Source organism: Dipteris shenzhenensis, chromosome 5 (assembly GCF_047967505.1).
Source record: "Dipteris shenzhenensis isolate YYH24624 ecotype China chromosome 5, Dip_SZ_1.0, whole genome shotgun sequence".
Lineage (NCBI taxonomy): Eukaryota > Viridiplantae > Streptophyta > Polypodiopsida > Gleicheniales > Dipteridaceae > Dipteris > Dipteris shenzhenensis.
The window spans coordinates 6,365,608-6,509,786 of record NC_141600.1 but is presented as its reverse complement, the minus strand read 5'-3'; the positions used below and the strand labels follow the sequence as shown (position 1 = coordinate 6,509,786).

General features: G+C 42.1%; 1 protein-coding gene across 8 annotated transcripts; it reads right to left on the bottom strand.

Moving 5' to 3' along the window:
• Positions 1 to 57,785: 57,785 nt before the first annotated feature.
• LOC147901557 (peptidase M50B-like protein) lies at positions 57,786 to 136,417 on the bottom strand. Of its 8 annotated transcripts, none has more exons than XM_087374570.1 (15): positions 136,096 to 136,417; positions 131,962 to 132,020; positions 131,490 to 131,592; positions 131,356 to 131,399; positions 131,148 to 131,198; positions 129,993 to 130,130; positions 129,643 to 129,738; positions 119,274 to 119,358; positions 119,015 to 119,136; positions 118,840 to 118,864; positions 118,414 to 118,497; positions 118,291 to 118,320; positions 96,433 to 96,538; positions 78,133 to 78,225; positions 57,787 to 58,163 (listed from the first exon to the last, which is right to left on the bottom strand). In XM_087374570.1, the coding sequence occupies exons 4-14, from the start codon at positions 131,380 to 131,382 to the stop codon at positions 78,162 to 78,164; spliced, it is 828 nt and encodes a 275-aa protein (XP_087230696.1). In that variant the 5' UTR covers positions 131,383 to 131,399; positions 131,490 to 131,592; positions 131,962 to 132,020; positions 136,096 to 136,417; the 3' UTR covers positions 57,787 to 58,163; positions 78,133 to 78,161. The 8 variants fall into 8 exon arrangements, with proteins under 8 accessions (XP_087230701.1, XP_087230696.1, XP_087230697.1 ...); XM_087374571.1 differs by having other exon boundaries at positions 131,962 to 132,014; XM_087374572.1 differs by having other exon boundaries at positions 136,213 to 136,417.
• Between the last annotated feature and the right edge of the window lie 7,762 nt (positions 136,418 to 144,179).

Here is a 144,179-nt window from a genome sequence, read left to right as displayed (position 1 = left end):
AACCTTGATACTTTAAACGGGAGGGAATCCTTCTTATCATATTTGAGGATGATGAATGTTCCATTATGTACGGATGTGATAATGATCTCCGTGTTAAGAAATTTAGCGCTGGTACCAATTATGCAACCATTCTCTAGCTGGAAAAATGTTGTGCTGTCAGTGATAATCTCCACAAAATCCAAAGGGTAAATACAGTAATCACCATGGGAGAAAAACCTCATCAGGTTAGGTATATTGATCATGCAAATGTCATCGATATATCTAAAGGGATGTTGAAACCATTTTAGAATATCCCATCTGCCTTGTTTGGCAAGATTAATGCAAAATTTGTACTCAAAGTAGAATAGGTATAGATTGCACCAAATAGGTGAGCACGATAAGCCCATAGGAATTCTCATCTTCTGCCTCCATGTCATGTTGCCTAGTTGTACGCACATGTTCGAGATAAGCCATGAATTAATTTTAATGACATTTTCATATTAGGTCAAGTCCATTTGTCATGGTCCAACCTCCTTCGATGTGAGAATGGGGCATCTTTTGAAAAGAGATGAATTTTCCTATGTCAGCTGAAAAAATATTGAATATTTTGTCGGGAAGATTTAGAGTGTAATCGTAAAGGGATTCAATCCCCCACCAAAAAGAGCATTTAACACCACTTCTGAGAAAGAGCTCTTGCTGAGTTTTAGCACATTTACTTTTAAGTTATGAGATGCATGTTTTTAGTAAGCATGTATTGATAAGTCGGATTTCATCATATGTGCAACCAGCAGCATTGGTAATCCATCTAAAAGTGTTTTTATGGGCTTTGTATATACCCATAATAAATGGCAACTTTGATCGAGTTCGGCCTCTATCTTAATCTCTAAATTCAATGTATTTTATAATTTCAAAATCTCCATCATTAAGTCTCCATCATTAAGCTTTGTCGATTCCATGCATGAAAAAATGTTCCTTAGGATTACTTAACTTTTCCCAAAAGTGTTTATCACTCCATATATCCTTCATAAACCTCTTATGGTTGGGTAACTTTCTGTATTGGTTCCACATCCAATTAATCATATGAAAATTTTAAATTTGTAAAGTAGCATGTAGGGATATGCCAAGTAAGTGGCACAATTTTTTCCAAGCTTGTTCAAGAGCTTTATGGGCATCTCGTACATAAGGTCTTTTAATCAATATGTGGTTTAATCCCTTTATGAGCTCATGTCTTAATGGTTCGTAATCAATAATACTTAAATCACAAGTGACCACATGACCAGATTTACTATTTTGTGGCACGAGCATTGTAATTCGACACTATTACAAAAGGTCTCCTTTGGAGAATAAACATATCCCAGTAAATTTTTATGGAGTTTCCACATAAAAAAGATTTCATCAAAGATAGTATTATCCACCATTACTTTGCATAATTCACAGGCATTTGGAAAAAAGTCTCTCAAAATTACACCTTCCAGTAGTGGGTTGTCAAAAAGAACATGGATGAAGTGTGAAAAGTTATTTTCCCTCATACTTTCCAACACCTTTCTTCTGTGAGTTGAAAAAGAGATCCATCTGTGAACCTGTATCAAAAAAGAATCCTTTCACTAGGATCCCATTCCTCTATAATAGATATTCTTGAAGAGTTTTTACTTCCCTCATCATTATCATATCTTGTGTTGCCATGTCTTGAGTTGTCCATCACAAATGATCCCCCAAGGGAGAAATCCAAAGTTTCTTGTCTTCTCCCGACATCACTGCCCCTATTAAATACATAGGTATCAAATGAACGTTGCCCTCTACCTCTACCCATGGGGGGGCGGTAGCATCCTCTTCTAGGTATGTTACCCCGTCTCCCACTATGTGTTGAGTTGCCACCACCTCTAGAACTTCTGGGTTGCCTTTCATCCATAGCCCGTTTTGGTTAAGAGACCTGATCAAAAAGTTGATCCCTTTGCCATTAAGTTCTTGAAATGGATCAGTGCCTACATCATTTACTGTAGTTTTCACACCTTCATTGACCAACTCCCGGTAGCAGGAGAAAATCATAGCTTGTTTAATAGAGAACTGAAGAAAAAATGAGCACCACTGTATGAAGGCATACATTTTAACTATAAGGGTATTGCCATGCATAAATATGTGTATATGATTTGGTATGTACCATATAGCATGGTCAAACCACATTACCTTGTTTGGGCATTGTAACCCTAAATTGATACAGTTGCATTTTAAGTAAGGTCGCATATAATTCCAAACATCTAATACCTTTTTTGCAGGTAGTAAAGTTTTGTGGCTGTTTGCAAAAGATCCCTTGCTTTGATGTGCAAAAAGACTCTTCCAACTCATTTAGAGCAAAGAGTTCTAGTAAGATAATGTTTTTCTAATAGTATCATCATTCTCAGTAATCCCTACCAAAACTACCCACATTTCAAAAGTAATAGGTGATGTAACCCTCAAGTCACTGAGCGACCATAACTTATGGTCAACCTGGTGTGAAAATTTCCCTTCTAGTATTCTTCTTGGGATAAGGGGATTAACTGAAATATTCTTGATATTCATAGCCAAAGTGTCTGGTGCAGGAAAGTCTTGTGTAAGGACATTTCTCTCTTCCTGAGATAAAGTATCAAATGGAATAAGAGAGTGTAATTTTGTGGAAAAAGGTGTAATAGTGGTGTAATGCTTCCTTCCTCCACTACTATCCATAATCTACTCATAGTATTGTTTACCTATGATTTCACATGTTCTTTTGGTACAAAGATGATTATGATAGCAACAAGCATTCCTCGTTGGAGAATATTGTGTGACTATACATTATGCTTGTAAAATTAGTTGACTACTCCAATATCTTGTGTATTGTGTTAATACCAAGAGCCTTGATCATCACTATATGCTCACAATTGCATTCATTGATGCATAGTTGTAGTCAACCTCAAAGTGTAATTGGTTTCTTTTTCTTAGTATGATGCAATTTTCATACTATTGAATAGTGTATTGGGGTAAGAGTTGACCACAACTATGCATCAATGGATTCAATTGTGAACATAGAGAGATGATCAAGCCTGGGGCGCCAACTCCCTTTTGTAAGAAAAGCTATCAAAATCTTGAGTATGAGATGAATTTAAAAATATGCCATGAGTACAAATTATTCAAATTAACATTTTTATGTTCTACACTAAAAGAGCTTCAAATATGTCTTTACACCTTGAAATTTGGGTAACACATGAAAAAGTTACATTAATTTGAAAGGAGATGGGTTTTCATATTTTAGTGTATTTTTTGTTTTAACCCCCCCCCCCCATTTAAAAGACCCCCCCCCCCCCCCCCTTGGGCCTCACATATTATGAAAAATATGTACGAATCTTAAAATCTTACATATTTTTCAAGTATATACCTTATTTCTTGTGGGAGGGGGAACACGAAATTTTCATATTTTTCTCTTGCATATTTGAATTTTTTAAAGAAAATCCATGCATATTATATATGGACCTTGTCCCCCCTGTGGGGGTTAAAGGTCATTGAACCCTCTCTTCCCCTATTCCCTCTTCTTTCCCTCTCTTTCTCTCTTCCTTCTCTTCTTTTTCCCTCTTCTTGATCCCCTCTTTGAATCTCTTTTTCCCCTCTTCCTCCTTGCCTTCTCTTCTTTTTCCCCTCTTTCCCCTCTTCCTTCTCTTATGTTTATGCTCTTTTTCCCTCTTTCATCCCCTCTTGCAATCTCTTTTCCTCTCTCTTTCCCCCTCTCTTTCCCCTCTCTCAATGTCTTTTCATAAGCATATGTATTTGCCTATGCTTAATCTTTCTCTCTTTTTCTTTTATGCTCATATGCTCATGCATAAGAATAAGCATATCCTTTCTTTCCTTTTCTCTTATGCGTATGCTGTTTTTCCCTCTTCCTTCTCTTATGCTTATGCTTATGCATGAGCATATGTCTCCTTCTCTTTCTCCTTCTCCTCTTTTCCTCCTTTACTCTCTCTTTCACTACAAGGCATAGGCCATTTTATATATAAATGAATGAAAAAGAAGATTAGGGTGGTTCTGCACCCACCAAAACTTGTGTGGCTCTCTGTCTCTCTCTCTCCCTCTTTCATTCTTGCTTCTGTTGAGAGCACTCTCAACTCGAATTTAGAGATCTTAGAGGAACCTTGGAAAAGTCACTTTGGTTTTGCGAAGTGGTTTTGAGAGCCTGTTAAGTGTTTTCAAAGAAAAAGTCATTTTTTGAGCTTTTCCCTATTTCGTTCGATGACAGAGACTTCGTATTGACTTGTAGAGGCAACTATTGCTTGCTTTTGGTGTCCGCTTCACTTTAAGAGCTTGGAAAAACCTTCATTCTTGAATCTGGGATCATTTCATTGGATTTCTGACTCACTGTGTCAGTTTCTGTGTTTTTTTGCCCGGGTGTTGGAACTCAAATTTGGAGCAACCATTTGCAGATTTGTCAGTTTCGATGGACTCAGAAGGTCCTAAAACTTCTATGTTGCTCATCATTCGCACTCTGGTAGAGTTTACAAACAACTCTATTTCTAGAAACGTTTTTCAGTCCATGTGTTAGACCTAGTGATTGAGACCACGGTTTCCAAAACCGTCTGTCCCATTGCATTTCGAATGCCCAAAAACCCCTACCTGTCAGTTCTTATGCGATTCGGTGGAGGATTTTCAGAGTTATAGATCTCTGTGTATTCGATTTCGTCTCTCTGTTATGCATTTTTCATTCTAAGGTTTTGAAACCTTAGATTTATGCCACATGGCAGTGGATAAGTGTTGACTCCCATTTCTCAGTCATCGGTTGGGATTTTGGAGTTCCAGCAGAAGAGAGATATTTGCAGATTTTCTTGCTGAGTCCGATTATGCAATGGCGCCCATGTTTTGAGGCATCTCAGGTTCTATTTTCAGTAGCGGTCATTACCGTAGGACTATGATTTCTTGAGCATACCTTATGCAGATCACTCTGGTTGCAGTTTGAGTAGTGTGCGCTCATTCGTGGTGTGCATTGGGTTGCAGTGGATGATTTATAGGCCATTTGGATGCATTGCGGTCCTTATTGGATGCGCTAATAGGCCCAAATTGCCTTGTGGGATGCTATTTTTATGGACGCTTTGCACATGGATGCTATTTTATGCTGAGGGACAGCTTTGACACATTGCACGTGATGCACTGATAGTGCTATGCTCTCTTGGATGAGATATTATTAATGCATATGCCAGTGGATGGTGTTTATGCTTAAGTCATTTGGCACTTATTGGCATTTTGGATTGCCATTGCACTTGGCATTTTCTTTTAGGCCAGATTTGCTCATATGAATGCATAGTATATGCACATGAGTTAGATGCTTTGAGACATGAGTTTTGGTGATATTTCACTCTATTGTGGCCTACACATTTGGGTGCACCTGGTATTTGGTGTGATTCTCTCTTGTAGGCACTAGCATTTGGGATTTTTGCTTCATTTGCATCATGGCATCCTCTTCCATGTCTGAAAAGGAGTTTTTTAGCATTAAAAAGTTTCATGGGACAAACTTTTCTTTGTGGAAAGAACAAATAAGGGATGTCCTTATTCAAAAGAAGTAGATTAAACCCTTGGCAGGGATTGAAGCTAAGCTTGCAAATATGTCTGAGGATGATTGGAATGAGTTGGATGCATTAGCAAAATCTACTATTAGACTTCATCTTGCAGAGTCAGTTTATTTCACAGTAGTAAATGAGCAGACTACGGAAGATTTGTGGAAGAAACTGTGTGCCACTTATGAAAAGGAAACTGCCTCTAATAAAGTTTACCTCATGAAGAGGTTGTTTGAGCTGCAGATGAAGGAAGGGGTCTCCATTGCTTCTCACTTGAATGAATTCAATATTATTTTCAGCCAGCTTCAGGCTCAGAAGATGAATTTTGATGCGGAGACTAAGGCAATATTTTTCTTATGTTCATTGCCATCCTCATGGGATACCTTCCATCCAGCTGTCAGTAACTCTGCACCTGCTGGAGTACTGAAATTTGATGATTTTGTGGGTAGCTTGTTGGCCGAGGAGATCAGATAGAAGTCTATGGACGGCAACAAGCAGGATGCAGCCTTAAATGTGCAAAGGGATAGATCACAGTTCAGGGGGAAGTCCCAAGAAAGAGGGAAGTCTCGTAGCAAATCCAGGGCATGGAACATTGAGTGTTACCACTGTGGCAAGAAGGGCCATATGAAAAAGGATTGCTACAAGCTGAAAAGAGAGCAAAAGGATAAGAAAAAGAATGCAAATTGGGGTGCAAATCAAAAGGAATAGAGTCCAAGGGAGGACAAAGGAAAAGTGAAGATCGAGGAGATCAATGCAGTCACACATGATAGTGACAATGACATTCTCTTCATGTCTAGTTTATCTGCAGAGTTGCTTACCACTTCAAATGATGCATATTCCCAAGATTGGATTTTGGATTCTGGTGCTTCATTCCATGTTACTCCCCATAGGGAATGGTTCTCCACTTATGACAGTGGAAAGACAGGTTGTGTGCATCTTGGAAATGACTATGCATGTGACATAGTGGGAGTAGGTGACATAAAGTTTTCTTTTGCAAATGGGTCTACATTTATTTTGAAACATGTGAGACATGTGCCTAAGTTGACCAAGAGTCTTATTTCAGTGGGTCAACTAGATGATGCTGGTTTTCACACCACTTTTGGCTTTCAGAGTTGGAAAATACAGAAGGGCTCTATGCTTTTGGCCAGGGGTGCCAAGTGTGGGACTTTGTATCCCTTAAATGTATCAGGGGTATTTGATCATGTTGTTGCAATAACCGAGCAGCCAAGCACTTCTTTGTGGTATTGCAGGTTGGGGCACATGAGCCAGAATGGAATGAAACTCTTATGCTATTTGGGTTATGTACCACATTTGAGTTACTCTAATTTTGAATTTTGTGAGCACTGTCTCTATGGGAAGCAGACTAAATCAGCCCATAAAAGAAGGGGAAAGAAAAGAGTTTGAAAAGCTTGATTTGGTGCATTCAGATGTATGTGGTCCCATGCCTACACGGTCATTAGGCGGGGCTGAATACTATGTGACATTCATTGATGATGCAACTAGGAAAGTGTGGGCTTATGCTATAGCTCGGAAGAGTGATGTGTTCCAGGTATTTCAGAAATGGCTGGCCTTGGTTGAGAATCAATCAAGTAGAACGCTTAAATGCCTATGGACTGACAATGGTGGAGAGTATCTCTCTCATGACTTTCAGCATTTCTATGATACACGTGGGATTAAGAGTGAGCTCACATCCCCTCGTACTCCAGAGCAAAATCCAATTGCAGAAAGATGAATCGTACCATCCAAGAAAGGTTGCAATGCATGCTTTCCAATGCAAGTCTTTCTGGTGGTTTTTGGGCTGAGGCAATGAAGACTGTAGTGCATGTGATCGATCACCTAGTAAGAGTTTGGATGGTGGTATTCCTAAAGAGGCATGGAGTGGCAAGAAGCCCTCTTACTCTCATTTGTGTATATTTGGGTGTGAGGCATATGCACATGTGCCAAAAGAGCTTCGAAAGAAGCTAGATCCTAAGTCTAGGAAATGCATCTTTCTGGGTTATGGTGAAAGTGGAGAGATGGGCTATTGTCTCTGGGATCCAGAAGCAAAGAAGATCATATGTAGCCATGATGTAGTCTTCAATGAGAAGAAGATGCATAAGGCACCCATGAGGGATGTGGAAATGAGGAGAATCACTTTCCAGGATGTGAATCCACCTGCATATGTTGATAGACAGCAAGCTGTCCATGCACCAAATGTGCAAGAAATGGTACCACCAAGTACTCCCACAGGTATACAATCAAGGGTAGATGATGGATCATCTATTATTGGAAATGATGAGCCAAATGTGACTGATATGCAGGTGGGACAGCAAGCCGAAATGCCCTTGAGAAGATCATCTAGAGTGTCTAGACTGCCTGATAGGTTTGTTCCAGGGGTAGACTATGTGATGCTTACTGATTGCAGGGAGCCTTCTTGCTACAGAGAGGCTATGATGCACGAGGATCAATGCAAGTGGGAGTATGCTATGCAATCAGAGATGAGTTCACTTATGAAGAATAAGACTTGGGACTTGGTTTCTTTGCCACATGGAGAGAAAGCATTGCCATGTAAATGGGTCTACAAAATGAAGGTCACAGGTAATGATGTGCCTAGGTACAAGGCCCGTTTGGTCGCTAAAGGGTTCAAGCAAGAGAAGGGTGTGGACTTTGATGAGATATTCTCTCCAGTTGTGAAGATGACCACACTTAGATGCATGCTTGGACTAGTGGCATCAGAGGATATGGAGCTTATGCAAATGGATGTCAAGATAGCTTTCTTGCATGGGGATTTGCATGAGGAAATTTACATGGTGCAACCGGAAGGCTTTGAAGAAAAGGGCAAAGAGCATTTAGTTTGCAAGCTGAAGAAGAGTCTCTATGGTCTTAAGCAAGCGCCTAGAGAATGGTATCAGAAGTTTGATGCTTTTATTCGGTCCCAGGGTATTAGAAGGAGTGAAATTGATCACTGCCTCTACACTAAAAGGGCTAAGGATAATAGCCTGATAATCTTGGCACTATATGTGGATGATATGCTATTGGCTAGTAAGAATACTTATGAGCTAGATGCATTAAAGGCCAAGTTGCATGAGGCCTTTGATATGAAGGATTTGGGACTTGCAGTTCATATTCTTGGTATGCGCATCACGCGTGATCAGAGTAGGAAACTCCTTTGGCTTTCACAAAAAGAGTATGTTACAAAAGTATTGCAACATTTCAATGTGGAGGGGGGGAAGGCAATGAGTACTCCATTGCCTCCATATGTGAAACTGAGTCATACAGATAGTCCCAAATCAGATGAGGAAAGGGCCATGATGGCCAAGGTTCCTTATGCATCAGCAGCTGGGAGTCTTATGTATGCTATGATAGCTACTAGACCAAACATTGCATTTGCAGTGGGAGTTGTTAGCCAGTATATGGCTAATCCAGGAAAGAGGCATTGGGAGGCAGTTAAGTGCATCATGAGGTACATGAAGGGTACCAAGGAGATGTGCATCTGCTTTGGTAAAGGAGACATGCGTGTACTTGGGTACACAGATTCAGACTATGCAGGGCATGTGGATAGTAGGAGATCCACTTCTGGTTATGTGTTCACCTTTGCAGGTGGTGCAGTGTCGTGGATGTCTCGCGCACAGAAGTGCATTGCTTTGTCTACCACAGAGGCTGAGTATGTTGCAGCCACAGAGGGTTGCAAGGAGGCTATATGGCTTGATCAACTAGTGGGAGATTTGGGCATTCATATAGGTGTACCGACATTGCATAGTGATTCCATGAGTGCTATTCAGCTAGCACAAAATCCGGTCTTTCATGCAAAGACCAAACACATTGAGGTTAGATACCATTTCATTAGGGAGGTACTTGAGGACAAGCGCATAGAGCTTGTCAAGTTCATACAGATGATACCCCTGCAGATATGCTGACAAAGAGTCTACTTAGTCAGCAGTTTGAGTATTGTCGTGTATTGATGGGCATTGGATAGTATGCTCACTGATTGTTCTCCCTTAAAGGCACATTGTCCTTTAAGTGGGAGATTGTGGGGGTTAAAGGTCATTGTTCCTTTACCCCGGTTATGTACAATACTCAAACACATATATAAATAAATGAAAAAGAAGATTAGGGTGGTTCTGCACCCACCAAAACTTGTGTGGCTCTTTGTCTCTCTCTCTCCCTCTTCCATTCTTACTTCCGTTGAGAGCACTCTCACCCCCATACCCTAGATTTTGAATGAGGGTAGTTACATATTACATATTGAGTTGGCACCCCAGGTGATCAAGGCTCTTGGTATATTATTTTGAATTTTTCAAGGGGTAACTGGTTTCTTTTTCTTAGTCTGATGCAACTTGCACACTGTTGTATAGTAAATGTGACATGTATGGTCCTAGTAAAAACTTGCACACTATTGTATAGTAAATGTGATAGGTATGGTCCTAGTAAAAACTTGAGAGGTTGGAGTATTGAGAGTGTGCTTATGTGCATCTTGCATATGAAGAAGTCGCAACCATAGAGATGAGAAAGAGACAAGTAGACACTAGAAATGCAGCAAGATAATAGTCGATAGCTAGAAGGAATACTACCTAATCACATAATTTGTTATAGCATAATAAGGAGCCAAGTACTTGATGCACCTAGTCATGTAAAAGTCATAACCATTGGTACTATGCAAAATATGCTTGATGAACATGTGATTGAAGGTCCTTATGCCAATGCATCTTAGGATAAAACATCAAAATCACATGTAGCATGCCTTCTCTATCTTATTGGAGTATATACAATCAATTTCACAAGAAGGAACACATACTTTCAAGGTAATGAAGAGACTTCACTTTGAAAGTTGTCTCTCGCTAAGAAAAGTTTTCGTCTTACAATTTGTCCAGATGTTTGTTATGAATTCAACTACTGGTGGAAGAAATGCTAGGGTGAGCTATTTACTTCCATTCCCATGCTTGGTTGATTTCCTTACTAAGTGTAGGAAATTGAGAGAAACAAAGACAACATATACTTGTTAGAGCTTAAATCTAGATTGGTTGTGTGAATTATTCGGCAATGGATGGACAACAAGAACAAGTCATAGTGAAGGTTTGGTACAATGCCAACTTAAACATTTCAGATGTGACATTTCGATGAGTTAGCCTTATAGTTCTTGTTTGTAATAAAAATGATAATGTTACATATAGTTTGTATTTACAGATTCCACATATAAAATGTGTAGATGGGAAAACTTGCAATTGAGAGTAATGGATGATGATTTGTCTGATGGGAGACTCACAATCCCATTGTTGAGGTAATTACTTTTTGAACATCCTAATCTAATGTTGGAATTGGAAGAGGAGTGGACCATACTATTGGCAACAATAAGCCCTCCCCAGGACTATTACTTTAGACTTGGAAATCGCAAAATTAGATATTGGAGGAGCCAAAATTGTTATCCCCCAAATACTCTAGAAAAAGGGGGTATGGGAGTGGAGAGAGCTTAAAACAATGAAGTGAAAATGAGACCCAATTCCTTTAGATAGGGCCCAAAACTCTAATTTGTAAAAATACATATTAAAAAAAATACTTAAAACATAAAATTAAAAACCTTGAATTGAAAACTTGTAATTAATATGTATGAACTCAAAATTTTCTTTTGTATTATAATTTATAGCTACTATGCACTAACTTTACTGCAGATCACAAGACCAAAATTACAAATAAATTATGAAAGTTATGCATGGGCATTCACATTGGAAGAGTCCAAACCATCAATTTTACCTAACTCCACCCATATGTGTCCTGTATGATGGGTTACATGCGACCTTGCATGATTCTATCTTGCATTTGATGAATTGTATATTCTTCTTCTACATTCAACATTGACATCTTGTATTGCAAGGGACAATGGTGAGTCTTTGGATGCTAGTATTGCACTTGATCTTATTTTGATACACCTATACCACAATTGAACCAATTGAACCATCGGGCTTGACTTAGTTCTATCACCCCCTTGTTGTGTCGCTCTATTTGATCATTTCATTTTTCCCCACAGGCATATTGTAACACACTTGACCATGGCTTATAGGACTCTTCGAACATCCATCACAAAGTTGTTGGCTATGAGTTCTAGTTCTTTACACTCTCTAACCTTCCCTTTCATAGTTAGGGTACTCTACATGCATGATGCTGAGGCGTGTTGTCTAAATTTATCAAATATGCCCAAATTATGAGCATACCTTACCTTATAGAGATCGGTTGGTTTTGGATGCGGGACTTTGATTTTTTTTCCCACAAAAAGGCATGATTTTTTAAAGCTCTTAAATATGAGCCAATATGCCCTTATACGCATTTCTGTAGTATCACAGACTCCTTGTGCATTAGTTGCATTGAATTGTTTCACAATTGTGTTCATGGACTCAAATGTTATCTTTGATTTTAGAATTTTGAATTTGGGATGTTTTGTAGCAGATTTTAACATTTTTTTCATAAACACTTCACACCAGAGTGTTCATCATAGCTATATAGACATGAGTTCTAAAACTATCCTAGAAGGTCTCACTTGATGCTTTAGCTAGTGACTTATGAAGTCTTGGACCCATAGGAGTATCTTTCATGAATACCTTTTTTTTGGCTATTTTCCGATCTCATGTTTCAAACATGTGTTTTGCATCTATAATTGAATTGCATTTACGATGCTCCCTCCCAACTGAGCATCTAATGTTTGAACTTACATGTAATTCCAGCATATCGTGTTTCTTTCATATCGTGTTTCTTTTAGCTTACATAAATGATACCAAATGTTGGTTCCAAGCCTCTAATGTTGCAATCATTTTATCTCTTTCATCATGCACTAATGTGAAGCCTACCTGCTTCATGAATAATTAACCTTTGACAATATCCTAACAAACCATTCTCACCCTTACATTTCAAACTTTATAAAGTTGGTCAACCCATGGAATTATGGAGCCTAACAAGAATGGGGATCTATTGGATATATCTTCCCATCTAACCACCAAGTTCATATGTGTTTTTCCTTGATTTCAAAGAGTTACTAAATCACTTTCACTTTAGTAAGAAGGATTCATTCCTCTTTAGAATTGATGCATTCTCTGCATCAATTTGAAAGTGGACATCCACATTTTTCTTATTTCTATAGATGTCCATGTTTTCATACACTTTCCACCTAGTATAACATAACATAAACATCAACAAACAACAAACAAACGTGACATGTTTCAAAAAAGTATCAAATTAAAATCCCAATTGCATACAAAATCAAGTGATTAAAGTCTACATATTTAACCACACATATACTTGGTAACAAGTAATGGAAAGTGTCAATAGAAATAAGAATTAAAATAGCTCATGACTGTCTAATGATGGTTTAAAAAATCAACCATGATAATATAAAATATACAATGTGGCAATAACATTAGTACATAAAATATGATAAAATGACAACAAACAAACTAATATCACATACAAAGACCACATAAATAACAAATAAAATGACCTTGCATTTAAAAAATATAGTAATACACTCGAATTAGTAAATTACAAAGAAACAACACATAATACATTTAAATACCTCTAATATTGTTAAACTATTGCATCTAAAACAAATCAAAATTTAAAACAAACTATCTAATGATGGTATCAAGCATCCTTTAAAAATTTATGAATGTCAATAACATCATCTTATATACATGGTAGAATGAGAAAGAATAAAATTAATATTACGATAACTAGGTGTTTGTCTATGGCATGTTTAAGTCAAGCAATGTAATGGAATCTTGAAAGAAATCTGAGGAGATATGAAAAGTCACCCATAGAAGGTGCATAATTTGGAGCCTCACTTCTATGGTGTTGAGATCTGGATTATACACAATTCATCATTGTCTTTTTTTTGAAATACAATACACATGGTTTGGCATACCATCTTTTTTTAATTCTATCTCTAGGACGAGTAAATGACAGTTCTTATTAATGTTTATTCCTAAATCATTGGGAATGCATTCATGGGGTAGGACAAACCAAAGTCCTCCCAAAGTGGCAAACACGTGTCACCACCAAATGCAGCTAGCCAGTCGTGCATGCGAGCTGCCACTATCAAAATTATTGCACTGAAAATTGAGCCATGAATCATGACCCTCCATGGCAAGGTCGCACTTAAATGCCCATTGTGTAGATCATGACTCTCTGCACAGCACACTGTTTGCAACCATACAGTCTGCACAGGTCACCACATCCCACCTCAGACCAGATTGCAGATCAGGAGCCAAAGACCACTACCATGTGTCATCTACTCAACAACAATCTCATCAAACAGTCCAATAGATGGCTCTGAGAAAATGTTGGAATCCACAGAGTGCGTCACATGTCAATCAGGTCAGTGCCAAGTGCAAGGGTACCACTCCCTGCCCCATAGCCACACTACTTAGCCTCTCTCTCTCCCAAAAGTTCTCGGGAGGGATGAGAGAAAGGGCTTTTACCTCCTATTATGTGCAAGGCCCATCAATTCCCACATTGCCTATGGCATTAGTAGGCCACAATCCACATGTCACCAATCGCCTCCATGAGCCCATATACTACATTTTTTGCCATTAGCCACAACCACAACCATACAAGGGGGCACCCAAGCGGGTTAGCCCGTTTCCAACATACTTGAAGGTGAAGGACCACTTTGGTCCAATGCTGAGTTGTTGACGATGTTCCTCCAGCAAATCTCTCCCAAGTGCCTTTGTGAATATGTATGTGTTGTTCTATGTGGAAGGACAACAAGGGAGATTGACCTCTCCGTGCATGATGAGCTCATGAACAAACTAAGATTAAATCTCAATGTGTGCTACGTGAGCATGGAACACAAGATACTCGAAGTGATATTGGGTGAGGGGCCATCTTTACTTCTACTATCTCTCTTGTGGCTTCCTTCGTCCCACATTTTCTCATTTGGCCTCTATTTATCTCAACATTAGAGTGTATTCTCACATAGACACAATTTCCAAAAGTTTTACATTGCATACTTCAATATTATTGAGTTATGATAACACATTGCCACTGGTTGGAATGTTTAATGAATATCCAAAATAAGGTTGGCCACCAGAGTCTTTTCCTGAAGCACCTTGTGTACTATGCATGTCAAATTTTCTCTTACCATTGCCAAATGGGGTTATTTGTGTACATTCTCAAATTCATTCTCAATCACGAATCCTTCTCAACCTTGTATAATTGACCAAACTATTAGTTGCCAACATATGAGTACATATGTATCCTTCATAAGCTTGTAATCTTGTTCTTCTTTTATGGGTTGGCATTATGGAAGCCCATTAGCTAGGTATTGGTTGACTTCCTTCACCCACTAAGATACTTAGTCTTATTGGAATAAAGGGGAATTAGGGAGATCATCATCCACTAAGATACAAAGTCCTATTGAAATGAAGGGGTGGGAGATCACTCATCATCCAATCCTTTGGCATTGGATCGGTCAATGCATGGTTAATTTGAGGGGGATAATCATCCACCTTGTAAGTCATCCTATCATGCATGGCTTGTTGACTAACACAACAAGGCTTGGTAATATACAAAGAACATTGGTGGAACTTGCATACCACTTATACCATAGATAAGGCCTTCTAGTCCTATTATTATATAATTTACCTTGACCTTATTGAGTTAGAGGCTTGCAAAATTGATTGGATAATCAAATTTGTAAAATTCTCTTAGTTGTACCAACACACACTCAATTGCAAAATTTTGAAGCGCTAATGTGCACATGAAAAATTACATCTCGACTTGGAATTTCACACATGGGTACAATAGTTAGGGCTTGTTTTAACTTGTTATAGTGGTTTTGGCATTGCTTATCCACATAGAATCCATTGCAGCACATAGAGTGGGTGGGCCACTTTGTAGAGTGGTTGGGCCAATTTGCAATAATTCATTGTGAAGCTCCTATGATACCATGTGTCCCATGAATCTTTCAACTCCTTCGTCTCTTCCAGTTTGCATGTCGATTCAGAATTCATCCTCTTCTGCTTGCTCCATTTTTGTTCTCAATATTGATCTCCAGATTTGAGCCTATATTGCTGCACTACCTGACATGAAGCATTAGGATGGAGCAGGGCAGCTAGCAAACTACCTGACATGCAACATTACGATGGAGGGTAGCCAGCGAACGTAATTGAAGGGGAGAGAAGCGCTGGAGGGCGTCATGAAAATGAACAATGGAGGTTGATCCACGAGGTATGAGTAAATGAAGAAGATGGGCCATTGAAGAAGGTATTTCGCTTCATACAGTGTTTCTCTATGGCATGCTTTCTATAGTTTGTATTTGCAGGTCCAATGTGGTGGATTTCATGCCTCACACAGTTTCATCGTCCAGACTCCTCTTATACGTGTTCATCACCTTCCATGAATTACAATTGAAGACAGTATTACTATTGCAAGAATTCTGTGATGCTGATTCTCGGTGTATTTCCTTAGATGTATTCTTCATTCCAATCCTGAATAGGTTCTGCTCGTAATGATTGACGGCTGCTCTGGTAGGAATAATTAGGAGTTGATTCAGCTTAAGCGGACTGCTTTTGCGGTGCCTCTACCATGGTTGTTCTCCTATTAAATATGAAGAATATGGACATTCGTCTTCAATCGGTATTGGCAGCTGATTCCCGTCGTTTTCTTCTACCTGTATTAGTGATGACTAATTTTGATTGTGGAAATTATGGGCACCTCAACGACCTCTGGCGCTATGCATGTAATATTCCTAAATCGAATCCTCAGAGGATATCTTGTGTCTGTCTCGTCTCTCTCCTTCGATGTTATCCTTCATCTATAAATTGGAGAGGCTATGTCTCGGTGTTTATCTCCTTCCTCACAATCTCAGATAGCTCGAATGGCAAGTGTAGAAGGGTCGATTGATTTTATGGAGACGAGCAGCGGGGCGTTTGCCAAGGGTCTGAGTGAATTTGTCCATTGTTAATTCGAACGTCCTTCCTTCATTTATTCTCTTCTGTGTTTCTCACAAACTTCTTACGTAATTTGAAGGAGTTGCGAAGGCTTGTCCTGATGTTTTGGCGTCACCTATTACTCCAGCTTCTGAAAAGAATTGCGGTGGAAGCGACGACAATTTTGGAAAAGGCAAAACAGTTATCGACGGTTAAGCATGGTTTTGTATTATAGGATTGATCGTCCTGTTTTCTAAGTTGTATCGTTATATTGCTTTATTCTGAGGCACCACGAACGTATTCTCACATTCTCTGGTGTTTTTGTTTGCACTTTGCGTGCTTATTATCGGCCTTCATCGGTACCCAGCGCTACTAAATTTCTACTTCTATGTAAGAAAACGTCCTCTGTTTGTCTAACCATCCTGCTTCTATGCAAAATACGTCCTCTACGTCGCTTTCATTATGCTCACTCAAAAAAACAAAAGTTGTGGTGTTTTTTTTCTACTTTGGTTCTAACGTAATTGATGACCGTGGGTGTTTTTGTGCAGGTGATAGCTTAGCACTAAGGTGCTGTTGTGCTCTTTTAAGCAAATATAGTCTAGGACTTCGTGGTTCATCTCCCTCGTTGCTGCAACTCTGTGTATTCACCTTGCTCCTTTTCTGTGTCCTGCTATCATTCAGCGTTTGCCTAGTCGTGCCATTTGGGTGTGGCCTTGCAAGTTGCAAGGACTCGTTTCTTAACTGCACCTGCCTGCCTCTGCACTTCCGTACCTAAAACCGTTTAAGCATTTGGTTCCTTCCTTCTCTTTGAAACTAGGTGTGCCATTTGGCTGTGGCTTTGCATGTCTTTCGCTTCTTTCTTCCCTACCCTGGCCGCCTCTGCACTCTCGTATTGCAAATAGTTGAATAATTTTCTTACCTCCTTGCTGCAACTACACTCGCATAGCAGTAGACGAGCATATTAGAGAACCCTTAAAATCTATGCTACCAGTTGCACCCATGTTCTTCCAGACTCGAAGAAGATTTCTGCATAGCAGCTCCTTGCAAGTCTTCTCTATTTTTATCACTGCTTTTAAATGATTGTATTTTTATCAGTGCTTCAAAACAAATCGTTTTCTATCTTTTACACAGTATTACTATGAGCTTGGACCAATTCTTTTTTGTTTTTGTTGGCTTAGGTCGCCCAATAGCTTGAGAACGTTTTTACATGGACTCTTGCACATCACCACCCACTCCAAAGTCAATGCCTTTGGTTTTTACTTCTGCAAGCAAGCCCCTTAAGGAAAATTTGGTCAAGCATTCATTCCAAGAAGTTGCTGAAGAAGCATATGCACAAGGTAGAAATTATTTTTTTTTTGTTGATAATTTTATTTGTATTGTTTGTTAATTAGTTTTTGTTTTTTTTTAAACAGTGAAAAAACTATTACGAGACTACCCGGAGTATGTTAGCTTTAGTTCCTCAATCACCACTCATGTGCATTGGAAATCTAAAGTAAAATATGGAAGGAAATTAGAGGACAATGCACCAGAGCCTAAAATACATTTTAAGGATGTTATAGACATCGACTCTGATTGAGTTATAGCTCATTAATCTTGCAAATCCTTTTGCAAGTGTTGTTTATTCTTTGACCACATTGAATTATGTTATATTAAACATTTGTATTGTTTTGTATGGTATTATGATTTTATTTTCCTCTAAGTTGAGGATTTCGAAGGTGTTATGATCAATATGTTATTAATTACAATTCTATTTGTCATGATGATATTTTACAAAAACAAGTAAGCAAGAAGTGATTTTTGTTGATTGCATGGTGGTTAATTATTATTTCCAAAAACATTTAACTGAAGTTGTGGTGACCTTAGTGATTTTTGTTGATTGCATGGTGGTTGATTATTATTTGCAAAAACATTCAAGTGAGGTTGTGATAATTTTGTTTTTAAATCAATTTTATTGCTTCAAAAACTTATTTCATGCACACTTGTATTTTTAGCTAGCAAACAACTCATATGCAAAGAAGACATTGATGAAGTAAATTCTTACAAAGCATGTAATGAGGCTACCAACTTTGTCCCCTCACCTCACAATCCATCACTTACATGAATGAAGAAAGGGATTGCATGAATGATGGAAAGTGATTGCATGATTGAAGAAGGGATTGCATGAATAATGGGAAGGGAAAGCATGATTGAAAAAAGGGATTGCACTCTATATTTTCCTCTCTTTTCCCTTCTCTCTTTTATCCTCTCTTTCCTTCTCTTTTCATCTCTCTTTTTCTCTCTTATCTCCTCTCTTTTTCTCTCTCTTTTTCTCTTCTCTTTTCCTCTATTTTCCTCTCTTTTCCTCTCTTTTCTTCTCCTTTCTCCTCTCTTTTATCCCCACTTTTCCTCTCTTTTCTACTCTCTTTCCTTCTCTCTTTTTCTCTCTTTTTCTCTTCTTTTTCTCTTCTCAGTTCATCAGTAATCTTCTTTTTTTCTTTTTTCCAGTTCATCATGTGGCCAGGAAGCTCTTCAGGCTCACCTGATCTTCGGGAGACCATCTTTTGGGAGTTATATAGCCTTTTGGGACACCCTCCCAGTCCTGGGGAGTTATACAGCTACATGACGGGTCTCTAAATACCCCCCAGGAGTCGGTACTATAGACTCCAAACCACTACAACCCCACACCAACTGAGATTACCCCAATGAAGTCAACACAACCCAGCCAACTATAGAGCCGAGCCCCTTCCCCCATGCTGTCAGGAGGCCCTTCTGCCTCACAGAGTCATTGGCATACTCTCATGTAGTCAAGACTCAGTTCTCTAGCTACGAGTGGTCCACGTAGTCCCATGCAATCGAGAGTCACTTCTCCAACTATGAGTGGCCAGCGTACTACTTCAACACGACACAGTAGCAAGCGAAGTAGCAGGGAGAGCGGTGGGGGATACATGGCATAGTGCTTTGGGAGGAGTGGTGGTGGGGATGAGGATGATTCGGATGATTTAGATGTGCCTCTGGGTGATGGTACGATCTACTATGACATCACTCAGACAGGAGGCATCTTGATGGATGCACGGGGGAAGGATATCATGGCCTTCATACACTCTGTAATTGCTAAGAATTACAGAGATTGCTTTATTCACTACAAAGACCATCCAAAGAGGTTGGCTGATGAGACCCTCGCTGCTGTTCGCTCTAGGTATCTTAACCCCCCCAATGTTGAGTTCACAGATAAATGGGCCAAGTCAAAGATTGTTACGATACTTAGCAATAAAAGATATTCGCTTAAGAGGCAGGCACTAGCGGAGCTTGCCAAGCTCGAGGGAGGTCAACCACCAAGGGGCTCACCCGACACCGCTCACAAGTGTGAGTGGAAGAACCTAATGCAATGGTTTCATAGGCTTTCTCTAGCCTTTTAGCATCTGCTAGTGTTGTTGAAGTAGAGTAAATGCCTTCCCCTTTCCTTTGGTAGTGGTGGATTCACCCTCTTGTGATGAATGATTCCATGGCTTGGCTAAATCCCACAAATTCTCCTTTATAAGCACAAATTTAATTTTCATTTGCCAAGTATGGAAGCCTTAGCCACCATTGAATTTGTTTATTTTAAAGGTAGCCATGAGAGGGTCTTACACTTATGATTAGGCAGTGTCTGCTCTCTTACAAATGGCTATAAATCTCAACCATACAAGTGCATATTGCAAATAGTAAAATCACAGAATTCTAGTCCTTTTGCATTAGAATAATAATATGGCTTTTTCTTCAAAAGCTTTGTCACTTTTCTATTGACATATCTAGGTGCTTCTTTCTTCTTCTTCCCTTTTGGTTTCATATATGAAGCATTAAAAGAGCAACAAGATCTAGGCATTGTGAACAATCATTACCAGCTTAAAATGTACTATCAATAAAGTATCCTTAGCATATTTGAACTTGTATCAAGCATCCATTTCCCAAACTATCAAGAATATGAACAAAAAATAGTAGCAATTAGAGCAATTTTGAAGTAGAAATAAAGCTTGTATACCAGCCAAGGTCCACACCAGAGGACAAGCACTATTGCATGTCACATCGCCATAGCCAAGCTAAAGAAGTTTGAATGGTTTTTCTTTAATTTTCCTCACTCCAGCAACCATTTGGGGTCAAATTTCATCAAGAGGTAGTTTGCTGCATCACCCAAGTTTGTGTCGGAATGGGCTATAGAGGGCAAATGTTGGGAAACCCTCTGAGTTGGAGGTGCACCCTACCAAGGTGGAACTATAGCTCAGAGGGTTTGAGGAATGGCACACTACAAAGGGAGAATAGCTCTTACAAAAGTCTCTAAGAAAGAGGCAAAATGGAGAGAAGGAGGTGGAAGTGAGGAAGAAGATGATGATGTGGCAAACTAGGGGGCTAAAGGGTTTTCTAGAACCTAGAGCTCTGATACCACATGTTGGGGATGGGAGAGAAGAGATGCATCATGATAAGAGTTAAGAACACAGGAGAAGACAAAAATGTTTCTTCTATTGATTGTGAGAGAGAAACGTCTCATTTATAGAGTGGGAGAGAGGGTGGCCTAGACCATAGAAACCACATCTCCTAAATCAAAGGAAATCAGCCCTACATCATAGAGACTTCCTAAATCATTAGCACCTCCTGAAGAGGGAACCTTCTACTACATCACCTATGTCATGGTCCTAGATAGCACTAAGTGTGCTTTGCTACACACACACACACACACACATAAACATATGACTGCTACTGGATGCACATATGCACCTTAGATCAAGCCCTTGATCACAAATATCCCAACAAGAATGGCACTCATTCCATTACCTAGAACCTCATAGGATGTTGTGGAGAATGGCACTGGTGCCCTTCTGTAGAAAGTCCTAAGAGGTGTTTAAGAATAGCACTAGTGCCATTCCCCTCTTGCAATGCAGAGTAGGGCACTATTGTTGCTCTCCACAACCTCTTATGTAGATGTGGGGAATGGCATTAGTTCGGCTTTTCCCTTGCAATGGACTAAATCGCACTAGTGCCATTATTCAAAACATCATAGGAGGTTGTGAAGATTGGCACAATCCATTGTCTCCTTTACAAAGATGAGAATGGGAATAGTTGCATTCCTTAAGACTTCACATGAGGTTGTGGAGGTTGTAGGGCCATTCTCCACTTGCAATGGGGAGAATAACACTCTTTCTATTCTGGACATTGCAATGAGGAGAATGGTACTAGTTCCATTCTTTCCCTTGCAAGTGTAAATGGTACTAGAGACATTCCTCAAAGCATCTTATGAGGCTACAAGAAATAGCACTCGTGCCAATCTCCCCATTTTATGACGTTATGGATAATGCCACTCTCTCCTTACAATGCCATGATTTTAGATTTGCAAAGGAGGATTGGCGCTAGTGCCATTCTCCCTTGCAAAGCCAATATTTATGGCAATAATGTCATTATCTTCATTGCAAGGGGAGAAGGTAATAGTGCCATTCTCCCCTTGCAAAGCCATGAAGTTGAAATTTGAAATGGAGGAATGGCACTAGTGCTATTCCCTCCTCATAAAGACAATATTTGAGCCTTGCAATTGGAGATCGGCACTATTGCCATGCTCTCCATTGAAATGGGAAAAAGACACTAGTTGAATTCTCCAATTCTCCATAACCTCATATGAGGTTGTGGGGAATGGAACTGGTGCATTCACCCAAAATGCCATAGGAGATTGTGAATAATGCAATAGTGCCATACTAAAATACCCATTACAAGAGAAGAACGAAACTTGTGCAATTCCCCATAAATTCCTATGAGGTTATGGAGAATGGAACTAGAGCCATTCTCCCTTGCAATGGAGAGTATGGTACTAGTTCCCATATCCACAACCTTCTTTGAGGATAAGGGGAATTGCGTCAGTGTCATTCTCCACTTGCTATGGAGAGAATGACACTAGTGTTAATACCAAGACCTCATAGGAGGTTCTGTAGATTGGCACTAGTGTCATTCTCTCCTTCGAAAGGGGAGAAGGCACTAGTGCCATTCCCCAAAACCTCACATGATGTTGTGGATAATGGCACTACTAGACACTAGTGCCATTCTCGCCACCATTGCAATGAGGAGAATGACACTAGTACCATTCTAGAATCTACAACCAAGAAAATGGACTAGTGCCATTCCCTACAACCTCATAGGAGATGTTGAGGATTGTCACTAGTGCCATTATACATTTTTAATAGGGAGAATGGAGCTAAAGGAGAGATGGCACTACTTGCATTGTCCCTTGCAAAGCCAATATTTTGGCCTTGCAATAGGTAAATGGCACTAATGCCATTCTCTCAAATTTAAGGAAAGAATGGCACTAATGCCTTGCAATAGGTAAATGGCACTAGTGGCATTCTCCTCCACATTGCGTTTTGGGTAGCACAGTCCTATTCTCCCCTTGCAAAGCCATAAATTCATGGCTTTGCAAGGGGATAATAGCACAAGTGGTATTCTCCCCTTGTAAATCCAATATTTGGGCTTTGCAAAAGGAGATTGGCACTAGTGCCATACTCTCCATTGCAAGGAAAGAATGGAACTAGTGCCATTATCCACAACTTGATAGGAGAATGTGTAAATGGCACTATGGGCCTAGAAAGTCATATGAGTTTGTGGAGCAAGGCACTAGTGCCATTTCCCCCTTGCAATGGAGAGTATATGGACTACTGCCAATCTCTACAATCTTCTATGAGGATGTGGAGAATGGAGTTAATCCCTTCTCCCATTGCACTAGAGAGAATGGCATTAGAGCCACACTGAGAACCTCATAGGTAATGGAACTTGTGTCTTCTTCCCTTGCACTAGAGAATGGAATGAAATTAGTGCCTTCTCCCCTTGCACTAAAGAGAATGGCACTATCTAGATCCATTATCGAGAACCTCATAGGAGGTTGTAGAGATTGGAACTAGTGCCATTCTCTCCACAACCTCCTATCTCTTTGTGGAGATCTATACTAGTACAATTCTCTCCTTTGCAAAGGGAGAATGGCACTAGTGCCATTCCTTAAAACCTCACATAGGTTTGTGAAGAATGGCACACTTATGAGGGGGAGAATGACACTAGTGCCATTTTGGCCAATGCAACAAGGAAAATACCACTAGTACTATTTTCAACAAGCTCATAGAATGGGGAGAATGCCATCATTCCCTACAACCTTAGAGGAGATTGTGGAGAATGGAACTACTGCCATTCCTTAAATTCTAATAGGAGGTTCTGCAGAATGGCACTAGTACCATTACTTGGAACCTTATAGGAGGTTGTGGAGATTGGCACTAGTGCAATTCTCTCCTTTGCAAGGGGAGAATGGCAATAGCACCAACCTCTGAAATTTGATAATGGAAATAGAATGGCAATAGCACCAACCTCTGAAATTTGATAATGGAAATAGTTTCATTCCCCACAACCTCACATGAGGTTGTCAAGAACAAAAATAATGCCATTCTCCACTTATAATGGGGAGAATGGCACCAATGCCATTCTTTACTTGCAATACGAAGAATGACACTGGTGCCATTCTGGCCATTCCAATGAGGAGAATGGCAAATTTTGTGCCACTCTCCACAAGCTTATAGAATGGGGAGAATGGCACTTTTGTCATTACCTACACAACCAAAGCCACGATTTTGGATTTGCAAAGGAGTAGTACTAGTGCCATCCTCCCTTTGCAAACCCAATATTTAGCCTTTGCAACATGACCCTAATAGGTAATTGGCACTAGTTCCATATACTCTATTGCAAGGGAAGAATGAACAATGCTATTCTCCACAACTTCCTATGAGGTTTTGGGGAATGGAACTACTGCCATTGTCCCCTTGTAATGGAGAGACTGACAGTAGTGACATTCCCAAAATACTCAAGGGACCTTGTGGAGAATGGATCTAGTGCCATTATCCACATGCAATGGTGGGGAGAAACAAATTGGTATTATTCTCAAATTGCAATGGGGATAATGGCACTAATGCCATTCTCCACAACCTTATAGAATGGGGAGAAGGGCAACAGCTCAAGGGAGGTTTGGCGGAATGGAACTCGTGCACTCTCCCCTTGTAAATTTAGCCCAAATTTTGGCTCAGCAATAGCATAATGACACTAGTGCCACTCTCTCCATTGAAATTTAAATTTAAAATTGAAATTGGTCCTTCAAATTTAGATTTGGAATTTCGAATTTCAAACTTGAAATTTGGCAATCAAAATGTTAAATTTGACCTTAAAATTTCAAATTTGAAATTTGAAATTTCAAAATTCAAAATTGCAAATTTATTTTTAAATTTTCTAGTTAAGAATGAGATTTTCAAATTTGAAACTAAAATTAGTGAAAAGTTTGAAATTTAGATTATGAATTTAAAATTAGTATTTCATTTTATTATTAGAGACACAGAGAGAGAGAGAGAGAGAGAGAGAGAGAGAGAGAGAGAGTACCATACCCTAAGGAGAGATCGATCCTTCAAGGTCATGAAAGAAAAGAGGCATCAAGACTATGTCAATCTCCATATCCATGAGCTCAATTGAGGTCATGATCCATCAATCGAGTCAATCCCCAAATTCCTAAGGGCACGAGCTGTTAATCATGTCAAGTTGCAAATCCTAAGGTAGTGGTTCTACACAAATCTCAAACTCGCAAATCGAAAGTTCTCTTGATCCAAACAAGCTGCACAAAGGTCACTTGATCCAAAACAAGCCGCTCGAAGGTCACTTGAACCAAATTGAAAGGCACTAAGGTTACAAAAGGATGCATGAGGGGAGTTTGAATCTAGCCGTATGAAGGCCAATTGATCCAAGTTGAAGGCACAAGGATGAGGCAAGGCAATCTAAAGGTTGCTTGGTCAGGGCAATTGACAATGATTGATGAAGGAAATTGAAGGGACAAGGTGTCTTGGTCGAGGCAATTGACACGAAATGGAGGCAAGGTGATATGAAGCTCGCTTGGTTGAGGTGACTGATAGGAAACCGATTAGTTTGGTCACTTGCATGAATCCAAAGTTTGGTTGCTGCAAGGAAATCGAGGAAAATTTGAAGATCTCCAAGAAGTCAAGGCATATAGCGATTGATAGTGATGAACAGGGTCTCCAAGAAGATAAGGTTTGAGCTTCTTTACAATTTTAATTATTATATGTATATATATAATATATATATATATATATATATATATATATATATCAAAATATTTATTTATATGTTTTCTAAATTCTTCTTTTAAAAACTTGTACAATTTATATATAAATAAATATAAATTTAGAATATATATATATATATATATATATAATATATTTATTTAAAAATGTATAATAATGTAGAATCTGTATAAGTATATTGAATGTATAATGAAATCGAATATATATATTACACACACACACACACACACTTACAAAAGAGTGTATAAAGTATATAAAAAATTGAATATATAAAGAATACACACACACACACATGGGTTCCCAAAACCTCCTATTGGAGAATAGAACTAGTACCATTCTCCCCAAATTATGCAATTGAGAATGGTAGTAGACCTACCATTCTTCGATTGCAATGGAGAGAATATCACTAGAGAGATTCTCCTATTGCAAAGTCAAAATATTGGCTTTGCAAGGGCAGAGTGATACTAGTGCCAATTCTCCTTTGCAAATCCAAAATCACGGCTTTGCAAGGCGAGAATGGCACTAGTGCCATTCCCCACATCCTTGTAGGATGTTATGGAGAATGGCACTAGTTCCATTCTGCCCATTGCAAGGCTAGAATGGCACTATTACCATTTTCCACAACTCCCTAGAGTGTTGTAAAGAATGGCACTATTGTTGTTCTCATCATTGCAATATCACACCTGTGCAATAGGGAATGGCACTCACTAGTGGCATTCTCATCATTGCAATGTCATACTTGTGCAATGGAGAATGGCACTAGTGGCATTGTCCCATTGTGTAAGTGGAGAATGGCACTAGTGGTAAATCCCCCATTGCAATACCACACTTGTGCAATGGAGAATGAAACTAGTGGCATTCCCCCCTTGCATAAGTGGAGAATGGCACTAGTTTCATTCTTCTATTATAAAGCCAAAATATTGTCTTTGGAAGGGTAGAATGGCACTAGTGCCATTCTCCTATTGTAAAGCCAAAATATTGGCTTTGCAAGGGTAGCATGGCTCTAGTTCCCTTCCTCCTTTGCATATCCAAACTTAGGCTTTGCAAGGGGAGAATAGAGCTAGTGCCATTCCCACATCCTTATAAGAGGTTGTGGAGAATGGCACTAGTGCCATTCTACCCATCACAAGCACTATTGCCATTTCCCATAGCCTCATAGAGAATTTGAAAACTTTGGCTTTGCAAGGAGTGAATCACAATATTGCCATTCTCGCCTTGCAAAGCCAAAATTTCTAAACTTTTGGCTTTGCAAGGGGATACCAGCAAGTAATCTCATGTTCCAAGACAAAATTTGTCTATTGAACCTTATTGGACTTGTCTTAATGTAGGCTCTATCCCACTATCTATTGAACCTTATTGGACTTGCCTTATTGTAGGCTCTATCCCATGGATTCTACAGGATGAGTAGGGTGTTTAGGGTGTGTAGGGTTCTGAGGCTTTTTTACACCCTATAGATATATTGATGTCATCGTTTGTAGTCTAATTGTAGGGGTTGTATTCAACTGAGAGATGTAGGCTCAAGTGTGTAAAGAAAACATTGCGCATGCTTGTGTGAAAGGAACATTCATCAATGTGGTTGGGGAAATGAAGACTTTCGACTCCTTTGGGGTTTTCAAGGTTTGGAAAGAGTTTCAAGATTTAGAAGGGGTTTAAAGGTTTAGAAGAGGTTCTAGGGTTTAAAAGGAGAATCCATGGTTCAAAAGAGGGTTTAGGGTTTAGAAGGAGGTTTCAAAATTTAGAAGGAGTTTCTAGGGTTTAGAAGAGGTTCAGGGTTTAGAGTAGAGTACATGGTGGAGAACTCGTCTCCCTCATAGATCATGGAGGTCAAGTAGGTTGTTTGACATAAACCTCTTCCAACAAGTCTCCATTAATGAATGTTGTTTTAATGTCCAACTGATGAACATTCCATTCAAAATTTGCAGCCATGGCTATAACTTACCTGATGGTAGTCATCCTGGATGTAGGAGCAAAAGTCTCCTCATAATCTATGCCTTTTTTCTGAGCGTATCCTTTTGCAACTAGCCTTGCCTTGTACCGATCAATAGACCCATCTAGCTTTCTTTTGACTTTGAAAACCCACCGTGTACCTATGGCATTCTTACCTGGTGGTAAATCCACAACATCCCAAGTCTAATTTTTATGAATGGACTGCAACTCATCGTGTATGGCATTCATCCAATGCACATTATCTTTTGCTTCTTCAAATGTCTCAGGCTCCTTCTCATCAAGAAGAGTGCCTGCATAAATTGATTCAATTGAATGAGCTCCCTCCTTGTGCCTTAATGCACTACGAGTTCTGCTAGGCAATGGAGCTTCAAGCCTACTCTCCCTGAGGGTCTGAAGCAACCAATGCGGGATTGTTTTGGCTGTGTGTCTCTCTTGAATTTTTTGCCTGACAACTCATACCCTAAGGTTGTACCAATTCAGCTGGGGGCTAAATCTATGCTTGTGGAGCTGGTGGAGGTTGCTATAAATTCTGATTTTCAGCGGGGGAACCAAATGCTATAGGAAGCATCCCCTCAAACGCATCATCAGAAGAGGCCGGAATCTGAAATTCAGCATTTGTATGTGCAGAATTTTCAGAGAATATGACATCTCTACTGATAAAAATCTTGCGTGTAGCAGGATTGTAGAGACGATAGCCTTTGTTTTGTGAACTATATCCCACAAAAATGCATTTTAGTGCCTTATCTGACAACATGTGTCTGAACTTCACAGGCATGTGGGCATATGCAACACAACCAAAAACTCTGAAGTGGTCTACTGAAGGCTTTCTCCCATGCCATTCCTCATAGGGAGTGATTGTCCTCAAAGCCTTTGTAGGAGCCTGATTTAAAATATAGTTGGCACACATGAGGCCTTCCAGCCAAAACCTGTGAGGCAACTTCTTACTTGTGAGTATGCATCTATCCATTTCCATGGTGGTGCGATTCTTCTGCTCAGCTTTGCCATTCTATAGAGGTGTAAGCCTCATTGTAAGCTGATGCATAATGCCTTTTTCTTTCAAAAATGTCTCAAATTCATGAGACATGTACTCCCCCCCTTGATCTGTGCAAAGTGTTTGCACCTTGAGTCCTGTCTCATTTTCAACCATAGCCACAAAGTGTTTGAAATGCATAAACACTTTTGATTTTGCCTTGAGACCATAGACCTAAGTATAGTTGGTAAAGTCATCTATGAATGTAACAAAATAGAGATAACCCCCAAAAGCAGGTGTCCTCATGGGACCGCAGACATCACAGTGAATAAGCTGCAATTTTCTTATAGCTTTCACTACACCATCCTTCTTGAAGGGAAGCCTATGCATTTTGCCAAGAATGCAACCTTCACATGCATGAGGAGGAGGGGACTCCAAAGGAGGTAATGCATCAACCATATCATGCCTCTGAAGTGTCATTAAGCTGCCATAGCTCATGTGCCCATACCTAGCATGCCATAACTCTGCATTGTGCATCGCAGCAGTGGGAGTGCTAACTGATAATGCAAGATGGGATCTTTTTTCATATATATCAAGTTGAAAAAAACCCCGATACAAAGTGCCAAACAACCTCAAAGCATATTCATTTTCTTTGTCTCTGACTGCACACTTGTCATAATTAAAAAAAGCTTGAAATCCTCCTCTATTGAGTAAGGACACTAAAAGCAAATTCTTCTTTATACCTAGTACGTAGAGTACATCTGAAATTTTGAAATCTATGCCATCAGTGGATGTGAGAATAATGTCTCCCACTCCACACACTGAATAAGAAGAATTACTTGCAATTTACCTTCTTCTTGGTGGGTGAAGAATGCAAAGTTACAAACACATTTTTCTTGGAAGTGATGTGCTTTGAAGCACCACTATCAAAATACCAAGTATGTAGTGTCTCATCAACACTGAAAGAGCATTCATCCTTTGAAGGATGAATGCTAAAAAATTTGAAGTGCAAGTCAAAAAGGCATATGGGTCATCATCATTAGTGGCTGTAGTATCTGAATTACCCACTAAAAAATCTGAAATGCAAGTAAAAAAGGCATAGTGCTCTTCAACCAAGTTGGCTGCAACATCTCCTCCATCATGGCAATGTAGACCTGATGCATCTGATATAGCCATACCAGAATCCCTTTTCTTTTCTTTGGCTATGTGCTTCTTGCACTCTCCAATATAATGACCTGGCTTCTTGCAATAATGACAGATGCCCTTTTTTTTCTGCTTGTTTGTATCACCCTGTGCCTTAAAAGAAGGCTGTCCAGAATCAGCTTTATGCTGATGTGTAGGCTGATGGGCATGTGGATTTTGCTGCCCTTTACCCTTGGGCTTGAACTAAGAGAGCATAGCATGCTTGCTAGCCTGGGTTGCCATATTTTTTCGTGTTTGTTCCTCCTGCAATAGAAGTCCTACCAACTCGTGAAAGGAGAGAGGATTGCTGCCACCCCTCAATGACAAATTCAGCGAGGTGTGGAAATCGAGATAGGACTCAGGAAGAGAGTTCAGAGTGGTGGAGATCATCTCTGAATCCGAAATGACTTCATCAATGTTTAGCAATTGTTCCTTGAGATTCTGAAGCTTTGTGAGGTGAGAATTCATGGAATCTCCCTCCTCCATATGTGTATGGGAAAGTTCTCGCTTCAGAAAGAAAACTTTGGCATCGTTTGTTGCTGCAAACATACTCTCCAGTATTACCCAAGTTGCCATAGATGTCTTGCATGATCGAATATGAGGTATAATGAACCTCTTGATAGAAAGAAAAATTACTGAAAGAGCTTGTGCATCTCTAGAGTCCCATCTTTTCTGCTCTACTGTGGGAGCTCCTGGAGCGGCTGCTCCAATCACTTGTGCTGTATTTGTACCTCTACCCCTGCCTCCAGCTGAAGGAGTGATAGGTATAGGCATTGTATCTGGTCTTTATTCATCTCCATTGACATAATCCCAAAGACTTTTGCCAACTAAGATATTGCAAACCATGAAACTCCACAAGGAGTAGTTGGTGCCATCCAACTTATCTTCTTGTATGAGAATCCCAAACACCTCATTTGAGTTGTTCTGTGCCATTTTTGCAAGATAAACTCAGAAATACAGCAAATTGAACAAGTAAAATCCCTTCCTGGGATGTAAGATGCACAAGTAAAATCTGCAAAGAAAAAATATGACCACAGTGACAAATACTGTCAGAGCTTGTCAAATGCTCAAAATGCACCAAATCTACAAATAGAATCTATAAAAGGTGGCGAAAGCCTGCAATTTGACTCGTACTGAGTCCAAAACTGTTTGCAGACTTCCAAATGCCCTTTTATCTGCAAAATTGCAACCCAGAAGCAAAAGCCCCAATTTCAAAAAAAATTACATAGAGGATCTATTCACATTATGATAGTTATATCATGATATAATAAAAAATTCCCATGAGTATTTATTGACTTTATGTTTGCATCACACACACACACACACACACACATGCACCTATTAATCTTTCTCAACATACACACTCACACACTAACACCCTTTATTATTGTCAAAATCTGATACATTGTTTTGGTTTGATGCAGCTCACCTAGATGATGACATCGTATTGATAATGGTCTTTATGCAAACTTCGATGTAATGTGCAATTTTTCAATGACCTTTGAATTTATGTATTGGTAACCTTCTAAGCTTTGGAAGATGTAATAGTTTATCGTGGCTATGTGCTATCAATCCAACTTTTTTTCCTCAATTTATGGTTGCCAAATTGGAGTCACACCTACCTTGGTGCGTACCTAGATGTTATGGTATCAGTACTTTTGTGACATGGATAATGTTATCTTGTTGATGTAACTATTGATATATGCAAATCTTTAAGTTATCTTATATGGATCCTATGACTTTTTGAGCCCTTTAAGCTAAAAGTCACCATGTAAACTTTCTACATTATAATGCCTAACCTTATTTTGGCAATGCTAAACGTGGATACTTTAAAAATTATCTACATATAGATATTTTGGATAAGGGAAGAATAATTAGCATACCTACTTTAAGAGGTGCCTTTAATCTACTAGGTGGCATCTATGCCTATTTAATAACCCCCCTATCCCCCTACCTAGCCCCCACTACCTAAGCTTCCTATTCCTTACCTTCTACCACTTGTCGTCTCCCTCTTGTAGCCTATCCCCTCACCTTCTCGCTATGGCATTTGCTCAGGTTCGCTCCCAATCCACTTATCCTTCTGTTGCCATCCCGCTAGCACTCTCCAAGCCATCTCCCTTTCTCTAGAACTTGCTGCCACACTTTGGTTACTGTGTTGGTCCCTCCTCCTCTCTACTTCCACTCCTTCTCCGTCATCTTATGAGTTCTAGGTGCAAGACACTAACTTTAGTTTTTTGTTAGCCTTTTGCTGCCACCTTGATTGCTCCTTGTTTGTTGACATGCTAGGTGCCACGCAGTTGGTCACTCCTACTCCATAACCCATCTCATCGTTGCAAACCCTTTGCCCTTATGGTGGTTACAAACTCGTTTGTCATGCTTTATGTTATGTCCTTTGGAGTGAACTTTGCGTTTGCTTCCACTCCCTCAGTCTCCCTCTTGACAGGACCTCTCTGAGCTCTTTTGTGCCATTGCCTGTGACCATTTTCTTCTCTCATGCCAACAAGTCTTGCTTGGCTTCAGTTCCTTGCTTGAGTCTTGCAGGTTCGCCATGCAATCTTTTGCATTTTCTACGTACTCTCTGGTGAAAATCAGTAGCTGTACGTGCTCACTCTATAGCTTGATAATGTTGCACTTTAGTAATTGTCCAAGGTTAGTGTGACTTCTCGTACTCATTATGTGTGTTTGCCATTATAGTCTCAGCTACATACCTCCTCGAGTCTCGTCAACCTTTTGGTTGACTTTAAGATTTAGTAATGCATTGATAATTCTTTTTTACCTCTCTATGTTTTTATACTCACTTGTCCCCTTTAGTCGTATTCTAGTTTTGGACTAACCTTGTAATTTATTTGTTTCCATTCCCCCCCTTTTTTTTGTGACAACTCTTTGCTTTAACCCCCCCTTTTTTTCTCTCTCTTTTAATGAAGCATTACTTCATTTATTCCAATAACCATATAGCCTTGATTCCTAATAATTTGAAATAATATTTTTTTCAAAATAAGTAGTCTTATAACCGTTTGCTTATATGATTATTGACAGAAAATGTTGAAATCGAATACCCCTTCATGTAAAAAGACCATTATTATGTCCACTTGCCTAGATCTTGTCAAAATATCCTTCATCAACCAAATGATGGAGAAGGCTCGAAAAGATTCTAAAAAAGTTAAAGGAAATCTTAGGACTAGACCATACCTTCATAGAAAAGCCAAGACACTTCTAAAATAATGGTGAATTTCCATTGACACTTCCTCTTAAATTCTCTCTTTTTTGCTGGGCTAATTGTTTAACTTGTTGTTTATTATTTGTGATAGCAATAACAAGCATGGAGGGAATGCTTGGATACCTGCAGGTCACCTATTCAATGACCATTAAAGTTCTAACTTTGATTATTGTTTGGTTGGTTGGCAGGGGTCCTTCCTGACAAAATATGAAGAGGGGAGAGAAGAAGATGAGGAGAGAGGGCACAGCTAGAGAGCACACCACAAATGACTAACTGTACACTAGATTTAGTTGAAAAAATAGAATATATACAAACCCTTTTAGGGTTAGGGGATCTAACCCTTCCCTTTATAGCACTCTATATGGTTAGTGCTATGCACATATGATCACGTGATGGTACTATGCACACATGATCACATGATGTTGAGCATGAATGCTTAGAAGCTTTTGTACGTAGATGATCTGATTGTGACAGGAAGCAAGGATAGCTTCATCAGAAAATTAAAACAAGATTTATCTGCAGAGTTTGACATGAAAGATCTTGGATTTATGCACTATTGTCTTGGAATTGAGTTCTGGAGAGATTCAGATAGCACATTTATGAGTCAGCTCAAGTATGTTGACAGTCTCTTGAAGAAGTTTCATATGGCAGATTGCAAGATTGCAGCCACTCCCATGGAACAGAGTTTGAAACTTACTAAAGATTCAGAAAAGCCTACAGTCAATGAAAGATACTACAGGCAGCTCATTGGATCTCTTATATATCTGACAATCACACGGCCAGATATTTGTTATGCAGTAAGCTCATTAGCATAGTTTATGGCAAATCCAAAACAGTCTCACTGGAATGCAGCCAAAAGAGTCTTGAGATACATTAGAGGTACAAGACAGTTTGGGATAGAATACGGAGGAAGTCATCCACGGTTGCATGGATACTGTGACAATGACTATGCTAGAGATCATGAGACCAGGAGATCGACACAGGGATATGCATTTTTTCTTGGTCAAGGTGCTATATCATGGTTGTCAAACAAACAGCCAACTGTTTCTTTGTCTTCGACTGAAGCAGAATATAGAGCACTCACTACAGGTGCATGTGAGGCTATATGGCTCAGAAGAGTATTGTCAGAAACAGATTACTTTGATGAGTCAAAGCCAACAACAATATACCGTGATAATCAATCGACTCAAGCATTGGCCAAAAATCCAGTATATCACTCCAGGACAAAGCACGTTGATGTCAGAGAGCACTTCATCAGAGAAAGAGTGTTACTTGGTGACATCACACTGCAGCATTGTGATAGCAAAGAAACTGTTGTAGACATCTTTACCAAACCACTCGGTAAAGAGTTATTCGAGAAACACCGACTAGCTCTTGGTTTGACGCAGAGGAAGGACATTTCCATTAAAGGGGTGTGATGGAATGTAATGCTCAGTCCTTCTTTGATTCCCCAGAATCATCATCTTGAGGGAAGGCCTACTTCATGATGTTGATCTTGAGGGAAGGTGTTGCAGGCATCTGCTAAGTTAGACAACTCCAATTATGGTACATGGAAATACCGAATGGAGACCATTCTTGTGCTTCAGGACAAATGGGAGTATGTCGATGGATCTACATCTAGACCATTGCAGCCACCAGTAGCTCTACTCCATCTGTTGTCACAGCACCAGCAATGAAATCTACATCGAGATCTACATCTACACAAACAGTTTCCGCACCAGTAGCAGATCCTGCCATTGCCCGAGCTCAAGCAGAATGGGATAAGAAAGACAAGTATGCCTATCACCTGATCAAGCAGAATGTGCAAGATGTCATGCTAGGACAGCTCAACACAGTCAAGACATCAAAAGAAGCATGGGATATGTTCGCAGCTCTCTACGAGTCCAAGAACACATCCAGGATTCTCACCAGAAGAAACCAGATCAACCAGAGTTTCTGCAATAGCAGTGAAACCGGTCATGCTTATGTACTCTGCATCAAAGACTACAACAATCAACTTGCAGCAGCAGGAGAGACTATGAATCCCGCAAAAATGGATCAAGTAATCCTGAATGGACTAGGAGAAGGATATAAGAATCTAGTCCAAAGTATTGCCATCCAACGGCAAGTTCCAACACTAGAAGAACTTCAGTCAGTTCTACTTGGTGAAGAACTCAGGACTGCGGCCATTCAAGCACGTAAAGGTCATTCTAATAATCAGGCATTCACAGCTTCAGACAAAAGCAGAGGCAAAGGCAGAAACAAAGGTAGATCATATCAGAAAAGTGGTCATCATTAACAAAATTAAAGTCAGAATTAGCATCAGCAACAGCAACATCCTCAGCAACATCAAAATCAGCAAAGAGGAAATCATTCCAATCGAGGAAGATTCCAAGGACGAGGGAATGCATCCACCAATGTGTCAAACATCCAGTGCAACTACTGTCACAAGTTTGGACACTATGAAAGAGATTGCCGCAAGAAGCAGTACGACCAAAGCGGTCAATCTAGCAGTAATCGAGGGAATTCCCGAGGAAGAGGAAATCATCGTGGTGGACATTCTAGTCATAGTCATTTTGCAAATGAACGTGAAAATATGTTTCTTGCAAGTGAAGAATTGCATCAGACTGATACAATGCACCTAGACACTGATTTCAATCCTAAAGAGGATTACAGCTATCAAGTCGACCAAGTGGAACAGGATCCTTGGTACATTGACAGCGGCGCATCATCTCATATGACAAATCATCAGGAATGGTTCACAGAAATGAAGCCATTAGAAGGACAAAAGAATGTCATCTACACAGCTAACAATACACCGAATCCAGTTCAAGGGACAGGTATTATCCGTATGAACAATTTCATTGGTACAAAAGGATTAGTCAAAGATGTGCTCTATGTTCCGAAGCTCAACAAGAACCTTTTGTCAGTAGGTCAAATGGCGGAACACAACTACAAAGTCATCTTCGACGATGATGAATGGACTATCAGAGACAAATCCAAAAGAGGTCCTAGTAGCAAAAGGTGTCAAGGAAGGACGCTTATACAGGATGCTAGCTACAATACCAGATAAGCATGCCATGTCAGCTTAAATGCAACAGATGCCACTATTTGCAAAATGGCACAAGAGATATGGTCATGTCAACTTTAAGTACTTGTTAGATCTCAGGAATCAAAATATGGCAATTGGGATTCCGAAGCTACAATTTCTGAGGTTTGTGAAGCATGCTACTTCGGCAAACAAAAGCGAACCAACTTTGTCAGAAGTACCTCTCGTGCACGAGGTATTTTTGATTTGATTCATACAGATGTATGGGGTTATGCCCAGACCCGCAGCATCAATGGTTCACTTTATTACTTGACCTTCATCGACGACTACAGCAGATATTGTTGGGTCTACTTTCTGAAAGAGAAATCTGAAGTGTTTTCCAGATTTCAAGAATTCAAAGCCATGGTAGAAAACTAGACAGGTAGAAAGATCAAGGTCATGAGATCAGACAGAGGAGGTGAATACATGTCTTCAGCATTCATGAACTTTTGCAAAAATCACAGCATTCGAAGACAATTCACATGTGCAGATACTCCTCAGCAGAATGCAAGAGCCGAAAGGAAGAATGGGACTTTAGCAGATAGTGCTAGAGCAATGCTTAGTGAAAAGCATCTTCCGAATCAGTATTGGGCAGAAGCAATAGCTACAGCTAACTATTTGCTTAATCGGCTTCCTACCGAACCGATACAAGGTATGACTCCTTATGAAGCATTCACTGGACACAAGCCATGCATTGGGCATCTCCGCATATTTAGTTGCATAGCATATGCCCACATACATGATGATCATCGCAGGAAATTGGATGCGAAGTCATGCAAATGCATCATGGTTGGCTACAGTGAAGAAAGCAAAGCATACAAATTGTATGATCCCATCAACCGCAAAGTCATTATCTCCAGAGATGTAATCTTTGATGAGGAATCTGAATGGAAAACCTCACCTACACAGGAGATAGAAGCATCGACTTCACAGTTATCTACAGAACAAGTTGATGAAGAAGAGCAAGAATTGCTAGCAACACCCCAAGCAGAGCCACAGCAGCTCAGATGGTCTACTAGGGAAAGCAGACCACCAACCAGATTGACATATGCTCAGAAAGGCAAAGCATTTCAAGTGGAAACCACCAACTATGCTCTTATGACTACCATCATGGCTACAGAAGAGCCAATGTACTTCGAAGACGCAGTAGACAAGCCAGAATGGCAAACTACTATGAATGAAGAAATGGATGCTTTGTGTAAAAATAACACTTGGGAATTATGCGACCTTCCACTAGGAAAGAAGGCCATAGCCAACAAATGGGTATACAAAGTGAAGTACAATCCAGATGGCAGTATTCAGAGATACAAAGCCAGATTAGTTGCAAAAGGATTTGCACAACAATATGGCCAAGATTATGATGAGACTTATGCTCCAGTAGCAAAGATGGATTCCATGCAGTTCTTGATATCACTAGCAACACTCAGTAAATGGAATGTGTATCAGCTCGATGTCAAGAATGCATTTCTCAATGGTTATCTAGACGAGGAAGTCTACATGCAACAACCAGCAGGTTATGTTGAACCAGGAAAAGAGAACAAGGTTTGCCATCTCAAGAAAAGTCTCTATGGCTTAAAGCAAGCATGCCATGCCCAAAATTCCCGACTAGTACCTACTCGGAGTCAGTCCATACGCTCACATCTGATTTCACATCATTACATTACCTGAAACCTTACGTTCATCAGTTCAGTGAGCAGACTTCAGAGTTCATAGGCATTGCAGATTGATTCAGTGGGCAGATAGCACCTGATATCACACACACATGCCACCATTGTAAAGCCTATTCAGCTATCTCACGGCATCATGCACATCATTTTTAGCCTTGTAAAGCCTCTTGGCTATTCCCAGCATCATTGCCACAAGCCTTGTAACACAGATCAGATCTTATATGCTACAGTTCTATCTTCACCGACAGTATAGAGATTTCACTTGGCATCTTCAGTGTATTTGCAGTTGATTCATACAGAGATTTTCACGACACTTTTGAGTACATTTCTTGCACCATGTTGACGGGGAAATTCAAAGCGTCCCCTCTATGGCGATCTAGTCTACTTTGATCTAGATCTAAACCAACCTTCGATCGATGAAAGAATAGCAAATAATTCCTTTTCTTTTGTTCTTTTTAAGTGCTGGGTCAGATGCGTCGATGGAGAGGCAAATGTGCATGAAGGAAGTGGTTTTGTCGGCGAGGCTCAAATGTGAGTGTAACTTGTGCCAAAATGTGCGCGTGATGTGACGAGTGCGGAGAGCACGAAAAAACGAGCGACTTTTCTTTTTAGAGCACCCTCAAATTCTTCGTGGATCAAGAGATATGACTTGATCTAGGTGGAGGGGCAAAAGGAGTGCAAATGGTGCTCAATGATGATGTGTCACTGTGAGTCACATGCAGTGATGATGTGGCACTGTGCCTAGCAAGAGGTGTGCCTGTGAAGCTCTGTGCGGAGATGGCAGGAGTGTGCACATGCAATGTGTGCATAGTGTGCCTGGCAAGGGACTGTGCCTACAGAGGGTCAATGGTTACTAGACTGCTGAGGTGGCAGTGCTGAGGTGGATCTGTTGAGGTGGCAGAGGTGACGTGGCAGTGATGACGTGGCCTGGTGATGTGGCTTGGTGATGTGGCACTGATGACATGTCTGCTGATGTGGCACAAGTGACGTGGCCTACTGACGTGGCTATCGGTGTTGATATGGCAATAATGATGTGTCAGTCGGTGATGACGTGGCAATGGTGACGTGTCAGCTGATGTGGCAGTCGATGGTGATGTGGCACTTGGTGGTGTGGACTGCTGATGTGGCAGATAAGATGCCACGTGGAGGATAGAGTTCCACGTGTCAGTTGATTGACCACACCTTGTGGTGACCCTTGTGATAGGATAGATGCCACATGTCGATTTCTGGAGGATCGAAATCTATGGAAGATTCTGACAGAATCTTAAAGATTCTATCTTCTTCTTCATTGGAGCTCGTTGGAGAGCGCGGCTGGAGCGTCGTATGGCATTGGAGTAGTTTGGGCCGTTGAGCCATCAATGGAGCGGCCCGTTGGCTAAGCCTTAGGCAAAGGTAAGCTGTCGGCCGTCGTTGGAGAGGCAACCTTTGTGGCTGGCCGTCGAAGGGAGCTTGTGGCTTGGAGCATGGGCTGGTTGGAGCACGGTGGCAAGGCTTCGTTGTGAAATGCCTATGTCATAGAAGGAGGTCACTCGTGAAACGTAGCTACGTATGGCAAAGAGCTAGGTTGATGGAGCACACTGGATCCGCCTATGCTCAAGCACCTGTAGATCCAAGCTGGAGAGCTCTGTTGCAAGGTCGCCTTAGTTGTAGGAAGGTCGTAGGAGGCCGCCGCTGCTGAATCGTTGGAGCTCAAAGTTGGGCTTGCTTGTATAGCGAGGCACAGGAGCTGCTAGAGCTTGTAGGAAGAAAGACGTTTGAAGGACACTATGCAGAGGCTGGTGGTGAAAAATGAGAAGATGGAGAGGTTGCGCTGCTGGCAGAAGCGTTTGTAGGCTCGTCGGCCACCCTTGTTGCTTTGGAGTCGATGGAGAAGCTGCAAGTAGCATAGGAGCTGGTGAAGAGGCTTGTTGTCAACGTCGTCGTAGTTTTGGGAGGCCCTATGACGGTCTACGTCTGATTTTGAGAGGCGACTATCGTTCGTTGAAGGAGTCCACTGGTTGTAGAAGGAGCCGCTGCTTGCATTGAGGGTTGTAGGAGGAGCTGCCTTGTAGTTGCAGCTGGTTGGCTTCCTCAAGGTGCTGTTGTTCGATGAGCTGACGCTAAGGAGCCATGAGATTAACGGACATCCTTGTCGAGGCTGACAGCATAAAGGGACTCTATTACTTTTCTTGGATAGACGAGGGACTAGATCCCGAGCTTTGGAAGCTCTCAACAAATGGAAGATCTCTCCCTGTCTCTCTCACAATCAGAGTACCTTACAAAGCTCAGAAATGTCTCTCTTGAAGCTCTCAAGGAAATAAATCTCTCTCGTTCGCTCTCATAGGTGGAAACCACTCTCAGAAATCTCTCACACTATGAAGAACCACTCAAATGTACTCTCTCACAAACAATGAATCAAATGGAAGGAGATTAATGGAAATCTCTCATGGACGGAAATTTTCACATGAACAGAAATTTCTCTCAACGGAAGTGAAGGGAAGGATTTCACAATCACTCAAGAGAACTCTTAGTCTCACAATCTCTCTCACACTCTCAGGAATCACAATGCCTCAGCGGAAGGCAAGGGAGCTCTGATACCATGACAAAATATGAAGAGGGGAGAGGAGAAGATGAGGAGAGAGGGCACAGCTAGAGAGCACACCACAAATGACTAACTGTACACTAGATTTAGTTGAAAAAATAGAATATATACAAACCCTTTTAGGGTTAGGGTTAGTGATCTAACCCTTTCCTTTATAGCACTCTATAAGGTTAGTGCTATGCACATATGATCACGTGATGGTGCTATGCACACATGATCACATGATGTTGAGTGTGAACTCTCAACACTTCCTCCTCAAATAACGGGCATCAAGGATGCTTGGGGTGGTGCCAACTCAATATATAGTATGTTACTACCCTCATCCAAAATCCATGGTATAGGGGGACAAGGTCCATATATAATATGCATGGATTTCATTTAAAAATTTCAAATATGCAAGGGAAAAATATGAAAGTTTCAAGTCCCCCCTCCCACAAAATATAAGCTATATACCTTGAAAAATATGCAAGATTTTAAGATTTATACATATATTTCATAATATGTGAGGCCCAAGGGGAGGTCTTTTGGATCAGGGGCAGTAAAACAAAAAATACACTAAAATATGAAAACCCATCTCCTTTCAAATTAATGTAACTTTTTAATGTGTTTTCCAAATTTCAAGATGTAAAGACATATTTGAAGCTCTTTTAACGTAGAACACAACCATGTTAATTCGAATAATTTTTACTTATGGCATATTGTTAAATTCATCTCATACTCAAGATTTTGATGATTTTTCTTACTAAAGGGAGTTGGTGCCCTAGGCAAGGACGCAACTACCCTGGTTACACTACTTCTATCCCTTTGCTATTACCTTGATTATTCTATTGATCTTCCTTTTTTTAAAATAAAATACCGATTTCCTTTTTTGTAATCAAATATTGATTAAAATGTTATCGCTTTTCTCTTCTCATTTTTTAATAATAGAATTTGTAAATTTTACTAGTTTGAACTAAATGTATGGTTCAATAGTGTGATGGGATATTGAATTGTCTACACACACACACACACACACACACACATGAATACCCTCTCCTAGTATCGGATAGGACCATCGGTTGAATGGATTAGCATGGGGACATTTTAAACTCGTCATACTATAAGAGAAAATGGGCCTTTATTTAAGCCTAATGGTTAATGGATAATGGTCTTTACACCTTAGGGAGGCATCCTATGCACACACCCAATACTATACCTTTGCTCGTCTCTCTCTATATATAAGAATTAACTTGGGAGAATTAATATATTTGAAGAGTTCTTAAATGTTAACCCTGAAAAACATGGGATAATTTGATGGCCATCAGACTTGGACCTGAAAAGATCTGATTGAATGGAGTAGCAGAGGAGTCATAATTTGATCACTAATATTCTTCCCTTAGCATCGGACTTGGACCTTAGAAGATCCCGACTGAATGGATTAGTAGGAGGACCAAAATTGAGGATTTCAGAACCCCTCATACTAGGATGTAAGCCTTTATTTGAGGTCAATAGGAGGATGAATAAAAATACTAGTACCTTGATGCTTCATCTTATGGGTATAGTCATGTTGAAGCACATGGACCGAGCTCTCCTATGGACCCTAATCTCCTCTAATGACAATACTAATCTAAGGTGGATGAATCCTAAGAGTGATCATGAATCCTAAGCTTGGACTCATAAAGAGAATCTTGAGATAGTGCAAAGTGCTTGATTGATATTACTTCAAATGAGCCTCCCTTTTATAGGAGTGGGTACTTACATCCATATGCATGCTCACATGTGGGATATCTCCTCCATGCCATGTGGCACCACAACTCTCAACACCTACCCTTAGTGCCATGATCCTTTGGCTACTGCAAGGTGGTCAGATGTGAGTTACAAGATCAAATCCTCCCCTGGGTGCTTGCATGGCTACTCTTAGGTGGTCAGGTTTGATTACAAGGATATAGGCTAAAGGTGGAGAGGATTTTGCTTCTTAATACATGTTGTTCTTGTCATTTTGCTCATGGCTGAATGATGACTCCATGCAGTTGACTAGCTGGTTCTTCAATTTGCAATCTTCTTCCTTATGTCCCACCTTCTTGTAATGGTGACACTTTGGTTTGTTCTTTAGTTTGTAGTCACTTTGATAGTGACCCATCCTTCTGCAATGGTAACACTTCGTGGATGTTTTACTAAACAATGCTTGTTCTTCATTATAACTGTTGTGTGTTGATGTAGATGTCAATGTCAATGTCGATGCCTTCAACTCTCTTTCTTTTTCAAGAAGAGAGGATACACATTCCCCAAACTTTGGATTTGGCAAATTCTTCAAAGTGGTTGTCAATGCACTGTACTCTGCATGCATGCTTTTAAGGAGAATTGCAAGTGCATCTTTTTTTCCTACTTTTGCATTTATGCCTTCTAGTTGGGTCATAATGCTTTTGATTTTGTTGACAAATTGTGCTATCGATTCATTGAACCTCATGTGCAAACCGTAGAATTCAATCTTAAGATGAATTTCTTAGTTTTTGGCTTTTGCACCAACCACTGTGTTCTACTCATCCCATGCATCTTTGGCATGATCCTTGGAGTCTATATGATGAATTATGTTTGGACCCAAGTGCAGACCAATGAGTGATAGTGCTACTTCGTCTTTTTCCTTCCGGGCACCATTTTGTGTAGTGGGTATGTCTTCTTTTACAGTCTTCCAAAGCTTTTGATGCATCAAGATATACCTCATATGTGTAGCTACACCAAGTGTGAAATCCTTCCCCGATGAACTTCTCAACAGTTGGGGTGCGTATTGCCATTACAAAGGTCTTACCAATTAAAGATACTTTCAAATCTGGTAGTGTCTAATTGCATACAGAAAATCTGAGTCAACAAGTGCGTAGATTTCAAAAAATCAATTATTTTTCCTTTTTGGAGTATGTGCAAATTCCTCCTAGATTGCAAGTTACGCCTTGTCAAAGTTTCTATGAAGAAGAGAAGGCCTTTGCTAATGTGGCACAAGGATTCACATGCAGAATTCCATACTATGCTTAGCAAGGGTTATTGTGCTTAGGGGGACACTATGCTGAGGTGTCAAATGTGGCACTATAGGTTTGGATTGCCACATGGCATAGACTAGACCATTGACCAAACCAATCTAACCCAAGGTTACTTTGAACTAACCCAGGTCAAAAGCCTATCTGCCATGTGTCACTTGTAGGAAACCTTAGGAAGAATGAGAGAAAACTTCTCTGCTATGACGGTCGACGCTGTGGAGAACGCGGCAATGGCGTGGTGTGTTTGCTGTTTCATGGGCGATGAAGGCGTCGTCCATCGTTGGAAGGAGCTTGGCACTCATGGGCTTGAGCTATGGCCCATGTGCTAGAGCTATGGCTATGAAGCGCTACTCATAGGTGCCGCTTGATATGTTGGTTGTAGGTGCTGCTTGGCTCGCTGTTGTAGAGCTATGGCGATGGAGGCTCGGGGCAACCGTTTATGTAGCCTTTGGAGGTGCCATAGTCGAGGAGAGCTATGTTGGAAGACCTTGGTTGTTGGTCATTTGGTGAGAGGCTTTGTTGAAGATGGCAAGGATGATGCAGTCTCGGTTGGTGTTTTGGCTTGCACTCATTGAAGGGTTGTTAGAGCCGCTTGGATAATAGCTGGTGTAGAAGTCACTTTGGAGGTGGAAGAAGCTATGGGGCTGATGGCGTAGGGAGATGTAGGTGTTCAAGGCTGTGTATGGAGAGCAAGAGCGAGCTTGAGCAGGGACGGTGGCTGGGGTAGCAGGTCATGGCTTCTTGATAGGCAGCATGGCCTTCTGAATGGATGAGGAAACAGTCAGTACTGTGGTTATTCCGCCATTTGGGAGCCAACCATTTGGAGTTACGCGAGGTAGAATACTCATAGGAGCTTGAAGGTTGAGGCTTAGTTGCCTGAAGTCATCTCAAAGGACTTCCATCATAAACCTCTCATGGAGCAAAATCTCTCTCTTTGGAAGAGAAGAAGAACTCACGCTCTTTCACAAAGGAATCACTCATGAACCTCTCAAGAAATATGAACGGAGAGCCATAGAAACTCCTGTTCTCAGAGGTTACTCCCTCCATCAATTGCTATTTGCCATGGATTCAGTCTAATGCATGACAAGAATTTCTCCAAGTAGAAGAGAACTCTCCATCAAGAAATCTACATCTAATCTACGAGTGCTAGCACCTAAGCTCTAATACCATGTTGAATTTAGCACATGGACCGAGCTCTCTTATGGACCCTAATCTCCTCTAGTGACATCACTTATCTAAGGTGGATGAATCCTAAGAGTGATCATGATCTATAACTCAAGTCAATTAGGTTCCAAGATAGATTAGCCTAGACTCATAAAGAGAATCTTGAGGTAGTGCAAAGTGCTTGATTGATATTACTTCAAATGAACCTCCCTTTTATAGGAGTGGGTATTTACATCCATATGCATGCTCACATGTGGGATATCTCCTCCAAGCCATGTGGTAGCTTGCCCTTTACTCATACCTTTGCTCTACATGTGCTCATGGCACCACAACTCTCAACAATTCATTATGGCCCTTTTAATGCTTTATTATAAGGATTATTTGAGAAAGATTAATGTGTCTATAAGACTCCTCACTTTAGCTCCAGGGTATTTATGAGGTCATTTAATGGCCCTTATACCCCCATTAGACTTGTGTTATAGATATGTATGATTTTTATGACCCCTTTACAAGAGAATAGTTGGCCATGGGGAATAGGAGTAATGCAATACCAAGGTCCAATTGTTTATTATATGGAAGAAAGAGAACGTGGGAAGGAGCTCCACAAGATTAAGCACATAGAGGGGATAAAGCTTGGAGTTGTTGGGGCATGTTGATTTCCCACAACCTCGAGCTGCAATATTGTGGACCTTTCCTTCCCGTCCCTAGGCACTTCATGACGAACTCCAAACCCTGACCTCGATTGTACCATCCAAAGCTCTATCAGGCCTGTTCCAGAGATTTTTGATGCTAAGGTTGAAGACTCTTATAGAGGTTGCTTGCATAGCTTGCCCAGGCAAGAAGAGACTCCCTCTTCTTTCGTTGATGATAGCTTGATGGATCTTTTTTATGGTCCTCAAAAGGAGCTCGAGTTGAGTGCATATAGAGCACAAGGAAGCCCGTGGAAGAGTGCTATTGTTGGAATGTATACTTTTCTTGACTACTAGGCATTGAAAGGATCCTTCATTAGAGCTCGAGGACCAGACATGAGAACCATTGAGATATGAGCCCACTTCATGGAAGTCCAAACACAATGTTTGCACCAAGGTGGTTCATTTATAGCAGTCCCTTTGTTCTTCCTAATACAAGTAAGATCCCCCATGTTTGTGCTCCCTAAGTTGGAGTCTTGTCTAAGACTTTCCCTTGCCAACTTAAGTAACATCAACTTTCTACGGCTTACTCTTAGCTGTGACCCCCCATATGCACAACGTTTCCCATGGATTTGAGTCCTAGTATACAAATATGAAAGATTTCTTCACCAACTGAGAGGAGTCGTATATTATTGTTCTTAGGTGAGATTTGGGAAGGATTATATTGACGTACTCCCTGCATATGTTGCGCCTCGAGGTATTTTACAAATTAAACGGAGGAGGAGGGACTTTGGTTAGAATTCCATTTCATACACAAGGGTTATTGATGATATGGATAATTATTCGGTAGCACTAACATGATTTAATCTACTATTTTTTTAAAAGAATGGAAGGGCAACAAGCCATGGAACTTTTTTCTCCCCATGGGCGATATGCAAGTATTTTGAAACTGGCTAATCCTTGACCTTGATAACCTGGGTATGACTATGATGTTAGATTTTTATGGAAACTTCTTTGCTCTTTGTTGATATGTTAGAATGGACAGGGATAACAACCGTGGTTGGGTTGTGAAGCCTGTAGTCCCAAAGTTCATGGTGCACATGCTCTAACATGCCATGTTTGTGGATGGATGTAGGTGAGTCCAACTGCCTCTTTTAGCTTTTTGGTGAATGAGAAAAGATGGAGAATTATTGTCACTGAAGACTAGCACTCAAAGGACTAGATGATAATCCCACATGGGATAATGTATTGGCCCCCTTTGCTTATGGATTATCTGAACTTTGGAAGAACTCTTTGCAAAGATTCCCTTCTCAGCGATAAAACTGGCTATTAATCCCCTTAGATAGCAAGCTATTAGAAGTTTGTAGTAGTAGGCTTTATATATTTTTTGGAAATAGTCTTTTATACTACGTTTGGAATACTTGGATGCTTTTACCATGATGTATGGAAATAAACCACTTTTTTCTTGGATTACTCTGAATTTCATACTTTTACCATGATGTATGAAAATGGACCACTTTTTCTTTGGATTACTCTGAATTTCATTATAGCTTAATGATTTGAAAAGAAGGATTACTTTAACGGTTTTGAATGTGGGATGTTGTAAACTTCTTGAAATTAAAAAATGAGGAACCCCTTTTGACCGGACTTAAGCAAAATTTGGCTTCCTAGTAAAGAATCTATGAGGTCCCCAAATTGGAAGAATGGACCAGACTTTTTTTTTTCAAAAAAGCAATAAAATTGAACCTATTAGGCTTCTTTATTTTACTACCGTGCATTAAAATGACCATGCTTCCAAGAAAGGCTCATGACATTATAATTGAACTAGATACTCAAGAGATCCCGGACCATGTAGTTCAGGGAGATTACTATTTGTCATGCAACTATCCTTTAATGATTGGTGCAGCATCCTAGTTGTGGGCAGAAGAAAAGTGGATGAAATGCTTGCCTTGATAAAGCAGTTGGAGAAGTCCTTGGACCAAGTCATTGAAGAGGACAATAAATCTCTCTTGGAGTTTGTTGAATCCTCCCACATGAGTCCTCCCCCAACACTATGAGGAACCTCTTCTTAAATTTCAAATTGACTCTTCCAGCAAGCCCAACCTCTGCAAAAATAATGGGGTTGAAATGTTTTATTCCCCCCATGGAAATTGGATTCTCCCCCATAGCATAGTTTTTGTAACCTTGATGGGCTCTCTTAGGATGATCAACTGAAGTATTTTAAGACCTAATGGTTACCCTCACAATCAATAACAAGAGGAACATGGGCCCAACATACACAATTCCCTTCTTCCCACCCAGAGTCTTGGGAGATGTTGAATTGATGATCTATGATAATATGGTTTGGAATTTACATGACATGAACCTCATGGCATCCCACATGTGGACACTTGGCTTTTTTAAGCAGATCTAGTGCACACTGCAAAGACTGTGAACTTGGAGGCAAAGCAAGCAACTCAGGACTTCGATATCCCAATCACAACAACCACTCCTTAGCACCCTTCTTTCCCATGTCCCTCTTTGTTGCAGGCAGATGCCTATCTCCTGCTGTGTCTTTGACAAGTGCAAAAGTAAACTTACAAAAATGGATAAAAAAGCACACAAATATGTCAACAACATTTATATATAGGGAGACCCTATTTAAGACATAGAGTGTAAGGCACAGCCACTATGGTTTGACCATGCTACCTGGTTTGTTGTGAACAACTTGACCACCTTCTTTCGGGGGAGACCCTTGAAAGCTGCATTCAACTTCTTTTTATGAACACCTCACAAGGTATTATTTGGAAAAGCATCCATCACCTTCATGTACATCAAAGAACTGATTCTTATAGTAGTATGAAATCTTGACAGGAGCCCTTCTCTACCCTTACTCCCCCCAACCTTTGCTAGATTTTGTATGCACAAACACTCTAAAGCAGAAAACGTGCACAGGGTGGTAGCACGTAGGCCATCAGATACAACAGTCAGGGATGAGTAGAACACAGTGTTTGGTGCAAAAGCCAAAAACCAAGAAATTCATCTTAAGATTGAATTCTACGGTTTGCACATGAGGTTCAATGAATTGATAGCACAATTTGTCAACAAAATCAAAAGCATTATGACCCAACTAGAAGGCATAAATGCAAAAGTAGGAAAAAAAGATGCACTTGCAATTCTCGTTAAAAGCATGCATGCAGAGTACAGTGCATTGACAACCACTTTGAAGAATTTGCCAAATCCAAAGTTTGGGGAATGTGTATCCTCTCTTCTTGAAAAAGAAAGAGAGTTGAAGGCATCGACATTGACATTGACATCTACATCAACACGCAACAGTTATAATGAAGACAAGCATTGTTCAGTAAAACATCCACGAAGTGTTACCATTGTGGAAGGATAGGTCACTATCTATCAAAGTGACTATAGACTAGAGAATAAACCAAAGTGTCACCATTACAAGAAGGTAAGACACAAGGAAGAAGATTGCAAATTGAAGAACCAGCTAGTCAACTGCATGGAGTCATCATCAAGCCATGAGCAAAATGACAAGAACAACATGTATTAAGAAGCAAAAGCCTCTCCATCTTTAGCCTATATTCTTGTAATCAAAATTGACCACCTAAGAGTAGCCATGTAAGCACCCAGGGGAGGATTTGATCTTGTAACTCACATCTGACCACCTTGCAGTAGCCAAAGGATCACGGCACCAAGGGGAGGTGTTGAGAGTTGTGGTGCCATGAGCACATGTAGAGAAAAGGTATGAGTAAAGGGCAAGCTACCACATGGCATGGAGGAGATATCCCACATGTGAGCATGCATATGGATGTAAGTACCCCCTCCTATAAAAGGGAGGCTCATTTGAAGTAATATCAATCAAGCACTTTGCACTATCTCAAGATTCTCTTTATGAGTCCAAGCTTATCTGTCTTGGAACCTAATTGACTTGAGTTATAGATCATGATCACTCTTAGGATTCTAGGGTCCATAGGAGAGCTCGGTCCATGTGCTTCAACATGACTATACCCATAGGATGAAGCATCGAGGTACTAGTATTTTTATTCATCCCCCTATTGACCTCAAATAAAGGCTTACGTCCTAGTATGAGGGGTTTTGAAATCCTCAATTTTGGTCCTCCTACTAATCCATTCAGTCGGGATCTTCTAAGGTCCAAGTCCGATGCCAAGGGAAGAATATTAGTGATCAAATTATGACCCCTCTACTACTCCATTCAATCAGATCTTTTCAGGTCCAAGTCTAATGGCCATCAAATTATCCCATGTTTTTTGGGGTTAACATCTAAGAACTCTTCAAATATATTAATTCTCCCAAGTTAGGACTCCCAAGTTAATTCCTATATATAGGGAGAGACGAGCAAATGTGTAGTATTGGGTGTGTGCATAGGATGCCTCCCTAAGGTGTAAAGACCATCATCCATTAACCATTAGGCTTAAATAAAGGCCCATTTTCTCTTATAGTATGACGAGTTTAAAATGTCCCCATGCTAAGCCGGATCATGCATGGTCTTATCCAATACTAGGAGAGGGTATTCATGTGTGTGTGTGTGTGTGTGTGTGTGTGTGTGTGTGTGTAGACAATTCAATATCCCATCACACTATTGAACCATACATTTAGTTCAAACTAGTAAAATTTAAAGATTCTATTATTAAAAAATGAGAAGAGAAAAGCGATAACATTTTAATCAATATTTGATTACAAAAAAGGAAATTAGTATTTGATTATAAAAAAAGGAAGATCAATAGAATAATCAAGGTAATAGCAAAGGGATAGAAGTAGTGTGACCAAGGTAGTTGCATCCTTGCCTGGGGCACCGACTCCCTTTAGTAAGAAAAACCATCAAAATCTTGAGTATGAGATGAATTTAACAATATGCCATGAGTAGAAATTATTCAAATTAACATAGTTGTGTTCTACACTAAAAGAGCTTCAAATATGTCTTTACATCTTCAAATTTGGAAAACACATGAAAAAGTTACATTGATTTGAAAGGAGATGGGTTTTCATATTTTAGTGTATTTTTTGTTTTACTGCCCCTGATCCAAAAGACCCCCCCTTGGGCCTCATATATTATGAAAAATATGTACAAATCTTAAAATCTTACATATTTTTCAAGGTATATACCTTATATTTTGTGGGAGGGGGACCTGAAATTTTCATATTTTTCCCTTGCATATTTGAAATTTTTAAATGAAATCCATGCATATTATATATGGACCTTGTCCCCCTATACCATGGATTTTGGATGAGGGTAGTAACATACTACATATTGAGTTGGCACCCCAAGCATCCTTGATGCCCGTTATTTGAGGAGGAAGGAACAATACCTACCAACCAACCAAACAATGATCAAAGTTAGAACTTTAATGGTCATTGAATAGGTGACCTGTAGGTATCCAAGCGTTCCCTCCATGCTTGTTATTGCTGTCACAAATAATGAACAACAAGTTAAACAATTAGCCCAGCAAAAAAGAGAGAATTTAAGGGGAAGTGTCCATGGAAATTCACCATTATTTTAGAAGTGTCGGCTTTTCTATGAAGGTATGGTCTAGTCCTAAGATTTTCTTTAATTTTTTTAGAATCTTTTCGAGCCTTCTCCATCATTTGGTTGATGAAGGATATTTTGACAAGATCTAGGCAAATCGACATTCTAATGGTCTTTTTACATGAAGGGGTATTTGATTTCAACATTTTCTGTCAATAATCATATAAGCAAACGGTTATAAGACTACTTATTTTGAAAAAAATATAATTTCAAATTATTAGGAATCAAGGCTATACGATCATTGGAATAAATGAAGTAATGCTTCATTAAAAGAGAGAGAGAAAAAAAGGGGGGGGTTAAAGCAAAGAGTTGTCACAAAAAAAAGGGGGGGAATGGAAACAAATAAATTACAAGGTTAGTCCAAAACTAGAATATGACTAAAGGGGACAAGTGAGTATAAAAACATAGAGAGGTAAAAAAGAATTAACAAAAAATCATAAATGAAAACTTTTATCAATGCATTACTAAATCTTAAAGTCAACCATAAGGTTAACGAGACCTGAGGAGGTACGTAGTCGAGACTATAATGGCTAACACACGTAATGAGTATGAGAAGTCACACTAACCTTGGACAGTTACTAAAGTACAGCATTATCAAGCTACAGAGTGAGCACGTATAGCTACTGGTTTTCACCAGAGTACGTAGAAAATGCAAAAGATTGCATGGCAAACCTGCAAGACTCAAGCAAGGAACTGAAGCCAAGCAAGACTTGTTGGCATGAGAGAAGAAAATGGTCACAGACAATGGCACAAAAGAGCTCAGAGAGGTCGTGTCAAGCAGGAGACTAAGGGAGTGGAAGCAAACACGAAGTTCACTCCAAAGCACATAACATAAAGCATGACAAACAAGTTTGTAACCACCATAAGGGCAAAGGGTCTGCAACGACCAGATGGGTTATGGAGTAGGAGCGACCGATTGAGCGGCGCCTAACGTGTCAACAAACAGGGAGCAATCAGGGTGGCGGCGAAAGGCTAACAAAAAACTAAAGTTAGTGTCTTGCACCTAGAACTCGTAAGACGATGGAGAAGGGTGCCCAAAGCAAGCGGTCAGGGAAAAAGGCCAGAAGGTGGTGGGCATAACGTGAAAAGTGGAAGTAGAGAGGAGAAGGGACCAGCACAGTAACCAAAGTGTGGCAGCAAGTTCTAGAGAAAGGGAGATGGCTAGGAGAGTGCTAGCGGGATGGCAACAGAAGGATAAGTGGATCGGGAGCAAACCTGAGGAGATGCCATAGCGAGAAGGTGAGGGGATAGGCTACAAGAGGGAGATGACAAGTGGTAGAAGGTAAGGAATAGGAAGCTTAGGTAGTGGGGGCTAGGTAGGGCGATAGAGGGTAAATAGGCATAGATGCCACCTAGTAGATTAAAGGCACCTCTTAAAGTAGGTATGCTAATTACTCTTCCCTTATCCAAAATATCTATACGTAGATAATTTCTAAAGTATCCACATTTAGCATTGCCAAAATAAGGTTAGGCATTCTAATGTAGAAAGTTTACATGGTGACTAAAAGCTTAAAGGGCTCAAAAAATCATAGGATCCATATAAGATAACTTAAAGATTTGCATATATCAATAGTTACATCAACAAGATAACATTATCCATGTCACAAAAGTACTGATGCCATAACATCTAGGTACGCACCGAGGTAGGTGTGACTCCAATTTGGCAAATTGAGGTAAAAAAGTTGGATTGATACCACATAGCCACGATAAACTGTTACATCTTCCAAAGCTTAGAAGGTTACCAATACATAAATTCAAAGGTCGTTGAAAAATTGCACATTACATTGAAGTTTGCATAGAGACCATTATCAATACGATGTCATCTAGGTGAGCTGCATCAAACCAAAACAATGTATCAGATTTCAACAATAATAAAGGGTGCTAGTGTGTGAGTGTGTATGTTGAGAAAGATTAATAGGTGCATGTGTGTGTGTGTGATGCAAACATAAAGTCAATAAATACTCATGGGAATTTTTTATTATATCATGATATAACTATCATAATGTGAATAGATCCTCCATGTAATTTTTTTTTTGTTTTGGACATTTCATAATATCCACCTTTTCAGGAAACATAATAATTTTTTGTTATACTATATATTCTATTTAAAGTTTTTAAACATTGAGGCTTCCCATCACATGTCATGTATGTGTGTGTGTTTCTATACATACATACATACATACATACATACATATATATATATATATATATATATGTATACACACACACACACACACACATATATATATAGATATATATATACATATATATGTATGTATGTGTGTGTGTGTATATATATATATATATATATATATATGTATGTATGTATGTATGTATGTATGTATGTATGTATGTATGTATGTATGTATGTATGTATGTATGTATATATATATATGTATATATGTATGTATGTATGTATGTATGTATATATATATATATATATGCATGCATGCATACATACATACATACGTACGTACGTACGTACATGCATACATACATACATACATACATACATACATACATATATATATATAATGTTAAATTTGCATTTTTTTAGAAAAGATAGTCATTTTGGATAATAAATTTCAAAAGAGTCACCAAGAACACCTTTGTTGAGCTTTTGTAATATTTTTGAATTTCCAAAAACTTGTAAACATGCATAAAGAAAATTTTAAAACCCAATTAATACATAGTGACCATCATTTGCACTATTAAGTCCTTCATAATTCTGCAATCCTCTCCTTGATTCTTTGGAGTGCCTCCCTCGAAGGTACATCATAGTTCTTTTCTAGCTCTATATGATGCAGTTGGCTCCTCAAATCATTCATAAGCAAGTTTTTATCCCTCTTTGATTACAGCATGGTAACCTAAACTCAAGTTTGTATCCTTGTTGCATTTAAGCATGGCAACCTAAACTCCCATATTTCCTTGGGGTCTTGTAGGTACTCAAGAATGAATTTTGGGAAAAAAATAATGGATTCCCACCATGTCCGCACCACGTAACTTGAATATGTTGTACTGCTTCAATTGTGGCTCTAACCTCTTTCACATAGCTTAAAACGTTTGTATCCTAGTACTCTTTTATGATGCATGTTGTGACTCTTTCATTGATTCCAAGGCCTATAATACCATAACATACAAATGTCATTCCAAAATACACTTTAGTAACTTTATTTCTTTGTTTCAAACCCAACAAGTGACAAAGAAGAACTTCCCCAGAATAATGGATTAAAGATCTCATCAAACAATCCATAATGATCATGCCAATGATCTCATTAACTAAGCTATACCTTGGCCAAGAGACTTGAGAAAGATAATGTTCATAAATATTTGTACTTCGTTTGACATAATTCCTCTTAAAGTTATGCCCCAATGAATGTAGCAAAAGATGCAAAGGCATGGAAAACTTCAACAATCAGTTGCTCCAAATGGAAGATACATTTGATTGGTTTCTTTGACTCAATAAAATCCATTGCCGCATGTGTTTAGTCATAAAAGACGAGCTCGCTGCATACAAGAATGAAGTTATGTAGGTAAAATAATTATGGCTGGTGACAGCTTGCTATCAGAGAACACATGGATGATCTTGATATTAGCCTTCATGAATTTGAAAATGTTTGGATGACCTTGCACCTTGATAAAATCATTAAGTTTTTCAAGCTATGGGTGGCATTGTTATGAACCAAGGGTGGTACAAAAACCCCCTCAAAAATCCAATCTGTCATGCAAAATTCTAATTCACACTAGCTCCCATGCTCATGAGTAAAAAGAGCTTTGCATGGAGTGTATTATCTCTTCTAAATCTTGTGTGTTCATGAATGATTTAAATTTTGACTAACTAAATCACTCTCCCAATAGCAAGCCTATTAAATAATATCTATTATTAAAGCATTCCCTAAAGCAAGAAATGTTTTAAGAAAGTTTTATTAAATTAAAAAAGCACCTATTTTTTCGATTGATGGGGGTTTTTTAATTGGTAAAAAATAGAAGGTACACAAAGCCACGTGGAGTAACTAGTGCAACCATGTGCGCTCAATCATCTCTCCACGACAACCCAAGAAGATAAGGTTGGTGCACCTTCTAGGACCTAGTCTCATGATAAGGGAATGTGATAGATCTAACCTTGATGACAAATCCTTGAGCTAAGGTGATTTATGCCAACACTAAAGATCATGAATAAGAGAATTTACAAGCCATCAGAACCTTTTGGTCATAGGTAACAATGGCAAGTGCGAACACTCAACTTTTTAAAAAAAAATCTCAAGAGTCTTTGCAAGCAAAAAAGTGAAGTATTTTATAGCGATAAGTAGATGCCCTTAATTTATAACTAGGGAATTTTAAGTCTAGATAGGGAACAAAGTTAGTACCAGCTTTTAGAGGAGGGGAGGAGAAAGGGATGAATTCTGGTTGTAGATTTTTTAGATCCCCTCACCAAAAAGACATTATCAAACACCTAAAGATGTCAATAAGTACCTTATCTTTGGTAAATATAGATCTAAATGCTCAAAATAGGTGATTGCTCTTTTGAAAGAATAAAAATTCCTAATTACCAAGAAAGTATACTTGTCGGCAAATGTTTATGAACACAAAAGACATTCACAAACATAAAAGGAAGAGAAATATATGACCGTTTTTTGACTAATATAGCACTTGAAAAGTTGAGTTTCAACATAGTTTTGCCAATGGACATTCTTTTATTTTATTATTGATAGGATTTATGCCCCACTTAGCTATTTTTCATTAAAGCATAGTTTTGAGAGACGAAACATATTTATGAAGGCCTACTAAGAATTTCAAGATAGGAAAACGTCAATGATATTAAATACTTTATCCCCTTTGTACACTAGTTACGCCCTTATCATTGGTTAATTTGCAATAAAGTTATTAGATATGACCAGTTGTCCAGTAATCTCCGAAATATGTTCATGTATAATAGCTCCCACAACAAAATATTTATCTCACATACATGATTATGCCCTATCATAGCACCTACATAGATGATTGTGCCTTATCATAGAACCTCTCCTTATTGTATTGGTTAAAGAACCACAAGAGGAATACATGGTAATAAAAACCTAAGTTACCAAACTTCATAATCATTGAATGGACCTAGGAGCAAGATTTCATTCCTTCATGTGCAACTCCTCCAAACAACAAAGGCCGCACAAGGAAGAGTTAGAACATGGCCCAGCTACATGATAGGCATAGTAGACCGAGCCTCTTAATACTCAATTAATAACTAGACATAAAAATGTTTGATGATACTTTTGTCTTATAAAATGAAGGTATGTTATAAACGTCCTAGGTTACAAACTTTCATGATCGTTGAATGACCCTACAATAAGGTTTCATTCCTTCATATGCAAATCGTCCAACCAAAACAAGACACACAAGGAAGAGCTAGAATATGCACCCACTTCAGGCCTAATACACAAAGCCTCGACATTGGGTTGATAATAAGACAAAAATGTTTGACCGGACAACTCTAGCCTCCATAACACGCAATTCAATGCCAAAATTGAAGTAAATTGCCAATTGATAAAGACTAGTTGATTCACCTAAATTCCTACAAACCTTCGCATGGTATGACTCCATGTGAAGCAACATCATACAAGGGGATGATGGCCCCATTTTTCATGTCTGACAAGAAAAGGCTTCCCCACTATCTACCAACTTTTTCAAATGGTACAACGATTCCGACTGTGTGTTAGTCATGTCGATTGAGCATGGAAAGAGAGAAATTATTGGCCAAATTAGAGAGTTTTATTAACAAAGCTTCAAAAGAATATTTTGTAGGTCATGTAATACTCGCAAAATAATGTTATAAGCTTGAGCGCCACACTATCTTTTTCTCTATTAGTCATTTGTGAAGGTTAAGCTGCATTCTAGATATAGCTACATGAAATTGGGCTTATTGTATAAAAGCCTCATAGAAAAGGCAAAGATACCTAATGATTGTTAATGTTCCCATAATGGCAATCCAATATAGCTCGAATGACAAGTTTTGAGACCAAAACCTACTTTAGTCCCAACAATTCCTTCACCCTTCACATGGGTCATTAAAATGGTGAAGCTATTACAACACCAAAGGCCAACATGTGGTACATATTTTTTTTAAAAAAATCTTAAATGTGCATGCTCAACCGTCATAATTAAAATAACTTTGTTTCGATGAAATGGGAAAAACACTCAAAATGTTCTAAGTTCATTCCTAGGTTAGCAAGGACAAACAGATAGAATGAAAGGAGAGAGCAATGAATAATTGAACGATAGGAAAATGATGAGCAAATTATTCCGAGGTAGAAGAAAGCTTTATCAATCCCTCAAATAAGCATATAGCTTCCTGTGAGTAAAAAGAGCACTATTAGTTGTATAAACAAATAGAATGGAAGGAGAGAGCATTGAGAAGCCGATTACTATTTAAAAGATGCGAGAATGATGGACAAAAGATTCCAAGGTAGAAGAAATCTTAGCAATCTCTCAAATGAACAAATAAAAATTTGAGAAAGCAGTATTATTCATTTTCAAGGTATTTATTTGCATTCCAAAATGTATGTTTGGCGATAGTGCCTTTATTCGTTAGGAGACCTGACCTTCCAAAGGAACATTAAAAAAAGAGAAAATAAGATCAACTTAGGATTCGCAAAGGACCTTGACAGACTTTCTACTGGTATCAACCTTTCTCTACATACATATGTCAATAGCTCTAAACAAACCACTTGAGCAAACTCTCTATACTTTAGCACGTTCTTCTCATTTGAATTCATAAGCACCTGGATTAACTAAAACACCTAAATATGGTGTTGATGTCCAAGTTGGCAACATTGAATATTCAAAAATGATTATTGAAGAAAGTTATAAGAGCCGGTATTCAAACCCCAAAAAACATGCATATACAAAAGGTTGTTTGTTGCTCACAAAGTTATGAAGTCTAAATAAGACTAGTTATGTTTGAATTTTATTACAATAAATTTAATTCTTTTTGGCCCAAAAGGGAAAAGCTTGTATGCATATTCTTTATTCTTACATTAGTACTTTGTAGAAAATTATGCACATGCTTTTGAATTATGTTAACACATTGTACCTTGCTTTTGTTAATGTAATTTTTACAAAAATGTTACGAATATTCAAACATGCGTCCCTATGAAAATTTAATGTCTTTGTACTCTTGCTCGCACTAATTAGGCCATGTGATAAACTTACACATGTAAAGACTGCCTCGTTCACATTTTACTACGCTAGGACCAAGAGAACTTCAACATAACACCTTTGAAAGAATAACTTAACACATTTTCCGACATTGCCATAGATTGTAAGTTACTAATGCCGACCAAAAAATAAAGAGCATTGTCTAATGAACCCCAAAATAGCATCCAGTACACCCTCTTTAAGTAGATTGTACAAATTGATTAAGGTGACAAATAAATAGAGAGAGAGAGACAGAGACAGAGACAGAGACAGAGAGAGAGCGAGAGACATTGTTTGGGGGAGGGGGATTAACACCCTTTCAAAGAATGTGCAACTGCAAATTAATGAGGATTAATAGCCTGATGATTGCCATTTTAGTCAGATAGATGACACTAGAAGCATTGCGAGAGTCCCAACATACTTCTTGCACCAAGAAACTGTGCATGGTTATTCATCAAAGCTCCCAAGATTCTGCAAAGAATACAAAATACCATACCCACCAATAAGTGCAGCATGTTGTATCAATTCACAGATAGAATTAAATATCAACAAGTATTTCAGTATACACTGACATACCCCCCAAACAAGTGCAGCATGATATGTCAATTCACAAATACACTTCAATGTTCACCCAAGTATTTTAATGGAAAAACATCAATAATGGAAAAACATCAATACAAACACTCAAGCTGTTCATCAAAACTCCTGAAATCTTTAGAGACAATACACTTTGACATACCCACCAAAAAAATCAAGCATACATGCGACCTTTTAAAGGTATACAGGACACTTGTAGGTGTGTATACCAACGTGTAGGTGACACATATGCCAAAGCCAAACTAGAGGCCAATAGATCAGAAAGCCGAACCTTGACACTTGGTGGTAGTCGCAACATGATCAGAACCATCCCCATCTAGACGTATCCTTTGTAAGGATGAGATCATCATGGGCTGAGGGTCCATCCGTAAACCAAATTAGTAGGACCTACTGGGAGACCGAAACGCTGAAGTACCTAGTCATGAAGCACTCCTTCATACCACACACTATAACATAGAATCCAAAAACAAGGTCCTATCCCAGTCACCCACCTTTAATTTGGTGAAGGATGAGTGGGTGTAGCTCGGTAGAATCTCCATGTAGTCCTAAGGACCCAACCGCCAAAGACCCTATGAGCTACTAAGCTAGCCAAGGAAGAGGATTGCTCTTGGCGGCGGTGAAGCTATCACGATGCAAGCATAGCAATATGCAAAGGTGTCTCTAGACTCACAAAGACACACAAAGCTAGGGTTGACGACATGGCAAAGAGGGGAAAGGGTGGAATGATAGTGGAGGCAGAGAAAGAGTAGAGGGTAATAAGGAATAGAGAGAGAGGAAGTATCATCACTTTTTATTTCTCCTTTCTTCAAACAATTTCTTCCCATCAAGCTGTCAGAAATAGAGGCATGACTGCTTGAACCTTTAACACAGCTGATATATCTGGGAAACTATTTCCAAACACTTATAGATGCACTCACAAACTGAAACCTCACTTGGACAAACTGCAGCAGAGAGGAGAGAGAGAGCTCAGGCTTTATTCATCCACCAGCGTGGGAAAAACTGGTCACAAGAGACCTAAACACTTCACCACAAGGTGCTGGGTTAAACAGCAATCAGGAATGATTGCAATGCTGAGATCCCAGAGGGAGCTGAATGCTGTACACACTCCTCAGTCCATGCTTCCTCTTGGAGGGCTTGAGTGTTGCTGCTTGAGTGTGCCAAGACCCTCCCTTTATGTAGGGGAGGAGTGGCTAGAACCCTTAACGAAATACTGGCCAACCCAGTAGGTACCAACCCTGACCTGCTGCTGGAGTTTCTCCACTGCCAGGTCTATACATAGGCCCTGGCAGTGCTGTACTTCGCTGTTCTGCTTCCACGCAGCCTTGACCTTGATACCATGCCATCCTGCTGTTACACAGCCTTGCTGTTCCAATGCTGATGCAGGAATCTTCCTCCAGACAGGTCCAAAACGTTTTGCACCAGCCTGCTCCAGGTAATCGTACCTACCCTGGTCTACTGACCCATTGTCCTCCTCATACGGGGGGGTTCACAGGTGGGTCAGTGAGCCTTCTAACACAAGTCTCATGATGAGGGATCAAATTTTCCATATGATGGAGTGGCTCAAAGCCTAGGGTAGGGACTTGTGGATAAATGATGGGGACACGGCTTACTATTTGCGTTTCTCGCTATTACATAAACATGGACTGGGCCAAGCAGTGACTGTGCTCTGGGTGGGGCCAGAGGTTCAGCTTTTTCAGGTTATGCGCTGGGCATTACAGCAGTGCACTAGCCACCTTGGGGTAGAGGTTTCCTTAATGATGCAGTGGGCCTGGAAGGTAGGCATCCAGCCGGTCACAAACGAGGACAACTCCCCTTCCAAACTTGCTTCAAAGTCACAGAAAACCCTTGTTTCCTGGCCTCGTTCTCCACCCCTCCCCAACTCCTTCCCATGAGTTGGACCATGGTGAGCTGGAACGTGCACGGGTTCCATGATCATGTGTGTGCAGCAGCCACAACAGCTGATACTTCACAGGAGTTGCTGAGGGTGTGGTAGGATCGGTAGTGGATTTTAGTTTAGGAGCATATGTTTTCAGCATCGGATATCAAACACCAATGCCACCTTCTTTCAGGGATCCCAGAGGCTTGGTCCCCCGCAGTAGACGAGTGGAGGGGTCTACATTTCTGTTTCTCAGGCAGTGGCCCCAGATGTGTTTGACCAGGGTGAGCTTATCCTTGGATGGGTCTATGGATGGGTGACTCTAGGATCAGGATCCTAAACAGTATGCCCTTGCTTGTAGGCAGCAGTGCCCCATCTTCCGAAGGTGGCTAGCAGAGAGCCTCCCAGACGCTGACTCTTCGGTTGTTGGATGGGACTTCAACAACCTACAGTTTTGAGGACAAGCATGGAGAAGCTTCTTTCTCAGGGATACCTGCAGTGAAGAGGAGTACATGGGAGCCGTGCATCTTCGCCGTCAGTGGTCAGGCTCCGTGGAGAGGGATGGAGTTCTCTAGACTTCCTCGCATCCTTCTTTTCTCCTTTGGCCAGCAGAGGCATGCTGGTCTTCTAGAGCCCCTACACAGGTTTTATGTGGGAGATTGGGCAATGCATAGAGGGGAAACCACAGGTACGACGATGTCATATCACTTCCTGATTGTCCTTCACCTAGAGCAGCCTCATTGCCGACTACCCAGAAATAAAGTGTGTATCCTTGAGCTTTACTCTTGAAGGAGGTGCAATGATGCTATGTTTGAGATTTGGTAGAAGCCACAGAGCCCTCCTAGAAGCAGGTGGGCCACAAGGGTGGCAGATGCAATTCAGGGGAGCAGCGAGGACCTTCAGTCCCAGGCTCTTAAGACGTCGGTGGCACTCTCTACAAGAGCATGAGATTTGGTGACTCAGAGAGCATAACCAGTCTCGCAATGGCTCGCAGACCGATATAGAGTGCGAGGCTAGACTTCCAAGACATGGAGATTTGTCAAGATGAGTGCTCTTATCACTCTTCCTGGTTCAGTGGGTACAACAGTTAAATAAGATGACCAAGCATTTCTTCCAAACCACTGGCCCACGTTCAATGGTGACACAGTTTCAACCCGACTGAGGGACTCGGACAGGCAAATGCACTCAGACCCCCAAGAGATTCTAGAGATAACCATGGATATCTATGGGCATTTGTTTCAGTCCCTTCCTCTTCCTTTTTGTAACAAAGGCTCTGGGTTTCTGTCTAAGCCCCCATGCAGCAGGCCTTTTGGGGATGCGGCTTTCGATTTGCCAAGATGAGGAGCTTTTGGACTCACAGTTCGCAGATGACATAGCGCTGTTTGTGGAGGAAACTGTGGAGAGCTTGGAGGGGCTCAAGGGAGCCCTAGAGACCTGCTATATGGCCTCACGAGTCAGGATCAACTGGACAAATTCGGTTGGCTTTCTCAAAATGTCCAGGAAATTCTTCATGGGGGGCTGCACTTGGCTTCCGGTGGATTCCAAGAGCACACAGCGAGGTATCTCATCTGTCAAGTGGGCATCAATATTTCAGTAGCGCAACAGATCGCCCGAGTGCTAGAGAGTGTGAGGTGCAAGCTTTTGCACTGGAGCTCGGCCCAACTCTCTCTAGTAGGCACGGCCCTCGTAGCCAATCAAATACTCTTGGCGACAGCTTGGTAGGTTGCATGCGTCACTCAGGCGCATAGTGCGCAACTTCTTATGGCCAGGTTCGGATGGTATGAGGAACACTAGAGCGTTTGCTGTATTTCTCAGTTTATCTTGCAAAAATGGCACAAAACAACTCAAATGAGGTGTTCGGGGTTCTCACACAGGAAGATAAGTTGGATGGCACCAACTACTCCTTGTGGAGTTTCATGGTTCGCAATATCTTAGTTGGCAGAAATCTTTGGGATTATGTCAATGGAGATGAAGAAAGACCAGATACAACGCCTATACCTGTCACTCCTTCAGCTGGAGGCAGGGGTAGAGGTACAAATACAGCACAGGTGATTGGAGCAGCCGCTCCAGGAGCTCCCACAGCAGAGCAGAAAAGATGGGACTCTAGAGATGCACAAGCTCTTTCAGTAATTTCTCTTTCTGTCAAGAGGTTCATTATACCTCATATTCGGTCATGCAAGACATCTATGGCAGCTTGGGTAATACTGGAGAGTATGTTTGCAGCAAGAAACGATGCCAGAGTTTCCTTTCTCAAGCGAGGGCATCGATGTACAAATGCTTTATTGCAAGTAGTGCAGCCTTTCTTTGGCCAGTTTTGTGACAAGAGACGGATGCTTTTGTAGGGATTTGCATCATATGTTAGCAGATCAGTGATGTAGCTTACTGCTTGAAGCTACCAAATCTTTGGCTTGAAATGTGAATCTTCTCAAACCTTTCCACAAAGATGTGCCAGAAGTTATGCCTTCTGTATGTAGCCAGAAGTTGAGGGACTTGATGAGATCGTAGTTCCAAAGCAGGTATTGGTAGATTAGGGAAGGAAAGTTAGAGGTAAAGTATCATGTCGCTATCTGATGAAGTTTCGGAATAATTCACCATTGTATGCGAAGTGGCTGAAAGAGGGTGATCTGGCAGATACACCTCAATTGTTGTAGCTTTACCAGGAAGCTTTTTGGCTTCAGCCAACTTCAGTTGTGGCTCCTTCAGGTACAACAGAGCGTAGGTCTGGAGCATTTCCTGATGCTCAAGAGAGGGTAGTCCCTCTTTCTCTTCGTTACAGACAGGCTCCGATATCTAGAAGTCGCTTGGTGACATTGTATGTTTCACCCAAGGTACTGCTTGTTGACAGTATATCTGCCTTGGGACTTCTATGATCAGTGTACTAGTCACTATGAGATGGTTTTGCAGTGTATATGGATTGCTATCCTAGGCTCTGAACATTAATATATACTATGCCAATTTGTAATACATGCTTTAAAGATGGTATATTCACATATATTTCGGATACAATCGAGGTCGCTTGCCATGTTTCAAGAGAGGAGTATGTCACGAGGGCATGAATTTTAGAGCATGCATGTTGGCTTGCATGTGGACTAGACCCTGAGACATAAAGCGGGCAAGGCCTTGGGTTGCGAAGTGTGCAAAATTCTCCCTAGGAATTGTGCCTTGGGGTGAATTTGGGGTTTGGGCCCAAGACGGCGGGGCAAAGTACCCTTAGGACCCAAGTTGCCCATTGGTTTGGTCCCACTAGAAGGGGCAAGAAGCAATTGAGTTTTAAAGTTGGTCATTGGTTTCATCAACTAGGACCTAGGGCTAATTTTAAAACGTGGCATGCCCATGCAAATGAAATTGGCAACGAGGATCTTGGAAAGCTCCATGGCAAGGAAAATGGGACGCACATCGCATGGGCTCGGAGAGGACGATTAGGTGCAAGCGTGACCTCACGGGAGGACATTGGGTATGAAAATCAAGGGCTCGGGCTGCAGTCGAAACGGGTTGGTTTGCTGGTCACCGTAAAGAAGGAAGTATGAGCATACGGGGCTGTTGACAGCATACAAACATACAGGTAGCTGTCTTCGTACGGACAATCACATGCAAGTTTATGCTTGTGTACACACGGTTGGTACAATCGTCTGCATGTGTGTACGAATTGCATCTCATACGGCTAAGTATGGGCTGCTGGAGGTCTCTGTATGGGCAGAGTACAGGGCTGTGAGTAGGGCTTGTACAGACTATGCTGAGGTGTACGTACAAATGTTCAAGACATCAAAACTAGACCTTGTTAGAAACACTTTTTGGGTCCAGAGTCAAGAACTCGAAGATCATGCTCAAACAAGAATTATTTGGCTTGCAGATGGGAGATGGGGATCTATTAGCAGCTCAACTCAATAAAATGCAATCTATCATGAAGCAATAGCTGCAGGATCTCTCAGTTCGAATCGATGATGACGATGCTAAAGCACTACTACTTACTAGTCTCCCCTCGAGGTATGCATTAGTGACTATTCTTCATTTAAAACAGATGCATTAACTTTTCAAGAGGTGGTTTCGATCCTATTGAGTGAAGAAAGTCGAGCAGAGATGCATACAATTGGCAATGGTGAGCAAGCTTTTGCAGCTAAGGAGAAAAAGAGCAATGGGAAGAAGCCAATGGTCACTTGCAAATACTGTGGGAAAGAAGGTCATGAAGAGAAGCATTGTTACAAGAAAGCATATGATGATAAGCATGGGAGAAGTTCTACGGCTTGCCTACTTGAAAACAAAAAATGGTATGGATGAGGTAGCCGAATTGGTACATGAATAAAGCATCCCCGTGAGCAACTTGAAAGAAGACGGTTATTTAGATGATGATCATGCCTTCCAGCTTGTAGCGTTATAATTCTTCTTTTTTTGTCTCACAGTTTTGGCTTGATAGAGTATTATTCTCGCCCACTCAGTTTATGGGGGGGTGTTAGCAATATTGGTGTGTGTAGTAAACCTTGTGGGGGGAGCATCACCCTCCCAAGGTTCAAGTGTCACGGAGTATTGTGCCACTTGGCACTATTGCATGCAAGATTCAATGTGGTGGTATGAAGGCGGCAAAGATCATCTCTTCCACCCTCACTTTCGGAGTTCATGAGAGTCGCCGTAGGGATCCTGGAAGAGTTACGACCTTTTGAAAAGGCAACCGCAGTTTCTGATAGGCTAGTCCTAGCTAGTGGAAGCTCAAGAGGCAAGGCAGCAGCTCAGAAGCGAGTCGGCATGAATATCTATATAAGGGTGGTTGATGAGGTCATGATAGCTACTGTGTGTGCATCATCCTCACTATGTTTTCTCCGTTTGTAGCGGCCTGTGTGGTCGCCATAATCCGATTGTGTGTCAATTTGTCTTGTGTTGCTCAATTGTGTGTTGAGCTCCTTAGTTGACCTTTGTGGTCTATAGTTCTCATTTAGGTCTCTTATTTGTACACTGCAACAAGCCTGGTCGGGCTGAGCAGTTAGAGCATCAACTCTGTTGTCCCAAAGATTTTGTCTCCTTTTCATAATATAGTTCAATCTTGTTATCACATGTGAGCAACTCTCTTGCCACTTAAACATAATCTTGATCTTAATACCAACAATCGGAGATCCAAATCCTTGTGTCCTTCAACTTGTTTGTCTGTCAAAGAATCTTAGTTCTTCCTACTCTCTCTTTGAAAAACACCCGTACTTGCATTCCCGTTTGGGAGACACATTTGATATCATTTTCATCCCACTTTACTTGTGGTATTTCCTTCTTGAGGCATGCAATCTTCTATGTACTCCTCTTCTACGCTAAAGCAGCCAAGAATATCCTTGGGCGATTCTCCGATGTGTAGTATCATCTTATTATGTAAAGATCTGCTTTGTTAAGTTTGTTGTCAGCATCTCTTCTTTGGCTGAAATGACTTGAGTATTGATCATTTCCTTGACCTTGGAGACAAGTATTGCTACAAGTGGAGATGTGCTGCATTTCTCCATAAACTTTTGCAATGATTTCATGCTTGCCTTTGCTCTCCATCTCATTCGCTTTAAGCCCCAGAACTGGGCCAAGGGCTCAGCCCCCATCTCGGAGTGACCTCAAGAGAACTACCTGTAACGCTTCAAAACAATGTCTTAATGTTACTGTACAGAGGTCGTACGCGAGTATGGAGGGACGGGCTAGTAAGGGCTGATGTACGGGCGACGGAGATATTGTTAGAAACATGGTGTGTGTGTGTGTGTGTGTGTGTGTGTGTGGGGTTTGAACATACTCAATATTCAAATGCATATAATTGCTCACAGGGGGAAAATGATGTTGCAGTTTATGCAAGGGGATCGGCCTTGGGCTTTCATGATCCGCTCTCTTTTGTTTCATATTGATACTTCTGCTTTTGGGCATTGGCAGCCCACACAGTGGGATTTTCTATTTGGCTCTATTCAAGGCAAGATCAGAGGCGGCCCTTTTGTGTCTCGTTTGCTTCTTGATTGGAAGCATATTTTATCCCACTTGGAATGGAATGGCAGGGATTCTTTGTTGGGAAATTCCTTGAGGGCTGAGAATATTTATTGGTCCAAAGTATTCTCCCTCCTTTGGCTATACAAGAACCCAAGCGTTCTTATTTTATGTCTTTCAAAGGTATTGCTACTATGGCGGATGTACTTCAGGACAATGGCACTCTTTTATCCTTTTCTGTGGCTGCTAGCAAGTATGGTTTGGGAGCTCATTATTGTTCTTTATGGCACAAAATTTCAGAAATGCTTCAACCTTTCTTGCCAGTACCTCGTTTGGAACTTCACGATAGGCTTGAGGATTGGACTCTCCATTCTTCCTCTTCTTCAGCCCGTCCTTTGAAGCTGTCACATATCACAGTGCCTTCTCTGTATAAAGTGTTGTTACCTCCGTCTTGGATTTCTGACAGAGCTAATTCTGTTTGGCATATGGATCGCCCATCAAAGTGGTAGAGAAAGCGGCTGCGTCTCCTCTAGCATTATAAAGTCCCTCTTCAGCACTGTCACATATCACAGTGCCTTCTCTATATAAAGTGTTGTTACCTCCATCTTGGATATGGATCGCCCATCAAAGTGGTAGAGAAAGCGGCTGCGTCTCCTCTGGCATTATAAAGTCCCTCTTCGGCAACAGCTTTTCCTCTGGTGAGTCCTAATTGGAATTTTTCCATCTGGGCAGTTACTCGCGCATAGACATATTGCCCCGGCTGTTTGCCACAGATATCTACATTCTGTTGAATATGTGCCTCACATTTTCTGGCACTGTCCACATACTTGTGATTTCCTTGCTCTCATTCGTCAAGGGCTTCGAGCGAGATTTCCTACTCTTACTTTTGGAGGTTCTTCTGTCACATATCACAGTGCCTTCTCTGTATAAAGTGTTGTTACCTCCGTCTTGGATTTCTGACAGAGCTAAATCTGTTTGGCATATGGATCGCCCATCAAAGTGGTAGAGAAAGCGGCTGCGTCTCCTCTGGCATTATAAAGTCCCTCTTCGGCAATAGCTTTTCCTCTAGCGAGTCCTAATTGGAATTTTTCCATCTGGGCAGTTACTCGCGCATAGACATATTGCCCCGGCTGTTTGCCACAGATATCTACATTCTGCTGAATCTGTGCCTCACATTTTCTGACACTGTCCACATACTTGTGATTTCCTCGCTCTCATTCGTCAGGAGCTTCGAGCGAGATTTCCTACTGTTACTTTTGGCAGGTTCTTCTGGTTATTTGGTTTTCATTCCACTAGACAGGGTTTTGATCTATTTTTTGTTTGGGTGTGCTACTGGGCACTTTGGACTCTATGGATGGACAGAAATCATAGAGTTTTTGGTGATCCTACCTTTCCATCTTTCATTTTTTTCAAACGGTCTCTGCGGCAATTGTTTTATGATTGCTTTCAGACTTATCTGATTGATCATGATGTATATATGGCTTATACTAAGATTTTCGGTTCAGTAGTAGTCACTCCACTTTTGGAATACTTATGAATGTCATTATTTCACTGCAATAAAATATTTCTTCTCACCAAAAAAAAAAAAAGTGTGTGTGTGTGATGTTTCTGTGTGTGTGTAGTGTGTGTGTGTGTGAGAGAGAGAGAGAGAGAGAGAGAGGATCAGCTGCTGGTGAGAGAGAAGGTGTGCACGTCGCATGTGCATGCACACGTACCTGTGGTGCGTTTTTCTGATGAGCGTAGCGGCTAACGGCGTAAAGCATCGACGAGAAAGGGTATAAGGTGTACGCCGCTCTATGTTTCATCCTCGCCAGGAACCCTGCGCAGCCCCGTCCGTACATCTGTACGGTCGCCGTACAATTCCGTACGTCCGTACGCATATCTGCGTCGGTTCTGGTCCCCCTCTGCAAAGTCCCATACATAGCCCCGTACCTTTTACGTTTGTCGTCCTTTTTCTTGCAGGTCTTTCCGTACACTTGTCCGTCATTCCGTACAAGCCAGTCTTCCCGTGCCAAGTCCGTATTTCCGTACAGTCAGACTTCTCTCCGTGCAGCCCGTGTATACCTCAGTACAGCTCAACGTCGTCCGTACAGTCTCGTACTCCTTGCCGTACAAGTCTTGGGTTTTTTTGCTCCGGTGTCTTCCCTAACAGTCCTGTGTTTCCGCCAAAATCTTATCTTTCCCTCTGCTATCTCCTTACCAACTATACTCTTCTTCTCCTCTCTTGTGGGCTTCCTCTGGATATTTCTTTGGGACTAGTTTTTTTGGCTTCTACTACCCTTTTACAGGTACTTCATTCCTGAGCTCCCTTTCTTACAAAGTCATGGCAGAATATTCATATGAAAAAACGTTTCAAAAGGAGCGTTTGGTTCCCTACGAGAAGCAAAAGCAGGTTGAGGGTCAGCATGACCCGATGCATGATACTCTTGAGGCTCAACTGGTATATGATGTCATGCATGAAGGATTTGCAGATACGAGGAAAGAGTGGAAAGACTCGGTTCCTTCAGTTGGCCTCATGGTTGAGGTCGATGAAATTGTGGATCCAGTCAGAGAATATGCTAAGAATGCAGTCATATTATTTTTTCCAGGCTGGATGCCACCTACTGCAGAGATAGGCAACTAGTTGACACGCACATTGGCTGGCTCGTTTGTTCGTAAAGTACACTATGCAGCCAGGGGCTTTTTTGAGGTTATCATGGTGGATGAGATACACAAACAAATGCTTTTGGAACATTCACCTCTCTTTTTTGGGCAGCAAATGGTGCATGTATTGCCATGGTCTCCCACAAGGGACTTTCAGGCTTTAATCCGACACAGATGCCCCGTTTGGGTTGAAGTTGTCGATTTCCACAATGTATGGCCTCACTTTTGCCTAAAATTACAGCATCTTTAGGTAAAGTGGTCTGCCCACCACGGCCAAATGGCAACTCAAACAGATTTTGCATTCTCTGGGATACTGATAATCCCCACACCGGACTCTTATTCAGTCACGGTGAATAATGTGAACATGGGAAGTGCTTTTTATAAACTCAAATGGGGTTTATTTGCAGGGGCTTGTTTTGAGTGCAAAAAGTTTGGACACATGGCTTCACAGTGTCCAATGAATCAGCATAAAATGCCTCGTACCACTTTGCCGGTTCAAATGCCTACCAAGGATGCTCCTACTCCAGTTGCCAATAAAAATAAAAGCAGTAGACAGCCTTCTGGAAGTCAGGATAAAGGCAAAGCTCCAGTGGCTCCCAATGGGAATCTCTCTTCACATTCACCTCCTGCTATTCAATCCTTGACCAAAGGACAGCAACCTCCAACTGATGGCTGGCAAAGTCCAAGAAAAGTTATTTCTGCTCGAAGAATTCCACCCCCCCGCACTTGGAATGGTGCATCTTCTGGCCGAAATACCCCAGAGATAAATACAGGAATTGGGATTACATGGGCTGCAGTAACAGCCAGCAGAACACTCTTCCCTGAAGAAGAGGTTGCTGCTTTGATGTCCACTTCTCAGGTGGCTACTTCTTCTTAGGGGTGAGGCCTTGACCCTGAGATAGAAATGCAAGGCTGACCTCATAAATTTTGCTGCTGTACATAGTTGTTATATTACTATAAATACCTATACATATGACTGCTCACATCAAATGTTTTACACTCAATGTCCAGGGCATGTGTGACAGTAGGAAATGGAAATCTGTGTGGCTGTACATCAACAGATTTCAGCCTGACATAGTGGCATTACAAGAACACAACCAACATATCTATGCAGGCAAGACAGGACACTACTGTGGATATGATATTTTCTATACTGGGGAGCACTCTTTCTCAGGGGTAGTCCTTCTGATCAAACATGAGCTTCAACCAGTCATTGCTTTAAATGACAACAAAGGCAGATGGCTTGTTCTCCAATGCATTATTAGAGGAGAGGTGTTTGAATTTGCTTCTGTTTATGCACCTCAGTCCTCTAGAGAAAGAACTGCAATTTGGGATGCCATGCAACAATATCCGTGGAGATATCATGCCTACATATGTGGGGATTTCAATAATGCTCCACAACAGGGAGACAACACCTCCAGACATGACCATATGTTATCTCTTGAAAGGCATGCATGGTCTCAACTACTATTGCATTTGGATTTGGTTGACCTTTGGAAGGAATTGCAGCCTTTGTCACCGGGCTACACTTTTCAACATAATGCTTTTTCCGCTTATCAGGCACGTCTGGATCGATGGTATAGTGTAGCTCCCCAACAAAATGGGGATTTTACATGCAAAATGGGGATTTTACATGCAAAATGTGGATTGACTATGCCTTTGTGCATTCAGACCATGCACCTCTATGGTTGCGGTTATCTTTTCATAATATGCCAATAGCTATTTGCAACATGCTGATTTCAAGGCAATGGTTACTGAAGCATCGCATTGTCTATCCTCTAGCAGCCATATTCATGTTGATGGTGCCTGGGATTCTTTTATTTCCAAAATGCAAGTTGTGATTAGAGTTTATGGCAAGTCTTACATGAAGACTCTGAGGGAAACCACTGCTCAGGCCAAATCCACTTGTCAAGACCTCACTGAACTCAGCCATCATCGTTCGTTGTCCATGCATGAGCAAACAACACTATGCCAGGCCAGATATTGTCTTAAACTAAATGATCACAGGAAACTGGCCAAATGGAAGACTAGAGCAAGGCAAAGAGCCTTTACAGATAAAGGTTGCTCTTCCAAAGAAATTTTCAAAAGTTTACATCAGAGGAGAATTAAAACAGAAATTTGCAGAGTGCTTATGCCTGATGGATCATGAACTACTTCACGGTCACAGCTTGCTTCTACTTCACGGTCACAGCTTGCTTCTGTTTGTGTGCATCATTTCTCTCAACAATTTGGCTCTGCAGCTCCTCCCTCGCAACAGATTTTGCTTGCACGAAATTTACTATTGCAACATATTTCTCCTATCATTTCCCCTACTCAAGCTTTGGAATTGGAGGAAACCTTTACTGAGAGGGAACTGTCAGATGCGATCAAATCATGTGGCAGATGGAAATCTCCAGGATGGGATGGTTTAACAGTCGAGTTTTTTCTAGAATATTGGCTTATTTTGAAGCATACATTGCTATATATGGTGAATGCTGCGTGGCAAAATCAGAAAATGCCGGACACATGGAAGAGAGGTCTTGTTAAACTCCTTCCCAAAAAACAAATTTGTGAGTCTTTGGCAGACTGGAGACCTATCACTCTTGTGCCCGTAATTTACAAAGTCACTACCAAAATGATTGTTGATCGGCTAAAGGGGTTTTTACATGATGGGTTGCATCCTGCGCAATATGGCTTTGTCCCGCGTAGGCATATCACAGATAACATTGCTAATGCCTACATTGGAATGGAATATGCCAAATACACACAGCAGGATGTTTTGTTATTGCAAGTTGATATTGCCAAAGCCTTTGATACTGTCATATCACAGTGTCATCTCTGTATAAAGTGTTATTACCTCCACCTTGGATTTCTCACAGAGCAAATACTGTTTGGCATATGGATCGTTCAATGAAGTGGTGGAGAAAAAGGCTGCGTCTCCTTTGGCATTACAAAGTCCCTCTTCGACAACAGCTTTTCCTATGGCGAGTTCTCCTTGGCATTTTTCCATCCGGACAGTTACTCGCACACAGACATATTGCTTCAGCTGTTTGTCACATATGCCAGCACTCTACTGAATTAGTGCTTCACATTTTTTGGTTCTACCCACATACTTCTGATCTCATTGCTCTCATCCGACAGAGGCTTCGAGCGCGATTTCCTACTGTTACTTTTGGCAGATTTTTCTGGTTGTTTGGTTTTCATCCACAGAGACAGGGTTTTGATTTATTTTTTGTATGGGTGTGCTATTGGACCCTATGGACTTTATTGATGGACAGAAATCATAGAGTCTTTGGTGATCCACTATTTTCATCCTTTCTTTTTTTCAAACGCTCTCTGCAACAATCATTCTACGATTGTTTTCAGACTCGTTTGATTGATCAGGATGTGTATACAGCTTATACTGAGATCTTTAGTTGAGTAGTAGCTACTTCGTTTTTGAAGTAACTATGAATGTAATTATTTTACAGCAATAAAAGATTTCTTCCCACCAAAAAAAAAAAAGTGTGATGTTTCTATATGAAAATGGGTATCCGGTTCATTGATGACGTGGTAGATATGCAAGGAAATATTCTCACATTTCTAGTAGCATGTCGACAATACAATCTGGGGATGCATCATAGACCTATTTGGAAAGCTATTGCTGATCTCTTACTCCCTTTGGTTCCGATTCCGACATTGAATGTCAGAGACAGGCTTCAAGATTGGCACCTTCAGTCTTCAAATACAAGCATATCCTCTAGGCCTTTGCATTTATTGACTTCTATACAGGCTTATCGATTGATATTACCTCCTCCCTGGATTGCCCATCATGCTAATTCTCTATGGCATTTGAACAAGTCATTAGCCTGGTGGAAAGGAAAATTGCAATTGATATGGAAGTTGAAAATGCCATTGAAGCAACGACTCTTTTTATGAAGATGTATTGTTGGTATTCTTCCAGTAGGGGTGAAATTGGCTCAAAGACGGATAGCTTCACCTCTTTGTCCAAGATGTCACCTTACATCTGAGAGTATTCCGCATTTACTGTGGTTTTGTTCATATTCCAGAGACCTTCTAGACAGAATCTCCTATTTCTTATCTCTCAGATTTCCAGCACACAGGTTCTACAAGTTTTTCTGGATGTATGGCAAACTATCAGCTTCTTTGTCACAGTATTCTCTTTTCTTCCACTGGATCAGATACTGGGCCTTATGGACCCTCTGGCTGCAGCGCAACCAAGCATATCTGAATTCTCCCCTTCAGCATCCATATGAGTTCTTCCGAGCCTCATTGCGACAGTCTTTATATGATGCCTTACATGAGGAAGATTTGGATGTTTCTTGTATTCAGCTTTTCTTTTACTGCTTCTGATGGATAGGGCTTTGGCTCTCTTTTGAGCATTGCCCATATGTAAATGAATGTTTCATAATATAAGTATCTTGGTTTCACCAAAAAAAAAAAGTGTGTGATGTTTCTCCTATTATCTCCACCACTCAAGCTTTGGAATTGGAGGAACCCATGTGCACATGTAAGGTGTGTGCTAATGGAGGGATGAGTCTATTAAGCTTGTAAGTGTGTATGCCATGCCGAATGTAAATTGTGCTTTGATGGCAATGTGTTTGTTTAGAATGCACATGGATGAGGTGGCTTTGTGTTGAGGTGGCATGATGTTATTTGGAATACTAAGGTGGATGGACTATGCGTGGATAGACTGTGCTACCACATGTCAATGATGATATGGCTTGATGGTGTATATTGCTTGTTGACATCGGCTAGTGATGTGTTGAAAGGGAATTATCAGATGCAATCAAATCTTGTGGTAGATGGAAGTCTCCAAGATGGGATGGTCTTACAGTTGAGTTTTTTAAAGAATATTGGCCTCTTTTGAAGCATGCTTTGCTGCATATGGTGAATTCTGCTTGGCAAAATAAGAAAATGCCACACACATGGAAGAGTGGTCTTATTAAACTCCTTCCAAAAAAGCAAATTTGTGAATCTTTAGCTGATCGGAGACCTATCACGCTTATGCCATTTATTTACAAATTTACTACCAAAATGATTGTTGATCGGATAAAAAGCTATTTGCATGATGGGTTGCATCCTGCGCAATATGGTTTTGTTCCTCGTAGGCATATCACAAACAACATTGCTAATGCCTATGTAAGAATAGAATATGCTAAATATATGCAGCAGGATGTTTTGCTATTGCAAGTTGATATTGCCAACGCTTTTGATACTGTTCAGTGGGACTTTATTTCACAAACAATGCAGGCCTTGGGATTTGGCACAAAAATGCAGCAAGTTATTAATTGGCTATATCAAGATAGTAAAGCTGCTTGCATACTTTCAGGGGATATTTATACAACATGGACTCTTTAGCATCCATGTGTGTAAACATGAGGACTTCTGCATATGGACATTGGACTACCGATCATTGGGAGGTTGTTATTGGGAGATTTGTAGGGAAGATACCTGGCTGTCCTTTCTCCACTGCTCTGATACTTGATTGGAAACAAGTACTTTCTAAGATCAAATGGGCTCCTGATAATTGCTCGGCGACAAACTCAATGAGGAAAGAAAGTATTCATTGGAGTGCCATCTTTGACATTCCACTTGCTTTACAGGAACCTGTTCGGACATACAATCTCATGAAGTTGGGAATCAGATACATACATGATGTGGTAGATAATCAGGGCTATGTTTTATCTTTTCCTCAGGCTACTGCTTCCTATGCATTGGGAATGCACCATAGGTTGATATGGAAGAAAATTGCTGATTTGTTACATCCTTTTCTACATGTTCCCCCTATGGCTGACACAGACAGGCTATTGGATTGGCAATTGCAACCCTCTGCTACATGCTCTCATCCTGTTTCCCTGCCTGCCTTGACCTCCATCAAAGCATACAGGCTTCTTCAGCCTGCTCCATGGATTCAGCAATATGCTAATACTCTGTGGCATATCAGGAAGCCCCTCTCATGGTGGCGGAAGAATCTCAGGATATTATGGAAGTGTAAAATGCCTTTGAAACAAAGACTTTTTCTTTGGAGATGCATGACAGGCACATTGTCAGTGGGAGTCACACTTGCCAAATGTCGCATTGCACCTTCCACATGTTTAAGATGCCAGGCTCCTTCAGAGACTGTCCCTCATTTGCTTTGGCACTGCCCGTGTTCTCGAAACCTCCTCGGGAGACAATTCATCTTCGGCTCCATTTCCCGAGTCACAGTTTTGGGAAACATTTTTGGTTATTTGGTAGATTTATGAGGTCTTTGTCTCAATACTCACTATTTCTGTCTTGGGTGAGATATTGGGCTCTTTGGACAATCTCGAGTGAGCATAATTTGGCATACTTGGGTCAGCAGATTCACAAGTCATATGAATCTTTCCGAGCCTCATTGCGGCAATCCTTATACGATGCCTGCCATGAGGGTGATATAGATGCCTCTTGCATAGAGCTTTTCTTTTTATGTTTATGATCTTTGGGATACTCTCCATTTCTGGAGTCTTCCCATCTTGTAAATTTATGAGCATATAAATACAGCACTGAATATTACTATAAAAAAAGTGTGTGTCTTTGGTGATCCTAGTTTCTCTCTGTTTGGTTTTTTCAGGCGTTCTTTGTAGCAATCTTTCTTTGATTGCTTGCAGACCTGCTGCATAGATCATGAGGTCTTTTTGGCATATACTCAAATTTTCAGTTGATGTAATTGTAGCACCTTGTTTTGAGATTGCTACTCATATAATATAATCAATCAAAGATTTCACCAAAAAAAAAAGTGTGTGTAGTGATCCTATATTTCCTTGTTTGGCTTTTTTAACTGTTCTCTGCAGCAATCCTTCTTTGATTGCTTGCAGACGCACTGCATAGATCATGATGTATATCTAGGATACACTGAGATTTTCAGCCAATGTAATTTTGGCTGCCTCATTTTGAGGTTGCTACTCTTGTAATATAATCAATCAAAAGTTTTCACTAAAAAAACGTGTGTGTGTGTGAGTTCTTCAATGCCTCATTGCGACAGTCCTTATATGATGCCTTGCATGAGGAGGATTTGGATGTCTCTTGCATTGAGCTTTTCTTTTACTGTTTCTGATAGATAGGGCATTGGCTCTTTTCAGGAGCCCTACCCTGTTGTAAAATGATTTTTTCATAATATAATTTTAATAGTTCCATCCAAAAAAATAAATGTGTGTGTGTGTGAGAGAGAGAGAGAGAGAGAGAGGCTAGGGAGGAAGGAAATTATACTCAAATGAAGATATAATAGAAAGGCTCATATTCATTCATCAAGTATCAAATGACAATTGAAGTACAAGTCTTTATAGGCTATACACTCACACACTAGCACCAAGTGCATATGGGATAAGTCCCATGGTGACATGTGGCACCCACAAATGACTCACACATGAACTAGTACTAGATCTCCTAGTACAACAACACACCACAAGACATCTCACACTCTCTTTGGCCAAGAGACTGCTTGAAAATACCTTCAAAAGCCTCGAAATATTGCAGAGAATATTGTCAGGTGGCTGACTACACAGCAGCAACAATAAAAAGCTGTTCTTCGTGCTGAAAACCTCCGAAACAGCTCTGTTGAAGGTGGCTATGCAGCAGCAGCTCAGAAACCCTAAATTCAACGATGGAGAGCTCCACAACAGCCTTGGGAACACACATGCAGGCGCACCTTGCAGAAACTGCCAACCAGCTAGCAATAAAGTCCGTGAATCAGCGCTCAAAGCTCCAGAAGCTCTCGAATGACGGCGGCAATGGAGGCGGGCTGTGGGCTGGCAGAGACGGATGCAAATGACTGCAAGAACAGACAGCTAGAGGCAGATATGAGGTGGGAGAAAGAGACAGCTAGAGGCGGCTGCAAGAAGGAGACCTGAGCAGAGCTAGGGTAAGGGCAGGAAGATGATGACGTGGCAGGGCTGACCTGCTCTGATACCATGTTAGAAACAGAGAGAAAAGAAAGAAAGAAAGATATATTAACGTCCTCGGAAGACCTCACAGGTCTATGGGAAAAAGTACACACCAAAAGCTTGCAAAAACATCTAGATACCCAGAGAGTTGAGGGAGCGCTAAAGGCAGCTCAGCCCCAATTTTTAGATGCATGACTAAATACTAATAGTATCCTAGAAAAATGGTTTGGATAACATCAGTTTAAGACTGAGAGTCTTTGGGTTTAGATTTGAAATTTCGAACCAAAGCCTATCCATCCCGGTAGACTGCACATTTACCTTCCTTGCGTGCTTCCTTCACTTTTGTGAGTTCGACGTGTCTTTGTTTGAAATGGGTTGGAGTGAGCTCCTCAGATATCCAAATTCTTGTACCCTTTAGCTTGCGTGTTTGTGTGTGTGAGAGAGAGAGAGAGGCTAGGGAGGAAGGAAATGATACTCAAATGAAGACATAATGCTTGCGTGTTTGTGTGAGAGAGAGAGAGAGAGGCTAGGGAGGAAGGAAATGATACTCAAATGAAGACATAATTGAAAGGCTCAAATTCATTCATCAAGTACCAAATGACAAGTGAAGTACAAGCCTTTATAGGCTACACACTAGCACCACGTGCATATGGGATATGTCCCATGGTGACACGTGGCACTCACACATGAACTAGTACTAGATCTCCTAGTACAACACACCACACAACACATCTCACACACTCTTTGGCTATGATATCTCCAATTTGTATGGGCTAATGTACGGCGATGGAGCTACGCAGATGTAAGGGCGATGTACGGGTGAGCACGTACGGACGGATGACGGCTGATGTACAATGCAGGATGGACGAAGAGGGCTGACGGCTAGGGTACGGAAGACAACGAGGGCTGACGACTGAGGTATGGACGACAAGGTACTGACGACAAGAGAGAAGCTCAACAATCCGTTCTGAATGAGAGGGACAGAAAGAATGTGGGAGAGAGGGATCAAGTGTAAGAGAAAGCTAGCCTGCTTTTCTTTTCTAAATGCTTGCACTTCTCCAATTGAATTTTTAATAAAGTTTTGGCCTTCTTATGGCATCGCGTTGCAAAATTATTTTCAGTATCGCTGCAAAAAAGCAAGCACATACGTGCTGATAGGAAAGATAGACATATATGTCCTTAGAGAAGATCTCTTGTTCCGAAAGATCCAAACACTAAATGTGCCTTACAATCTTGCCGTCTTTAACTGCCTACTTTTACATAACTGCAGGCCTTAAATCCTCAAACATTCAGGATTGTTCACAGAAGACAATACACTAAGCCAAAAGGTGGGGAACAACAGAGACTATATGCATCAATGTATATGACAAGTAAACACACAGAAAAAGTTTGAGACTTGCATGTCACATATCACTGCACCTTTAAACATTTTCTGCTCAGAAATGATTATTTAGCTTTTTGTAGGAATAAAAGAAAATACAATCAAGTTGTCTGAAAAGAACATGAAGCCCACCTTTTCATGCCATGATAACTTGTTGTCTTCTATGCCAAAATGACAAGCCCAAGATATACCGATGCACACAGAAATACAAAGGAAATCAAACCCCTGTCAGTCAACAGGCACTGTATCAGAAAGATTCAATTGCAGCCTTTCATATACATGATGAGAATAGACCAAGTTTGTTCCAAACCCAGATCATACAACCACCCCCTTTCCAAAGACGAAATACCTAAGTATTTGTAATGATGAAGGCCCTGTGAAGATATACCCAAGTGGCTCACCTATCATGCAAATATTTTGGCCCTCTTGTCCCAATGTAAGGCCATTTTCTTAATAAAGAGATAATCTTTCTGTGTAATATCTCCATTTCAACATCTTCTTATGAGAGTCGATTGTATCCTTTGGGTTTTCTGGTAATAGTCATTTCTCCTCTCTCATTGTTACCAAGCTGTAAATATTCCAAGTAAAGTACAAAGCTGACCATTTATTTGATAATAATTAAAGAGTTCTTCATTTAGTTTTAATAATGGTCAAAGAGTTCTTTTAGTAGGTCAAAGCATTGACCCGGTCAAAGACACTTGACTTCAGTCAAGAAGACCTAACTTTGGTCAGGGAGACTTGGTTTAGGCCAAGAGGGTTGACTTTAGTCAACCAAGATATTCCAACCTCGGTCGGAGAGATTTGGTTATAATTAAGGCGCATTGAGCGTTGGTCAAAGCCCCTTAGTTATGGTAAAAAAGGGTTGACCTTGATCAACTAGAGAATTTGTGTTGGGCATGTGCTTTCATTTGCTTGGTGGGGACACCGTAGAGACTAGGATTAATCTAGAGTTTATTCTTGCATGCAAAAGCTAATAGTTAATGGACCATGGTGTGCTTCATTAAATGTTGCAAGTACCAAGAGGGCTTAAAGTGCCCTACTTTTAAGGGGCTAAGGATGCTTACCAAGAGAAATCTACTTCAGAATGTGACCTAGGGCTTGGAAACCCACAACTGCCAATCTATTTGGCATGTAATTAGTGTTAGGTAAGAAGATGACACATGGCACTTGCCAGGGAGCTGATCTCCCATTGTATTTCTGATTCCTCACGTTTGTAATATCAGCTTCGAGCTGCAGATCTTGTACTCTCTGTAAATCTTTTATCTGTGAAATAACGTACCTACAAGGGGTCCAGCATGTTGGTTATGGGTCTTAATGTGTGTAGGAGTGAAGGAATGAGAGAGAGAAGAGAAAGGAGAGAGAGAGAGAGAGAGAGAGAGAGAGAGAGTTCTAGATAAGGGCAACTAGCAAACACAATGATCTTGGCGATGCATTGATCGGCTAATTGACGATCAAAGACCTTTGAAGATGTTGTTTTGAAGATGTTGTATTGGTATTAGAGCCTCGATTCCCTGCCTTTCTAGGTGGTGATGGTCTCAGTCACAGCGACGCTAGCGTATAGAGAAGAAATTCAATTCTAGTATTGGGAATCCCTCTGTGAATTGCACGCTGCTGAAGAAATGGTTGTCGAGTTGCATTGGAGAAATCCACCTTCATCTTTGCAAGAGCATATGAAGCGAATTGCTTGTAAAAGAAAGGGTGGTACGTGGAAGTGCACGGATGTAGTACAACTGCCAGGATTAGCTCATGGAGATAGCAGTGTGTCATCATGACTTTAGATCGGCCAAATAAGCGTCGAAAAAGTACCTTTTGTCCCAAATGCCTTGGACATGAACGGTGAGCACTAGTAGACACGAGCCTAAAGAGGTTTCATAAATGTCTCGGCCTTGAGCAGTAACCAGCTGCAGGATTGTGCGAAGCATCGAATTATGCTTGCATTTGAATGGCAAGCTGATGCTATGCCGAATTTCTCACACGCAAGCATGAGCCAGAGCAAGGCTATTGGTTATTTAGCTTTCTTATGCATGATAAGTGCCTTACGAAGCAATTCATCATCGCTACCTTATAGCTGGCTTGAAACTGCTAGTCACCTGTATTCGGTTACTGTATATGAAGGAAGAACCGATGATTAACGACCATTTGGTTGTTTTGCCGTACGATAGCTAAATTCACCATGAAGGTATCACATAGAGAAACCAATGTTGGGTTCACCAGACCAAAACACGGTTAGGGTTTGGCACAAACCTACAGTAAGCTCCTTTTGAGGGAAAAAAAATGAAAAAAAAAAAGAGGAGTAGAGCTTAGCGGGTTGCTGCCCAAAATGACAGGCCTAAGATGCCAAATCTGAGAGGTTAAATATGCCTAGAGCAATTTTAAGGTTTATGCCTTAAGTGGACAGCCAATCCATGGCACAAGGGGGACAATTGTCTAAAACAAAGTAGTACATGCAATGCACCTCTATGACGATCAAAGAACGTACAACAGATTCCAAGTATATAAGACTACTCTCAATCACGGGTGGAGGCACAGTAATATTCCTCCCATCCAATTCTCTGTGGTAGCAAGCTCATCACGATATCAATCGCACATGAAAGTTCTTCATGCTAATCCACAAAGCCCCAGTTCCCTAGATGGATCTAGTATGCATCTTTACTACCTCTCTCTTGGGATATCAATTAATTCACTTGCCCCTAGGCACATTTACACACTTAATGCATCTAAGACCCATAGCCTTAGACCCATCTAGTCAGTGCCTTGTCACCCTCATCAAGGACCTTGACATTAATCATTTTGACCATTACATGAAGCCCAAATAAATATAATACAAACATTGATCCTTTAAAGAAAAATGTCCATTGACCCTTCCGAAGTCATGTTACCTCAACTTGAGCGCAACATTCCTTCCCTCTTCAGACATCAACGTTCTCGATGATAAAGTCTGGGAACACTCTCCGTAACTGGTATACGAATTCCCAGGTAGCTTCTGATAGAGGTAAACAATGCCATGCAACCAACACCGTGGGTATCTTCCGATTGCGTACTTGCATTGTTCCTCGGTCTAGGATCCTTGTTGATTTGCATCCTGCATTATCCTCTCTTTTGAAATAAAACAACACCCTCGATTGGTGAGTCACCTGCATGGAAAAAATTCTTTAAACGAGAAACATGAAACACTGGGTGCACCTTACAACCCTGTGGTAATTCTAATTTATAGGCCACCTTGCCTATTCTTTTTAGAATTAACCACAGCCCACAATATCGGGGTGATAACTTAGCACACTCTCCTGCAGTCAAAGACTTAGAGTGCGAAGGAACTCTGAGAAAAAGTTTTTCTTCTTCCTTAAATTCTCTAACAGATCTGCTTTCATCCACATATGCCTCTTAGCTCTCGCAAGTACTAGCATCTCCCGCATCTGAACCACAAAGTTCGCGGCACTAGGCACTTTCTGAGGTACTCCAACTGTAGTTGGATTTGCTAATCTATAACCATAGTTCAGTTCAAATGGACTGAACCATGTAGAGGAATGTTTTCTATCATTGTAGGCAAATTCTAACAGTGGCAACCACGTGTACCACGTATGTTGCCTCAATGAAACATATGAGCAAGCTTGGTCATTTCAAAATCAAGCTTCTCTGCTTAGTCCTGAATTCGAAGTTTCAACTGGGTAACCCTTTGGTCCCATACTCCAGTTGAACTTCTGTCTGTTATTTTGACTAGTCAAATGGGCTAGTCTTTAATTTCAGCCTCTTTACAAGCTTGGAGTTAATTACATTGTGCGCTGATGCTGAGTCAAACAACACAATGATGTCATGATCCCTTCATCTTAATTAACTCCGTATCGTTAAAGGCTGTATACCTCATTGCTACGGGCGTTGATAGGATATTATCAAGTGCAATGTTTACTAACTTGGCAACAGACACACATAATAGAACAGGTACTGACCTGTAAGAAGATCCCGCTAGCTGAATCTGCATCTGTTCTACTCTGGGACTTTCCTCCATTTCCCATCGCATTCTGAGATCACCATCTCAGCCATCCGCCGATCCTTGTTTCGTGGACAATCTTTCCTCTGATGAGGCTAAAGGCATCCAAAACACAAGCCTTCTCTCCTCGCTTTTTCTTTTTGCTCTGGGTTTAAAGAAGACTTCGACCAAGCCACGGCTGCCATTGGTGTTACTTTTCTTTTCACTCCAATAGTGGTACTTGGTTTAGAAGGAGTCTCAACTGGCTTCGCCTGCTTGGCATGGCAACTAGGCTGTGAGGCACTTCCTTTGCTAATCCACTAGTTCATGGCTATAGCAATTGCTTCATCTAGCGTGTTCACATACTTAGCCCGAACTTCCATCTTGATCCGATCATTCAGTCCAAACATAAAATCTTTTATCTGCACCGACTGAGGTAGAGGTTCATAAACTTTCATTACACTTTCTCTGAACTTATTAGTGTATTCAGCCACCACTGATAAATCTCTCTGACGAAGGTTTCGATACTGAGCCCAAGCTCAGGATGCTTCGCCAAGAAATAAGAAGTGTTTTCTATATTCTTTTTTAAACCCCTCCTGAAACCAGCCTCAACAACGTAAAGGATGGTAGGATCCACTTAATTACAGCATACACAGTAATTTGACAAATAAATTGCACCACAGATTAAATCACAAGGGAGCTAGAGCGCTCCTACTCAGAAAAACCAGGACCCCGATTGGCACCAAATGTTGGCGCCCCTTGCGGTATTTATTTAACATTCATATAAAGCCAAGCGGCTGATTACAAAGGTCTCTGGGAAGATGCACCACAGGCAAACCAACGACGCCCGCAGACTACCCGTCCAGCCCACCCTGTAATTCCCTGCTAACTCGAAACGGTGAATGGCATCCAATTACTAGACAATCATGTATCCTCAACCAACCAAAGCATGCAACAGAGATCCCAAAAGCATCCACTGTCTGTGCCACACCTGCAATTGCACAACCAAGTGCCCAACCAGCCAGACACGGCTAAACAACTACAAGACAAAGCCTTCAATAGCCAAACTCTGGTGCAATCAATCAACCAAGCACTCCCAAACAGGTTGCTTCAATCTATAGCCTCTCCGGCCACTGCCCAACAGCATAAATCAACCTTTCTTCGCAAGGAAAGAAACCCAAACGCAATAACTAGCCAACAACCAATCAGGGATAAGCAAAAGCGGGCAAAAAGCAAGCCTTCTTCTACCCAGTATCCACAAAAGATAGGTCATCGGGGCTGGAAAACCCTAGATCCTGCAGAGCCTGGACAGCCTGGTAGCAAAATCTCAATCTTTTGTAGCAACCTGGACAGCCTGGAAACACCTGGAACAGCCCTAGGACGCAGTCACCTAGCACAGCCCAGAAGACCTGTAGATAAACCTTGGCTGAAATCACAATCTGTAACAGGCTCCTCGATCAGGTGTGATTTCCTCTGGCAAGCCCTGGATGCACTGGAACTGTTGGCCCTAGCTGATAGCGATTTTCTCTAGCAGGCTCTGGAAGCTCCTGGCAGATGACGATTTGGCTCTAGCAGCACCTGGCAAGCTCTGGCAACTCACAATTGATGATCTGGCTCCTCTAGAACTGATTTTGGCCTTCTAAGTCCAAAAGAATGGCTCTCCCCCTCTCTTTAGAACCCTGTGCTAAAAATAGCAATTTTTAATTGCACCACTCTTTAAGCCCCCTGTTGCACACTTTGGCCCAAGGAATTAATTGCCTAGTAACTGAGCGCACATTCACAATTTCCAAGGACCCACTAGGGAATTTTAATTCCCCAAATCCCGCCCCATGGCCAAACCCTCGTGCCCCAGAGGCTCAAGGTAGTCACACGCAAATTACGGGAGTCACAAATCAAAAGTCCCATAATTTCACGTCCCCTCTTGAAAGAAGGCAAGCGTCCGCGATTGCCATAAATTACCTACAAAAGAAAACCAAGTGGAAACACTACAATGTTTATTAGGCAAAAGACAAGCAAACATTCCACATACATGCACTCACAAACAAAATGCTCCTCACACTGTCCGATCCACCTCATGTATGGCCATCCCTAAGGACCCACTGCCAGTGGTACATCATGAGCATATGTAACACTTAATGCATGCACATAGATACATAGACCGTACTTCCCAGGTATAGTTCATGCATGCTTTACCCACCTATGCCATCTCTTCATACCCACACTAGTGGTACATCATGAATATCCGAAGTACCAGAGATATCAAATCCAAATTGGAGTGGACAGCCAACCATGCCGCCAACAGATCACCAACAGTGCATATACGATTTGTAGAGTTGCACATAACAAATACATATAGCACTGCAAACTAAGCGACTAGTACACCACGTACATCGGGGCCAACGATGCACGACATAGACCACTTCCAAGAATTGCGCATCTGGAACCAAGGTCTAGGGGAATCCATTCTCTTTTTGTCGAAACCACATGACAAAAAAGAGCATTCCCATCTTGTCGAATCCTCATGACAAGAATAAAACTCATAGCAAAAATAGCATCCAAAAGTAGCAAGGAAAACACGATCCTGCAAACTGTATAGCATACATCATTTAAAAAAAGAGTGGCAAACTCTGCCATACAAAATTCTTTTTACAAGTACCTTTATACGGCGTTATACAAAACCAGCCGCAAACAACCCGCTGTGGAATTAGGAACTCTTGCCCTTCGGAACATTCCATGGCTCATCTGTGTCACTAGCCGGCTCCTTCCTCTTACGGTTGGGACAATCTCTAGACCGATGTCCCTCCTCTTTGCAAATAAAACATTTGCCAGCATCATATAAAGCGCGTCGTTCTTCTGGAGACAAATGATTACGTTCATCCTTTTGACGATTAGCTTTTCTATCAGACTTATCCCCGCAAGATCCATTCTTCCTCTCGTCCTTCACCGGATCGGTATCATGCTTCTGACCACCTTTGAACCCAGAAGTCCTCCCCTGCATCAAAGCATATGCGGTGCTAGCATTCTCGATAAGCTGAGACATATTGGAAACTTTAGTCTTTGTGTAGTAGTTTCTCAACTCCGTAGGCAGCCTACAACAATATTTCTACTTGCTCAATGAAAGGAACAATCCGGTAGGGGCTAACAGGCAACAAAGCTGCCCAAAACTTGCTATTATACTCTTCCAAATTATGGCAATTATTGGAATTCAGCTCATGCCAAGCAGTCATGATATCCACTTCAAAAGTCGTGGTAAGCCACGCAGCTGAAAACACCTATTTGAAACCCACCCACGTGTTTGGTGCGGTGTTTTGCATAAGCATAGTGGTCCACCACTAAAGTGCATTCCCCTTTACAAAACTTGCAGCCTGGCGTATTTTGGATGACTCTGTGAAATTCCCTCTTGTGTAGGCTGACTCTGTGAAAGTCCCTCTTGTGTAGGCTGCATCAAACTGCTGCAAAAAGGTCAAGGCCTTAAGTTTATCCAACACCCCACTGAATGTATCAAATTTTACGGCTGCACCAGCCTCTTTAAAGTCCATCTTCTTCCCTTGAGGTGCCAAATTATCGTATACAGGTGCCTGGGTAAAAGGGACAGCAGCACTCACTCCATCTCCCACACTACCAGCATTGGGAAAAGCTGTATTATTCAGCCCAGCACCCATATTTTGCATATTTCCCAAAGCAAGGTTACCTACTGCTGCATTAGGCATACCTGTTTGCATCCCTAGGGCTGCTCCAACATTTGCCCAATTTCACGACGAACATGGGTAAGAGCCTGCAAGCAAGATGTCACACACCTACGCTCTCTCTTTCGTCAGTCTGAACGTAATTCTTTCTCTTTCTTCACAGTCCAAAGGGTCTTCAGTTGTGTATCACGATGACCAGCAACCGCCCTACGCTCCGATACCAAATATGACGATCAAAGAGCGTACAACAGATTACAAGTATATAAGACTACCGTCAATCACAGGTGCAGGCACAATAATGTTCCTCCCAGTCAATTCTCTGTGGTAGCAAGCTCATCACGATATCAATCACACGCGAAAGCTCTTCATGCTAATCCACAAAGCCCTAGTTCCCTAGATGGATCTAGTTTGCCAAATGTCTTCATTCTAGGGTACCTCTTAAATGCATCTTTACTACCCCTCTCTTGGGATATCGATTATACTTGCCCCTAGGCACATTTACACACTTAATGCATTTAAAACCCATAGTCTTAAGAAGACCCATCTAGTCAGTGCCTTGTCACCCTCATCAAGGACCTTGACATTAATCCTTTTAACTATTTATATGAAGCCCAAATAAATATAATACAAACATTGATCCTTTAAAGGAAAATGTCCACTGACCCTTCCGAGGTCATGTTACCTCAACTTGAGCGTAACAACCTCTTGCTGAGGGATTCTTCAATGTGGACAAAAGAGAACAGTGCATACCTGGTGTAGCCCCAGGGATGCAAATGGGAATGCCTAATGCAGTAGCAGGCAATATGGTTATGCCAAATTTGCAAAATTTAGGAGCTGGTCTGAATAATACAGCTTTGCCTCATGGTGTTGGTGCTGAAGATAGTGTGAGCTGCTGTTTCTTTTGCTCAGACACTTGCATATGATAATTTGGCACCAAAGGAGAAAGTGAAAGACTAAAAAGAAGTTGGAGCTGCGGTCAAAACATTGTGCTTGAGGGCTGACAATAGCCTGAAAAACTGATCCTCCACCAAAATAACCCTGTTGCGCAGGGGGTGCAATAACTCCTTGCTGTCCAGAAACCATAGACTGAAACTTATTACCTTGATTTAATCCCGGAATAACATTAGATTGCTACAAACCAAAGGGGTCTCGAAGGGTTGATCCTGGAAATTCACATGCGGCCTCTTGTTAACTTCGAACTTCTTATCCGCATCATCGGGCTTCCTTTTCTTTGGCTGCGTTTCAGAATTCAGAATCTTCTGAAGACAAGGGTCCTACTTCTCAACAACATGCTGCGATCCCTCTCTCACGTCTTGATTATCAATAGGAGTCTGCAACATCTCTCTTCGTCTTCCTCTTCTGTGAGAGTTAGAGATCTGTGAGACATATTTACACGACTGTATGCTACATCCTTTGCGTAGTCTACTGGACTTGCACCAAGCAAACCACAGGCTCACCTCTTGAAGAAGTTAGGTGGATCCCGGCAATGGAACCATGAAACCAGCCTTCACTAATCAAAGGGTGGTAGAATCCACTTTAACCACAGCATACACAGTAAATAATCAAATTATTAATCACCACAGATTAAACAAAGACACCGATTGTCCCCAAACACTAGCGCCCCTTGCGGTGTTTCTTTAATATTCATATAAAGCCAAGAGCTTGATTACAAGGTATCCTGAAAGCTGCACACAAGCAAACTACTGCCCACAGACTTCCAGTATCCTGCACATCCTGCAATTCATGCTCAACTTTATAAGGCAAATATGCATCCAATCACTAGGCAATCACGCATCCTTTCTTCCGACCAAGCGAGCAATAGATCCCAAAGGCATAAACTATCTCTCTGTCCTCTACACCTTCACAACCAAGTGCCCAACCAGCCAAGCACAGCTAAACAGTTGCAGAAAAGGCAAGGACAGCTAAACTCTGGCACAACCAACCAAGGAAACCCTTCCGAAACACTTTGTCCCAACGTGTAGCCACCCCGGCCACTGCCCAACAGGATAAATCAGCCTTTCCCCACCTGGAAACAATACCAAGCACAATAACCACCCACAACCAATCCGGGAATGCCAAAAGCAAGCAAAAATCAGCCTTCCTCTGCCAAGAATCCTCAGAAAACAAGTCATCTAGTCTGAAAAACCTTGAATCTAGCAAGGAACTGATGATTCAACCCTGGAACAGCCAAAAAGCAACACAGAATAGGTCGCCCCACTTGGAAAAGGCCCAAAATCAGCAGCAGCTGACAGAAATCAGCCAAAAATCAAATTGTCTTGCTTCCTGCAACCTACCTGCAACCCGGAAAGCAATAAAAGCGGCTCTTGGCACAAAAACGAATTTCGTTTTTGAGCTTCTAGCAGCCCCCCAACAGCCCTGGTAGTCCAAAATCACCAAGGCAATGTGATAGAATAGCTCTGGAGCACTTTCCCAGCCTGTGACTTGCCTCTCCTTGTTCTTCCGTGGTCCAAAAAACAGCCTTGAAAGCCGATTTCGACTTTTCTGCTTGCTTTTTGGCCTCCTGCATGCCAAACAGGTGTCCTGTGCTGATTTTAGAGTCCAGTGCCAAAAATAGCAATTTTTAATTGCACCACTCTTTTGCCCCTGTGTTGCACACACTGGTCTTAGGAATTAATTGCCTAGTAGTTGACCTGCACATTCACAGTTTCCAAGGGGCCACTAGGAAGTTTAATTCCCAAGTCCCACACACGTGGCCAGACTTCCTCGCCCCAGAGGCCCAAGGCAGTCACACGTAAATTACACGAGTCAAAATTCCCATAAATTCACGTCCTCTTGACAGAGTAAATTAATTAAGAAGAAGACCAAGTGAAGAAATACCCAAGTGGGTCACCGACCCTACAAATATCTCGGGCCTCTTTTCCCTATGTAAGGCCATTTTCTTAATGAAGAAATCATCCTATTCCCATAATAGATCCAAAAGTTTGGCACACATATGCATGCTCTCTGTATGATGTCCCAATGTAGTCTAGTCTCAACATCTTCCCATGAGAGATCATTTGTCCCCTTTGGGCTTCATGGTAGTAGTCGTTTCTCCTCTTTATGCTCTCATCTTGAATGTAGTTCGGGTTGTTCGCTTCTCCCTACATGCAAACTACAAGTAGGAAGCATTACCATACACTAGGATGGTTTTCACGTTTTGAAACCAAGAAAAAAAAAAGAGTTGGCAATGCTCTTCAACCTTATATGTGTGAGGGGGGCTGCACAACGGAAAGGAAAGGGCATGCCCTTTGATCTGAATTTGGAGCAAGACATCTCATCAAGATCAAATTAACAGCCTTACCTTTTGAATAGAGTAGGGTCCCTGAGAATTGTCTTTGAGCTCAGTAGAATCATCGTTGGCATATAATCAAATAACAAAAGAAGTTGACCTTCTTTCTATGGCTTAAATATCATCTGGCCACGTGACTTCAGAGAGGGAATAAAAAGATACCTAGTCTATTAATGCTGCAATTCTCCTGTTGAGAGTGCTGAGCATTGTTTATGAGCTTACACTCAACCTAGGCGTGTTTGGAGCAGGATATGCCACTTGATTTCAGCTTCTTCTCGGCGTCTTCTGACACTTTTCCAAGAAGAAGTGCAATGGGGACCCTAAGCGATGATGCCTTACTTACAATACAAAATCATGGCATAGGGCATTATAGACCCTCAAATTGACATAGACCTTCAAACGAAATCTCTTATCCCTTTCGATGACTTCCTTCACACACCAATTCCAATCCAGTATCTTCACAACGGACAGGATCCTTTCGGAGGTTGGTGTATCCAACGTCTCACTTTGAAGGATTTGGTGGACACATCGCAGGCAAGTCATGGGAGGCAATTACCTAAACACCTAGATATCTTAGCCCACACTTTGGTCAAATATCATTCACACTTTAAGGAGACTGTGCAAGTGCTCCAATGATCCTCAAGCAACTAACTCAGAGCAGAGACATCCCTCAAAAATTGTGATTGCGGAGCTTGTTACTCATTAACGGAGTATGGCATGCCTTGCCATCAAGCATCTATGGATCAAGACCCACCAATGTTGCTTGTGTAAATTTGCATGTTGTAGATAGGGGGTACACCCTTCACTCATCTTGTAGTTCAGGGTTTCGGAAACTTTGCTCTCCCATTCCTTTTCATTGTTGAAGAGTGATACCTTTCTTTTAAAAATTTAACATGCTGCACATTGCCTTAAAAGTCACGGTGTCTCACTTTTCAATAAAAGAGCACACATATTCAAAGATATATGTTCCACCCACAAGGAGATATTCGAAGCGGCCAACAAAGGCATCACTCTTCCAAAAATAGAGTTTCAACTTGGCAAAGCAGATGTAGCAAAAGGAGACAGCTCTTCCAAAAGAAGCAACAAAACAAGATTAAAAAGACAAAAGCTGCAAAATAACTAAGAGTAGGGGGAAGCTCAAGGCACAACAGAGAGCTAAGCTTGACCTACAGCGGTAAGATCTTGGAAATAAGAAAATTCCCCCCATAGGGAAAACTAGGAAAAACACAACAAGATGCCACCCCACTAACCCAACAACAATCAAAGATCCAACGATCATGAAACCTTCTAGGCGTTACTTACATGCCTGCCAACAACCACAAACCATCAGAGCAGCAATTGCCAGAATGGGCAACATGTTCACTTTCATATATCCCTTTTAGTGTAAAAAAGAATGTTTGAGACATGAGCTAAAAAACTCCAATTTTTAAAGGGATACTACACTTGAATTAAGGGTATTTGACCCTTTCAACAGAGGTAAAATTATTGCTTGACCCTGGACCTTTCAACAGGTGGAACATCATTATACTATTTTTTATCTGAGGTTAGAGATAAAAGATAGCACTGCTTTCTTTTATCTTTAATCCATTCACCCCTCCCATCCTGAAGTCTATTTCCTTCTTGTGAGAAGAAGAGTGAGAGCTGAAAGCAATAGTTGCAATAGAAGAGTGTAATACAACTGAAGAGTGGGATAGGTTTTGTCTAAGTGACAAAACCTTATCCTTCACTAACCGTAGTTAGTGAACTAACTGTGGTTAGGGGGAAAAACCTCTAAAATGAGGGAAAAGTGCCCCTAACCTACTTATTACATTACATTGGTCACTGCTAAATTATAACAATAATTCTAACACCCCCCTGCAGTGCCAATGTCATGTACAAGGAAATGATCAATCACCAAAAGGAGATAAGTTCAAGGCACTGCGAAATGCCTCAAACTTTTCACGTGGAAGTGCTTTGGTGAAAATGTCTGCAACATTGTCATGTGTTGACACATAGATCATATTGATCTCTCGTGCATGCAACTTCTCTCTGACGTAGTGATAGTGAACCTCAATGTGCTTCGTGCGAGCATGAAACACAGGATTCTTTGCCACTGCAATAGCACTCTGACTATCAGTGAGAATTGGAGAAGGACCCTCCAATGAAAGATGAAGATCAGCAAATAAACGACGCAGCCAAATACATTCAACTATCGCTGTGAAAGCTGCCCTGTACTCAGCTTCACATGAGGAGGTAGCCACTGTAGACTGTTTCTTGCTCAACCAAGAAATACAAGCTTTGCCCAAAAAGAAACAATTGCCACTTGTGGACTGCCTAGTGTCATAGTCTCCAGCCCAATTTGAGTCACTGTAGGCATGCATCTGCAAGTCACCCCCCCTGGGAAACATCAAGCCAAAAGACTTTGTACCTTGCAAGTAACGGAAGATGCGTTTTACAGCCTGCCAATGCATAGCCTTTGGGCTGTGCATATACCTGCTCACCTGAGAAACTGCAAACTGAATATCAGGTCTTGTATTGCAGAGATAAATGAGGCATCCAATAGCCTGACTATAGAGTGTGACATCAATTGATTCACTTGCATCATGCATTGTAAGCTTCAGCCCCGGCTCCATGGGAGTAGCTATGGGCTTACAATCCTGCATGTTGAATCTGTCCAAGAGTTTCTGCACATACTTGGATTGAGACATAACGATGCCACTTTTCTCTTGAGTGAACTGGATCCCCAAACAAAAGTGTAGCAGCCCCAAATCTGACATGTCAAAAGTGGTCTGCAATTCAGCTTTAAAATCTGCAATATTATCCTCATTTGACCCTGTGAGCAGTAAGTCATCTACATAAAGAATGATGACTAAAATATCCCCCCCATCCTTCTTGATGTAGAGGGTGCTCTCAATTGGACTATTGTGCAGCCCCTTGCTGATCAGAAAGGCATGAATTTTGGCATACCATGCACGTGGGGCTTGTTTCAGCCCATACAAAGCTTTATTCAGCTTGCATACTTGATGTGCATTTCCTGAAATTTCAAAGTCCGGAGGTTGTTTGACATAAACCTCTTCCAACAAGTCTCCATTAAGGAAAGCTGTTTTAATGTCCAACTGATGAACATTCCATTCAAAATTTGCAGCCATGGCTATAACTAACCGGATGGTTGTCATTTTGGATGTAGGAGCAAAAGTCTCCTCATAGTCTATGCCCTTTTTTGAGCATATCCTTTTGCAACCAGCCTTGCCTTGTACCGATCAACGGACCCATCTAGCTTTCTTTTGACTTTGAAAACCCACCGTGTATCTATGGCATGTTTACCTGGTGGCAAATCGACAACTTCCCATGTCTGAATTTTTTTAATGGACTGCAATTCATCGTGCATGGCATTCATCCAATGCACATTATCATGTGCTTCTTCAAATGTCTCAGGCTTCTCCTCATCAAGAAGAGTACCTGCATAAGCTGATTTAACTGAAAGAGCTCCCCCCCCATGCCTTACTGCACTACGAGTTCTGCCAGGTAATGGAGCATCAATTTTACTCTCCCTGAGAGTTTGTAACAGCCAATTTGGAACTGTTTTTGCTGCATGTATATCTGCAATTTCTTGCTGAACAACCTCTTCCACTGCTTGTGGAGGTGGTAAGACATCCTGTGGCTGAATCGGAGCATGTGGAGATATCTAGAAATTTTGATTTGCATCAGATATATCAGCAGGGGAACCCAAGGCAATGGGTAGTAATCCCTCAAAGACATCATCGGAAGAAGTAGGCATATCAAATTCAGCTTGAGTATAAGCTGAATTTTCTGAAAATATAACATCTCTACTGACAATAATCTTGCATGTGACAGGATTGTAGAGACGGTAGCCCTTGCTCTCTGCATTGTACCCAACAAAAATGCATTTGATTGCCTTATCAGACAACTTAGGCCGAAACTCAACGGGCACATGAGCATATGCAAGGCATCCAAAAACACGAAAATGATCCAGAGAAGGCTTTCTCCCTTGCCAAACTTCATAGGGAGTCTTGGTCTTCAAAGCTTTTGTGGGAGCCCGATTCAAAACATAATTGGCACACATGAGACCTTCAAGCCAAAATTTGTGAGGCAATCTTTTGCTTTTTAACATGCATCTATCCATCTCCATAAGAGTACGATTTTTCCTCTCAGCTTTGCCGTTTTGCTGAGGGGTTAGCCTCACTGTAAGCTGATGTGCAATGCCCTTGTCTTTTAAAAATGCATCAAAATCTGCAGACAAATACTCCCCTCCTCTATCTGTGCGTAATGTCTGTATCTTGAGTCCTGATTCATTCTCAACCATGGCTGCAAAGTGTTAGAAAACCATAAACACTTCTTATTTGCGTTTCAGCCCATAAACCCAAGTGTAGTTGGAGTAGTCATCTATAAAAGTAACAAAGTAAAGATGACCACCCAATGATGGAGTCCTCATGGGACCACAAACATCACTATGTATAAGCTGTAATTTTCGAGCAGCTTTTACTGATCCATCCTTCTTGAAAGGAAATCTATGCATTTTACCAAGAATGCACCCTTCACAGGCATGTGAAGGAGGTGTTTCAAGAGGAGGCAATGCATCAACCATAGCATGTTTTTGAAGTGTCATCAAGCTGCCATAATGCATGTGTCCATATCTGGCATGCCATAACTCCGCATTCTGCATAGCAGCAGTAGGAGTGGAAACTGCAAGAGCATGTGCTGGTCTTTTCTCATACAATTTGCAAGCCTCTTCTTGCATTCTCCAATGTAATGACCTGGCTTTTTGCAGTAATGACATATACCCTTCTTCTTGGGCTTACAAGCATCACTCTTAGCCTTTTGAGAAGGCTGTCCTGAACCACTGAAAGGCTGATTTGCTGATGTCTTTGCTTGTCCCTTTCCTTTAGGCTTGAATTTTGAAAGCATGGCATGTTCACCTACTCGTGAAGCCATGTTTTTCCTGGTCTGCTCTTCCTGCAACAGAAGTCCTATCAACTCGTAAAAATTGAGAGGATTTCCACGGATATGCGGAATGATGAATCTTTTCACTGAAAGAGAAATACACGACAAAGCTAAAGCATCACGTGAATCCCATCTCTTTTGCTCTGGAGTAGTAGGTATAGCTGCACCAATAACTCGTCCCGTAGCTGTACCCTGTGCACGACCTCTGCCTCCTCCTTGCTGGGGAGGGGTATTAGGTGCCACATTTGCTGGCCGGATCTCATCCCCATTTACATAGTCCCACAAATTATGGGAAATCAGAATGTTGCGTACCATAAAACTCCAGAGGGAGTAGTTGGTACCATCCAGCTTATCCTCTTGTGAGAGACCACTGAACTGGAAATCATTCTGATTTTGCTGGGCCATATCTGAGAAAGAAAATACAGCAAATGCAAATCTGAATTCCCTTGCTGGAAATGGAGTGCACAATTCCCAAAGAAATACAGCCAAACACTGGCTGAAAATGCAACTCAAATCTCTGTAATGTCTCTGTCAGAAATCTGCTAGAGCATCCAATCTCTCCCAAAACCTGCCAAAAGTGCTACAAAACACTTACAGAAAGGCAGTGTAAACTGAAACCTGCAAAATTGCTCTCCCAACACAAAAGCCCCAGAAAGGGGCAAATGGCCTAAAAGCCCCAAATGTTGCACAATTTGCACTCTGCCTGCAAAAGCCCCAAATTTCACTGCAAAATTGCAGTGTGATTGCAAAAGCCCCAAATTTTTGCAATTCTCTGCAACAAATGCAAAGTCTGTCCCCAAATACGGAATGCCCCAAATTCTTCCAAGATCTTAGCCAAACAATGGCTCTCTGCGCAAATGCCTATCAGGAAACACCTTCCAGAGTCCACCTGCAAAGAGAAAATCTGTAGAAAGTACGGTCTCCTCTGATTGTACGGAACTGTCAGTATGGAACTGTCAGTACGAAATCCATACAATGTACGGATTCCTGTACGGATTTTTGTACGGAACAGTCGACGCAGATCTGTACGGCGCATGTACTACCGCTGTACGAAACAGGTACGGCGGATGTACGACGACGAAGGTACGGCTGTACGAAACAGTCCATACAAGTACTGACGGCGAGTTGTACGGGCTAGCGCGACGGTACGGATAGAAGGTGTGCGAACCTGGCAGCTTGTACGGACGACGACACTCTGCAGTACAGAGTACGGACTAGAGCAAGGTTGACGTGCAGTATGGACTGCTCACGAGAGCAATGTACGAGCGCCGCTTCAGATCCGTATGTGTGTACGGCACTAATACAGAATTTGCAGCTTGGGCTGCGTGCGTAGTTGTACAGAATGCGATGGGAGCTGCACGCTTGGGAGTTGTATGGACGGGAGCTGAGAGCAGATGCGGGAGCTGGGAGCTGGTCTGGGAAGGAGAACTACTCTGATACCAAATGTGAGAAGGAGAGTGAGAGCTGAAAGCAATAGTTGCAATAGAAGAGTGTAATACAACTGAAGAGTGGGATAGGTTTTGTCTAAGTGACAAAACCTTATCCTTCACTAACCGTAGTTAGTGAACTAACTGTGGTTAGGGGGGAAAACCTCTAAAATGAGGGAAAAGTGCCCCTAACCTACTTATTACATCACATTGGTCACTGCTAAATTATAACAATAATTCTAACACTTTTTGCATGTTTTGTGACAATTTTCTTTCCACATCTGATCTTCACTTTATGGAAATTATACTTTTTTTTTTGGGAATTTTAACTTAGTTTCTCCAGGTCTGATCTTCACTTCATCTGATATTCACTTGATGTCCCTCATAGGTGATAGTGCTAACATCAGACAACAAAAACCGAAACATGCAAAAGTTGATGCTGTTGTGTATTTTTAAGTTTGTGTACAAAAACAAATTGGCCTATGTGTCTAACAATGCTAAGCCTCTGTACTTCACTGTCACTATTTTTACCACATGCCAGGTTACTCATTTAATGTCTGTTACATGCCATTTTAACATCCACTAAACTAGCTGCTCCTAAACTCACTTGAGGTTATTATGCACAGTAGCTGGGTTGATGAGCCTAGTTTTTAGGATTTCGCTTGTAACAATTGATATGCATCCATCGTAAACCTATTCATCATGTCTTTAAAATAGTGACGTCGTATGAGGCTTGCATGTAATAAGTAATGTTGCATTAGCTTTATTGGTTGGGCCTAGATAAATTGGCTGAGACAAGACAAAAGCTTAGCTTTATTGGTTGGGCCTAGATAAATTGGCTGAAAGAAAGAAAGAAAGAAAGTCTATTAACGTCCACACGAGACCAAGAGGTCTATGAGACAAGACAAAAGCTTAGCTTTATTGGTTGGGCCTAGATAAATTGACTGAGACAAGACAAAAGCATTATATCGCATCCAAGTTATCACAAGGACTGTGCATATATAAATTACAGCATACTTCCTGTAGCTGTCTTAGGCCAACATTTGTTCTCTCCTTGAACTTTAACTATCTGATTTTTTCCCAAAAGGAATCAAACGTACAAGCAAAAGATTCAAATACACTAACCATAAGACACCCCACATCAACCCGTTGCAAGGACAGGGACAAATCTCTGCAAACTTCTCTGCATCACTTGAATGTACTCTTCGTGAGATCAGATCATCATAGATATCTACACATCACCCAAACGGAAACATTTTTTCACAGATCATAGATACAAACAGAACATACCAATCCTTCCGTTACAAGAGTTCTATCACACAGACTACCTAATATCATTAAGCTCAAAAGTAGGCACAGGTCGTATGGCAAAAACATATATCTACTTTGCAATTCATGCAAATTGTAAATAGGCTTATTATGCAAAGTTTCTTAACTCGGAATCAGCAACAATGAAGACAGGCACTAGAGAGCTGAGCCAATGAACATGTACGGATGTATGGGCGGTGCTGTGCAGCGAGCTGATGGGAGATTGTACGGACAATCTCCTTCAGGTGTGTAAGTAGGCTGCACAGGTCAAAAATCTGTACAGTCGTAAGGATTGTACGGACGAGCAGGTTCAGAGGTGGAGCTTCAGGATGCGGGCTTGGAGGAGAAGGCAGGTGCAGGAACTCAAGGGAGCTGAACCTACTCTAATACCAAATGTGAGAATGAAAGGGAGCAAGAAGCAAGAGTGTGAGAGCAAGAGCAAAACGTTGAGTGTGCAATGGAAAGATAAGGTCAGTACAAGTGAGAGATGGTTTTGTCCAAGTGACAAAACCATACTAACCCACTAACTCTGGTTAGGGGAAAAAACCTCCTAGTGAGGGAAAAGTGCCCCTAACTCACTTATGGATTACATTGGCCACTGCCTAGAATATGCCAATAATTCAAACAAAAACGAGGTTGCACGCATTCTGATAGCATTCATTACTGTTGTACGATTTGCATTCCACGTTGTACGGGCTGCTGCACTCATCTCGAGGTGAATTCTTTGTTTGTACGACTGAGGGCATGTTTTCCAAGGCATATTTAATGAGCCATGGGCTGTACGGAACATTCATGGTTGTTGTGCGGACTATCTACTTGCTGCACGGACTGTATGGAGTTTGTTGGCATGCATCCCGAGGTCTCATCGCTGATTCTACGATAGATTACACGCTCCCCAATGCACTTGCTGCTGCTGTACATCCTATCCTTGCTGGCCCTTGATCCTCTCTCTCTCTCTCTCTCTCTCTCTCTCTCACAAACTATTATAGATATTGAAGACCTTTTGTCTAGAGAGCGGGCTGCAGGTAAATGTCAACAAAACCAAAATGATGGCAGTGTGCGCCATTCAGCCTCTACATCCCCCAGACATTATATTCGATGGACAGCCCCTCGAATATGTCAATACTTTTAAATACCTAGGAATTGATATTCCAGCAGATCATAGATGGTGGCAATGTGTCCAAAGAAGACTAGACACAGGCTGGGGCAAATACTATCACTTTGAAAATGACTGCAGGCACACCGACACTCGCAATTGGAAGATTCGATTCGGAACATTTTGTTTGATGCATCCTGTGTCCCAGGTGTAAAAACTCAGCCTTGAGCACAGTGCTCGCAGCCTCTGGAGTGTCAAAAACAACCTGGAAAAAACCTCGTCCCAGAAGACGGACATCTAACAATCGTGGAGTGAGGTCTGAGGAAAGAGCCGCAAGCATCCAGTCTCTAGCTTGGGATCTGGAGGGGTGAGACCCGAAGATGCGTGCTAGCAACGTGGTAGAGCATTCAATCTCTACATCCTTCTTGAGCTGCTGCAACTCGTCTTTAGAAAAAGTGATAGTTTTCGCGGCCGGTGGAGGTGGAGTAGGATTGGCTGACGGAGTATCCATCGCTAATCGGGGTGAGGAGGCCGACTCTAACAAAATAAAGGCTCCTTCCGTTCCAAAAAAGCTGCGGGAGAAAAGGGGGGCACAAGAAGGGGAAAGGAGGCAAGGAGGAAGCAGGGGGAAAGGGGAGGGATGGAGGAGAGGGGCTGAGAGTGGAAAGGGGCAAGCTGAGAGGGAGGGAGGGGGCGTTGGAGGGGAGGGCTGAAAGGGAGAGGAGAAGAAGGAGAGGGAGAGGGAGAGGAAGGAGAGGAAGAGGAAGGAGAGGGAGGGGCAGGGAGGGGGCGAGGCAGGCTGGGAGGGGGAGGAGAGGGAGCGGGGAGAGAAGGGAAGGGGAGGAGAGGGGGGGGGGGAGGGGGCGGAGAAGCAGGGAGGCGGCGGGGGGGCAGGGGAGTAGGCTGAGAGGTAGGGAGAGGGCTGAAAGGCAGAGAAGGGGCGGGGGAGCAGGCAGGGAGGGGGCGGAACAGCAGGGGGGAGGCGAGGGGCAAGCAGGGAGAGGGGGCGGAACAGGAGGCAGGGGGAGGGGGCGGAAAGGCAGGGGGAGGGGGCGGAACAGCAGGGAGGGGACGAGGGACATGCAGGGGGAGGGGGCGGAGCAGCAGGAAGGGGGCGAGGGACAGGCTGAGGGGAGAGAGGGAGGGACGGGCTGAGGGAGGGGGTGCAGCAGGGGAGCGGGGAGGAGCAGCAGCTCGATGTGTGTGAGAGGGAACCTTTTTACCTTTTTTTTGCCTAAATTCTTGGAGTGAGACCTGCTCTGTACTTTCTCATTTGGGTCCCTTTGGAGATCTTTTTGAAAGGTGCAACCTGCAAATAAGCATCCCAAAACATTTGGTTGTACACATCCACTGTATCTCCTGCATCCATATGCAAACTGTCCCAATCTTAAAGAACATGGTCTCTAAACTGTTTAGGCATAAACTGCTAGTAGAAGGCTTTCTTAAAGTCCTTCCACTTCCTTGGGGCTGACCCATCTGTGGTCTGTGCACTCCACCATGCACTAGCTGTCGCTGTCAAGTGCAAACTGACCATTCTTAACTTGGAGGATTTTGAAAACTTTTCTGTGCCGAATGCAGCATCAAACTGCCTGATGAACTGCAATTATGTGGTTCAAACAGTACTCTATTGTCATCAACATTATCTTTCTTCCTGAATCTCTATTTCTACGTTTACGCAGATCACGGGCGATGGCATTCAATTGTTCCACCCAGCCTAACTCTCATGGATCACTGATCATCGAATTTTTTTGTTCCATTGTTTTTCCATGCTTATCCACGAGACCCTCATTTCCCTAGATAGTTCTCCTTGCCAAATGTCATCATTTTAGCCTCTCCACTTGGTGCACCTTTTTACCCCTCTCTTGGGCACATTTAAGACCACTTGCCCCTTGGCATTATTGCACATTTAGGTGCACCTAGGCCTTAGCACTCAGAACTACCTAGTCAATGCCATATCACCCTCACCTATGACCTTGGCAGTTACTTCTCTTGACCATTTCAATTACGCACATTAACTATTACAAAAGTTGGTCATCTAAGAGAAAATGCCCACCGATCTTTCCGAGGTCATGCTATCTCGGTTAGAGCATAACATTCCTTCCCTCTTCAAGCATCAGCGTCCTCGATGATGAAATCTGGAAACACTCTCCGTAACTGGTATACGGATTCCCAGGTAGCTTCCGATAGAGGCTGACCATGCCATGCAACCAACACCGTGGGTATCTTCCGATTTCGTATTTGCATTGTTCCTCGGTCCAGGATTCTTGTTGGCTTGCGCCTTGCAATATCCTCTATCTCCTGAAACAAAACCACACCTTTGATTAGTGAGTCACCTGTATGCAAAAATTTCTTTAAGCGCGAAACATGAAAAACCGGGTGCACCTTACACCCCTGTGGCAATTCTAATTTATAGGCTACACTGCCTATTCTCTTTAGAATTAACCACGGCCCACAGTATCGAGGTGATAACTTAGCACACTCCCCTGAAGTCGACGACTTCGAGTGCGAAGGAACTCTGAGAAAAACTTTTTCTCCTTCCTTAAATACTCTTATAGACCGATTTTCATCCGCATACACCTTGGCTCTAGCCATAGCCTGGCGGATATTAGCTCTCGCAAGTGCTAGCATCTCCCGCATCTGAACTACAAAGTTCGCGGCACTAGGCACTTTCTGAGGTACTCCAACAATAGTTGGATTGGCTGGTCTATAACCATAGTTCAGTTCAAACGGACTGAACCCGGTAGAGGAATGTTTCCTATCATTGTAGGCAAACTCCAACAATGGCAACCACTTGTCCCATGTATGTTGCCTCAATGACACATATGCTCTCAGCATATCCTCTAAAGTCTGGTTGACTCTCTCCGTCTGACCATCCGTCTCAGGATGATCCCCACTACTCATTCCCAACTCAGTCCTTAGTGTCTCAAATACCGCTGTCCAAAAATGACCGGTAAATCTGACATCTCGGTCTGACACTAACCGGCTTCACCTGCTTGGTTTGGCCACTTGGCTGCAAGACACTTGTCTTTGAAATCCATTTCCTCTGAAATCCCCCTTTTTTCGGGTACTCATACTGAGTCCCTGCCTGCACAAATCCACCAGATCTGCCCCTGGCATCCTCATAGTTCAGGGCTACTGCAATAGATTCATCTAATGTAGTCACATATTTAGCCCGAACTTCCATTTTGATTTTGTCGTTCAGTCCATAGATATAGTCTTTTAACTGAACCGACATAGGGAGAGGGTCTGTTATTTTCATGACACATTCCCTGAATTTGTCGGTGTACTCTGCCACCGACAGACTCCTCTGACGAAGATTTCTATAAGCATCCCAAGCTCGGGACTCTTCATCATGTGGGAGAAAGTGTTTCTTGAATTCAGCTTAAAACCCTTCCCAGGTGGTTGGAGCAACTTGATCCTTCCTGTTGCTTTATCCACCATCTATCCGTTGCCTCAATAAACAGGTGTGTGGCCTCACGGATTTTCTTTAGATCAGATCTAATTTCACAAATGGCGAAGGCTTCTTCCCACTTGTGTAACCAAACCTCGATCACATCAGAGCTGCGCTCGGTCATCCGACCAGCGTACTTCTCCGGTCTATAATTAGCGATATTAGGTACTTTGACCCTTGCGCGCTCTAATGAATGGATACTGGGCTCTGGCTCTGCTGGAGCTTTGCCCTTATCAATTCTCGACGGTCTAGCCGACAAGGCTTGTACCATCTCCCTAATCTCATTCTGACCAGCATTCACTTGAAGCTGTTGATTCATAATCTGCTGTAAAGCATCTTCTAATATCGAAATCCTACCGATCAAAGTAGGTGCTGCATGATGTGACATCTGTTGTATAGATTGCACTCTAGACTCACTAGGATTCACCCTAGAATTCTGCCCTTCTGCCTCCATAGGTTCAAAATGGAAAATGGGTTTTTTTTTTTTTTCACACGAAAACTCCGAAGGTATATATCACTTCAAATCCCCTTTTGCTGTACAGGCATAAACAACTGCAAACTGAAAACCTAAAACATATATATATAAGAGAAAAGATGCTCCCTGGTTGTCTTCGAAGGATGTTCGCAACAATCTCGGCTGCTCAGCCTTAATCGTTCACAGCATACTCAATTTTGTGCTGACAGGCCTGTTGACTAATTCGTCGATCCCCTAAGCTCGGCTACTGCAGACCCCAATTCAGTCGCACAACATCCCAAGCCTTGGAAGTTTCGCCTTGGAAATTTCTATCTGCCAAAGCTCGTAGGCTCTTAGGGGCGGCTCGGCTTCATGCTCCAACTATTCGTAGGTGCGGCTCAACTCGGCTCTTAGGTGCAGCTAGGCTCCAGCAACGAGCTCAGCGCATGCTAGTTGTAGGTGGGCTCGCAAACCGTAGCCCAAAATTTTCACGTGCCTCACTTCCCCGTCGATCCTCGTCCAACTGCGCTACCCCAAGCCCAATTGAAAAAACGTCGTCAATCGTTGACGACCTCCATCGAAGTAATCCAGCGCCCACGAACCTTCGTAAGCCAATTGCGCGTCAGTGCGTTACGGGACCCCCAGGTCACCCAACTAGCCTTCTCCGTTGACAGTCCGAAACGCCATCGATCAGGCGTCGCCAGCAGCTCCGTCACCGCAGAACACCAAACAAAAATTGACCGTCCACCTTCACACACAGCTTTCGTCTCTTGTCCCTTGCTCTCTCAACGCTGCTCTAATACCAACTGTCATCAACATTATCTTTCTTCCTGAATCTCTATTTCTACGTTTACGCAGATCACGGGCGATGGCATTCGATTGTTCCACCCAGCCTAACTCTCATGGATCACTGATCATCGAATTTTTTCGTTCCATTGTTTTTCCATGCTTATCCACGAGACCCTCATTTCCCTAGATAGTTCTCCTTGCCAAATGTCATCATTTTAGCCTCTCCACTTGGTGCACCTTTTTACCCCCCTCTTGGGCACATTTAAGACCACTTGCCCCTTGGCATTATTGCACATTTAGGTGCACCTAGGCCTTGGCACTCAGAACTACCTAGTCAATGCCATATCACCCTCACCTAGGACCTTGGCAGTTACTTCTCTTGACCATTTCAATTACGCACATTAACTATTACAAAAGTTGGTCATCTAAGAGAAAATGCCCACCGATCTTTCCGAGGTCATGCTATCTCGGCTAGAGCATAACATCTATGGAGTGGAAGTATGGGGAGGCAGCATTCCCCCATTGACATGGAATGAGATCGAAAAAATGCAGAAGGCTTTCTTACGCCGCCACTTAGGTGTAAAGGCAACTACTCCATACTCAGTGCTACTATTAGAAACAGGCAGGAGACCTATCGAGTTCCATGCTTTGGTCAGAGTACTGCAATACTTAGTGGAGGTACAACAAATGCAAACAGATGGATTACCTCACAGGGCATGGATGGCCAGCATGAAACTTCAAAAGAACCATAAGAGCAAGATCATTTGCACAGGATGGGGGACAGATATAAGGAAGTGGTTCAGCAGATGGAATGTAGACTCATACCTGACTATGCCACCCGCAAGAATTGATATTCAAGAGTTTCAGATGTCCCTACTGAGCACTCTACAGACTCAATGGCTAACAACAAAGAAGAGGGTGAAGCTGGAGTATTACCAAGATCACATCAACCCCACATGTTGGTCCACATATATGACAAAAGAGGCCCTGCTCAGGCATACATCAGCACTCCCATCCCCTTCCTCTATCGCAGAAATATTGCTAGATTCCGGACTAGATCTCACATGCTTGCAATTGAGAAGGGAGCGTGGTTGAATCTTCCGCGACATGCCAGAATATGCAGATTTTGTGACTCTCAAACAGTGGAGATAGAGGCACATATAGCTCTGCAGTGTCCCAGTTATGCACGCATTAGGGAGGACTACCGGAAGTTACTGGGAGACTCCACACAGTTAACATCAGTCCTTTCCACTGCCTCGCCGGCAGCATTAGGATCTTTTGTTACCCGCCTCTTTCTGTACCGTCAAGAACTTGAAAATTCTTGACCCCTCCACACCGGAGGAGACTTTTCTTGTACACCGTTCGGGTCCCATGGGTCGTTTTCGGCCCCCCGTGGACGATAATAATTTCTACTTCTCTGTCTCTTTCTTTCTTTCTTTCTCTCTCTCTCTCTCTCTGTTGCACTCTCCGCCTTACACCTCTCTCCTGTACAGCTCCCTCCCGTCGGCCGTACAGCCCGCAGGTCGTCGCCCGTACAGCCCCCCCATTAGTACAGAGGCAGTACAGGACCTATTGTACGGGGTGAGGTACGATGAGGTGCTGTACGGCGGCCTACTGTACGACGACCTGCTATACAGCGACCTACAAGCTGTACAGCCGATGGGAAAGGGTTGTACGGGTGACAGCCTGCGAGCTGTACAGCTGACGGGAGGGGGCTGTACAGGCGACAGCCTACGAGCTGTATAGCCGATGGGAGGGAGCTGTACAGGAGAGAGGTGTAAGGCGGAGAGTGCAGCGAAAAATGAAAACTAATGTTATGAAGGCCATTTCTATTAGTTTTATAGTCTTAGTATGTATCGGTGTGATATAATAATCGAGCTGAGATGCCATGTGCACTCCTCGACTCTCTGGCTTGTCCAGATGTTGTAAGTCTTTTCGACATTTTGTACTTTGTCCCATAGACTCGTGAGGTCTCCTGCGGACGTTAATATGACTTTCTTTCTTTTTTCTCTCTCTCTGTCTCTCTCTCTCCATCCGTTAGTTAGTCCTCCGTACACCTAACAGATTGCAACAGCCAGTAGTTCCGGGAGGCCTCTAACCCCTAGCCCAGCCAAGGGGTTAGTTTAGCCTGGGGTAGCAGCAGACATGGCCACCAAGGAATGGCCGAGCCTCTCCTCAAAATCCCCTCCCTCAACCCTAGCAGCCTCAACCAACAAGGCCCGATATGCCACAATCACAACTATGACACCCTCTCCGTATGCACAGGCCCGATATGCCACAAGCAAGACACCTTCTCAATATGCTCACACATACGTACGAGGCGGTCTGGATGGACCCATAATTGGGCACCATGAACAGGTTTTTTATCTACAGCAATAGGTAACAAAGTTAAAGATGCAACTGGCAGATGCAATAGCTAGAATTCAGGTTCTTGAAGGACCTGGCAAGCAGGCAGTAATTGATGAGGTTGTAAAGTCTTGCAAGGCTTCCCCCCCTACCCCCCAGCTAGTCTCTACAGTCAAAGATCTAGTTCACACTGAAGTGCAGACCGCTAAGAAGGAAGTGTTTGTACCAAAGTAAATAAAGCTAACATTCAGGAGGAGATTAAAGAACACGCAGCTAGACGTGATAATGCCTTGAAGATAAGAACAGGGGGGCTTCCTGAAGGAAGGTATAAAGAAGAGGACTCTTTCAGTGACACTATAGCACATGTCAAAGCAGCCATGTGTAACATTGATTGGATGGTTGACAAGGGTGATGATGTCGATGACGAGGATGAAGCCAGACCAACTCAAATCTCACAATCTCAAGGTCATGCTATCATTGCGCTCAACTCACGCGATCTACGTATCAAGCTTCTCTGACAATCTTATTAATTGAAAGGAACTAAGATATGGATAGCTTAGGAACTTACATGAGCTCAACTAAAAAATAAGGCAACAGAATAGCTAAGGTCAAGGCTGCTAGGAAGGATGGAAAATGGTCACTATATCAGCAGTACTAGAGAGGTTTTTACGTCCCATAGACCTGTTGGTCTTCCGTGGACATTTATATACTCTCTCTATCTATCTAGTTATCTATCTATTTATCTATCTATCTATCGGAGCTGCCATGTGCCGTCCCTAAACTGATGTATTAGTTGGTTCTGTGATGTCCCATAGCTTTTGTGGATGTTAACTCTCTCTCTCTCTCTCTCTCTCTCTCTCTCTCTCTCTCTCGCGACAATGTCACTACATACAAATATTTAGGGCTGGAATTTGCAGACACTTACAAGTGGAATGCATGTGTGGAAAGAAGAATCCTGGGAGCTTTCAAAGCTTTATATAGCTTCCAAAACAAGTACAGAAAGGCACACTTATGGAACTGGGAAATGAGAAAGTTTTTGTATACCATGCTCGTACAAACAACGGTCCTTTATGGGTGGCACCTGGGCTCTCTAGGGCCTACTAGAACCGAATAGAGACTTTGCATAAACGATTTCTCATACGGGAGTTAGGGGTGAAGGCACAATCACCATACCCCATCTTGTTGTCAGAGACAGGTATGATACCTCTCAAAGGAGAGGCATTGTGCCAATTCATGGCATACCTCAACAAAGTTGGAAAGATGGACACCAATAGGATACCACACAAAGCAATGGAAGCTACGTGAATCGTTGGATGGCACAAAGAGGAGCTGAAATGGATGGAATTATGGGGTATAACCGCTGCTGATATCCCCAAAGATGCATGTGAAATCAGGGAGTTAGTAACGCAAAGAATGCTACAGAAGCTATGGCAAGAACCGGGGGTAAAAATGCAGTTTTTGTTGGGATATCTCAAGGTGTATGCCTCAGGCACACCTTGGTTTCTATGTGTGAGTGCTAGAGGCACAGTTAGGTGCCCATAAGCACAGTTAGGTGGTGGAAAGCCACATAGGATGATTGAGAGAATCTAGGAGCAGATTGAGGAGATGATTGTGGAGCTCTGAAGTCATCAGTGATGTCAGTGAGCATGTAAGAGGTGCCTACATAAGGACCTCACTCTTCTTCATTCCATAATGCAAGTATTCTGAATTTGTGTCCACTCGACTCTTTCCTTTCAGTTTACCAACATGGTATCAGAGCCCTTTGATCCCCCTTGAGCCCATTTCTGCCACATCATCTTCTTCTTCTTCTTCATCTTCACCATTTCTCCTCTTTCTTCCCAAATCTTGCTAAAGCCTGTGCTCCCTCAGTTCTCCGCCATTCTCCAAGCCCTTCCTGCTGGAGATACCCCTCGTTTGGGCGAACCTCCACCTGCAAGCAATTGAAAAAAAAACGTCTCTGCTGGCTGCCATTCTCCAAACAGTGCATTTTTTCGTCATTCTTCTGTTGCAAAATACTCCCTGCTTGCTGCGCCATTGCTCGAGCCCTCTTAGGAGTAGATGGGCGACCTCAAGACGAACATTTTGAGTCATTTTTCAGCTCATTTGGTTCAGTAACGAAGGAGAAATCGTCAAAACTCAGGTTCAGCCTGCAGCAACTCCCCTGGGCAAAACGACGCGCCATTTCGCCCAACCTCTGTGCTGGATCTTCTCTGGTATATGAGCTTTCTTTTGCTTCAGAAAGCCCTCTTTTCCTTGCTTTGAAGAGTGAGATACAAGCCCTCCAAGTTCAGTCTTTTGATTTTGACAGTTTTGACAAGTTTTTGAAGATGATGCTACATAAGATGCTACTCTAGCATTTCTGAGTTTTTGAAGTTTTCAATAACATCAGTACAACTGTGGCTTCAGCTTTGCTTTGAGTTGCTATACCTGGTTTTGATTGGAAAGCTTTCATTTTAGCCACCTCTATGAAGCATGTAAGAAAAAGCATCATTGATTGAATTTTGGTCACTAGTCTTTGCTACATTAAATGCTTATATTTGGAAGCCTTTCAGTTGTTATTCTAGCCTTGTAAGAGAGAAGACACTGCCCAATACCTGGGTTAGACCCTCTCATGGCTACCATATTGAATATAGATAAGTTCAATGGAAAGGGCTTCCACACATGGCAGATGAAGGTGAAATTTGCATTGATGAGGGAAAACCTCTGGGGACTTGTCAAACGGACTTCAGCCTCTTCTTCTACAGCCTCCAATGCTGGAGAATCCTCAGCTCCGACACTCCTTGCAAGGGATCCCGCTAGAGAGGAGAAAGCATATGGTATCATTGCTCTTGCTTTAGGAGATGATTATATTCATCACATCTCTGACTTAGAGTCTCCTTCAGAAGCTTGGCAGAAGCTTGACATGATTTTTTGTGCTAGCTCTCACATCTCTAAATTATCACTTAAAATCTCTTTCTTTGAATTGAAAATGGTTAGTGGCACTCCTTTGGCAGCCCATGTCAATTACATGCGGAGTCTTATGACTCAACTTGCTTCTATTAACTCTCCTATCACTACAAATGATGCTATGGCAGTGTTACTTAAGAGTATGCCTGAAGATTATGATTATATTGTTACCACTTTGAAAAATCTTCCTAATCCTAATCTTGAAGGTATTATCTCTGCTCTCCAAGAAGAAGAAAGGCACATGGAGCTCAGGAAAGGCAATGACACAGCTTATGCTGTAAAAATCCAGAAGGGCAAGTTTACACCTTGCAATCATTGTGGAAAGACAAATCACCTTTCAAAGGACTACTTCAAAATCAATCCATGCAAACACTGTGGCAAAAACAATCATCATGAGAAGTTTCGCAGAGCCAAAGCAAAGACAGAAAATGCCAATCTACTTTCAGTTGATGTGCCTCCACAAGATGAGGCATCCTTTGAAGATTATGCATTTTATATCATCTCTATGTATGCTCCAGATCTCTCTTTTTATGTTGAGTCAAGGTACTCAGCCTGGATAGTCCTCCAAGATGAATGAAATAAACTATTGTGTTTTGTGTGTTTTGTAAACACATCTGGTCACCTTATGATGTAGGCCATGTGTATGTGTTTTGCTCCATGGTACCTCCTGCAGACATTGTGTGCATGTACATGCAGGGGAGATAACCATTGGAAGGTCTTTTTGTATCCCTTTTGTTTACCTTACACCCATGGGAACCCTTGCTAGCTTGAGATCCTAGCCATTGATAGATCCATGACCACCATGAGATGGCATGAGACACCTTGTGCTAGCTGTATCCTTGACATAGCCTGAGGCATTCCCTTGAGGGGGGGTTTGTTGGGATATCTCAAGGTGTATGCCTCAGGCACACCTTGGTTTCTATGTGTGCGTACTAGAGGCACAGTTAGGTGCCCATAAGCACAGTTAGGTGGTGGAAAGCCACATAGGATGATTGAGAGAATCTAGGAGCAGATTGAGGAGATGATTGTGGAGCTCTGAAGTCATCAGTGATGTCAATGAGCATGTAAGAGGTGCCTACATAAGGACCTCACTCTTCTTCATTCCATAATGCAAGTATTCTGAATTTGTGTCCACTCGACTCTTTCCTTTCAGTTTACCAACAGTTTTACAAGCAACCAGCTCACATGATCTCAAGGTGGAGAGGGGAAGATGGGCAAGACCTAGGGTACCAAGAGAGGAAAGAATATGTAAAATCTGCCCCGCAGGAGAAGTACAAAATGAGCAGCATGTACTCCTAACATGTCGAGCATAACAAATCAGAGAATGTTATGGGGGCAATAGAAGCAACCTGAAGTCCCTACTAGAGTGGCCAGCCAAAGAGCTAGGCAACTACATAAAGGAAATTTTAGAATATCGCAACAAAGTACTTGGTCTAGCACACAGGCTAGCACAACAAGTACTCAATGCATAGCACATTTATGCTTTTATTTATGCTATTTTCTTTCAATGGATGTAAACAATCACTACTTATTGATAGTGATCACTATCTCATAGATCCTGAAGGGTCTCACCAGGACATTAATACAATCATATCATATCATCTCTCTCTCTCTCTCTCTCTCTCTCTCTCTCTCTCTCATTCCAATCCCTTTTCTTGTCTCTCTTCCCCTTCTGGCTGCTCATTTCTCCTAATAGCCTTTGCTTTGGGATCTACTGCCCTCGGGAGATGAACCCTTAATTTGCTATTCTGGTTTGTGAGCTGAGGGTCACTGTGTACTGCCGAAAGCCTGGACAAGGGGTAGGTGCGATGGTAGAGCTCACCCCTCTTACAAGGACAAGGACAAGGGGTACGGTCATTTTGACCCTCTTTTGATTTTCATTTTGCAATTTCTGAAGGCTTGTTGTTGCATTTTGTTGTTCGAAGTTCCCCCCTTGTCCATTCAAGCTGTGGATAGACACCCAGTGACAGAGGGTGTGCCTAGATTGGTGCCAGAAAGAAAGAAAGAAAGAAAGTTTATTAAAGTCTTCGGAAGACCGATGGGTCTATGAGACTGTGAAAATCTTGATACAACGAGCTGTGGTAGTGGAGCTACTAAACGAGCATCCATACCAATGCAAAAAATGCAAAAAATGCAGAATGGCAGTACTAAGTCTTAAGTACAACATAGTCATGTCGATGTTCGACTATATATCAATCTCAGCATCATCATCAATATCATCATCATCCCCAACAACAGCAAGATATCAAGATGGATGAGGCAGTGGAGGCATGAAGTCGACAATAGAGTGTTGTTGGCCACTCAGAGGTGCAGCCTTGGCACGTCTCCTGGTCGTAGCTCTGCGTCTAACCAGGGCTACTGTGACCCCCGTCGGTCGGGCTCCAACTCTAAACAAGGAGGGGATGTCTCCAAGTGTGATCTGTGTGTCGACCCTTTGTCTGAGCTGTCGGGTCACGGGCTATGGGTCACGGTCATGTCGAGGCCTCGTCTCGTTGGGGTCCATGTGATCTAGCTGAAAGAACTCCGTGATAGAGCTCTGAGAGGGATCAACCGAGGAAGAAGTCTGCTCCTGTCTCCGTGCTTCAGAGTATCCTCTCGCGGTGTCTAAGTGCCTCATGAATGAAACCTGCCAAACACCGCTAGTCTTGGTAGGAGAGGAAATGGGCTAAAATCCCATAACTATCTCTGAAGAGGCAGTGGAAACGTCCTCGGATCTCATAGTACACAGGACACCTGAAGATGAAATGCTCCTCTGTCTCAACCTCCTGTATGTCACATAGTGTGCATATGCGCCGCTCCCTGAGTAGTCGCTCTGCTCTGCCGCTCTCGATGCGAAGTCTGTGTGAAGAGACCCAGAACTGCCCAAGAGAGATCCTCGTCGAGTGGGGTAGGTGAATCTGTGTGTATCCAGGTGGGTCAATGAAACCCTCCGCTGTGATATGTAAGAAGTGATCTCTGTAGAAGCTAAGCTTCACTGGGAGTTCACTCGGTTCCAACCAGGTCTGAAAAGTGTGTAGCTATAGTAGATCCTCACGGATAACCTGGTTGACCTCGTGTGATTAGAGGGGAGAGAACAGAGCATCCATGATGTACTAGAAGGGAGGTAGTCTATCCATGTGGAGCCCCAATCGCTCAAACCATCTCTCTGTACGTGCATGCCAGGACCTCTGATCTCCTCTTGCTGCAAGTGCCATAGAAGAGGATAGAGCTATCCATGGTAGCCTGCTACGCCCCAAGGTATAGTCCCCATATTCCCTAACTCGGTACAGATATGTGATGACCTAAAATGCAGCATCTAGCTGTAAAGGGGGTGACCCAAACTCAGCTTGAATGATCTGGTGAGGAACGGATGACTTACCACGAATCATCCGTGATAGCATGAGAACCTGTAGCTGCTCCACACGGGCCCACTCTGTATCCGACAAGTCTGGCCCCCAACAAGGACTGCCGTACATCCCCGCTGGGCGAGCCAAGGAGTCAAAAAGCAACCCCTTGGTGCGTGGATCCTGAAAGTGTGAGCGGAAGCATTGCCTCTCTAGCCTGGCCAATGAGGCATACCCTCTACTCAAGTGTGCCTGCATCGCGGGTCTCATAGTGAAGCTCGGTCCGGAGAAGATAACCCCAAGATAAGTGTATGATGAAACTATCTCAACAGATAACCCCGCAAATGTGAACTGCTCCTGACGCATGATGGCTCGAGATGTATTGAAGATCATGACCTTGGTTTTACCCAGGTTGACTTTCAAATCATGAGACTCACAAAAGGACTGTAGTGCGTCTAGGTGTCTCTGAAGCCCCTTTGCTGAGGAAGACAAGAGGAGCAGTGTGTAGATTTCATCCTGTTTTGAGATCACGTGTGTAGTTTCACACCTGTGTTGATGCAATCTCGCCCTGAGAGACTGGACATTGGCTTGTGGGATTGCCAAACCCTGTGTAGCAAGCTGGATGCCTTGTGGAATGCCTGGATATCTTTGCAGTGGACACAAACAATGGGAAATGCCTTAGCCTTGGCCTGGCAGTTGGGAACTAGTGTGTGCACTGGAATCTGATGCAGGTTGAGGCCAAGCATTGGCTTTGATAGAATAATTGCAAAAGTACAGCACAAGGGTGAGCCCTTGTGATAAAGCAAATTCCTTTTTCCAAAGAATTAAATAAATACCAAAGGGACGCCAAAGCATTTGGGACTAGTTGGTGTCTCGTGTCTGGTTACTGAGTAGGGGCACTCTAGCCTCCCTTTCAGCCTTTTCAGAGTTGTTTCTAAGTTGTGATTAATTAATGGAAGTGGCTAGAAATGATACAATGTGGTTGTGAATGGTGTGAATGCTAAGTCAGTTAAGGTTTACTGCCCTTTAGATTTCTGAAGACTGGTTTCAGCCTCGTGGCTAAGCCAAGCAGGCAAAGCCAGTTGAGACTCCTTCTACCACCACTGGGGCAAAAAGAAAAGTAACTCCAATGACAATCAGGCTTGGTTGAAATCTTCTTTGACCCCAAAGCAAAAAGAGAAAGCGAGGAGAGAAGGCTTGTGCTTTGGATGCCTTCAGCCTCATCAATATAAAGATTGTTCATGAAACAAGGGTCGTCGGATGACCGAGATGGTGATTTTAAAGTGCGATGTGGAGATAGAGGGAAGTCCCAGAGCCGAATAGATGCGGATTCAGCTAGCGGGATCTTCTCGGAGGTCAGTAGCTATTTTATTATGCGCGCCTATTGCTACGTTAGTAAACAATGCACCTAATAATATCCTATCTAAGCCCGCAACAACGGGATATACGGCCTTTAGCGATACGGAGTTAATTTAGATGAAAGGGCCGGAGAACCATGATGAATGATCATTGTGTTATTTGACTCAGCATCAACGCATAATGTAATTAACTCCAAGCTCATTAAGAGGCTGAAATTAAAGACTAGTCCGTCTAACTATGCATATACGGTCAGGATGACAGATGGAAGTTCAACTGAAGTATGGGATCAAAGGGTTACCCAATTGGAACTTTGAATTCAGGACCCCATGCGGAGAAGTTGGATTTCGAAATGACCAAGCTTGCTCAAGCAAATATAAGGCTTGGCATTCTAAGAAGATTCCGGCCATTGATTAGAAAAAGCACATTTATCAATTCAAGATGAACGATGTGATGTATGTCTTGAGAGGTGAAAAAGATTTACCATAGGGACCGTTAGTTTCAGTAATGTTAGTTTGAAAAACTCAAGAAGAGTTTTTGTTTCTTTGTATGACATCAGTAGAGTCAATTGATGGTCCATCGACTACCACTGATGCTGCCCAAGATGGGGAGATGGCCAAGTTGGCTGATCAGATTGCAGAGTTCTCTGACTGTTTTAGGGATGAGTTGCCTTATGGATTACCTTTGGAGCAAAATGTTCAGCATAAGATTGAACTTATCCTGGGGGCAGAATCTGTAAATAGGCCTCCAAATAGGTTAAGTTTTATTCAAGAAGCTGAGGTGCGAAGGCCATTGGAGGAATACCTCGAGCTAGGGCAGATTCCGGGCAATTTCTCACCTTTTTCTTCGCCAATGATATTGAAGAAAAAGAAAGACGATACTTTCTGTCTCTGTATAGATTACAGAGCACTGAATAATATCACTATTGAGCATAGGTATCCCGGATCTCATGGCTCGGATCGACAACTTTTACATGGAGCCATAATTTTCAGCAAGATAGATCTTAAGTGTGACTATCATCAGATCCGCATTAGAGCCAAGGATGTGCATAAAACTGCTTTTAGAAGCTGGGCATTATGAGTTTTTGCTAATGCCGTTGGACTTACCAATGCTCCAACTACATTCATCATGCGTATGAATTATTTATTACGCCCGTATATCGCCGAGTTTGTAGTACATTTTATTGATGACATCCTTGTTTTCAGCGAAAGTATTGCTGAGCATCGCGAACACTTAAGAATAGTGTTCAATACTTTGAGGAAAGCCAGTCTGTATGTAAATAAAAAGAAAATTGTTATGTCCATGATAAGAGTTGAATATTTAGAATTCATTATTACACCTGAGGGAGTAGAAATGGATCCAAAGAAAGTGGGTGCGATACTGACTCCGCCTATTCCTCAAAGTTTTACCACTTTGCGATCATTCTTGGGATTTGTCCAATTTTATCGAAGGCATATCAAAGGATATTCCAAGATATATCGCCATTGCCTGATTTCACCTCAGATAAAGTACCTTTTATATGGGGACAGAATCAACAAGAAAGTTTTAATGCCATAAAACAAGCTGTGGTCTCAGGACCGTTGTTAAAAATAGTTGATCCCTAGAAACCGTTTTTCATAGAAACTGATGCAAGTGGCGTAGCGGTAGAAGCAATTCTCCTCCGGAGGAAAGGCCAGAGCCTTTGAAAGCAAAAAGCTTTCCCCGTCTCAACGAAATTGGCCAACTCATCAATTAGAGTTGTATGTTGTTGTCCATGCTTTGAAAACATGGAGATATTATTTATATGGTTCAGATTTCTATGTAGATGTAGATCATGATACTCTAAAATTTATATTTAAAAAAGTTTTTGCACCCAAGTGACTCATTAATCAAGGGTGTTGTCTTGTTTCAGGAGAAGTGCAAATCAACAAGAATCCTAGACCAAGGAACAATGCAAGTACGCAAACAAAAGATACCCATGATGTTGGTTGCATGGCATGGTCCGTCTCTATCTGAGGCTAGCTGGGAATTCGTGTACCAGATGTGAAGAGCATTCCTAGATTTCATCATCAAGGACGCTGATGCCTGAAGAGGAAAGGAATGTTATACTCTAGCTTAGGTAACATGATTGTGGAAGGGTCAATCGATATTCTCCTTTAGAGGACCGTCTTGTCTAATACATTTATTGTGCTTCATGTATATTGGTCAAAGGAGTCATTGTCAAGGTCCTTGATAAGGGTGGTTTAGCAATGACTAGTTGGTTCCAAGGCTAGGAGCCCAAATGCACCTACTTAAGAAAAATGCCTACGGGCAATTGGCTTACAAGGGTCCCAAGAGAGGGGTTAAATGGTGCATTTAGAGAAGGTTCAAATTTGTGACATGTGGCAGGAATCATCTAGGGATCTGAGGGCTCTGGAAAAGCTGTGTGAGGAAAAATGGACGTGAGTATCTTGAGAAGTAGCTTGACCGGGGAATTGGCTGGGTGGATTATCTTTGCGCCATCACCAATGATTGGATGATATAATAGTTTGTACATTTCATAAGAAGGCTTTCTTCTCGAGGAAATCAAGGACGAATGGTAAGTCCCTGAAGTGTATCTATTGCAAGAGGCTTGGACATATGAAGGGTCGCTACTTCAAGAAAATGGCAAAGGAACAATCAAAGGAGCATCCAAACCTGCTTGCAAAGTAGAGTGATGAAGACAAAGATGAAGCTGGACCCTCTACTATCCCTGAGGAGAAAGCTCTCACTACAGATGTCTCGGCTTTACCTCTTTCAGAAGAAATAGACGATGAATGGGCTTTCTAAAGTCATGTGTTTGTCAAATACTCTGTCTTGGGTAGTCTCCAAAAACGAATGTAATAAATTGAGTATGTATTTGTGTGCCTTATTTCATAAAAGGCTCCACCATTCCATGTGCCCAGTTAGGAGACAGGGGGTTGTTTTGGAGCTTTGTCTTGATAGTTTTCCCATATCAAGTCTGATCGAGTCTCAGGATGTTGGTGCATTTCCCTACACCTATGAACTAATCATGCATCCATGCTTAGACGTAAGCCTTTGATCATGTTGAATCTTGAGCCATGAGAGTGCTTAGTTCACCCTTGAATCATGCTCAGATTTTAGCCTCTGAGATCGCATGGGACACACAGCCAAGATCTCACCATCATGTTTATCCTTTGAAGCCACTCACCCTAGCTCCAAAGGGGGGTTTGTTGGATATCAGAGTCCTAGAGTGTGAGTGTCCTAACGTTGTGTGGGTGTAAAGTGTCCTAAAGTCCACTTGTCCTTTGGGTGGTTGTAGGGTCAATTGACCTTAGATTTTATTCCTTTTGTGTGGGACATCCATGTGAGGTCAGGAGATATTCTCCACTGACCTCATCTATGATGCAGTAAGTGAGGCTTGCCTATACTATAAATGAGGCTTTGTACTTGCTAGATCTTATCCATCACATCAATCATTGCTTCTCCCCCTATGCCCATCATGTCATTGCTTGTTTCCATCTCCCTCTCACCATGCAATCAGCCATACTATGGAGCGGGTTTGTTGCCACATTTTCCTTGGTATGAGCCTTATTATAGGTAGGACATTTAGTATTGTTAGTCCTATCTAGGGTTACGACACTTAGGACACTAGTCCTAAGATAGGCCATATATGGCTGTACTTTTCATCTATTCATCATTCTTGCAAGTACATTCGAGCTGTTTCCTGCTCCTTTTCTCCTACTCAACACATGGATCGAGACGTCATAGAGCGATGTCGCATGTGTGTGCCAGACACCTAGGTCCGTAATGGGGACAAGTGGCTTACCCTTAGAGAGAAGCTCCCATGCAATGGTGAAGCCCCATCCTCAGAAAGAATGGATCACATCATCCAATGTATGTGAGAGGACAGCCTGCCACTTATCGATATGTAAGACAGCGTGATATCCAATGTGCCTCGAACGTCATCAAGTGCCCCTAAGCCTGCGTGCGTATGAGGTGAAATCTCTTCTCTCAACACTCAGTATCAAACCATGGGCATCTTTCAACTGGTGGGCATGCTGCAGACCGAGACGTAGGGAATGATCTGGCGGCAGCATCCTAAACCACCGGGGTGCCTAAGGCATCAGCATCATATTCAAGGGAGATCAATAGCTCATGAGATAGGTGGCTCACATAGATCACACCAAGGTCATGATCAAAGTGTATCTAGACATGGGTGTGGAAAGAGGCAACACATCCTATGTCTAGCATGGTAATCAAGATGTTGAATGCCAAGTAGGAGTGGTCGAGTAGGGGGGGAGAGACTATAAAATCATGTACTCACGACACAAGGTTGGAAACCCATCAAGTAGTCCGTTGGACTTGTCCCCCTTTCATGTAGGAAACAAGTGAGCCCTCTAGATAATGGCCATCTCTGAAGAGTGCCACAGAATCGATACGACGTTTCTTAGCAAGAGGCCCCGACCCTACTTGTTGGAGTTAGCCTTTTCATGTTTGGAATTGCCAGCTCGATGGTTCTTACGATTGTTTTTCCTCTTCCGCTTTCCACTTTGTAAGTCCAGCAAAAATCCCATATCCTTGTGTCAAAAGGTATTATCATAAATCTTCACAAAGTAGATAGCCTAATCCAATGTCTCTCACTAGTTCCTTTGGATTTCGTTCTTATAATCCTTTGGCAAACTATTTACAAAGAATAAGCGTATCATTTGTTGAGTGAAGTCGAAACTTTTTGCAGTGATGTCCCAAAAGTCTTGGATGTATGATTCCAGTGATTTGGTTTCCTTTGTCAAGTTTTGGAGCTTCCGAAATTTGTCGTATTCATCAGGTTCTTGAAGGAAATCTTTCATGAAGACTGCACAAAATTCAGTCCAAGATGTAGCTGCAGAAGGCTTGGCCTTCAATTCCCACCACCATGTATATTTCAAGGGCTGCCCGAATATTGTCGAGATAATCAATAATGGAAAACTGTGCCCCCCCACCTGTTCAACCACGAACGAACATACTCGGGCGTTCTCTCCTTTTTCTCCCCTGAATATATCTCAAGAGAAAAGGAGGGCATACCTTGTGAGCAACCTGAGTTGTTGCAAAACCAGGAGCGGCGTCAATCTAGACTACCTGCATCTAAAACCTGAGCGGCGTCAATCTAGACTACCTGCACCTGTGGTGGTGCAGAAGGTCTAAGAGCTGTAGCCTGAACAAAAAGTTGCTAGAAAGAGGACATGAGACTGATCAAGAATCACAACCTTTCACTCTTTGCAAGAATTGCTTGAAATTGGCAAGCTAAAGCTCCGAGAGATCAGCTAGGAGTAGAAATGGTTCGTTGAGCATTCAATTCCAACCAAGAGAGGGACATTTGGAGGAATATATAGTAGTGTATGGGCGTTGGAAATGGGCTGGAAGAGAAGCTGGTTGGTGAAATAACGGGAGAAAAGTAGACGCATACATGGACTGCATGGTGGACATATAGTCCACCTCCGCATATTCCTTTCCTATATATACCTTTGTGGACATCTATAGTCCACCTCCACATATTCCTTTCAGCCCTATCTAGGCTTAAATAAAATCTAGCCTAACCTCACGAACTTCGCCCCAATTTTGGCCTTTATTACACCATTCCTGACATCACAAACAGGGTAAACAAGCTTCTTTAATTTGAAGTGACAGAAATCTACTTTCCTATGGCTATCAGCAGTTCACATGCATAACCACGTGTACCCATTAGTATTTGCCTCTTCATACAAAAACCAACAGTGCTGCATCATAAGACTCTCCAAACCAGAATGGAGTCAACCCTTACAAAGGCTTGCAAGACAGAACATCGTAAACCAAACGCCATCAGAAATGTTCAAAAAATAAATATGCTTCCTCACTCATAAAGCCAGTAAACACAGGAGTGAAAATCTAACATGTTTGGACAGTTTCAGGAATTCAAAGAAAAATGAATTGAACATACCATAAACAGAGAACATGCTGTTCATAACACCTGCAACGAACAACAAACAGCTTCAAGAGGACAGATAATTAGAATTGAGAAACAAAACCCAACCTTTCAAAACCTAAATCTGAAACTCCTTACCAATAAACAGAATGACGTATCTTAAGAGATGAATTTTTGTCGTCTCTTGCAGTACCCAAACAACACCTATGAAGACCAGGAAACCTTCCAAGAACATGGATAAACAACAACATAAGACGGCAAACTCGAAACACAAAAAATGATGATAAGTTTACCACATGTCTGTGCACGTATACATAAGTGCACATGCACACACAAAAGAATTGAGTGTCCAAGGAAATATGCATAGATAAAAGCATATAAACAGATGGATATGTGTGTCTCTGTGTCTACCTCAGTGTATGTAAATGTTTTGCTCTTTCAAATGCACAAATGTGCTCTTATACACAACATACACTTATGAAAGAATATACTCAGAAGCAACAATGTCTCGATGAAATTTTCGGTACATGAATCCACAAAACGGAAATTCATCGGGTGACATACCAATGCAAAGGCCCCGGAGAAACCACTGTTACACATGTATAACAGCCAATCAGAACAGTAACAACATCAAATAAGATTCAGAAACCACCTTAGAAGTTTCACTGTTTTGGTAATTTAAATGCGTAAAAGAACACACCTTACTAAGATGATAAAGAGGAGGGGCAGATGAAATTACATTTTTGGCAATAAGCAGTACCACTAGCAATGCCACAACAAGGCAAGCTGCAGCAATTCTAGCTGTCAGCAATTCAGTTGATGACAGCACAAGCACCATGCCCCAAAATGAGGATCCAAGATCTACCATAGCCAATACAAGACGTAATTCTGTAGAAGTTAGAGGCAAACAAATAATAGATTACAACAAGATCCAAATGGCAAATTACATTTCAAAGAGCAAACTTAAACCAGAATAGAGTGAGTATTTTGAAGAGTACAGCCGGCAGGCAGAATCAACCAAGGCATTCCTCCTCGCGTGATTGTTGCACCGCCTTCATTTGCATTCACTTTTATTCCCTCAACCTATTAAAAGGATATTATCCTTCATTTACTAAACTTACAGGTCCTCTCTCTCTCTCTCTCTCTCTCTCTCTCTCTCTCTCAAAATGATTAAGGAATAGCAATCATTAAGGAGTTTAAATCAAAACCAAAAGACTCTCAGTCTTTAAATGATGTAAGGCCGACTATTTGGTTTTTTTTTTCCAGGACATAATCTAGGTACTCTAAATAAGTGGAGTTGCTTTATGCACTCTTAGGGAGCTGCCATGTGCCCTCCCTAAACTGATGTACTGGTTGGCTTTTCTATTGTCCCATAGACCTTTGGTCTCCCGTGGACATTAATAGACTCTCTCTCTCTCTCTCTCTCTCTCTCTCTCTCTCTCTATAAAATACAATTCTACAAACCGACATTAACTCAATGGACAGCTATGGGATGCAGAAATACCTCTAGGAAGACATATCAATCTTTAAAAGGCATCTAATCTGCAAAATCAGAACCAGTTCACATGATCTAGAGATGGAGAGGGGCAGGTGGGCAAGACCAAGAATACCCAAAGAAGAAAGGATCTGCAAAATCTGCCCCACAAGGGAGGTAGAAAATGAGCAGCATGGACTCCTAAAATGTAGAGCCTAGGCCTACACACAAATCAGAGACTGTTATGGGGACAACCGAAATAGCTTGAAAATTCTGCAGGAGCAGCCAGCAAAAAACTAGGAAGCTACATAAAAAGAAGTCTTAGAACACCGCAACAAAGTACTAGGGCCAGATGTAAGGGATCACTATTAGTTAATTGTGATCACCAGTCCCATAGATCCTGAAGGGTCTCAAGCAGACTTAGATAGAATCCTCTCTCTCTCTCTCTCCCCCCTTGCATTGGATGCAGCGTTTCAGTCGGTCGTGTATTTGCATAGGGTTAGGGAGTTTGGAGACTCAGCAGCAGGCAGAGCTCGGTTGCCATGGTTAGCACTTGCATCTTCTATGGAGTTGGCACGATCTGGGGCCCGATACTGCTGGTACTTCAGACTCACTAGGTGGCTCACATCTCTTGGACTAGACATGGATAGACTGCCTCCCTTCCGATACAGCATAGATGCCCCTCATCTCGAGTTGACTCGCCACGAGCTTAGCCAGGTCACGAGAGCAGACTTGCTGCAGCTTCATACGTATCGCACTTGGATTTATCCCACGCAGCTTCCGACGAAGATGGCCACATATCGTGACCACTTCCTTCGGATCTCAGAGGATGGATTTGTCATTCCACCAGGCTATACAGGTATCCACATGTCCCACTCACTGAGGATTGCCCTTGGCCAGCTTAGAGTCTCTTCGCATCAGCTCGAGATAGAGGCTGGTAGGATGCGACGCATGGAGGATGGACGGCGACCAGGCCGAGAGACCAGGATCTGCCCTTGTTGCACCATGGGAGAGGTGGAGTCAGAGGAGCACTTCATTTGCAGATGCCCGCTATATTATGAGCTCAGAGGTAGATTCCACTGTCTCTTCACGGATGGCTTTGGACCTCTCTCACGAGTGATGGACTACGAGGATCAGCATTGCCTAGCTCTTCATGTCAGGGAGGCCACTATGCTTCGACGAGACTACCTCAGAGACCATCAGCACAGACCGGAGCGTGATAGAGCCCAGCCTGATAGAGCTCAGGCACACGCTATACCAAAGGACAAAGACCAGGAGGAGCACGAGGAGGTCAGAGCTCACACAGGACACATGCCTCCACCCTGTGGATGTACATATGAGATGGTTTGTAGACGCCGCAGGATCTTGTTACATAGGGGACGTACTCGTCGCTTCATCTCCAGACGATCCAGGATGATGGCAGCTTTTCGGAGGAGACTTACTCATGGAGATCTCGCCCCACCAGCCGCTCACCTCACCTTTGCTCAGATTTGTACTCTCATAGCAGGAGGCAGAGTCGATGGACAGGATTTCCAGTATTATTTTGGTTCTCAGACTCCGTGACACCTGGACTAGTATCTTTGCATTGGCATATTGTACTCATCCCCCCATTTTGCACCCAGGGGCGGTTTCCTTGCATCTAGTTTACTTTGTATTTAGGCTCAGATTTGACATTATGTACTTTCACTTGCATTGTATTGCGTAGCACTTAGATGATATTCGATGATGCCTCTTCTTTGTGGCACGTTGATTTTGTGCTATCTTGTATGCAGAGTTCTTGATGTCCCATGGGCCCATTTTGGCCTTTAGTGGACAATAATACACTTTCTTTCTTTCTTTCTTTCTCTCTCTCTCTCTCTCTCTCTCTCTCTCTCTCTCTCTCTCTCCGACTTTAATAGAATCATCTCATATCATAGAGAGAGAGATCTGACAGTCAACCAAGGTTACGATCTTCAACACCTCACGGGCAGTACTTCATCGACACAGCTTCACTTACCGAGGGGAGCCAATTGAGATCGTGCAGTCATACGTCAATTTTTGCAGGGCTAGTTTTGACGATGACTAATACTGTTACGCTCTAGCCGAGGTAGCATGACCTTAGAAGAATCAGTCGACATTTCCCTTAAAAGATCTATGTTTGTAATTATTTGTTTGCGCTTCATGTAAATGATCGGGAGGGAATTAATGTCAAGGTCCTGGGTGAGGGTTGATAGCACCAGACTAGGTGGATCTAAGGCTAAGGGCCTAATGCAAAGAATGTGCCTAGGGGCAAAGGATTTAATCCATCCCAAGAGAGGGGTGAAATGTTGCATTAGGAAGGCCCTATATGGATGACATGTGGCATCTAGATCCATCTAGGGAGATGGGGCTTGTTGAGGCTAGTGAGAGAAGAGAATAGTGATTTTCACGTATGTTTGATTTGGAATTCTCTGTCTGCTTGAAAGCTTCAGCAAGGTTGGCTGGGAGGATATCCATGGTGCTGCTCCCGTGATCTGCAGTAGGAATAGATAGTTAGTGCTTAACATTTGGTATCAGAGCCCAAGGCTAGGAATTCAAGAAGGGATTGACGAACAGCGCGGTGGTCCTCTGGCGCTGGCTTACGAACTGGCCTACGCATCGATCGGCGATGGTGACGCAAAACAGGCGTGGAGCGTGGGTGTGGCAGCTCGACTCACTTATGATCTACGACGCACAGACGGGATCCATGCTGACCTGCAATGTGTTCGACGAATAGTATAGGGGTGATCACGAAATACGACGGAAGGGTGGCTGGTGCCGCTGCCGTGATTGCGACGTAGAGATTGGCGCTGCCCGTGGTCTACGGTAAAGCGATTCGTGAATGAGGGAGACCCTTCGACGAAGATAGTCTATGACTGGCGCCAGATCGACGCAGAGCGCTAGTCGACGGACAAGCTGGACGAACGTCAAACCATCAACCTAATCCCGTAAGGCTGTGACGAAACTTAAGGGTAGATGGACGTATAGCTGTTGGCGCTGCCGTGATTGCGACGGAAGGTTGGCGCTGCCCGTGATCTGGAGCGGACGATAGGCATGGAGCGATAGTCGACGAGCAATTGGCCCGTAATCAGGATTTGGGCAGTGAGCACGTAAGCTGTGATCTGGAGCGGACGACAGACTGGGAGCGCAGAGGTGACGCAGCGGAAGCGTGGTGGCTCGTGTACATCTTCGAGAAGATTTGGGGATGGGCAACCCGTAGCCAGAGAACATCTCGATCAGACATCTACACCTTGGTAGACAAAGGAAGAGGCCACGCAATCCAAGAAGGCTGTGGTGAAATCGTTGATGACCAGGGAGCTCTCTTTGACCTCCATCAATTCCGTGTTTTTTTTTTCTGGACTTTGTCGGTTAATGCTCTGCTTTCATAAACACGATCTTGTGAGTGATCAGCCTGCATGAGGCTTTGATGTTGTAGCAGGGACACATCATGCTTGACGGTATGCCTATGTGCTGCAGTCAGAGTTGTTTGCAGGAGCTTCCCTAGGATAGGGAAAAGCGCCATTTAAGATATATGCCTGTGTCAAATGCCTAGTCAGTGTGCATGTGGGATTGCAGGAATTCCCTAGTATAGGGAATTGTGTCAGAGTGTCAGTACACTGAATTGCGTCAATTTGTAAATACAGTTTTCTAGCGGTGTTTTTTTTTTTTTTTAACCCAAAAAAAAAAACAAAACAAAACAAAACAAAACACCCATTGAACTGAATGGAAGCGGAAGAAGGGGCTTCCAGGAGGAACCCTGGTGAGTCAGGAGTCCGGCCAACCCAGCAGGTGTCGCGCCCAGTAGCTCATACTTTATCTGGCAGGATTGCATTACTGGAGGATGCCTTGCAATAGTTGTTAGCGCAGCAGTTACAGGCCAATGCAGGGCAGTCTAAACTGAGGAGAGCGATACACAGTATGTCTGCCAGACCTTCTCGAGAGGAGAAGGGAAAGGCTCTAATGGAACCGGAGTCTGTCCATGCGGTCGAGCCTAGGAAGGCTAAAGTGCCAAATATTGCCAATTATAGGCCAGAAAAGTATTCTGGTCGGATGAACGACCGTAGCTCCAATGTCATTGAGACCTGGTTACACAAATGGGACCAGGTGTTCGCCATTTGTGAAATCAGAAATGACATCAAGAAGATCCGTGAGGCCACCCACATGTTCAGTGAGGTAGCGGATCGGTGGTGGATTAAACAACAAAAAGATGGTATAGCATCCACTACCTGGGAGGGGTTTAAAAGAGAGTTCTGGAAACACTTCTTACCTCCTGACGAAGCATCCCGAGCTTGGGATCAATATAGGAACCTTCGTCAGAGAAATTTATCAGTGGCAAAATACACTGATAAGTTTCGAGAGAGTGTAATGAAGGTTGACGAACCCCTGCCTCAATCAATCCAAGTGAAAGATTTCATATTTGGATTGAATGATCGAATAAAAATGGAAGTTCGGACTAAGTACGCGAACACGTTAGATGATGCAATAGCCATAGCCCTGAACTATGAAGATGCCAAGGGCAGCAGGCCAAGTGGGTTTGCACAGGTCGGAACCCGGTATGGGTATCCGAAGAAATCTGGGTTTAAGAAGAAATGGACTAGTAGAGGGAGTGGTTCTCAGCCGAGTGGTCAAGCCAAGCAGGCGAAACCGGCTGAAACTCCTAAACCAAGTACCACCATTGGAGTGAAGAGGAAAGTAACCCCAATGGCAGCCCGGGCTTGGTCTAAGTCTCCCTTAAACCCAGAACAAAGGGAAAAAGCGAGGAGAGAAGGCTTATGTTTTAATTGCCTTCAGCCTCATCAGTGGAAGGATTGTCCACGTAACAAAGATCGTCGGATGGCTGAGATGGTGATCTCAGAATGCGACGTGGAGATGGAGGGAAGTCCCAGAGCAGAAGAGATGCAGATTCAGCTAGCGGGATCTTCTCAGAGGTTAGTACCTTGTTTGTTATGTGTGTCTGTTGCTAAGCTAGTGACGAGTGCACCTGATAACATCCTATCTAAGCCTGCAGCAACGGGGTATACAGCCTTTAATGATACGGAGTTAATTGAAATGAAAGGACAAGTGGCCAATCATGATGTCATTGTGTTGTTTGACTCGGCATCAACTCACAATGTGATTAACTCCAAGCTCGTGAAGAGACTGAAATTAAAGACAAGTCCATCTGACTATGCGTATACAGTCAGGATGGTAGATGGAAGTTCAACTGAAGTATGGGACCAAAGGGTTACCTAGTTGGAGCTTCGGATTCAGGACTATGCTAAGAAGCTTGATTTTGAAATGACCAAGCTTGCTCATGCAGATATAGCCCTGGGTATGGCGTGGCATTCTAGGAAGAATCCAGCCATTGATTGGAAAAAGCACTTTGCACAGCATCGGTAGAGCCGGTTGATGATTCTTCGGCTAGCACTGATGTTACGCAAGGTGGTGAGATGGCCAAGCTGGCTAATCTTATAACAGAGGAGTTCTCTGAATGTTTTAGGGATGAACTACCTTATGGGTTACCTCCAGAGCGGAAAGTTCAGCATAAGATTGAACTAATCCTGGGGGCAGAACCTGTAAATAGACCTCCCTATAGAATGAGTTTTACTGAAGAGGCAGAGGTGCGTACACAACTGGAAGGATACCTCAAGTTGGGGCAGATTCAGCCAAGTTTCTCACCTTTTGCTTCGCCAGTGATATTAAAGAAGAAAAAGGATGATACGTTTCGCCTCTGTATAGATTACAGAGCATTGAATAATATCACTGTTAAGCACAGGTATCCGATGGCTCGGATTGATGATTTGCTAGATGCATTACATGGAGCCGTGATTTTCAATAAAATAGATCTTAAGTGTGGCTACCATCAGATCCGGATTAGAGCCGAGGATGTGCATAAAACCGCTTTCAAAAGCAGGTTTGGTCATTATGAGTTTTTTGTAATGCCCTTCGGACTTACCAATGCTCCAGCGACATTCGTCATGCTGATGAACGATTTACTACGTCCGTATATCGGAAAGTTCGTAGTACATTTTATTAACGATATCCTGATATTCAGTAAAAGTATTACTGAGCATCGTGAACACTTAAGAGTAGTGTTTAGTACTTTGAGGAAAGCCAGTCTTTATGTAAATAAAAAGAAAACTATACTGTGTATGGTTAGGCTTGAATATTTAGGATTCATAATTACTCCAGAGGGGATAGAAATGGATCCAAAGAAAGTGGCTGCGATACTAACTTGGCCAATCCCTCAGAGTCTGACCGCGTTGCGATCATTCTTGGGATTTGTCCAGTTTTATAGAAGGCATATCAAAGGATATTCCGAAATAGTATCGCCATTGACTGATCTGACCTCAGATAAAGTACCTTTTATATGGGGACAGAATCAACAAGAAAGTTTTAACACCATAAAACAAGCTGTGATCACGGGACCGGTGTTAAAAATAGTTGATCCCCAGAAACCGTTGTTCCTGGAAACCGATGCAAGTGGCATTGCGGTAGGAGCAGTTCTCCTTCAAGAGGGAAGGCCAGTAGCCTTTGAAAGCAAGAAGCTTTCTCCTTCTCAAAGGAATTGGCCAACTCATGAATTAGAGTTGTATGCAGTTATCCATGCTTTGAAAACATGGAGGCATTATTTGTATGGTTCAGAGTTTTATGTGGATGTGGATCGTGATACTCTGAAACATTTTAGTAAACAGCCTGACTTGAGGGGCCGCCAAGCTAGGTGGGCAGAGCTCATGCGGGAGTTTAATTTAACGATTCGGTATCGAAGAGGAAAAGACAATAAGGTTGCTGATGCATTGTCTCGCATTATGCACAACATGAGTTTCACGGTATTAGAGAGTGCTCTAATGACCGAGATCAGAGAAACTCAAAAGGTGGACAAGTTTATCCAGAGCTTGTGGCCTAAAGCTCATGTGTTTAGACCTGGGGAAAATGAAAAGTATGACCTGGCATCCAAAAAAGGCCAAACTTATGCAAGATATACCATAAGGGATGGTATGCTAGTTAGAAATGGCAAGGTTGTAGTACCTAGTCAGAATGATCTCAGGCAGAGAGTCATTCGATAGTGCCATGATAGCCCATGTGCGGGACATCCAGGAGTCGAGAAGACATGATCTCGTGAAGCGAGATTTCTTTTGGCCAAAGATGAAAAAGCATATTCATGAATATGTGACACGGTGTTTCTCGTGTCAGGTAAGCAAGGCCGAGCGCATCCAACTCATTCCAATCATCCTTAGACATATTTGCAGGCTTAGCTTCAATCCCTGCCAAGGGTTTATGGATGGACTCTCGAGCTCTTCTAGCCCATATTATCATTGTAGGTTGTATCTTACAGATGATGTATATTCTGGTATGGGCTATTTCTGCCTAATTACTTTACTTTCACTGTCATTTTTCAGCAGCAACCTGGGTAGTTTGCTGTTTTAAGAGCAGGGTATGTCACGGGGACGTGAAAAGTGATGTAAGGTATCTTTGTGACTCAACGCATGCTTAACCCAAGGTTAACCATGGTTAAGTGCAGTAATGGTTTGGCCGTGAGGGACTGGCTAGAGGAAGTGCACACTTCCTAGAAGGGTTGCCCAAGGTAGGGCCTCAGACCTGGAAGTTGGGAGAACAAGCCGCCTAAATCTGGCTTCTTCGAGGAAGCTAAGTCCTAAAGATGAGAGGGAGTGGACTGCAGAGAAAGGGAGGCCGTTGTTGGGGGCGGGGGGGGGGAGGGGGAGGGGGGAGACTCAACCATACCCTTGCTCGAGGGCTTCAATTCGGCATCGGGTCACGAGGAGGGATGGGAGGAGAAGGAAGAATCAATTGACGCTGCTATAGCGGAAGGAGGAGAAGAGGAAGGCGGGGAGGAGGTGGAGGGTGGCTGGGCGGTGAGAGTGGCAACAATAGGGGGAGAGAACTGGCCGGGGGGGGGGGGGGGGGGGGAAGATCCACGGTGGAAAGGGAATCAGAGATGTGTGTGGCTGGAGCAGTGACTGCCGAAGCTAAGGGACCACCAAAATCCTACCTTTGCTAAGCTATTGGAGGAGGGGCGGCAAGGGCGGCTGGAGCCGACGGCCAGAAAGCTAAGAGGGGCTGCCAAAACCCCTGATGTTGTGTCGGCTCCTTGGTGCTATGAAACCCTACCACCGGTAGATTTGCTTGCACATCGAAGAAGTCTCCTCCTCCAATGTACAAAGACGGTCTATTGAGGCATCCTCTAACTACTTCCCCTAGGTTCAGAAGGGTTGCCTCACGCTCTGCCTTCGCACACTTCCGAGTCTCATTGACCTTCTACGGTTCTTCAAAGTCTACTTGCAGGCTACCCTGGTCCAGGTCCCCCTAGAAGGCTTCACCCAGGGTATTTAGGACTCCATCCATTGTCCACTACACAATCTCTGGGCGGGCAGCCCTCTGCTCTTGGCAAGGCCGTGGAGAAGTCTTGCCCACACACCTTTGACAATTGTGAGCCAAGCGCCCCATTTGCCTGCACCATGAGCACTAGCCTAGAAGTCCAGAGTTCTCAATGCGCTGTGTGAACTCTCCAACATCAAGAATCTCAACAAAGATATCCTTTGGAAGGGACTCTAGGCTCTCCACAATCAACGTGAGTCTAGGGACTTCGTAATAACGCTGTCGTCTGAGGTTGCTGCTCTACCACTGTGCCAAAAGCTCTCCCAATGGAGTGTGGGATGGTGTGATACTCTCTCGAGAGCTCTAGTAAGAGGAGCGTAATCAAAAACCGAGGCACATGTGTCTTACCCGTGTAGTCAACTGTGAACCCATGGTACTAGCACAAAATGGAGCCAACCAAGTGCGGGCACATTAGGGGGGAGCTCAGCTAGAGAAGAAAGACCCCCCTTCCATAGATGGTACCTCTTGGATGTGGTCTCCATCAAGTGACTGACTCCTTGTGGGTGTGAACCTGACTATCTAGTCCATGACAGCTCTGTCATGAAGTGACTTGATTGTTTTCTTCACCTGGTGCTCGTCTTTTGGGCAGAGAGGAACCTTCATGGTTTGCCATTTGAGCTCCTTTGGCCAGACCAAGGTTGGCCGCCAAGATTCAGTCCTCAAAACGCTGCTGAAAGAGAGGGAAGGAGGGGGGTGGAAAAAGGAGGGAAAAAGGCGAGGGAAAAGAGGGTCAAGAGCCCTCCAAAAGGCTGGCTGGAAGGGCCAGCACAGCAAAAATCCAAGCAGCCAAGAAAGAGGCACGGGCGTCCAACACTAGAAGATACGGGCCGCTCCCAAGTGATGTGAGGAGCACCTTTGAGAAAAACCTTGAAAGGTATCTGAAAAAGGGAAAGCTCAACAACCAGAGCCCTTCGAAAGAAGGCCAGAGAGTGCTCCAGCAAAGCAAGGCTGGCCAACCAATTGAACACGAGCCACCAAGGGAACCTGGTCATTAAGAGATGCCAAAACAGCCGCGATAAGGCCTTAGGTGCAGAGCGGAGCCTAAGAGCTGCTCAAGGGCTGGTGCGGCATCCACGAGCTCCAAATCCGGCAAGAGACGTGACCAGCGGCTGCCAGGCTCCTGAGCTGGCAGGGCAACCTCAAACAGCCACTGGAAAGGTGCCAGGGGATGCAAGAACAAGGTGCGCTGAGGGGCGGCCCTTAGCCTACAATGGCATGGCACAAAAGCTGCCCGCAGGATAGCAAAAACATGATCCGTCAAGGCTTAACAACTTTCTCAGCAAAGCTTGTTGCCGGCAAAAAGCTTGGTGAAGTATAGCATCTTACAATGCACTGGCACGATATCCATATAAATGACAATAACAATACTTTTAACAGTTGAGCAGATAATTGTGTTATAACATGTATCACCATGAGAATGTTTACAAACTTGTCTCATTGGCCTGCAAACCATAGAGTTAGTTGTCGACATAAGGTTAGCAACGCTGGGACATGGAAAGTCTTATATAACAAGGACTCACCCGGCCACAAGAGAGTATACAAGCAATTGCGTGGCTTGCTTCATGCAAGAACACTGTTATAAGCTTGAATGGAGTCAGCACAGGAGTCCGCCAGAGCTGCACAAGAGAAAACAAAACTGCATACATAAGGGTGGCATTTCTTTGCACTCCCTAAGAACTTATAAAATTGTCAAAGCACATCCTTCAAAGCAAATTGTCAAAACTTGACAAAACAATACCAGAACAATTACTGCTTATCAAAGGCCGCACATGGACTACATGTCCCTTGCAAGCTGACCTTGTTACTTAAAACAATTAAATAGAAAAGGCCTCCTGTGACTGCAAGGAAGGTCAAAAGTCAACTAGCATACTGCAAGGATTGCGAACATGAAAGCACCAACAGTCGCTATGAAGACAATCTGGTTGTGATTGCAACAACTGCGGAGTGCCCAGTCTGCCATAGCTGGTTTTTCGACACAGATTGGTGACTCGTGAGCTCTTCCACTATACTGAAAGAAAGCATAAGACAAGTTTAAAGATCTCACTTCATTCCACCAAAATGGCACATTATTATTAAATGCAATGCAATTCATTTGCATTTCACCTGCATATATATTAACAACTTTGTTATGCCTCCTTATGGGAAAGCGAAAGACAAAAATTCTTGGAAAAATTTTCTAAAATTAAGCTATGTCACTTGCAGGAACCAAAAGCTTTGTCAATGAGGACCCTGGCAATACAGCCTGCAGATGCAAATAGGGAAAGTGAAGTATAGAGCTCCAACTTCCATAAAAACTCATCCGTTTCACAAAGGAATATAAAATGCCCTTCCATAGGCACCCCTTTCAGCAAGCAACTCCTTATGCCGATTTACCCCTTCGCTGAGTAAGAGACAAACATGGTGATTACCATGACATCAATACAGTGGCCATTTTAAGTGGCAGGTCTCTTGTAAAAGTCTCTGTTTACTTCATAATAAATGGAACCGCTCAAAACAAATTAATCTTGATGAACTCTGCAAAATGAATTAACTCCTGAAAACCAAGAGCTACCCGAGCCAAAAAAAGATGGTCAATGTGGACCAGGGAAGGATTGGAGGAAAACTTGCATTGCTCTTTTATACTAGAAAACCATTAAAAGTGTCAATGTAAAAGTATGGAGGAGAGAACAACCAAAGGGAGAGGTAGAGAAGAGGGAAAAGGGAAAGAGAGAAAGATGTGTGCACGTGCCCTCGCACTCACGCACATGTGAGGTAGGCACGTGGGTGGGTAGCTGAGTGAGCTGCCATCTAGGTTTTGAAATCTCCCAAGTAACCCAGTGCTTACTAAGATATGAAGCCAACACTAAAAAGGGAAGGGAAAAAGCGTGACTCAATTTGCAACCATTCTGGGTTCTATTCCATGGCATCTCCCCAACAACCACGGAACTATCCTTGACATGAATTTCATCACTTGCAATTTTAGGGGATTGCATGAGCAAGTCTGATAATATCACCAATTTTTCAATAGACACAACACTACACTTACATATAATGATGAATCACTGGGTTGAGACTGGCACCAGGTAATCTGGAAATCCTGGGCATAATACATTGGAAAGATGTCAAGGCACTGATATATATGGAATTGTGGTGAAAGAAAAAAGAAAAAGTAGACTGAAAATTGATTATTTCAAAAACTAGTACTAGAAATTGGTTAAGGACAAATCCAGAAGACATAACAAAATATGCCTTACTTCCCCTTTTTTTGTATCAGGTTTCATGTATGCTTGTATGCATCCTGAACGAGAAGGAAAGCAATTAGAATTATAACTTCTGAAAATACAGGAATGAAAAGTACCTTCCATCACAATAGACAATTTGAACACACCTGGTTAGGTATGTTGCACCATCCATTGTCAATCATGCACAACCTGTGAACAAGTCCCAGCACTCTTGCAACTCAATGAATAGAGAAAACACTCCTGAAAGACCTGGTGAAGGAAATAAGAAAACTCAAGAGTCAGACCGAAATGATGGAAGCCTCGCTTTTTAGGGTGGAAAGCTGAGTTCTGGAGCAAGGGAGGGGAGCACTAGAGGAGGGTTTGGGTTGGAGGGGAGGAGAATGAGAGAGAGAGAGAGAGAGAGAGAGAGAGAGAGAGAGAGAGAGTGAGTGAGAGTCTTTCAACCCCCCAAGAAGAGTGAAAGCACATCAATTCCAGGTAGCAACTGTCGACTATTCATGAAGCATCCATTAGAAAGAAAAGAAAAGAAAGTTGAAATAGAAGTCTCTTTGAAGTACCACTCCTTCCTATGACCAATAACCATGCCTCATATCTATGAATGGTGCCATATTCCCGTACCTTTTTCTTGGACACCTCTTTGCATCCCACATCACTCTTTCCATATGGAAGATCTACAGCTTTCCAAATATACCTTTGTAAGACTAGAATGTATCCAATCGTACAAATTCAGAATTTTGTTGTTCTAAAGTCCAAAATTCTACAAAGAAAATAAAAGAGAAAACGAAAGAGAAGAAAAATGAGCGACGAAATTCTTTTGGAAAACAAAAGGTAGACAAACTTTGCAAGCAAAGCAATGCTTATGTCATCATCAGTGCCCAAGCATAAGCAGCTATACTGGGTTTCCAAATGTTGTTTTTAGTCATAGCTTCCATCTCATGCTCATGGCATATTAGCAATGTGCATGCTTGTTGACCTAGTGAAAGTCTACAGTACTTCCTCATCTAAAACATGCAACATAAGGGCCGCATTAGGACACCCATTTTCCTGCTAGCCTTAATCATTGCCTTCTTGAGCAGCTGTCTAGCCAATCCTAATCTTTCCATCTTGTATTGTCTCCAGATGCCATTTCACTAGCTAAATTTCCTTATGTGATCCCTTAGGCTGCTGTTCCATATCTGGGCTGAGTTTACTGCTCCAATTCTGCTCAGACTTTCCTATTTGTCACTTTTTGGTGTCTGAGAGTGTGAGGGCTTATCTACCTATTTATACATACATACAAAAATACGTAAATATGCATCTTCCCATATGCACACCCTTCACAAATATTTGTGTGGCTGTACTGAATCTTACGCATCCACTTATTTAGCCTTTTCGCCACAGAAAGACCCTTTGAATTCTTTCCACCATAGATCTGTACTGGACTGTTCCACAGTGGAAGATGCATTCTCTCTTCATTACTTCCCCTTAATTTCATGCCACTACCCACAAGTTCATGCTTGAATCCTTTATGCTGATTTCCTTCTTCCTTTTTCAAACGTCAAATCCTTCATCACACATGACTGCAACAGAAAGAAAATTCTTCTGAACCCTGGAATATATCCGACATTCCAGTAGGTAATTCACACGATTTTTCATGTGATGTTAGCACAGGCATTTGCAGCGTTGACCACACCATGTATGGACTTCCATGTGTGGTTTTGGAAGAGGACAGACTGCCCCCTGCGAGCCCTATATATGCCAACCCTCAAGCATCCCACTGGAACCCTTCAAGGGCACACAGGAGCAGGAGGGATGTAGCAGCTATCTAACTGTAGGTAGAGTGCAGCACCTGAACATGCGGAGCATGAGTATGAAATTTAGGTTGTTCTATATTGCTGTGTAATTCCAAATCTCAGTGTTAGCTCATTCATCCACTCTGCTGGTTCATAGATTGGAGAGAGTAGTGAGATCCCTTACCATAACTTTCTACTGCAAGGGTTAGCATAGGCTTGCTGTCCTATTCTCTGAATAGTATCAGAGCCCAAATCTGGTCTACTCCAACTACTGAAGCAAGGAGTCCCTTTGCATGACTGAAGGCAGCTCCAGTTACACTTTGGCCAACTTAGGTGCAGGGCTATATTTCCAAGCTGTGGCTCCCTTGAAATTGCGTTTCTCATGCCTCTTCATCAACTTTGGTGAAAGGGGAAGGTGACGATCAAGAGCCTATGGTCACAAGGAAGATTTGGAACGTCACCATGGGCATGGAGACAACGGACAAAGGACATCACCATTGGGAAGATCCGTAACCTGCATATACAGATGAGGCCGAGTAGTGGTATGACAAGTAAGTATTCCGTGATTATAGTGACGATGACAGATCCCTCATATCCAGCTTGTAGGGACAGCCAAAGCGTTGACTACTCTGAAGGACACTTATGAGACAACAAGAGTGCCCAAAATCCAAAATCAGTTATACCCGCTGGGTGACAGCATTGGGTGAAGGATTATGGTGATCCTTCAGCCACATGTGAAGAGGAAGAGTGGATTGCAGATAGAAGTGCTTCCAAGCACACGTCCAAGTCACACTCTATGGTGACAGTGGGGGACAGCAAATACTTCTGATCTCATTGCTCTCATCAGACAGAGGCTTTGACAGCGATTTCCTACTGTTACTTTTGGCAGATTTTTCTAGTTGTTTGGATTTCATCCCCAGAGACAGGGTTTTGATTTATTTTTCGTATGGGTGCGATATTGGACCCTATGGACTTTATGGATGGATAGAAATCATAGAGTCTTTGGTGATCCACTATTTTCATCCTTTCTTTTTTTCAAACGATCTCTGCAACAATCATTCTACGATTGTTTTCAGACTCGTTTGATTGATCAGGATGTGTATACAGCCTATACTGAGATCTTTTCTTGAGTAGTAGCTACTTCGCTTTTGAAGCAGCTATGAATGTAATTATTCTATAGAAATAAAAGATTTCTTCTCACAAAAAAAAAAAAAGACAGTGGGGGACAGCAAGAGTTGTGGGGTTGGCAACATCTCAATCCTGTCATATGACAAAGAGGTGCCCTCAAATGTCCTTTTGTGTTCTAGGCTTTTGAAAGAACCTACTTTCTGTGAGTGCTTCAACCAAGCCAAAGATGAATGTAGAATTGCCGACCAGGAGGCTACCATCAAGTCAAAAGACACAGGAAAGGTTGTACCACAAAGGAAAGAGAGGGAGGCCTATACAAGATCAGACCTGTGGTAGTCTAGACCAACAGATCACTCTAGATTGAGGCATGATGGGCTTAGGTATATCAGCTAACCCAACTACATCAGCTACTGCAATATTTCAGAGTTATAGGAATTGAGAAGGGGGTGCACTTCCACTAATGGTGGCACTTCATGAATGTTGGTGAAGGAAAGCACACCACATGTGTTACCGGGGGGGAATGATTTACGAGAGGTCCCACACCTAGCCGCACCAACACCTCTATCTCTTCCAAAAAGCCGGTGGGATGAAAGAGAGGGGTCTCAACCCTCTATTATATCCAAGGCCCATAGTCATCCCTAGGGATTACTCAACTGTCCAATTGTACACGGGTCACAAGCGCCAAGGGTGCCCTTCATCCATTACCCATTTTTTTCATCCAAACACACTAAGGGGCAACCAAGGGCCTATAAACACCCCATGGGCTACACGCCTTAGTCAAATCAAAGACCCGTCCGCAAACTTGAGATGACGCAAGACAAATGCATGGATATGATAAACCAAAGCCACCATGTGTCAAAGTCCAACACACCAACCCGAATAAAGACAGCCAGCCGCCAGTGCAAGCGGCCGCCGCCAACACAAGTCGCACTTGAATCTTCTGCTGCAAATCGCGACACTTCACAGCAGTCCGTAATCTGCCCAAAGTCAGCCGCTACCATGTGTTGCATGCGCAACAGCCGCCCTAGATAGGCACAAACAGCCCACTGACATCACTAGCTTTGATACCATGTTTGGTGAAGAAAAAGCGCACCACGTGTCCTGGGGGGCACTGGTTACGAAGGGTCCCACACCCTCGCACCCTAGCCTTGCCAAGCTCTCTCTCTCTCTCTCTCTCTCTCTCTCAAAAAGCCGGGGAGATGAGAGAGGGGTCTCAACCTTCCATTATATCCAAGGCCCATATGGGATTCACGTGTCACAAGCGCCAACGGCACTCTTTATCCATTACCCTTTTTTTTTCCAGGACACCAAGGATAGCCCATATCCAACGATGAATGGGCAAGCAACACCAGTATCTGTCCCCAAAGGAAGCTACACGGCTAGCCAATGCCCCGCTTGAGTTGGTGGACTCTGAAAAGGTAGGGATAGTTGTCAATGTTCTTCTTGCTTTAAAGACCCTCAAGACAGACAAAGGAGCAGAATTCATTGCAGAGTTTTGATGCCTCGTGCTCTTACACGGAGTGCAGCCCTCCCAACAAGTGCGCTGCAGCTTCCGTTCATGTGCTCTTACCGCGCTATACCTGGGAGGGCGGGGGGGAAGGGTGGGTCAAACCACTGTCTATTTTGAAGCGTCACACGGATCATCTTGATCTCCTGGCGTTTTGATTGAGCTGAAGTAAGGGAAAGCCCAGACCCGTCCATTGAATTGAGATCCAAAAATGAGATTGAACATCTACCAAGCACCTAGAATTGGACCGTGACTGCTGTGCGTTCCAGCTTCTCACTATAATTGCGATTTAATGGTGAGAGGAAACAACGATATGAAATTCAGGAGGCCCAGCTGCTGGTTTACCTGTTCACATGCGAGGACACCAAGCAGTGCGGTTGCCAAGACGTCAGGGCTGCAAACGAGCATCCGCGGCAATGCAACAAGTTCAGGCAGACTGAAGAGTAGCTTCAAAAACTATACCTCCCTCTCATTCAGACGTTGACAAAGTCTTCTCAACGAATTCTTCGCTTAAATCTCGGATCGCACTTTGGCGCTGCGGGTCAAGTTTCTCTTTGCCGTACTTGAAGTACACGAGTAGGGTGGGTCTGCACATGGGATCTCAAAAAGCAACCTTGCTAATTTGAGAATGGACTCTTTTGGGGATATTGGCAAACCTTTCTTTTGCATTTGCACATAAAAGCCAAAAGCTTCTTAGCTTTCTTCTTGTCTTACATATATATTCCATGTAAGCACAACTTGCTTTCCCGTTTATGATGGGTTAGAGACCCACTCCTCTCTCTCTCTCACTTGGGATCATAGCCTTTAGTTTCTAAGAATAAATTTAAGGTTTCATTTATAAATCTCAAACTTTGAAGAATTTTAAGAAAATTTGGGAAAAAATATACAAACAAGTTGATTGTCCCAGCGAGATATTGTTCGATCTGATCTTCTAATGGTGTTGTCGTGCGAATGATGTTTAAGAAGCTGTTGAAATCTGGATCTTCTAAGTGCAAGATTGAGACATGCATATGGTGAAATGTAGCGATTCTCCAAAAAGGTGAGTTGTTGATGTGACACTTATGACAATATTCCTTGGGAGCAACTCTGCATTGCATACTGGCAGGAGCTGCTGCACGTCACCAAAAAGAATTAGCTGTCAAACTAACATGTTCATCATTTGACATGTCATCATGGATATTTCATCGATGATGATGGTGTCTGCAGCGAGCAATGTAGAATAGCGATCGTCTGATTTGGAAAGTGTGCTACAAAACATCTCATTCTTCTTTGGAAGTGCGAATTGATGATGGACTGTTGTCGCAAGGCGGGGCTCAAGCGTAGTGCTGCAACACCAGTCGTCTTGCTAACAAGACTATGGACTTCTCATGTAGGACATGATGATAAGTTATGTACTCATGAACATCTTTCCTGACCCAGGTGTGCCGCAAACAATATGCAACCCTATTACTGTCTCAAAAATGTTATTGTAAATAGCTCTTTGATCTTCGATCAAGGTCAAGGTCTGCATCTCCTTGAACTCGTCTAGTAGTTGTAGGATTCTTATGCGACTGATTTCTAGTGTATTGTCGCTTGCATCTTCGCAAATGGTGAGGGAAGTATTGTCGAGCGCTCGTAAAGGACTCTTCTGCAATATCATGTTGGTTAATTATTGTCGTTTTTCATCAACTAGCATATGAATCTTACAGTAAGCTCAGACGAGCGTCTTGATGTCCTGCTCCGTTTGGACGATTCCACGAATGTGACATTCGAGAAAGTACGAACCTGTTCGATTGGATGGAGAGAGTAGTTCATGTTCATTTCTGAAATGGATCCTTTTAAGTAGCTGATTGAAGAAGAAGCCCTCAAAGTGGTGAGCTCGATGGTAGTCAATGAAGCGGACGAGCGGTGCACTTGGATATACATAGTTGTTGAATGAGTCTATCATTGTACCCTGTGTTGTATTGCACCTTCATTCTTTTTGGGGTGTGAATGACTTCCAATATTCATAAAACGTGAGCTGCCCTAGTACGATTGGACGCCCACAATATGTATCGATAGGATGGATTGTTGTAACACAGTAGTTTCGCAAGTACCTTTGTCGAAGCTTGGGCGATGAGGAGTCAATTGAGTATACAGCCTCACTGCGATGAATAGTGGGTAATTGTAAACACGTCAATGTTGCCTTGGTTGGTGATGTTGGTTTGGATAGCACGTATGCGGCAATCATCTTCAGCTTTAATGGATCAAGTGTCTCAAGGCCCAATCGTTTTGCATCTTCAATATTCAAGTTTAGATTTCCTATAGGCTCCGTCTTCATGGCATACTTTAGCAAGTAGTATGAGAGGCCGGTCTTTGTAATTCTCTGAATGTTCATGTGCCCTTGCAATAATAGCAATACTGCAGCATGGTATGGGACCACATTCCGGTGTTGTTGGCTGGGTCGATAGTACATCCATCGATGTGTCTACGGATCTACAGATGCCTTCGTCTCAGGATGGTTGTTGAAAGGAAAACCATACTTGCACTTGGCAGACAGTCGTGGATCGGTCTTGCAAGCGCTATTGCATCTATGCATCTGCTTTCTTTGGACAAGCCTGCATAACTTCATTTCTAACGAATGGTGTGGAAGCTGTGAAGCCTTGTCTTCTTCGAATGGGACATGAGAATCTATTTCATTCGTTACTCGCTCAACGTCATCGTCATGTAACCATAGCATAATGTGCGCATGGAGTGATCCACGACTCTGCACTTCGTATCTGACTAAGTAATGCTTTACCCTTCCCAATAAGCCGTTGTCACTTAAGATGTATTGCTGTAAAAACTTTTGAAGTCTCAGGTGGAAAATCATTGCACACTCGATGGGATAGTCTTGCCCGTGAATTGTGGATTATATTGCTTGACGAGTTCTTCAAGGTCGTCAAACTCTAACCATCGTGTGTCTGTAACCTCATCAGCTTGTCAATGTTAAGAATACGTGAGGTAGGCCCCACTCATCAACCATTGTCATTAGATCCTTCAAGTTCCTACGATGCCAAGAGGGCAAGCTTGGGATTATCGCTGGGATTTCAAACTTTAAAACGTCTCTCATTAACTCGTTGTTTGTCATGTTTGGTCTTTTGCAGCGCTTTCGATCAATATCTCTTTGTAAAATAGCAGTCTGTGTCCCATGCGCTATCGTGAATGCTTGGCAAACTTGGTACATGAGCAACAAATATGGTTTGTATAGTGTGAATAGCGAGAAGAATGTTGAAATTCTCATTTTTAAGTACTCATGAAAGAAGAGTCGGCCATCGTGTGCACCATGACCAAAAGGGAATACGAATGGAAAAAGTGTGTTCTCAAGTGTCAGCAGCTCCTCACCTTGTATCATGGAATTTTGTGTTGTAATCACTTCTCATTCGATCAAATTTCCCTCTGTACGTATCATGACAGTTCCGACTTCTCTCGTCTCGCTAGCCTAGAAAATTGTGACTTATTTGGAACGTGGTCAATTCGCTCTAAGACTGACAAATAGTTCTTGTCATGAGCACTACCCATTGCCTCAAATGGAGAATCAGCAGAATGTTTTTCTATTATTTCAGCGATCACATCTGTTGTGACAACACTGATTCCTAGCCTCAGATGAGGCCTCTCAAGCATCGTCTTGTATCGTTGTAACAATGGGTTTGAGACGAGATTTAGAGATAGGATGTCTTTAGTATCTGATAAAAAATCTTCAGTGCTTTGACAAAATCACTCTTCGTGATTCTGACATATCAAAGGATTATCCAATAATGACCTTGATGTTAATTGTCCCACTACTAAAGACCGCATGACTCTTGTTATATTTAGGCTGACATCTAATAGTGACAACATTTGCACATGGAAGACGTTTGCTCAAAGGATCGATTGCATGTACTTAGCTTCGTGAGGGTAGAGCTTTTGAAAAGGATGTGATACACATGCCTTGCAAGTCATACATGTTGCTAGTTCTCCGTGAGACTTCTTGGCATGTATGTGTAGCAAGACATTGGAGAAGCAATAAGGAGGTACTATGTTGGATTGTTGTAGACTATTAGATTGTGTAAGTTTCTTGCTTTTCCCAGTCCAAAAATCGCATTTTCCACATGATGCATAGAATTGTAGCTTCTTAATACGTTGCGAGCAGTCACTATTTCATTCACTTAGCAATCTGTCCAGAAACATCCAAGATATTGTTGAGGGCTGTAATTTTTTTTTTTGGGCCTAACATCCTAGTTATAGCCAGGCATCGTTTCTTGATAATCATGTCTGTTGCCATTATTCTAAATGTAGGTGTCGTGCATGTATTGTAAGCAAGCGAGTACATAATTAGTTTTTGTGTTCTATAAATAATGCAACATTAATTAAGAGCAAACTTGAAGTAGCGAGTTTCTTCTTTATGTAGGATTTCCTTTGTTGTCAAGTTTCTTTTTTATTTTTGAAAATTAAAAAAAGAGAAATACATGATTATAAATTAAGCTAACAATAGCAGGTCCGTCGAACAGACGTGTGTGGTTGAGCGTTCCCTTCTTGCAAACACCTTGACACAGAAACAGAAAAAGAAGAATTTAGAATATGCAAAAGCGATTTAAAAAAAAAAACATCAAATGGAAAACATATATATATATATATGTATGTATGTATGTATGTATAATTTATATAACCACACATAGTGTGGGCGGGGAGGCGGCGTGCTTCCTTCCCCAAAGAGTTATAATCCGAGGGAACGGGCCCTTCCCCGTGCGCTGAAGTTAAAATTGCCGAGAGTATTAGCACCGAGATTGAGTATCGTGACTTATGTAGGAGACTAATATATTACCTAGATCTCAATGAGCATATCTGTATTCCAAGTCGAGCGTCATCCAAGTTCTTGTACAAACCAACCATATGCGTATGCAATATGTTTGAAATAGAAACAATGTCAAAATACGGTATCATTAAAGAATAAATTATTAATCTAGCTTGTGATGGGATTTCTTGGATCTTTAAAAAAAAGTAGTTTGCACAGATTAGTCGCATGCTTGAAATTAGTCAATCCACTATCTTGACTTAAATTACTCACAAGTTGATGATACATTATGTTTAGTGTATTAGAACTTCTTTATTGAAAACTCGAGAATTCGCAACTTCAGATCATAATTTTTTTTGCTTTTTGAATACTTATGAATTCAATGTAAACATAGAATATAGGATCAACCAACATGGAATGACTTTGTAAATTCGATTTGCCTTTATTACATCAAAAAATTAATTTGGGATCATATCGTATCCCATCTCTTGTAATGGTCGCATACATATATCAGGCTTGATTCTCCTCAATGAAAATAGATTGCCTGAGCTCTGTAGTGATATGCAGTCTTTTGGATGTTGTTTAAGCATCCTTTTGAAATGTATTGGACTAGTTTAACATCTGTTGACCATTGTGCTTGGTCTGTGAGAATCTTAAACTGGGTACATATTTCGCTATGTAAAGGCTGATTTTACAAAGCTCTGAGAATATCCAACCTAGAGAGAAAATGTCCGATGTAGATGTCCAAGGTTTTTTTGTAGTGTGGGCGGGGAGGCGGCGCGCTTCCTTCCCCAAAGAGTTATAATCCGAGGGAACAGGCCCTTCCCCGTGCGCTGAAGTTAAAATCGCCGAGAGTATTAGCACCGAGATTGAGTATCGTGACTTATGTAGGAGACTAATAAATTACCTAGATCTAAATGAGCATATCTGTATTCCAAGTCGAGCGTCATCCAAGTTCTTATACAAACCAAACATATGCGTATGCAATACGTTTGAAATAGAAACAATGTCAAAATACGGTATCATTAAACAATAAATTATTAATCTAGCTTGTAACGGGATTTCTTGGATCTTTTAAAAAAAGTAGTTTGCACAGATTAGTTGAACGCTTGAAATTAGTCAATCCACTATCTTGACTTAAATTACTCACAAGTTGATGATACATTATGTTTAGTGTATTAGAACTTCTTTATTGAAAACTCGAGAATTTGCAACTTCAGATCATAAATTTTTTTGCTTTTTGAATACTTATGAATTCAATGTAAACATAGAATATAGGATCAACCAACATGGAATGACTTTGTATATTCAATTTGCCTTTATTGCATCAAAAAATTAATTTGGGATCATATCGTATCCCATCTCTTGTAATGGTCGCATACATATATCAGGCTTGATTCTCCTCAATGAGAATAGATTGCATGAGCTCTGTAGTGATATGCAGTCTTTTGGATGTTTAAGCATCCTTTTGGAAATGTATTGGACTAGTTTAACATCTCTTGACCATTGTGCTTGGTCTGTGAGAATCTGTAAACTGGGTACATATTTCGCTATGTAAAGGCTGATTTTACAAAGCTCTGAGAATATCCAACCTAGAGAGAAAATGTCTGATGCATATGTCCAAGGTTTTTTTGTAGTACCATCATATAGCTCAGGAGCTAGCCAACCCATCTTGCCAAGTCTCTCTCTTTCGAGCTCAATTCTATTCTTGTACTTAGTATCTTCCTCACTATAATGTCTGGCTAACAAGTTCTCCTTTGAATTTAAGACATATGTAGCGCATCCCCAGTCACAAATACCAATCCGCACTTGCATAGTAGCTGCATAGTCCTGAAGGACATTTCCACTGTGCAAATCATTGTGGATCTAATTTTGTTTGTGCAGCTTTTGAAGGCCAAGGCAAAGAGCAAAACAAAGCTCTGGTATGCAGGGATTTGCTTCTATCTAACTCAGGCTTGGAATGCATGAACCTTTTTTTGGTTTCTTTGAAAAATGTGTACAGTGTCCCTCCATTAAAATATGGCGTGAAAATCCAATGTGGTGCACTTATTGACATAGCAATTGGCCAAACCAGGACACTATGTTTAACTTGCATTGTTGATTCTTTCATGAAAGTAGACTCTCTTTTCTCTACATTGCCTTAAAAACTCTTTGCTACATAATAAGCAATCGGGTTGATGCTCGGTACTCCTTTGATTCTTGCTAGGAAAAGTTGCCCTTCAGACCCAGCACTGATTTTTTTATCCTTACATATTTCATATGCATGATCTTGTAGCCAGGCAGTATAGGTTGTTGTAGGAAAAGTCGTAGTAGTATTGTCAACTCTTTGCGTAGAAGCATTGTTCGATGTATTTATTCTGGCACGTGCATATTCCTTGGTTGGATTTGGACCAATCTTCTTCTTAGCTAGCGCGTAAAAATTTGTTCATATATCGCGGGCTTTTCTTTGTTTCCACATACTATGCCGAGCCAAACACTTCTCATTCGAAAATAGCGATTCGTCTACATATTGTGCACGATATGTGATGTTTCCTATGATGGTCGTCACATGCTTTTGCAATTCTTCTGACTAGGCTACATCTGTGAATATGTCTTTTACTTGATCTCGTATCTTTGACACCTCTTTGATTTTATTTAGCCTTTGCATCACATGTTTGAATACATCTAATAGAGTGTCATCGTCCTTAATTTTTTTGATCATTGTCTTGTCCATGTGTGCGATGAGTAAGAGTACTTCTCTTTGAATATAGGCAAAAAGCCTCTTCAATTCTTTGGAATGTTCCTTGGTTGCCATGTCAATATGTTTAGCATGTCCTAAACGAAAGCAAAATACAAAGTTAAGAGACAGAAAATTTAAAATTATGTGACAATATTATAATTGCAAAGTCAAGATCATGCCAATATACCATATGAGCAGATCCTTGCGGAAATACCCCAAGGTACAAAGTTGATATTGTATAGTGAACTTAACAAATATTAAAAAAATTTTACGTTGGAAACATGGTCAAACAATATACTAGTTGAGAAAATCCTTATGAAAATACTCCAAGGTACAAAGTTGACAGCATGTGTAAAAACATTATCATGCGTTTGTAATCTTTCTTGTTTTGGGTTTTAAGGTAATTAAGACAACATTAAACAATATACCATATGAGCAAATCCTTGCAAAAATACCCCAAGGTAAAAAGTTGATGTCGTACAATGAATTTAACAAATTCAAAAATTTTATCATGTTGAAAAATAACATGGCCAATCAATATACCATACGAGCAAAACCTAACGAAAATACTCCAAGGCACAAAGTTGATAGCAAGTGTTAAAACATTTTCGTTTAGACCACGCATCTTTACTCTTTGGTTTTTGGGTTTCAAGTAAATAGTTAATATTTATTAAAAGTAAGAATTATCTACATTGTTTACCATAGGACGATAGGAGAGGAGGCTCAGTATTGGGGAAGCCCCAGCGTGTGCACACACACACATAAGTCTCTGGAGTTCTACTAAATAGGAATCCGAGTGCAGTCCAGCTCAAGTTATATCTTTGATTTCCTCTCAAACAAACGTGTGAACGTCTAAAATTTTGTTCGTCGTTTCCACACTAATACTTATGATTCCCTTTCACTCAAGACATGGGGCATCCTTGCTGTTTTGGTGGATTA

Bases quoted from the DNA above. Each gene is read 5' to 3' on its own strand.
- LOC147901557 (XM_087374570.1), bottom strand. From the start codon at position 131,382: ATGAAACCTGATACAAAAAAAGGGGAA. The intron at 129,739-129,992 runs GTATGCTAGTTG...TCTCTTGTGCAG, and splicing joins TCATGTTCGCAATCCTTGCA to CTCTGGCGGACTCCTGTGCT. The intron at 119,137-119,273 runs GTACTCTTCAAA...TGGCTATGGTAG, and splicing joins GTTGATTCTGCCTGCCGGCT to ATCTTGGATCCTCATTTTGG.